Below are 144,179 nucleotides of genomic sequence, written 5' to 3'. Positions count from 1 at the left end.
CCGTTTTATTTTTTTGTCTAATAACACAATATCATACAATTTATGGCACACTTCAACAAAGTTCAATGATATTTTAACAATTTTGTAAAAAGAAGACAGTGGGCGAAAAGGTGTGAAATATTGTAAGTACATATATGTGTGTTTTAAGATTAGGGTTTTTATTACCGGGCAATTACCGGGAATTTTCCTTATATTTTTCGTTTTATAGAAATTTTCGGATTGAGCTTTTTTCTTCATAAAATATTTTGTATAAATTATGTATTTACGAAAAATTTGGTGGGATAGATATGGATTTTATGGAAAACTTCGGATAAACTTTATTTTATAGAAAATTTCGAAAAAATTGTTGAAAGAAATTTTCAAAAAAATGTTCTTTTTATTGAAAATTTCTGATAAATTCCCGGAAATTTTCAACATTATTGGGAGTTATAAAAAAGTTTGATTTATTGAAAAATTTGGATTATCTTTTTTAAAAAATGTCATGTAAACTTTCCGTTTATTAAAAATTTTGGATAATTTTTTTTTAAATATGGAATAAATTTCCTTTTTAAAAAAAATATCGTATACATTTGCTTTTTACGAAAAATTTTTTTCAAAATTTTTCTTTAATATATGATTTTGGATAAATTTTCTCTAAAAGAAAATTTCGAATAAAGTTCGGATAGACTTTCTTTTTAAAGAATTTTTTTAAAGAAAAGTAAAATTTTCTTTTTATAGAAAATTTTCAATAAATGTTCTTCTTCTTTAAAGAAAATTTCAGATAAAATTCTTTTTAAATTAAATTTTGAATAAATTTTTTTTTAAAGAAAATTTCAGATAAACTTTCTTTTTCATGAAATTTTTATAAAAAAAATGTCGGATAAATTTTATTTTTTAAAGAAAAGTATGGATAAATTTTCGTTTTATAGAAAATTTAAAATTTTAATTAACGAAAACATTAGATAAATTTTCATTCTAAAGGAAATCTAGAGTAAATTTTATTTTTATAGTAATTTCGGATAAATTTTCTTTTTTGGAAAATTTTCCCCTTTTTATTCAAAATTACAAAGAATTTAATTTTTAAATAAAATTTTGTATAAATTCTTTTTTTAACAAAATTACGAAAAATTTTCTTTTTAAAGAAAAATTTTTATATTTCTTATTGAAAATTTCGAATAAATTTTACTTTTTAATAAAATTTTGTATAAATTTTATTTTTAAATAAAATTTCATATTAATTTCTATATAATTGAAACTTGAAATAAATTATCTTTTTATAGAAAATTTCGGATAAATTCTTTTTATAGAAATTTTTTTATAATTTTTATTTACAAATAAATGTTCTTTTTAAAAAAATTTCGAATAAATTTTTGTTAAAAAAATTGTTAAAAAACTTTGAAGTTTTCTAAAATTTAAATAAATAAATTTAAAAAAAAAATTCTGTGGACAAAATTGGCGGAATGGCTATAGTGGGCGTGGCACCTTCCATATTAATAAAATATTAAATCAGTGTATCTTAGAAGATTAACAGTTAGAGTCCTCAAATTTTGTCGGCGTCACTTTAGTGTTTATATGATTATTTAGGATAAAAAGTGGGCGGAATAGCAGCCACCTCCCATATTCAAATAAATACAAAAATTCGTTTATCTGGAAAACTATTTGTTAGAATCTTTAAATTTGGCACGAAGAACTTTAACATCCCTGTATACATGTTGGGTAATAAATTGGCGTACTTACCAATGGGGAACGCGGTACCTCCCATATGAATTAAATACAAAAATTCGTTTATCTGGGAAACTAATAGGATTAGATTCTTCAAATTTTGCGCGATGAACTTTAATATTCTTATGAACATTTTTGGGAAAATGGGCGGACTTGGAACCTTCCATCTATAGTCTAGTTGAAAAATAAATTAAATTAAAAAAAAAATTCGGATAAATTTTATATTTAAAGAAAATTTCTGATAAATTTATTTTAATAAAAAATTCGAAAAAATTTATATTTATAGAATTTTGTATTATTTATTTTTTATATTATTTATTATTTATTTCGAATAAATTTTCATTTTTAGAAAATTTTGGATAAATTTCAATTTTAAAAAAAATTTGTATAATTTTTTTTTACAGAAAATTTTGGATAAATTTTCTTTGAAAAAAAATCGGATAAATATTATTTTTAAAAAAATTTCGGAGAATTTTATTTCTAAATAAAATTTTTGGTTTAATTTTTTATGGAATATTTTAGTTAAATTTCAATTCTAATGAAATTTTGTAAAAATTTTCTATTAAAAGAATGTTTCGTATAAAATTTCTGCAAAAAAATAAAAATAATTTACCTTTCAAATACAATTTGGATAAATTTAAATATTTCAGAATTTTTTATAAAATTCGATACAAATAAATAAATTTCGGATAAATTTTCTTTTTAAAGAAAATTTTGTATAATAAATTTTATTTTCTAATAAAAATTTCGGATAAATTTTTTTGTTTAAAAAATTTCGGATAAAATTGAATACAAATTAAGACATTTCAGATAAATTTTAATTTTAAAGAAAATTTCAAATAAATTTTCTTTTCTAAAAAAATTTCGCTTAAATTTTGTTAAATTTCAGATAAAATTGGATACAAATAAATAAATTTCGAATAAATAAATTTTCTCTTTAAATAAAATTTCGTATAAATTTTCAAGTTTAAAAAAAATTCGGATAAAATTTAATACAAATTAATAAATTTCGTATAGATTTTTTTAATAAAATTTCTAATGAATTTTCTTGCAAGAAATTTAGGAAAAGATTTTTTTTAGTTCTGTGTAATCTAAATAAACTTTTGCACCACATGTTATATGTTTGATGCTGGTTTAAGTTTATAAACATTGTACATGTAACTACAACAACTGCAACATTTACCCCTGAAGGTAGTAAAATATAATAAATACTTAAATAAAAATGTATTACTTTTTGTTTGCATTTTAAACATTTCAATGTTGTCCACTTTTACAGATGCCTTAGACGACTGGCTTTGTAAGTGCAACAAATATCTTCTTGCGGTTAAAGCTGAGGTTTTAGCACAACTAACAGCAGCAGCAGCTGAAGTGAGCAACATAAGAACTGACAAACGGACAACCAGCAAAAATATATTAATCGCTTTAAATATAGACTTTTTTCCCCCTGTAAATCCAACAAACCAAGCAAACAACTGATCATACAACCGAACGACCAACTTTACCTACTGATTATCAACATTGTTTGCTTATATACAGTTGCATTGATCACCGCCTGCCTGGTTCTTGTCTACAATCTATTGAGGCATAAATTAAAGTCAAACAAACGAGGGCGTACATTTTGCGACCGAACGACCGGCCGGCCGGTTAAAGCTTTAAGAAATCACAAGAAAACTAGTTTAAAGTTTTTGTTCCCAAGCTACCAAGATTTACTATATGTACAATACATTAGATTAGTGTTTATAATTACTAGAGAGAAAAAATATAAATAAATGGACACAGAATATGTTGTCACCCGTGTTGCGATAAAATTATCATCATCTTCAGAGCACTTTGTTGTAAAGAAAATCAACTGAAAGACATGCAGCAATGAAACTGAGACTCTGAAATGTTAATGAATCATGTCAAACATGTAGGAAAGGCAAAAAATATGAACAAAATATAAGTTTGTAAAATATGTGACATTAAGCAAGTGTAGTTAAGTACACGGAGAAAAAATTAACTATTTAAAGGAAATTTAGATGATATTTTAAAAGAAAGAGATCTGTAAGGCCTATCACCATCTGTAGAGAAAGATTTTTTGCATTGAAAATCTTCTATTTGAAATGGATGTAAGGTTTTTTTAACATGTCGAATGCCGTAGCAATGATCATCATCTGGTTCTTGTCTTAGCTAAGCATTTGCCCTTTTCATACTCTCTTTCTAGAAATATATATCTCGATCACCTCTAGATGTTTTATGATATTTGCGTTATTGATTTAAAAAAAAAACAATTTTTAGTTAATTTAGCATATGTATCGCAAGTGAAGTTAAGTACACGGCGAAAAAATTAACTATTTAAAGAAAATTTTGATGATATTTTAAAAGAGAATGATTGAAGAGATCTGTAAGGCCTATAACCATCGATAGAGAAACATTTTTTGCATTGAAAATTTTCTATTTGAAATGGATCTAAGGATTTTTAGCATGTCTAATGCCGTAACAATGATCATCATCTGGTTCTTGCCTTAGCTGAGCATTTGCCCTTTTTATGCTCTCTTTCTAGAAATATATATCTCGATCACCTCCAGATGTTTTGTGATTTTTGCGTTATTGATTAAAAAACTATTTTTAGTAGTAATTTAAAAGTAATTTAGATCAAGTTCATAAACTACAACTTGGACACGAAAAAAAGGATAATGAAACGTAAAAAAAACCTAAATGTAAACTTAATACTTTCCATAAAGAAGCAACTCGTCTAGTTGTTACAATATTTATTTAAAAGCCCCGTCGTCTAATCAATATTATAATGGATTGATAAAGACAAGAAAAAAAAACTGAACAATACTGAAAAATATGGTTTATAGATCTCCCTCTTGCAGCTAAATTATTCTGAAACCATCATATAGTACAAATATGCATGCAAACGACTATTGAATGTCAATCAATAAATATTGACAATATCATTAGTATTCGTATCATGTGCGAAAATTATCATATGAAGATTAAAAAATAAAAAAATAACAACAATTCCAACAAGTCATGTTCAAACAACAAATCATACATACATGATTGTTGGTCAATTGTTCGGGTTGCATGTTGGCAAAAGTTAGCAATATAAAAAGGTAGAGACACGACTGACACAGAGATGGTTAGAAAAGTGAGAAACTGATAAATAATAGAGAAGTGATTAATTAAGTTTTAATTTTGCCAAAGTTGGAGTAAGTTTAAAGTTAGGTATCAATGGATATCTGAAATATATGCTGATCATCATCTGGTTGTTGTCTTAGCTAATTTTTGATCTTTCAAACCAGAAAATTTGTTTCTCAAAAACCACTCTCTTTTGTGCACAGTTAAAGAAAAATTTGCCTTTTTATCTAAACAAATTATCAACTAATATCTGAAACATATAAACGGATATCTGAAATATATTCAAATTTTCTATTCCTATTGAAATAAATCGTCCAAAAGTGAAATTTTAAAACTAGTTTCTATAACAGGTTTAATTAAACAATTCAATCACAAACTCTGTTCTTTCAAAAATCCCTGCTGTTCTGATCTTTAACATTGTTTTTAATGATCACAGTCTGGTTGTGGTCTTAACTAATTGTCATCCATAAATTGTTAAAGGATATTTCGGCTTGTAATAGAGATATTGTAATCTACTCTAGTTTCTTTATCTACCGATCTTCAACATATTGATCACTGACAGATTTTTGTTTAAAGTAAGATCGAACAAACGGTTCAATAAGAGATCAATCATTTATAAAAATTTTTGGGAATCAGTTTGTTTTCATAGGCTCAAATAAAAAGTTTTATTTAATCAATTTTGAACTATTCTTCAAAAAATCTTTGTGATCACATCGTTAGTCATCAAATACTGTAAATATTTGCCATGATCACTACTTGGTTGTTGTCCTAACTAACTATTAAGGCAATTTCTTTATCTACCGATCTTCAACATTGCTTTTCTGCACACAATAACATTGATCACTGACAGATTTTTTTATATATTAAGGTCGAACAAACGGTTCACTAAGAGATCGACCATTTTATACAAATATTTGGAAAACTCTTTAAGTTTTTTTTATCAGGATCGAATAAAAAAGTTTTATATAATCAATTTGGATCAATTCTTCAATAAATCTTTTTGTTCACATCGTTTGTCATCAAATACTGTAACTATTTGCCATGATCAACACCTGGTTGTTGTCCTAACTAACCATTAAGGCAATTTCTTTATATACCGATCTTCAACATTTCTTTTCTGCATAAAGGAATGTTGATCACTGCCAGTATTTTGTCCAATTTCTTTATCTAACGATCTTCAACATTGCTTTTCTGCATAAAGGAATGTTAAGCAAATAAAAGCGAACATTTTCCACTAAGATATCGTTCAGTTTTGTTTTTTAGGTTCTGAAACTGTGAGCAAATCGGAGTTATAATTAATAAGTTTTAAAGAATTCTTTGTAAATCTCTTTGATCACATCGTTTGTCATCAAATACTGTAAATATTTGTCATGATCACCTTCTGGTTGTTGTCTTAGGTTCAGCAAATCAGCTTCTATAAAAACACTCTGAACTTCATGAAAAATTCAAGAAAAACTCGTCTTATAATTTAGATATTATGAATTGTTGCCATTTCTTTATCTACCGATCTTCAACATTGCTTTTCTGCACACAATAACATTGATCACTGACAGATTTTTGTCTAAATTAAAGTCAATGAAATGAAAGCAAAAATATTTCTTTAAAAATCGACCGTTTTTCATAACTGTAATGGAAATGATCTTCTGAATAAGTGATCAAATCGGATTACAAAGTTTCATTAAGTAAACTTTGATCAATTCTGATCTTCATTTCTGTAAAATTGCAAACTTTTCTAAAAAAAACTTTACAAAACTAAAATTATCCCAAAAATCTGTTTGAAAATTATGCAGACAAGAGTGAAGATCACTAAAAGATCCTTATGAAAAATTTTTAATAAACCAAGTGATCGTAAATAAAAGTACTCACTCAACTTCTTAGTAGCCTATTCCCATCACTGCAGTTTACAATAACTTTCCTTAATACCCACACTTTTATGAAACTAAATGTCAATATGCCAATAAGTTTTTTTCTCTCTCTCTCCCAATCACTTTGATTGATCTGCATTTGATGGCCTGCGTAAAGATGAAACACGACAGCATGTTGTGAGATAAAAAAATGCAAGTAAAAGAATTTATGATCGAACATCAATTTGTAATAATTATGGCACACCTTAAATGTTGTGGTTTTAAAGAGAAATGCGTCTAGAAACAAAAAATAAAGTGATAGCTTTAGTTATGACAGCAGTGACAGTGTCTGAGACACATGGTGATGGAGACCTGAGAATTCTACAAACATATAGCACTAAACTAAACAATTTATGACAAATTATTATCGATCAACATTAAGTAACTATTTATATGAAAAAAAAGTATTAAAACAATTTCTAACAACATTATCATCTTCATTATTATTACTATTGAACTTCATTGAACAATTTAACGACAACAGCATAATTGTGCAACAGACAAGTGATGTCGTGATGTGTTGCCTATCAACGTTTGAATGACAATAGTTTGTATGTAATTTATAAAATGGTAATAGATATTTTTCTATATAGTGAAAATAACAACGATTAATTTTTTGTTGGATGGGAAGGAGGGTTTGTGCCTTCATTCGTTTGTCAAAACATGTAAATTGAAAAATTGTTTAATAGTGCAGGCGTTGAGATGTATACAAGTACTTTATAGATAAATACTAAGTATGGAAATAGTATTCAAGTGAAAAAAGTATAAAACATTTTGTGCTGAGTCAGCATTAAGTGCAAATGATCGATGATCTTAGATCAACTGTCAGTTAAAAATGCATACAACTCTCAGTGAAGTATGCAGGCATAAAATTAAATGTACTAAAAACAATTCGTAGTAAATTTTAAAATGCCTATAGGGCCAGGTAGTGTAGTGTTTGGTGATAGTGTTGCTATAGTATTTGTTTCCCTACTAATTGATTTAGTGATCTTGTCCATGCTTGGGATTTCTGAATGAATTAACTCATTCATTTATTTAATTATTTGATTTACAAAGAAATCAATTTTCATTGAGGAATCTTTGACCTTATGGTACTCGAATTTCAGACGAAATTGTAACAATCGATCTCTATTTTTATAAAGTTTTCGATCGCTTTCGAATGCTGTAAATTTAAATGCTTTAGTGGCGATATTACGGTATTCGAAACTGATCGTAATATCATCGATTTTATATAAAGATTTCGATCGCTTTCCAATGCTTTACTTTTCTACTAGATCAAAAGATCGTGGATCGATCTTCATAGAATTGAATTTGGTTTGAAAATTTTAATCGTCATTGGTAGATATCGGCTAACATTTATATAATTTCAATGAAGATTTCGCTCGATTAAACCCCTGATTGTTAGAGCCTGCGAAAATTTCGATCTTGAATTTGATTGATCAGTGCCTTGATCAATCTTCATAGACTATACTTTTGTGAGAAAATTTTAATAATCATAGGAAGATATTGATCAAACTTAATATAACTTAAATGAACATTGTGATCGATATTGAATGTCCCATTTTATTCTCTGATCATAAGAGCCTAGGTCGATCTTCATAGAATAAACTTTAGTGGCAACAATTTTAATAATTATAGAATGATATGAACCAACCTTAATAGAACTTAATGGAAATTTTGATTGTTATTAAGTTCTGTAATTGGCTCTCTGATCGCAAGAGTGTAGATCGTTTTTTGTAGACTAGTTTTTGCTGGCTAAATGGTCAAAATCATGTAAAGATATTGGCCAACCTCAATAGTATATAAATGGAGATAGCGATCAATATCGAATTCCCCTAAATTGCTCCTTAATTGTAAGAGCTTCCATCGATCTTCATAGACTAGACTTTACCGGGAAAATTTTGACCAAAACAATATTATGATTTTCATTTAAATTAAAATTTTCCCAAATCATCATAAGAGACTGGATCGATCATTAGAATTTTTTGTAGAATTGAAATGGACAATTCGATCTAGAATTCGTAATTTGCTTCCTGATCGTAAGATATCAATTTTTATAGACTATTCTGAAGATATTGGCCAACCTGAATAGAATATAAATGAAGATTGAGATCGATATCAAATGGAGATTGTGATCGATATCAAATCCCGTAATTTCTTCCTGTTCATAAGAGCAATATAATTAAAATGAAGATTTCGATCTCGAATTTGTAATTTTCTCACTGATCGTAAGAGTCTAGACCGAATTTTAAAGATCAGTCTTTGGCAGGACAATAAACAATTAAGGACAACATCAATAGATCTTTATAGACTTTACGAGTCTAGATCGATTTTTATAGACTATTCTGAAGATATTGGCCAACCTGAATAGAATATAAATGGAAATTGAGATCAATATCAAATGGGGATTGAAATCGAAATCAAATCCCATAATTTACTCCTGTTCATAAAAGCCTGAGAAGGTATCTTTTAAAAGCAATATAATTAAAATGAAGATTTCGATCTCGATTTTGAAATTTGCTCACTCGTAAGAGTCTAGATCGAAGTTTATAGATTAGTCTTTGATGGGAGAATGATCATAAGGACAACATCAATAGATCTTTATAGACTCTACCTTAAGAAGAAACTTTAAGAAAAATATCGGCCAAAATCTATATAATTTAACTAGAAATTGCGATCGTTATTGAACTTCGTAATTTGCTCCCTAAGAGTAATAGCGTAAACTGATCTTAATAGGCTAATTGATGATACAATTCTAGTAATCAGGCAGTTTGAAGACATCTTGTATAATTAGAATTCTCTGCAAGGTAGGGTGTTTACAAAGTTGTTTATAATATCCAATTGTCTGCAACTTATAGATTTCAAGAGCAGCGCCAGTAAAATGCTTCAAAGACGGCGTAAATGTATGCTGATTTAAAAATAATCACAAATGAAATGAAAAATAATCCGCATTTCCTATTCTGGCTAAAATAAAATAAAATTATTTTGTGTTGTTAAATAGTGAAGTCTCCAGAAAGAATTATGGGCCTTAATGTAATAATGTCTATAGGCATGTAAAACACGAAAAAAAAAACACAGTGAGCATTTATTGCAGTTGCATTTAAAGTGCATGCGGAGTTGCAAGACTGAAATAAGTTGTAATAACAAAAAAACCATTGTAAATATCACGTCTCTATAATGTTGGGGTGTTCTTTTTAGATCCCATCCATAGGCACTTGCTAACAGAGCCATACAAAACAAATATCACACACAAACACACACACACAAAAAGAACAAGTAAATGAAATGATGATGATCACTTGATCACACTCAATGTTCAACACTAAACCAATGAATAGCTGACTAACGAAGTTTGAAATTTGTTTAATTTTTCATTACATTTTATTATTATTATTGCCACTACATGACGAGATGAGACCATTAAGATCGAAAATAAACTAACAATGGAATTTTTATTTTTATTTCTTTACTTGCAGGCCAAAAACTAATGTGAACACAACAGTAGCAGTCTCAGTAGTACTAGTGTTATTAGTTGCAACAATTGAAGCGTAACGTTAAGAATAGCAACGGGTCCCGACAGACAAACAGACAAATCTATTAAATAGTATAACAACAATGACTACAAAAGAATTAACTATGGAGAAATCAGTTCTAACAGATAAAAATAATACTGCTGTATATCAACAGACCACAAAACCAAAAAAGAAACGGAGAGATAAAAGTGATTTGGGTCCAGATTTTGTGGCACCCGATGGCGGTTGGGGTTGGGTGGTATGTTTAGCCGCCGGTTTCAGTAATGTAAGTATATAGTTATATGCTTATATAAGATCAATTAATATTAATAATTTCCTTATTATTTACAGTTCTCCTTATTTCCCGCCCTGCAACAATATGGTCTCATTTATCGAGATCGCATGAAAAATTTGGGTTTTGATGCCAAACAAACCACCACTATAGTTAATGTTGTGATGGCCATTTCCTCTTTAACGGGCTTGGTAAATGGTGCCATGTTTAGAAGGTTTACTTTTAGACAAGTGGCTTTAGTGGGCAGTCTTTTGGGTTTTGTGGGTATTTTCCTGTCAGCATTTTGTGTACAATTTTGGCAATATGTGGTGTGTTTTTCCAGTATTTATGGTGAGTCCAAATCCACTTAAAGAAATTTCTTTTTTTACTAATTTTTCCCCCTCCTTTTGCAGGCATAGGTTTGGGTCTGTGCATGGCAGCTAGTGCTTTGGCCGTAAATACCTATTTCAAAAATAGCCGTCGTAAGGCTACTGGTTTCTCTTGGACTATAACCGGTTTGGGTCCCATTATATTCCCTTACTTTTCCACCGTTTTAATGTACAACTATGGTGCCCAAGGCTCCATTTTGGTTTACTCTGCCATAGCTCTTAATGCTTTCCTGTGTGCCTTAACTTATCAGCCTGTTTTACGTCATGTAAAAAAACCTGAAAAAGAAAAGTTGGCCGAAACTAATGGCAATACCTTACCCAATACCGCTAATGCCAATGACAAAGAACAAGCCGAGTTTGAGTGCAAATATTGCCAGTATCAACGCAAGGGAAAACGTAGCATTTTCTCTTCACAATATCTCTTCAATGAAGATGATCCTGAAAGACCTGGCTATGAAATTACTGAACCGGCCACACCCATGTTGGCTAGAGCTAATGATGGTTGGTATGGCTCTAAAATGTCTTTGGCCTCGGAAAAAGTGCCTCGCTATAGACCCTCAAAAGTATTAAAACGCCAATTGTCCAGACGTGATGGTGGCGAGGCGGGACATGAGGAAACTCCAGAAGAGGCTTCTTTATATAAACCCAATTATTTCAATCGTGAAAGAGAAGATGAAGATCGTTATGCTAGTAAAACGAGCATCTATTCTAAACCCGGTTTTGATGAATTCCGCTGTACTTGTGCCGAGGAAAAGGCTTTACTGCAGAAACTAACCGAGGAAGAGAAAAAGCTGGAGGCAGCCAAACTACAAGCGGCCATAGAAGAAGATGAACGCATAAAAAGTAAAATGACTATAGGTCAAAAAATAGTGAAATTTTTCGATTTAGATTTATTAAAAGATTTCACCTTTGTCAATCTGGCCATGGGCATGACTATAATGATGTTTGGTGAAATGAATTTTTCGGTCTTGACACCCTTTATCTTAAACAGTTTTGGTTATTCAGATGGTCAGATATCTCTGGCCATGTCTCTGTTGGGAGGCATGGATATAACCGTACGTTTTTTGGCTCCTTTTGCTTTGGAAAAAGTAAAATTGGATAATCGTGTTTTATTTGCCTTTGGCATTATAGCCATTTCTATAGGTCGTGTTATAGTAACCATAACCGATTCCTATAATGTAGTTATGGCGGTATTTGTTTTGATCGGTTTCGGTAAAGGTTTTCGTACGATTTTCTCACCTTTAATTATACCCAGTTATGTGCCATTAAATCGTTTACCAGCCGCCTCCGGTTTACAGCTGATATTTAATTCAATATTTTCTTTTGCCTTTGGTCCCATTTTGGGCATAATCACCGATGTCTATAGTTATAGAGTAACTATACATTTTATTAATGGTCTTACTAGTATGGCTCTATTGTTTTGGCTGAGTGAGTCTATGATTCGTAAATGGTTAAAGAAAAGATCCCAGGGAGCTCAAGTTTAATTCAAGGCGCATAAAGAGTTTAGTGTTAAACCTCAAATAAAGCTTTAAAAGCTGTTACTTACAAAAATAGAAAACCTGTCTACTTAAATGTGCTACAAAATTATATTAAGAAGAAATATATATTTAGACCCTAGAGTCTTCCTTTATTTATTGTAATATATATACATATATATAAAATAAGATTTAGAGAATTCAGTTAAAAGGCAATTGTGGTTAAATGTTGTTTTACATATAAATTAAGTGCAATATTTAAAACAAATCTTTTAACCTTTCTATACCCGCTTGGGTTCTGTGGGCCCGAATTTTAACCAATTAATTTTTTGAATTAGTTTTTATAAGTTAATTTATATAGTTTTCATTAAACTTTGTATAGTATAGCTAGTGCAATAGTCTTACTCTTTTTGCCATGGGTATAGAAAGGTTAAGAAAAACTATTTGATTTGAACGGAACACTCCCACTTTTCGTAGTGGATACAAAAAACCTAAAGGCCTTTTACGTTACAATTTATCAAGGGTTTATAAGATATATTTATACCCTACATCACTTTAGTGGGGAGGGTATATTGGGTTTGTGCTGATATTTGTAATGCACAATAATATTGGTCCTATACCCACCTTTAAGTATACCAATCGGCTTATAATCATTTTCCGAGCCGATTTAGCTATGTCCGTCCGTCTTGTAATTAAACTACAGGTCGCATTTTTGAAGATAATTCAATGAAATTTGGTACATGCTATTCTATTGTCTCAGTGACGAAGCCCATTGAAAATGGTTATGATCGGTCCATTATTTCACCTAACCCCCATACAACTGAACCCCCGTAAAGGGCTTGTAAAGGTCTTGTAATCAAAGTACAGGTCGCAATTTTGAAGATAATTCAATGAAATTGATTGCACATGATCTTCTATTGTACTAGAGACGAATCCTATTGAAAATGGGTAACATCGGTCCAACATTTGACCTAGGCCCCATACAACTGAATCCCCCCGATTAGGGCTTTTAAGTTCATAATTATGTTCAATATACTCGTATCTCGACAAAAAGCTGCAAAACCAAGTTCTAGTACTACCCTTCATAACCCTAATGAATTTTTTGACCCTAGCCCCTATACAAAGCCCTCTTCAAAATATGACTGAGACAAGATACAATTCAACTTAAATGATTTATTATGAACACTATATCAAAAAATTTTTTAACTAATGTAGGGTATTATATGGCCGGCTTCGCCCGACTATAACTTCTTACTTGTTTTATTTAAATTTAATCTATTAATCTTTGATAAATTGTTATGAATAAGAATGGGTTAAGTCCCATTTGGCTTAATATTAGACTCCGTGCGGGTTCGTAGTGGAAAATACCGTGACAACTTTTATAACAAATATTTTTACTTATTAAAGCTCTCACTTAAGCAAAGTTCAATTATTAAGTTACTCAGAAATTTCAATAAACTGCAGTTAACACATTTTGCCTTTTAACTATATTTGTATTAAAAATTTTTAAATACGTGCAGTTTAACTAATATTACTAAATATGAGACTTACTTAAATAGCTAGTTAGTACTAAAAATAACAACAACAAATTGTATAATAAAATTTTAAATATATTTTTATAAATAAATGCTTTTTAGAGCAATATATTTTTATATTTATATAGCATATTATTTAATAATAATAAACAAAAAAACTACAAAAAAATTTCTATAGTTTATAAGTTTGTTAAATTTAAGATAAAATTATACACCGACATGAATATATTTTGTAAAAAAAAAAACAAATTATTTTAATGAATAAAACAAAAATAAAAAAATTTAATACAAAAAAACCCTATTGTTACATGGAATTTTTTTTTTAATTAAATTTCCCTTACAGACTAGAACCACTCAGTCCAGTCTCAACAAGTGGTTGTGTTATTTACAATGACATGCTAGAACATGCGCAGCTTTAATAACAGTTCTCAGGGAGTTGATATTTAGTAAAGATATCTCTAATGAAAAGAGTGTAAATTCTAAGGGATAAAAATTACACTCTTTTTATTTGAGACATTTTCTTTTTTTTCGTTTTTAATAAAATTTCTATAGTTGTCAACTATAGGTATTACAACAATAATACTAAACAATTATATTTTTATAGTATTATTAATGAAACAAAACACAGAGAAAAATTTTCGCAGTAGTCAGTTGAAAGATTTTGAGCACTAAACATGTCAATTTAGTAGAATAGTTAAAGGAAAAAATTTAATTAATTAGTTTTTGTTTCCTTTTTGGTTTAAAATAAAAAATATAATATATTATTAAAAAAAGTGTAGAATTCCCCCAAAAAAATCTCGTGCGCAAAAGTTTAACAGTTAACTGAGAAAAAATATAACCAAAGTTACAACAATTAACAAATATTTACATAAGATTAATCACAAAATTACAACAATTTATTTGAACAAAAAAAATCAATTGCATATTAAAAAAAATACTTCTACAGTAATAAATAAAAGTAAAACATGTGATGTGTTTTAAAAACAAATAAAAATTATAAAACTATTAAAATAATAAAAAAAGAAAAATTCATCTATAATATTATTAAAACTCAACCTTGAACTTGACCACACACTATATATCAACAAATGCAGGAAGAAATGAAGAAGTACGCCAACAATTAACTCAATTAAATTTTATAAATAAATCAAACGAGTAAATAAAAATAGAGGGTGTTTTATGCAAAAATAAAAAATAAAATTGAGAGAAAATTTAAATAAAATAAAAATCAGAAAAAACAATAAAATGACGTAGAAAATTATATGTAAACAAATTGTACTCTTGTACCGGTCTTACATGGCTCTATAAAAACTCTTGAAATTAACAATTCAGAAATTGTTTAAAAAAAGAGCATATTTTTAAGAATTTTTGGTACATTTTAGCAACACGTGACTTTTTTTCTCTCTACTTGTTAATAATAATATAAATAGTCTACAATAACAAAAAAAAAACATATGTTTTTCTTTAAGGCATAGTTTTGGCAACCAAATTATTTTGTGTTTCCCAAAAAATAAATTTAAAACAATAACAAAACATCACGATTCTAAAATACACTAGTATGGGTCGAATTTTGAAAGCCCCTTCCTTAAATGATGAAAATATTAAACATTTTTAAAGTTGTGCCCAATCGAAGTGGAAAGCTATTGAATAGTGGTTATCGATTATTTGCATATTTTTAGGGTGTCCCATGATAAAAAAGTAACTATATTTTAGACTTTAGTATTTGTCGTATTGCCGGGGTAATGAAGTGCTACCAGGGCCCAAATTACGGCATACGATATAGATCGAAATCTCAATAGAATCTAAATGGAGATTTCGATCGATATCGTATGCCATAATTTGGCCCAGTACCTCTAGTCTGCCGGGACTATAAACTAGTGATAACATTTCACTCCCTGGCTAGACCTTGTATGATTTAACATGGGGTCTAAGTAGAGAACCACATAATCTGGTACTGCGGCTGGCCAGTTGCCCGCATTACTTGTCCCGTCAGTTGGTTGAGGTTCCTTCGGGATCCACGTAGTGGCTATTGTTTAAACCCAAATTCGCGGGAAGTGTTTGTTGCGGTTAAAAGACTGATGCATGGTAAAATCTATATTTCGGGATAAGTTCGGTGCTGTTGTCGACTGACAGATACTCCACAGAGGAGTGACTGTGGGACTAAGCGTTGGAAATAAGTTGGTTTTATTTGTATATGAACAGGATGATTGTAGGGGTATACGGAACTCATCCGCCCTTATGCCTACAGTAAGTCTGTCGTATGTTTTTATTTTATGAATGTGTGGGATAAATAAAAAGTGTGCTGGGCGATGGTTGAAAGGTATCTTATACAAGTAATACCATTGAATTTTCCTTCCTTGTCCAGGTATGTTCAGAGTAAACTCTGATCACACCAGAATTACTATCGTGTAAAAAAAGTCTCGGATTATTTGATAAATTCGTACTTTGGTCTACCGGTTTCGTCTCTAGGTGCTGTTGCCGACTCAACAGATGCCATCCCATCTGCGTGGTTATAAACAGAAGTGATGTTTTTGCATCTCGGAAGTTAAGCAACGGGGCAGCAATGGTCAGAGATTAGATAGAACAAGTACTTGGCCAAAGTGCACGTATGGACAGGAACTTCTATATACGTAAATTGCCACCTGCGTGTATGAAGCACAATGGGGAGATGGTGAATCGCTCACTGGTTGAAAAAGATCACCGTGAAATAGGTCAACACGGCAGGTGTTCACGTAAAGCACTTCGACATTAATACCCTCCTCTCGAAGGCATAATAATTCAACACTCAAATAGGTCGAGTCGAAGGTTTTTCTAAATAAAAAAAAAAAATATATTTAAAAACTCAAATCGGCCTATATAACCTTATATAAACCTCGTGATTTTATTGGATAACATCACGAAGTTTAATATCAAGAAATAATGTTATGACATAAAAAAAACTTCAATTATTAATACCCATATGGTGTCCACCAAAGGGTTAAAGTAATGGGTTATATTTTTATAAACTCTTCCAACGAAAACCGGTTTTCGTTTCTATTCCTTCATATTTTGCAAACCATTTTTTTTTTCAGCTTGTCACCTTTGCAAACAATATCAAAAACTTACTATGATATAATTTTAAATTAAAATTTTTAATCATTATAATGATAATTTTCAATATAATTTCATAATAAGTATGGGCTCTTAAAAAAACACTTTAAATCATGAACGATTAGAAGGCCCAATTGCACTTATACTCTTCTAGTCTCTTAAAATATTGCAGAGTTGGGAATATTATTCTTAAGCATACAACAAAGTATGATATTAGGTGCAATTGATTTACAGAAACCCTCAAGAAAAGAGAATGAACTTGCCCTAGGTTGATAGGTTGATAAGGTTTATAGACTATAGAATAGACTATAGACTAGACTATAGACTAGACTATAGACTAGACTATAGACTAGACTATAGACTAGACTATAGACTAGACTATAGACTAGACTATAGACTAGACTATAGACTAGACTATAGACTAGACTATAGACTAGACTATAGACTAGACTATAGACTAGACTATAGACTAGACTATAGACTAAACTATAGACTTGACTATAGACTAGACTAGACTATAGACTTGACTATAGACTAGACTATAGACTAGACTATAGACTGACTATAGACTAGACTATAGACTTGACTATAGACTAGACTAGACTAGACAGACTATAGACTAGACTGTAGACTAGACTATAGACTAGACTATAGACTAGACTATCGACTAGACTATAGACTAGACTATCGACTAGACTATAGACTAGACTATAGACTAGACTATAGACTAGACTATAGACTAGACTATAGAACTAGACTATAGACTAGACTATAGACAGACTATAGACTAGACTATAGACTAGACTATAGACTAGACTATAGACTAGACTATAGACTAGACTATAGACTAGACTATAGACTAGACTATAGACTAGACTATAGACTAGACTATAGACTACATAGACTAGACTATAGACTAGACTATAGACTAGGACTATAGACTAGACTATAGACTAGACTATAGACTAGACTATAGACTAGACTATAGACTAGGACTATGACGACTATAGACTAGACGATAGACTAGACTATAGACTAGACTATAGACTAGACTAGACTAGCTATAGACTAGACTATAGACTAGACTATAGACTAGACTATAGACTAGACTATAGACTAGACTATAGACTAGACTATAGACTAGACTATAGACTAGACTATAGACTAGACTATAGACTAGACTATAGACTAGACTATAGACTAGACTATAGACTAGACTATAGACTAGACTATAGACTAGACTATAGACTAGACTATAGACTAGACTATAGACTAGACTATAGACTAGACTATAGACTAGACTATAGACTAGACTATAGACTAGACTATAGACTAGACTATAGACTAGACTATAGACTAGACTATAGACTAGACTATAGACTAGACTATAGACTAGACTATAGACTAGACTATAGACTAGACTATAGACTAGACTATAGACTAGACTATAGACTAGACTATAGACTAGACTATAGACTAGACTATAGGCTAGACTATAGACTAGACTATAGACTAGACTATAGGCTAGACTATAGACTAGAGTCTAGTCTAGTCTATAGACTAGAGTCTAGTCTATTCTATAGACAAGAGTCTAGTCTAGTCTTTAGTCTAGTCTAGTCTAGTCTATAGTCTAGTCTATAGTCTAGTCTATAGTCTAGTCTATAGTCTAGTCTATAGTCTAGTCTATAGTCTAGTCTATAGTCTAGTCTATAGTCTAGTCTATAGTCTAGTCTATAGTCTAGTCTATAGTCTAGTCTATAGTCTAGTCTATAGTCTAGTCTATAGTCTAGTCTATAGTCTAGTCTATAGTCTAGTCTATAGTCTAGTCTATAGTCTAGTCTATAGTCTAGTCTAGTCTATAGTCTGGTCTAGTCTATAGTCTAGTCTATAGTCTAGTCTATAGTCTAGTCTTTAGTCTAGTCTATAGTCTAGTCTATAGTCTAGTCTATAATCTAGTCTATAGTCTAGTCTATGGTCTAGTCTATTTGTTCACTAACAGAAACATAAACCTAAAATGCCTAACAAAAAAGTAGGGTGTAAGTTAAATTATAAAAAAACCAAACAGCTGATTGAATAAACGATAATGAAACAAATTTCTTTTAGTGCAAGTAAGTAAGTATTTCAAAAAATTGTAAAATAATAGCTGGCGCTAATCAAATTTAATTAAATTTTATAAGAGAAAACAAAATTACGTTTTCTTTTTATTTTACTTTTACGTTGAAAACTTATTTCAAGTACTACAAAATGTGTCAGGGCATTGCAGTATATGTTTTCAAAAAAATATATGTAATAAAAATCTATCGAAATCTGCAAAATTATTTGAATTATATTGATAATTAATTTGAGTTGTTATCATTGTTATCAAAAGTCAAACTGTTAGCAATCATTGTAGTATAAACTGAATGAGAAAGAAATTATAGAAACTGATAAAGATAACTTTATCGATCTATTATAGTTCAGCCTATAAACAAAGGTGTATGGTACTTGTTGATACAACCAATATCAATATAGACAATTGTTTTTTTTTTTATTTAGCACACGCTGTTAACACTCACTATTAACAGGTGTTAATTTAAAGTGCAGTCAATCATTTGTACTAAACATTACAACAAGACGTTTAACTAAATCGAAAATGTTTTTAGCGATTCTTGTGTATTTTCAAATAATTTAGAAAATGTGAATGAGACAAAAATAATTATAGTTAATAAATTTAGACAAATTATTTAAAAATACAATTATTGTTAAATTTTGTGTGTAAAATTTTTTTAAATACATTGACGTGTATAAATATTTTTTTCAATTTGCAAAAAAAAATAAAAAAACTGTGATTAAACCACTTTGTAGCAATTACAATCCAGTCACGTGAATTGCGAGTGTTTGTTGTATTGGTATGCGGATATTAGAGCCAGAGTTCACTAATATTTAAATTATGAAATCTAAAACTACAAAAAAATAAAATACAAAGTATAAAAATTTAAATTAACAAAGTTAACGAACTGATAATTCAAACTTTTAATTTCTCAAATGATTGCAAAAGTGTTTAATAAATATAATACTATAATCGTGACTAATAAGAAGAAAATATTTGTTTGAAATTTGATTGAAAAGTGTCATCGATTAGAACGAAATGAATATTTTATAAAATATTTATAAAAAAAAGCAGGCACCTGTTTTTCAAAATTTATATTCAAAGAATTGCCTTTCTATATAATATCACGCTAATAACTTCATTAAGCTCTCACTCATTAACGGTTTTTTAATTTTAAGGTTTACCGATTTTTATCTCAAATCCATTCAAAATTTACGAATTAAAATTTACTCCTGCCTCTAAATTATAACTTACATTAACAGTTATAAATCGTTGTTATGTCTGAAATTTTGCCAATATTTCATTATAATCGTTATCAAAAATAAATATTTGTCAATTTTTTGTTTTAATAAAATATTACTTTCAAATAATTAAAATCAAACAAAACTTAATATTTAAATTTATAATCAAGATAATAAGTTGTTCAATAAAACGTCATATCAGCTATTTAAAAAAAATGAATGATATCAGTAAAAATAACCACAGTTGTTTATAGTAACAGTTCCCAAATGGTGGTTGGTGGGCCACTAGGTAACATTTTAGGGTGTCCACAAAAAAGTTCTCATAAATGATAATAACTCCAATCGTTGTGAACAACAAAGGTAAATTGAGGCCTTACTGATGTAAGAGGACAATATAGACAAGATATCGAAGTGCTTTACGTGAACTTCTGCTGTGTTGGCCTTGGTACTTTTTCAACCATTGGATGAGTTGACTAAACGACTCACCACCGCCCCCATTGTGTACCTTACACACAGGTAGTTCTGCCGGTCCATGTACAAGCACTTTGCTCAAGTACTCGAGCTATCTAATCTCAGACTATTGCTGCCCCGTTGCTTAACTTCCGAGATGCAAACACATCGCCACAACCACACAGATGACATAGCCTCTGTTGAGTCGCCAACAGCATCTAGAGACATATTTGGTAGACCGAAACACGAAACCATCAAATACCCGAGGAATTTGTTCTTACTCACAGTGGTAAATCTGGTATGAGGAAGGAAAATTCAATGATTTCACTTATATAAGATACCTTTCATCCATCACCATTCACCCCACAGACTTCTCATTCATTCGACACACTCACTCTAGGTATACGGGAGGGTAAGTTCCGAATACCCCATTCATCCTATACTTAGTACCAACTCATTTCCAACGCTTAGTCCCACTACTCTGTTGACTTCGGCAACAGCAACGAACTATGCCGATTTATAAACTCTACCACGCATCAGTATTTTAACCGATATTCTCTTCTCTGCCCTGTGAACTACCGGTTCCCGTGGTTCCAAATGTTGTGGTTCTTTGGTTCGATCCCATGTCAAATCATTCCAAGGATATCCGATATCCACCAGTTTATAGTTCCGGTAGACTAGAGTTACTGGTAGCCCCTTCGGGAATTGCAATAAGACAAAAATGGGGTCCTTCATCGCGCTTGTAATTTGAATTGCATTTTAAACAAATTGGAACCTCAGGATAAACATTTTAAGACGTCAGATTAGGGAAAATAATATGGATGTTATAATTTAAAGTGGAACAATATCTTGAGATAAAATATGAAAAATTTTAAATATTTTTTAAGAGGTCATTTCTATCACCTCAAAAAATCAGTATAATCCATTACAACATATCCTTTAAACTTGTCCAAATACAACAAAAACCTAAATGTTTTATAAAGGACACTTCATTCAGTTTTGATATAATTTATGGAAGAACATCAGTCACAAAACAAAATTCCAAAAAAGGCAAATATTAGGACTTCATGTAAAGGGATAAAACTATATATGAAGGATTACTATCAAAAAAGAACCAACAACAGAACTAGGTTAGGTTATATTGGGTCTTGAATTTATACCTCTGGATCGCTACAATCATAGAAGATTTAGTGAAGATATAACAAAAACGAGTTATGTTCCGATGATTTGGAAACTCAGCAATTCCTTTAATTTTTTCATCCAATATTCCTAACGGATGTTACATACATATATCGCCCCCAAAGTGTTGGGATCTATGTTCAACGCAGCTATACACTCGTCAGATTTCGATCATTAAAATTGGTGTAGTTGTAGACGTAGTCCTATGGACTTGCTCGCACTGAGTCTGGTTACCCCATTAGAACTAGTTTAGTGTTAATTATCTCTAAACATTTCGACAGATTTCATATTAGTACTTATTCCAAACTCAGTAAATCAGTTACCAAAATCCCAATTCATCAATCTATTAACTCCTAGGATCAAAGATCACAAGATTTCTTAAGGAAAAAAGTACACAAGACCCATTTGGTGGAAATTTTCATTCACACACGTTCTTTCATGTTAATTTTAAGGGACTTTATGTTGAGAATGTTTAAAAAGCTGATCGTTCAAAATGCGTCCCTTAAAAATATTTTAAAAAAGGACTAAAAAAGTATTTAATTTAATACTTCCATTATAATACGCCTTTTAAAACCTGTGACGCCATGCTATTTAAGAAATGTTTAATTTTTACTTAAACTAATCACAATTTGTTTTGTTCCCACAAAAACTGAACAATTGAAACCCCCCTCTCTGAATTCCTTTCAACTTATACAGTAAAAATGATTTATTACATATTATTTAGTAGTTACAAAACCAAGTCGCTTAAATCCGTTTATTAATGGGATACTTAGACTTTGTCTACGCCCAAGTTCTACACTAATCTCAAGTCTTAAGTAAATGTAGAACTAAAGCAATTACTTACGTTAAATTATTTTTTTTTAATTTAAGCATACGATCACGTACATTAGAGAACGAGAGAAAGACGTTTTAATTTGTTTAACACTGGGCCGCGCGTGTGGTATTCATTGGTTTCAAGTATTTATGTATTGAATACAATACAATGACATGTTCTAAAGGCACTTAATAAATGTTCTTGTCACTGAAATTAACAGGCCGTTTTTTTCATTGCATTCAGAAAGTCATTTTCGAAAGGGATTGCTTGCTTTTTTCTTCAATATTCTACGAAACTGCTGGAGTTAAATAAGGAGGACAACGAGTGGAGTATTCAGCATAATGAGTTTATCTACCTACACACAAGGAAATCCTAAAAGGGTTTTGTTTTGCTTCTTTTCTCTCTGTACGTAAGACAACATGATCATAGAGTTGTTAAATTTATTGCTTAATCGAATATTGTTTTATTAAGTAAACATAGACTTATAGAGTTTTACGTGATCGTACATACCAGCGTTGGATAAATTTTTATGATTTAATGAATATAAATGGTTTTTTATTTCGATATCCTTATAACAAAACAAATGGAATCAATAATTTAGATCTTGGAACCAATAATTTGTAAGGCATTTAATAGACCTTTAAAACCCCAAGTACTTTTTATGTTGTTGCCTATAAATGTATAAACGCACTGCAATTTCCAACTCCGTTACATACCTACAACAACTATTAACAAATGAATGAATGAGAATTGCTTAAATTTTTACGATAATTTTATATGATTTCTGTGTTTTTTTTTTTGTGTTGTTCTCTTACAGACATTGAATTAAAGAATCATCATAAAGACATGCACAAAAAATCGTCTAAACATAAACTGCAATTACGTATTAACACAAAGTTCTAAATAAATATACAACTTTATAGCCAGTCGTCGTCATTATACCAATTCACAGACTCCTCGAACTACCAACACCACCATCGCAGCAAGGGGCAACAGATTTGAAATATTTTCTATATACTAGAGTCAGCCAACGTTAATGGAGTCTTCATCACGCAAAAAACACAAGAAAGAAAATCCTTATGCTTCCGTCTATAATGCCACTACCATCCCACTCAATGCCAACAACAATAAATGTAAGGAAAAAATTGTTGCTACAAAAACGAAGAAACCGCCGCGTCGTGATAAAAGCGATTTGGGAGAAAATTTTATAGCACCTGATGGTGGGTGGGCTTGGATTGTTTGTATTGCAGCCGGTGTCTCAAATGTAAGTTGTAAATGATGGGCTATGAATGAATGAACAGTTGTCGACGCCGACAAGTTGTTAAATAATCCTGTCTGCATTTAATTTGTTTGTTTTATAAATTATCATATTTTTTCTCTTAGTTTTATTAGTTTTTTTTTTTCATTCTTTTCTTGTTTATATAGTTAACAATTTATCCTTGTATTCAACAATTTGGCTTCATATTTCGTGATCGTCTGATTAAGCTGGGTCTAACAAATTCACAGATCACAACTATTATTAATACACATCCAGCAGTATCAGCGTGTACAGGTAAGTAGTGGGAGACGATATGTGAAAATTAGCAACATAATATAGATCAATGTCTATTTTTAAAGAGAAATCTGTAACTATATCTTAAACTATACAACTAGAAATATACTTCATCTCCCTTATTAGAGACTCACTAGATTCAATAATTTGCAATAACTGGAAAGATGACTTAATTAATAAATGTATTTTCTATCCAAACCAATAAAGCTGATTCTCTTAATATCAATTTCTAATACATCTATCAAATCAGGCCAGTAGTATCGAAACTACATTTCGCCAGAGCCGGACTATGACAGAGAAAGTAAACAAGAGTTTCCAGTCCGATTTGAAGTTCATAAGGAAAAGTCTATTGACTCGCTAATCTGGACAATTCTATGGACTAGTCCATGTAATTTATTGACTACTCTTTGGACTAATTTATTGACTGATCTATAGACTAGCCTACTGATTATTATATGGACTGATCTTTTGACCATCTCTTGACAGTTATATGATCTAGTGTATTGACTCACCTATGGACTAGTGTAATGCCTATTCAATGAACTAGTCTGTGAATCAGTCTATTGATTTGTCTATGGAATAGCCAATTGACTAGTATTTAAAGAATTTTATGGACTAGTATATGAAATAGTCTCTTAAAAATTAATGGTATAGACTTTTCTATTGACTTCCATATGGACTATTGACTATTCAATGGACTACGGTCTAATTACATATTAACTTTTTATCGACTGGACTGATCTTTAGACTTTCAATTGACTCTTACATGGTCTATTTTAATGAATCGCCAATGGACTAGTCTTTTGACTCACCTACGAACTAGTCAATAGATTGGTATGTAAGCAAATCTAGGGACTAGTCCATGAACTACTACTAAGTCTAGTTTGTAATCTAGTGAATAGTCTAGACTATATTCTAGTCTATGGTCTAGTGTATAGTCTAGTCTATAGTCTTATCTATAGTCTAGAGTCTAGACTATAGTCTATAATCCAGTCAATAGCCTAGTTTATAGTATAGTCTATATTTTAGTCTATAGTGTGGACTATACTTAGCTTGGTCCATAGGCCGATAGTAATGACTAGTCTATAGCCTGGACAATAGTCTAGTCTATTCCATACTCGGGACTGTAGTTTATGTAGTCTATAGTATATATATATAAAAGTCTAGTCTATAGTGTGGCCTATAGTTTGATCCATTCGATAGCAATGACTAATCTATAGCCTATACTATAGTCTAGTTTATTCTATACTCTGGACTGTAGCTTAGTTTTTAGTCCGGCCTTTAGTCGAGTCGAGACTGGACTAGTGTCTAGTCAAATGTTCTGGACAATAATCTATATTCTATAGTCTAGTATGTAGTATGCACTATAGTCAGGACTTTAGTGAAGTCTAAAGAGTGCAATGTATTATAGTCAATAATTCGGACCATGTGCAGAGTAGCAAGAAAATAGCCTGGACTATCAACTAATCTATAGTTTGGAATAAAATATAGTCTATTGACTTTATTGACTACTAAGTGAACTAATCTATTAACTGATCTATAAAGTTTTCCATTGACTACCCTATGGACTAGTCGACTGACTATTCCATGGACTGGCCTATGATCTAATTACATATTAAATATGCAGCTCTAACTATCATTCTTTATTTCCAGGTCTTCTCAATGGACCCATGTTTAGACGTTATACATTTCGTCAAGTGGCCCTGGTTGGCTCAATATTAATATTTTTTGGAATACTTCTAACAGCATTTTGTGAGACATTTTTAGAATATATCATCACATATGCTTTACTATTTGGTAAGTATTCAGAAAAACAGAAACTTGCCTACCTAAATCTAAATTCAAATAACTCCTTCCCCTCTCTCTTTCTCTTCTTAAAGGTTTTGGTGCTGGCATCACTGTATCCGCCTCAACATTGGCCGTTAATACTTATTTTAAGAATAAACGTAGAAAAGCTTCAGGATTTTCATGGACTATAACCGGTCTGGGTCCCATAGTACTGCCTCATATAGTCACCTCATTAGTTAATGTTTATGGAGTACAAGGAACTCTATTTATATTTGCGGCATTGTCGCTGCACACCTTTATGGCTGCTTTAATCTTTGAACCCGTATCATATCATGCCCCTAAACCGTCTGAGGAGGCGGTAGAAACACCCTCTGTGCTGGTAGAACAACCACAACATTTGTGTAAATACTGTGAAATGCAACAGAAAAAAGAGACCGGCTTATTCTCTTCCCAGTATCTCTATCAAGAAGATGATGAAAATAAACCGGGCTTTGAAATTATAGAACCCGGAACACCCATGTTGTCCAGAGCCAATGATGGTTTATATGGTTCTAGACTATCGCTGGCTTCGAAAAGAAGACTACGTTTTCGCACCATATCTAGTTCTAAAGATCTAGAGAATACCACTCGCATAACACGTTTAATAAGTGAAGATGAAGAATTAAAGCAAAAGACTAGTTTTAAGCCTAATAATTTCAATATCGAAAGAGATGAATCACAAAAAGGCAACCTAAATAAACGTTATGGTGGTAGTCCATTAAAATGTACCTGCGCCGAGGAGAGAGCCTTAATGGAACTAAATAGAATAGAAGCATATGAGGCTGAAAATTCTACCAAAGATAAACAGCTGGAAGATTCAAATGAGGATTTACAGTTAACATTTTTCGAAAAAGTAGTGGCCTTTTTTGATTTAGATCTTTTAAGAGACTTTTCATTTGTTAACCTAGTAGCTGGTTTGACCATGATCAATTTTGGTGAATTGAATTTTTCCATATTGACACCGTTCATTTTAAATGATTTTGGTTTAGAGACTTCACAAATTACTCTATCCATATCGGTGTTGGGTGGTTTGGATGTAGCCACCAGATTTCTGGTGCCATTTTTAACAGAAAAAATTGCCTGGGATAATAGAGTATTCTTTCTAATAGGCGTAGTGGGCATTTCCATAGGCCGCACCGTAGTGGCCTGCACCAGATCGTTTCCAGTTATAATATCAACATTTGCCGTTATAGGCGTATTTAAGGGAGTACGTACAATATTTTGGCCACTGGTTATTCCCAGTTGTGTGCCTTTGAAACGTTTGCCGGCAGCATCCGGCTTGCAATTGTTAATATCAGGTATATTTACTTTAGCAGGCGGACCCTTTGTAGGTAAATAATTAAAAGAAATACTCATTTTTTTAAGTTTTTTACATTAAAAAATCTTATCAATTCCTTGTAACCGCAGGTTTGGTGCGCGATCGTTACAATTATGCCATTGCCTTACATTGTCTCAATATGATGACATTTCTAGCGGCGGCTTGTTGGATCCTAGAGGCTTTAATACGTCGTTATTTACAGAAGCCAAGTACATTAAGTGATGAACCAAGATGATAATAAAAATCACAGTTTTATGTTACAATTTTGTTTCGCTTTTTATTTTCTACATTAAATGTATTACAGTTTCTTTTTTTATTGTTTTCTTCTTTGTTTTTTAGATTTTAGTGTTTACATAGAAGTTTCTATCTCACACTCTATCCTAATATATGTATGTATGTATATCTATATATATAAAATTCTAACGTTACTGACTGACTGACTGACTGATTCATCATCGCACAGCCTAAACGGTTGAAGCTAAAGAGCTGAAATTTGGACAGGAGGTTGGTCTCCCGCCAAATAGATCCACTAAGACGGGATTTTTTGAAATTCAAATGTTTAGGGGGTAAAAAAGGGTAAAAACGGGTAAATTCGGTAACCTTATATCTCCTAAACTAGAAAAGATACAAAAACAGTTTAAAGCTTATCGCCGTTCATTTAAAAAATAAACGGACAGGTGTCTGGTACTTTTTTAAAATTCGACCCCTTTAGGGAATAAACGGGTAAAAACTGTATTTTGGTACTTTTTTCGCACCCCATGTATCTTTTAAACCAGTGCACATTCAAAAAATATTTTTGACTCCTTCATAACTTAACGAAAAAATAAAAATATGAATTTAGTACTTTTTGGATATTCGGACGTTTAAGGGGTTAAAATTGTACCTATTTTTGGTACTTTTTTCATAAAACATTGTTTTTGGTTTATTAACTTATACATATGAATACATAATAACGGGCTCCCACTACGATGTTGCAACTTTTTGGAATAGAATTTTTATTTCGTTAATGGGGAGGAAAAAAGTACCAAAAGGGGTAAAAACGGGAAATTTGATTTTATTCAACCACAATGATCCAATTTAGATAAAATTTTTAAATTTAGAAACACTAAATATCCTAATGGGGTGTTATTTGGAACCCCGGTATCAAGTGATATTTTTTGGTACTTTTCATTCTCCAATTGGTCCTTTTTGAGTTTTCTATGATATTGAAATAGAAACATGAAATTAATAATAAAGGGACTTTTCGCTACTTTTTCGTTCCACACAGGTACTTTTTTGAGTTTTCTTTAAAATTAAACCTAGAAACATGAAATTAAGCATGTAGAGCTCGGAGTAAATGAGAATCTATAAAATGGGACTTTTTGGTACTTTTTCGTTCTTCAAAAGGTACTTTTTGAATTTTCTATAATATTGAACCTAGAAACATGAAATTAAATATGTAGAGACCGGAGTAAATGAGAATCAATAAAAGGGGACTTTTTGGTACTTTTTCGTCCTTCGACTGGTACTTTTTGAGTTTTCTATAAAATTTAACCTAGAAACATGAAATTAAGCATGTAGAGCCCTTAGTAAATGAGAATCTATAAAAGGGGACTTTTTGGTACTTTTTCGTCTTTCGACTGATACTTTTTGAGTTTTCTATAAAATTTAACCTAGAAACATGAAATTAAGCATGTAGAGCCCGGAGTAAATGAGAATCTATAAAAGGGGACTTTTTGGAACTTTTTGGAACTTTTTCGTCTTTCGACTGGTACTTTTTGAGTTTTCTATAAAATTTAACCTAGAAACATGAATTTAAGCATGTAGAGACCGGAGTAAATGAGAATCTATAATAGGGGACTTTTTGGTACTTTTTCGTCCTTCGACTGGTACTTTTTGAGTTTTCTATAAAATTTAACCTAGAAACATGAAATTAAGCATGTAGAGCCCTTGGTAAATGAGAATCTATAAAAGGGGACTTTTTGGTACTTTTTCGTCTTTCGACTGGTACTTTTTGAGTTTTCTATAAAATTTAACCCAGAAACATGAAATTAAGCATGCGGAGGCTTTAGTTAATGAGAATCTATAAAAGGGGACTTTTTGGTATTTTTTCGTCCTTCGACTGGTACTTTTTGAGTTTTCTATAAAATTTAACCTAAAAACATAAAATTAAGCATGTAGATCCCTTATTAAATGAGAATCTATAAAAGGGGACTATTTGGTACTTTTTCGTCTTTCGACTGGTACTTTTTGAGTTTTCTATAAAATTTAACCTAGAAACATGAAATTAAGCATGTACAGCCCTTAGTAAATGAGAATCTATAAAAGCGGACTTTTTGGTACTTTTTCGTCTTTCGACTGGTACTTTTTGAATTTTCTATAATATTGATCCTAGAAGCATGAAATTAAGCATGTAGAGCCTGAAGTAAATGAGAATCTATAAAAGGGGACTTTTTGGTACTTTTTCGTCCTTCGACTGGTACTTTTTGAGTTTTCTATTAAATTGAACCTAGAAACATGAAAATAAGCATTTAGAGCCCGTAGTAAATGAAAATCTATAAAAGGGGACTTTTTGGTACTTTTTCGTTCTTCAAAAGGTACTTTATGAATTTTCTATAATATTGAAAATAGAAACATGAAAGTATGCATGTAGAGCCTGGATTAAGTGAGAAACTATAAAAGGGGACTTTTTGGTACTTTTTTGTTCTTCAAAAGGTACTTTTTGAATTTTCTATAATATTGAACCTAGAAACATGAAATTAAACATGTAGAGCCCGAATTAAGTGAGGACCTATAAAAGTGGACTTTTTGGTACTTTTTCGTTCTTCAAAAGGTACTTTTTGAATTTTGTATAATATTGATCCTAGAAGCATGAAATTAAGCATGTAGAGCCTGGAGTAAATGAGAATCTATAAAAGGGGACTTTTTGGTACTTTTTCGTTCTTCAAAAGGTACTTTTTGAATTTTCTATAATATTGAACCTAGAAGCATGAAATTAAGCATATAGAGCCTGGAGTAAATGAGAATATATAAGAGGGGACTTTTTGGTACTTTTTCGTTCTTCAAAAGGTACTTTTTGAATTTTCTATAATATTGAACCTAGAAACATGAAATTAAGCAAGTACAGCCAAGATTAAGTGATAACCTATAAAAGGGGACTTTTCGGCACTTTTTCGTTCTTCAAAAGGTACTTTTTGAATTTTCTATAATATTGAACCTAGAAACATGAAATTAAGTACGTAGAGCCCGGAGTAAGTGAGAACATATAAAAGAGGACTTTTTGGTAATTTTTCGTTCTTCAAAAGGTACTTTTTGTGTTTTTTATAACATGAAATTAACCATGTGGAGCCCGGAGTTAATGAGAATCTATAAAAGGGGACCCTTTGGTAATTTTTCGTTCCTCAACTGGTACTTTTTTAATTTTCTATAATATTGAACTTAGGAACATGAAATTAAATAAAAGAGGTCTTTTGTTACTTTTTCGTACTTCATTGGTACTTTTTGAGTTTTCTAAAATATTGAATATATAAACATAAATTTAAATAGGGGACTTTTTGATATTGCAGATATATATACATTTACAATAATATTTATTTTATTTCATTACGATGAGGGTAGCGAAGCACACTGGGTATAGCTAGTAAGTAATAAATCTCTTTGTAAGCTTGTTTATTTGTATGTGCTGGACCGATTTTAAAGAAATTATGAACTTACTGATATAACCCGAAAATCGGGATTTCAATCTCTCAGAGAATATACTCAAACATGGACAATAAAAATGTAGAAATAAAACTAACTAATAACAAAAAAGTACTTTTTAGGTTTTAAAGTACATACCAAGCTGATTTCCATCTATATACTATAGACTAGACTATAGGTTAGATACATATACTATAATTAAACTATAGACTAGATTATAGACTAGACTATAGACTAGACTATAGACTAGACTATAGACTAGACAATAGACTAGACTATAGACTAGACTATAGACTAGACTATAGACTAGACTATAGACTAGACTATATACTAGACTATAGACTAGACTATAGACTAGACTATAGACTAGACTATAGACTAGACTATAGACTAGACTAGACTAGACTATAGACTAGACTATAGACTAGACTATAGACTAGACTATAGACTAGACTAGACTATAGACTAGACTATAGACTAGACTATAGACTAGACTATAGACTAGACTATAGACTAGACTATAGACTAGACTATAGACTAGACTATAGACGAGACTATAGACTAGACTATAGACTAGACTATAGACTAGACTATAGACTAGACTATAGACTAGACTATAGACTAGACTAGACTAGACTATAGACTAGACTATAGACTAGACTATAGACTAGACTATAGACTAGACTATAGACTAGACTATAGACTAGACTTAGACTAGACTATAGACTAGACTATAGACTAGACTATAGACTAGACTATAGACTAGACTATAGACTAGACTATAGACTAGACTATAGACTAGACTATAGACTAGACTATAGACTAGACTATAGACTAGACTATAGACTAGACTAATAGACTAGACTATAGACTAGACTATAGACTAGACTATAGACTAGACTATAGACTAGACTATAGACTAGACTATAGACTAGACTATAGACTAGACTATAGACTAGACTATAGACTAGACTATAGACTAGACTATAGACTAGACTATAGACTAGACTATAGACTAGACTATAGACTAGACTATAGACTAGACTATAGACTAGACTATAGACTAGACTATAGACTAGACTATAGACTAGACTATAGACTAGACTATAGACTAGACTATAGACTAGACTATAGACTAGACTATAGACTAGACTATAGACTAGACTATAGACTAGACTATAGACTAGACTATAGACTAGACTATAGACTAGACTATAGACTACACTATAGACTATACTAGACTATAGACTATACTAGACTATAGACTAGACTATAGACTATACTAGACTATAGACTAGACTATAGACTATACTAGACTATAGACTAGACTATAGACTAGACTATAGACTAGACTATAGACTAGACTATAGACTAGACTATAGACTAGACTATAGACTAGACTATAGACTAGACTATAGACTAGACTATAGACTAGACTATAGACTAGACTATAGACTAGACTATAGACTAGACTATAGACTAGACTATAGACTAGACTATAGACTAGACTATAGACTAGACTATAGACTAGACTATAGACTAGACTATAGACTAGACTATAGATTAGACTATAGACTAGACTATAGATTAGACTATAGACTAGATTATAGACTAGACTAGACTAGACTAGACTATAGACTAGACTATAGACTAGACTATAGACTAGACTATAGACTAGACTATAGACTAGACTATAGAGTAGACTATAGAGTAGACTATAGACTAGACTATAGACTAGAGTATAACTAGACTACACTATATAACAGTCTATGGAGCAAGTTGCTCTGGCTACAAAATTGTATGGTAAATGGTAGTAGAAATTTAGTAAAATATGTATACGTGTTTGTGTGTTGAACGCAGCAAATAAGCAATATGTTATATTGCGCCCTCTATACATTTCTATGCTATTGTCGTAATGTACCGGCTATTTAAGGAGAGAACAAAAGTGTAGCCTATTTTAGGGCTGGTGTGGTTTAAAGTTATTCAATTGATTTTATTTTTAAAAAGTGTTGCCTAACTGAGGTACATAAGGGTTACCTAGTAGTCTTGTTCAGTTGCTATAATTATGGGTTTTATGGGATGGTTAATTTTATATTTTCCTTGATTTTTTATTTATTTAAACACTTACCAGATTTCCAAATTGCTAGAAAAAAGAAAAAGAGTTTATTAAATACATATCCAAATTGTTATATTTTTGTTAATGTTTTCATATGAATGAAATACCCAACAAAAACTTACAATGAGCAAACCACGTAAGTATAAGTCATTATCAAGTTTTGCAGGTATCTGTGATGGTTCATGAAAAATCTCTTCCTCTCGAATCAAAGATTTTGCCGATCATCGTTTAGCTCAAAATTCTTAAGTAAGAACATAAAAATGGTGAAAAAAATTTTATAAGTGTTTTCTAAAGAAAACTTTGAGTTTGCTGAAGAAAGCTTTATTTGAAAAGTTGTATAAAGAAAACTTCGATCGAAGAGTTTGCTGGAGAAAGATTTATTTGAAAAAATTTTTAGTCGAACATCTTTCTAAAGAATACTTTAAAGGAAAAGTTTTCTAAAGGCTACTTTAAGAGACAAATTGTTTAAAGGAAACATAAATGGCAAAGTTGTCTAAAGAAAACTTTGAACGATAAGATTACAAAAGGCAACTTTGAAGGAAACGTTTTTTAAGAAAAGCTTTGGACGAACATTTTACTTTAGACGATAAGTTTTTTTAAAGAACACTTTAATCGAAAAGTTTCCGAAAGAATACTTCTTCTAAAGAGAAGTTTGAAGTAAAAATTTTCAACAAAAAGTTTTTTGAAGAAAAATATCAACGAAAAGTTTTGTAAAAAAATTTTCAACGAAAAGTTTTATATAAAAAAAACTTTAAACGAAAACTTTTATAAAAAAACTTTGAACGAAAAGTTTTCTAAAGAAAACTTTGTTAATAAAGTTTTCTAAAGAAAACTTTGATCAAAATGTTTCTAAAGAAAACTTTGATCAAAATGTTTTCTAAAGAAAACTTTGATCAAAATGTTTTCTAAAGAAAACTTTGTACAAAAATTTTCGAAAAAAAACTTTAAACGAAAAATTTTCTAAAGAAAACTTTGAACTAAAATTTTCTAAAGAAAACTTTGAACAAAAATTTTCTAAAGAAAACTTTGAACGAAAAGTTTTCTAAAGAAAACTTTGATTGAAAAGTTTTCTAAAGGAAACTTTGATTGAAAAGTTTTCTAAAGAAAACTTTGATCAAAAAGTTTTCTGAAGAAAACTTTGAACGAAAAGTTTTCTGAAGAAAACTTTGAACGAATAGTTTTCTAAAGAAAACTTTAAACGAAAAGTTTTCTAAAGAAAACTTTAAACGAAAAGTTTTCTAAAGAAAACTTTGAACAATAAATTTTCTAAAGAAAAATTTGTCTAAAGAAATTTTTAAGTTTAAAGTTTCGTTAGAAAGCTTTGGATAAACAATTTCCTAAAGAAAGATTTATACGAAAAGATTTCTAAAGAAAACTTTAATCGAACATTTTTCAAAAAAAAAAATTCTTTGACTGAAAAGTGTTCTAAAAAAAAGCTTAGATATGAAGAGAAATTTGAAGTAACAATTGTTTGAAGAAAATTTTAAACAAAAAATAATTAATATATTAAACGAAAATTGTTTTTAAAGAATACTTAGAGGAAAAGTTTTTTTAAAGAATCATTTAATCGAAAAGTTGTCTGAAGAAAATTTTTTAAAGAAACATTTAATCGAAAAGTTTTCGAAAGAATAAAGGGAACGGTTTCTAAATAAATCTTTAATCGAGAAAGCTTTGGATGAATATTTTTCTAAAGAAAGCTTTGAACGAAAAACGAAAGCTTTGATCGAAAAGTTTTGAAAGCAATATTTTGATTGAAAAGAAAACTTTGATATAAAGAAAAATTTGAAGTAAAAATTTGTTTGAAGAAAATTGTGAACCAAAAGTTTTGTTGTGAATATTTTAAGCGAAAAGTTTTCTAAAGAAAATTTTGAATAAAAAGTAAACTAAAGATAACTTTGATCGAAATGTTTTCAAGAAAAAAATTTGAATGAAATGTTTTTTTAAGGAAAACTATAATTGATAAGTCTACTGAAGTGGAATTTGTTGGAAAAGTTATTCATAGAAAAAAAAACTCTTTTAGAATGTTCTAGATTTTGTATGTACAATTTTGTTAATTACTGTATGCACTAACTACTTAGATTTTATACTCTTATCAAGTGATAATAACAAAGAAGCTGTCACTTTAAATTTTAGAATTTGACAAGTGCATGAAATTCAAAATGACTGAGTGCTAGAGATTAATCATCAATCAACAAATGTTGTAGAATTTAATAAAAATTGCATAAGTTTTTTTTTTGTTAAATACCGGCAAAATAAAATGTTTGAAAACTTTGTTAAATGTAAACATTGTGTAAAACAATATTTTGGATGTTTTTGGTTAAAAAAAAAAAATAATATGCAGTCAAAACCTAAATAAGTAGAAGGTGACAAAAATACCAAAGCCCAGCTTAAGCGGTACTATTAAGTAACAATATTCAGAGCAAAATATAAATGACATTTTTGTTGTTTCTGTTTTAACATTAAACTTACACTCTAGGAATAATAATGAGATCACAACATTTTTTAGATAATAAAATCCATTTTTTGTGTGTTTTTCTGCTTATTTTGGAAGTCTATTAAAGATGTTTTTTTTAAATAAAAATCAAAGTAAGATCTTTTTTTCGTTTAGGGGAATATTTCAATTACAGCTAAAAACAAGTATGAAAGTATAGTCGGGCGTGGCCGACCATATGATACCCTACACCATTCATGAATATTAAATGTGATTTATTTTTCATAATATCGCATTTATCTTCAATATTCCCTTGTTCCGATACATTTAAGCAATTTATGGATGAAAAACTAATTTTCTGAAAGAGGCTTTATATGGGGGCTAGGGGCAAATATGGACCAAGCCCGATAAAATTTTGTGAATATATTTATATTTACATAATATTTTATTGTGCTGAATTTCATCGCGATATTTGTGTTTATAAGTTGATTTGGGACATTCAAGTAATTTTCTGAAGGGGACTTTGTATGGGAGCTAGGGTCAAATGGGGCCCGATCTTTATGAAATTTGGCAGGGTTATCAAGACTTTTATAAAACTTAGTTGTTCCGTATTTTATCGATATATCTGTATATTTAACATAATTATGAGCTCAGAAGCCCTTTTCGGGCGGTTCTGTTCTATGGGGGCTAGGTGAAATAATGGACCGATTTTAACCATTTTCAATAGGCTTCGTCCTTGGGTCAAATAAAACGTGCGTGCCAAATTTCATCCAATTATCTTGAAAATTGCGACCTGTAGCTTGCGCACAAGGTTTACATGGACAGCCAGCCAGCCAGCCAGACGGACGGACGGACGGACATAGCTTAATCGACTCAGAAAACGATTCTAAGCCGATTGGTATACTTTAAGGTGGATCTAGGACGAATATTTTTGTATGTTACAAACATCAGCACAAATCCAATATACCCTCCCCACTAAAGTGGTGTAGGGTATAATAATACAAAGGGTCATAATTGTTTTATTTGAAAAACGTTGATCTTATTTCAGCCAGTGGCTGGCGGTAGTAGGCACACTTAGTTTATGAACGCGTAATAATTTTTTTTATTTTTATTAAATTTCAAAAAAAATTACCACGCACTTGACATTGTTATCACGTTTACTACCCAAAAAAACAACAGCTTAAAACTTAAATTAAAAAAAAAAATATTTAAAACCCTCTCAATTGATTACGTGTAAATAATGTGAGTTTGTTAGAGTTACGTATTTAGTTGAAAAAAAAATAGTTAAATTTTTGTGGAATCGCTTAAGCTCTTCTCTTGATGTTTCCATTTTAGCCAATTACATATTTGCAGACGTGTTTGGACTGCATTCAATTTTTTTTGTATTGCTTGGAACGCCTGGACGTTTTGTTTTGAAGGCTGCGTTAAAGTTTTGCATTTTAATAGAACTTCATAAATTTTAAATGCTGTTTGTATTTATTTATTTTTTTTATTATTTGCCATTATTTTTTAAACAATTGTTGCCATTTGTTGGTTCAATAAATTGTGTAAATAATTTATTTTAACAAATTTACGTTTTATGCAATTTTTGCTTTGAGTAGTAACTGATTACGCGTCACACTTTCACTGATTACGAACGCGTCTAAAACCTATATGTTGTTTGCATTTGCTGTTGCCATTTCTTTGCAAATCGGCTAATTTAGATGTCTAATAGATAATTGAAAAGTATTAACTATTACGTAAAAGATTAGATTTTCAATAAGATCAATTAATATGTTGAAGTTATCGTGCTATAGATGTTTAAAATTGTATCAATATCAAAATGGAATACCAATTATTGTTGACGTTCGAAAATTAGTTTCGCTGAACGCAAGGCCTAAAATAATCGAATGGGTTTTTTTTGCCAAATTTATTCTAACTGTTAGATTGGTTATAAAATCAATTGAACTTTGTATTATGCTATTTGCAAATACTTAAGATTGGAATATTTGTATTTGGTTTGAATTGAAGGCTGTGCATGCAAAAGCTTTTTTGCAAAGAATAATGTTATGAATAAAATACTGAGTTTTAAATCGATGCCAGTCGAGTGTATAAATAGTACACTGAAGGTCAAAGAATATGACCCTAACCAATTAGAAATTTATCGAAATCATTTGCTTTATTAAACTGGGGGAATTTTTTTTCTACAACAAACACAATAAAAACTATTCTTTAACTGAAACTCGGTCCATTTCCGTTCTAGTTCAGTTCTAGTTGAGTTTTAGTTCAGTTCTAGTTCAGTTCTAGTTCAGTTCTAGTTCAGTTCTAGTTCAGTTCTAGTTCAGTTCTAGTTCAGTTCTAGTTCAGTTCTAGTTCAGTTCTAGTTCAGTTCAGTTCTAGTTCAGTTCTAGTTCAGTTCTAGTTCAGTTCTAGTTCAGTTCTAGTTCTAGTTCAGTTCTAGTTCAGTTCAGTAGTTCAGTTCTAGTTCAGTTCTAGTTCAGTTCTAGTTCAGTTCTAGTTCAGTTCTAGTTCAGTTCTAGTTCAGTTCTAGTTCAGTTCTAGTTCAGTTCTAGTTCAGTTCTAGTTCAGTTCTAGTTCAGTTCTAGTTCAGTTCTAGTTCAGTTCTAGTTCAGTTCTAGTTCAGTTCTAGTTCAGTTCTAGTTCAGTTCTAGTTCAGTTCTAGTTCAGTTCTAGTTCAGTTCTAGTTCAGTTCTAGTTCAGTTCTAGTTCAGTTCTAGTTCAGTTCTAGTTCAGTTCTAGTCAGTTCTAGTTCAGTTCTAGTTCAGTTCTAGTTCAGTTCTAGTTCAGTTCTAGTTCAGTTCTAGTTCAGTTCTAGTTCAGTTCTAGTTCAGTTCTAGTTCAGTTCTAGTTCAGTTCTAGTTCAGTTCTAGTTCAGTTCTAGTTCAGTTCTAGTTCAGTTCTAGTTCAGTTCTAGTTCAGTTCTAGTTCAGTTCTAGTTCAGTTCTAGTTCAGTTCTGTTCAATTCTAGTTCAGTTCTAGTTCAGTTCTAGTTCAGTTCTAGTTCAGTTCTAGTTCAGTTCTAGTTCAGTTCTAGTTCAGTTTAGTTCAGTTCTAGTTCAGTTCTAGTTCAGTCTAGTTCAGTTCTGTTCAGTTCTAGTTCAGTTCTAGTTCAGTTCTCTAGTTCAGTTCTAGTTCAGTTTAGTTCAGTTCTAGTTCAGTTCTCTAGTTCAGTTCTAGTTTCAGTTCTAGTCAGTTCTAGTTCAGTTCTAGTTCAGTTCTAGTTCAGTTCTAGTTCAGTTCTAGTTCAGTTCTAGTAAAGTTTTAGTAAAGTTCTAGTTCAGTTCTAGTTCTGCGAACATTTGTGTAGTGTATCGACTTTGCAGATCTTGAGAACTAAAATGCATCCCTTGGTGTGGAGTATAAATTCAATGCTTTATAACTAAAGTGGAAGAAAACATTCAGCATTCGATCAAACTTTTGTTTTTTTTTTAATTTCGTCCGTATTTCATTCCCATGGCAAAACTATAACACTAATATTTACTACAATTTACTTTAATCAAATCTTAATTTGACTGAATTATCCTATAGCATAATCACTTTGAGTCACCTAATTTAAATGTGAAATTCGAAGCAAATAACAATAATTGAGTTTTATCGATTTGCAAAATAAACATTTATAAACTATTTTAAATTCCGTAAAATTATTGTTAATATTATGAAGACAATTTTCGCAATTATTAAATTTATCATTTGTATCAGCAAGCGCGCCTGACGAAATGTTCGATTTCAAAATTATAATAATTTATGACATAAATTCAAAACTCAGATCATAAATCTGTGGCATATTATTTCATATGAATGGGTGACCGAATGAAAAATGATAATGTAATTTTGTATAAGATTTATATTTAAGAAAAACTATTTAAATTATCACTACTCATACTCGTAAGATGACAAATCTTCATATTTTAAGTTACAAGAGAAGAAAAAAAACCTTCAAATTATTCAGTAAATCTTCCAAAACAAAAGTTGATTGGATTTGCATAGAAAAATTTGCTGACAACAACAAAAAAAAAGTAATACATTTCACAAATACCTGACTGTATGTACATATTACCAAGAAATTAACATTATAAATTAAAAGTACTCTCTTTCTCACTCTCTCTCCATTGTTAATATTTGTTTTTCTCCTAAAATCCGACACTCTCATTGTAACTAGATTTGTAATTGTTATTTGTATTTTAGTTAGTTGTGATAAACTTGCAGTTTGTTGTTTTAGTAGTTTGGTTTTGTTTTTATTGTTTGTTTAGTTGTTGTATTGTTTGGATGGTTTTGGCAGCAGCAACAGCAGCAAGTAGTTACCTGTAACAAATCAGGCGAATACTTCAGTGCAAATGCGCATGCGCGCATGAACGGTTCATATTTTATTAGTTGAGAGTTTCAAATACAAAATAATCGAAAATTTTGCGAGAAATTATTGCAAGAAAATATTAATAATTGTGAAAAGTATATAATTTTTTAAAAAATATAAAGAATTTTTGTTAAAAAATATCAAACAAAAAAACACCAAGAAATGTTTTAAAAACCAAAAATTTTTAACTAAAAATTAAAGTGTTTTTTTTTCTTTTATTCAAACAAGAAAATTACTAATATTTAAAAGTGTCCAACTAACAACTTAATTTGGTGTTGTGAAATTTATTATTTTCTTTGCTGACAATTATTTGAGTGGATTATATTTCTAACAAAATGGTAAGTAAGCTGTTAATTGCTTTTTTTTCAAAAATACAAGGATTTGTTTTCTTTATGCGTATAATACTTATTGTGTGTGTGACTTATATGTCTACAAATGATTAATGACCTGGGTTTATGGAAAATCCATTACTTTGTTTAGACAGATCGTGAAAAATCCCAGAAAACCTGCTGTGATAATTTTTATGGAGATACAAACTGAGTTGTTAATTTTTCTACACGCTAATGTGTTAAAATTAACTAAGGTCATGGAAAACAAGTCCTTTAGAATTAGAGGACGAAATTTACACTTAAAGAAATTTCTGGTTTCAATATTTTTTATTACAAAAACTAATATTTTATTAGACTTCTATACTTTTATCAATAACAGTTTAAACTGTTAAAAGGAGCCTTTTTATTTTAAGAAACTTTAGAGACATATTTAATAAAGTTATCAACACTTTAATTTTTACATTAAGAAAAACAAAATTATATTTAGTTTAAAAAAGTAGTGTTACTTTTAGGGTGAGAGTAAATAAGGGCCTAACCTCTAAAATTTAACAACGTTTGTGAACATTTAGACAACGGATGTGCATAAAGTTTAGATTGCAACAACGAATTGTTGTAATATTGACAAAGTTTCGTGGTCTACATTACATGTTGTTGTTGTATGTACTTGACAACGGATGTTACTGAAAAATTTGGTGTCAATTTGGTAACAGGCGTGTATATTTTTTTCCTATGTGCAGGATTCAGATTTGTATAAAAATCTACAAAAGTGAATTTGGTACGTTTTGTTCTTCAACTGGTACTTTTTGATTCTTTTGTCGTTCGACTGGTAGTTGGAAGTATTAAACTAAGAAACATAAAATTTGCAATGAATGAAATATTCATGTTGATACTAAAGTGCTCCAAAAAAATTTGAGGACTCTAGCTGTTATATTTTCTTAAATATACTAATTTAAGTTTTTCTTTGTATGGGAGGTGCCACGCCCACTGTAGTTAGACTGTCCCTATACGTTCATATGAATGTCAAAGTTTTTCATATAAAATTTGAAGACTCTGGCTGTTTCTGTTTCGCAGATAAACGAATTTTAGTATTTAATTCCTATGGGAGATGCCACAGACCCTATTGCTAGTCCGCCAATTTGTTGTCCAAAATATTCATGTTGATGCTAAAGTGGCTCCGAAAAAATTTAAGGACTAGCTGTTATATTTTCTCAAATTTAAGTTCTTCTTTATATGGGAGGTACCACGCCCACTGTAGCTGGACTGTCTATTTTGTCCCGTTCACATGGATATCAAAGTTTTTTTATACAGAAGCTGTTCCAGTTTCTGAGATATACGACTTTTAAGACTTACTTTGTATGTGGGTGTGGCCTACTTGAGATTACAAAACAAAAGATAGCCTATAGTTCCTTCCAGATATACCGGAAGACTAGTCCATTGACTAGACAATACACTATTCTATATGCTAGACAAAAGATTATTCTGTGGACTAGACCATAGATTATAGTTTTAAAGCTAGTCCAAAGACTAATTAATAGAATAGTCACTAGACCATAGAGAAATCATTAGATGAACCCATAGTCTAATAAAAGAAAAACTTTAAACGTCTAGTTAAAAACACATAGATTAGTTATTAAACAAGTCAATAGACTGGTCCTTAAACTAGACAATAGAGAATATAGTAGTCTATAAACTAGACAATGGTCTATAGATTAGACTAGCCAATAGCAAAGACCATAGAAAAGTCTTTAAAATTATATAAAATTTTAGCAATTGAATACAAAAATAAACCAAAAAAGTGCACTCTTTGCTTGTAATCTTTTCCAGAATTCGTTACAATAAAATTTTTCAAATAGAATATGCTTAGAAGGCTTTTTGGTAAATGCAAAACTAAAAATAAATTTTGAAGGTTTTTATCATGAATTCCTTAATTTCAACAAAAAAAGTTTTGAAAACATATTGGCCCATCTAAAATTCCTTAATTAGCGAATATATAATCGATATCCCTTCCTTTCCTTTCTATACCATTGTGCAGCTTTCATTACGAATTGTTACTATATGGAAAAGTTATAATCAAAAGTCAGTCCAAAAGATGGTTTCTTAAATAGCAGAAGATCAGTGGATAACAATGAGAGTTATACTTTGACTTTGCAACAGTTAATACGAGTTCTCTTAAGTACTTGTCAAGGAACTATATTGACGAAATGTATTAATCATCATAAAAAAATTAATGTCTTAATTATAATGTTTAGAATGATCGAAAATTATATATACCAAAGGTCCCAGCATAAACTTAGTAATGCATGTACCTATACAATTTACTTTGAAATGACCATTTCATACCTTCTGCATTACTTTTAAGTTCGCTAATAATGACTCATACGTACATATACATATAACCAATCAAAACAAACTTTTAACGCCATATCTGTAAGTAATTAATTAAGTACTTACATGTAAGCGAGTGTGCTTTATATTTTTTTATATTTGCATTTTAACTCCTTACTTTTCAATCTGTGCTATTGCTGGGGTAGTCCAGTTTTTCGTTTGTTTTCCAACTAAAATTTTATATAACCAGCGTATACCTACATCTGATTTTCTTGCAGTTTTTTTTTATAATTATAATGCCAAAAAAAAATCTCACAATAAAAATATTTACACCTTTAACAAGTTTGCAACTTGTAAAATATAATTAGAATTTCCATTTAATATGCAAATTAATAAACATCTCTACCAGCAATTTTTTTTTTGCACTAAATTTCCCACACAGACAGACGACCCCTAATAATTAAACAGCTATAATAGCAGACTGCTCCAAATATCCGTAATAATTACAAGTAAAAATCTATAAAACAAAAGAAAACAAAAACACGGACGGCTTAATGAGTGATTATGACGATATGATGATGAGGAAGTTGAACCTCCTCATTGCCGTCAACATTTATGTTACCGTTATATTTAAAATTAAGAGACGACTCTAAGACAAAAACTAAAGAAGAGGAAAAAAAAGCATCGAAAAAAATTAAAAACTTTTGAAGCGTATAGTTAAAAAATTTTCGCACTTCTTCGTTTTATTACACATTTTATTTAGTTTAAACCAAAAAACAAAAAACAATAGTAAAAACAAAGAAATAGACAACAACAGAAAAAAAAATCTTTAATTTTTATGTAACATTACGATTTTAATTGTTGTCCAAGAAGTAAAACAGAAAAAAAACAAGTAAGAAAGTATAGTCGGGCGAGGCCGACCATATGATACCCTACACCAGTTATGAATATTAAATGTGATTTATTTTTCATAATAAAGCATTTATCTTCAATATTCCCTTGTTCCGATACATTTAAGCAATTTATGGATGAAAAACTAATTTTCTAAAAGAGGCTTTATATGGGGGCTAGGGGCAAATATGGACCAAGCCCGATAAAATTTTGTGAATATATTTATATTTACATAATATTTTATTGTGCTGAATTTCATCGCGATATTTGTGTTTATAAGTTAATTTGGGACATTCAAGTAATTTTCTGAAGGGGACTTTGTATGGGAGCTAGGGTCAAATGGGGCCCGATCTTTATGAAATTTGGCAGGGTCATCAAGACTTCTATAAAACTTAGTTGTGCCATATATTATCGATATATCTGTATATTTAACATAATTAAGAGCTCAGAAGCCCTTTTCGGGGGTTCTGTTCTATGGGGGCTAGGTGAAATAATGGACCGATTTTAACCATTTTCAATAGGCTTCGTCCTTGGGTCAAATAAAATGTGCATGCCAAATTTCATCCAATTATCTTGAAAATTGCGACCTGTAGCTTGCGCACAAGGTTTACATGGACAGCCAGCCAGCCAGCCAGCCAGACGGACGGACGGACGGACATAGCTTAATCGACTCAGAAAACGATTCTAAGCCGATTGGTATACTTTAAGGTGGGTCTAGGACGAATATTTTTGTATGTTACAAACATCAGCACAAATCCAATATACCCTCCCCACTAAAGTGGTGTAGGGTATAAAAACAAAATTATTTAACATGCCTCACACTTTTTTTCGCTGTTGAAGATGATAATGTTGGTTATTGTGTGATTTTTTTATTACAATAATCATAATAACTGAAATACAAATATTTATGAGTTTTTCTTTAAGTCCAGGAATAACACATAAAAAGCAGATAAAAAAGAAATACATTAAAATCACTGAACCATGATCGTTAAAAAATGTTTTGTGTGTAATAATACTTATTTTACTTATTTTACAAATGCAATTTACATATTAAATATTCCTATTTATTCATTTACTCATTCATTCAGTCAGCCAGTAATTTAGACATTCATTTATTTAGTCATTTATTCATTCATACATGTAATTAAATTTACCACATCTGTAATCAAATCATAACGTTGAAATTTTACTTAATGTTGATGAGAGTTGATAGATGATTTAATTCTCATATTGTTGACCATCATTAAGTATTTTCAGTTAAATGTGTCAATTAATTATGACATCTTATCTTATTAAAGATCGAAATGATGATCTAGTCTGATTTTAAATATCTTTCAACATAATCAACAGACAAGATGTCGAAGTGCTTTACGTGAACAACTGCCATGTTGGCCATATTTCACGGTGGTACTTTTTCAACCACAGGTTGAGCTGATTAGACAACTCACCACCGCCCCATTATGCTTGTAACACGCAATTTTTGAGCATGGTTCTGCCGGTCCATGTACAAACACTTTACTGTAGTTCTCGAGCTACTAATCTCTGACCATTGCTGTCGCGTTGCTTAATTTCCGAGATGAAAAGACATCCGTTTATCACCATGCAAATCGAATAGACTCAGTTAGAGACATTAGAATCCATAAAATAAGCCAAGGATTTGTTCTTACTCACAGACAACACACTTTGGTAAATCTGATATGAACAGAGTAAACCCTGGACAATGAAGGAAAATTCAATGGTATCATTTGTATACGATACCTTCCATCTATCACCATTCAATCCAGGTCACTTCTCATTTATTCGACACACTCATAGAGAACAACATCCGACACACTCATTCTACACGCAGAGAAAAAACATGGTTCAAAATGGTTACTGCAACTATCCCATGTTTACTGTAACAATATATTGTTTTCAAAAACATATAATTGTTGTTTTAATTAGATTTTTACAATATTTTAGTTACTGTAAACATTTTCATGTTCAAGGCAATTATAAATTTGAGTATAATTCACTGAATCATAATTATTTTTACAACAACTAAATACTGATAACAAGGAAAATATATTATGTTATTAACAACCATTTAAACTTTCAAATAACCATAATATGTTATGTTATATAACCATTGTATGTTATGTTGTTATCAATAACCATTATATGTTATGTTGTTATATGTCTGCTGATACATCAACAAATTAATACAACAACAAAACAACTTTTGCTCAGACAGATTACTTTTTCGTGTGTGTTTTTTTACGCGACAATAAAATGAGTTGAAATAATTCTCATTTGGTTTATAACATTAAATGTATAAGTATTTCAGTTTCCATGGAATAATGTAGTTATGTTTTTGTGAAGCAAATTGAAATTGGCGAAGTGTGTTAAGTATTGTAAATATGTTATCTTTATTTATGATTTCGATACATATTTTTAAACGAATGTTTGAACACATTGGATCATAATATGATCATGTATAACAATATTATTATGATAAATAGAAAAATATTATGATGAAATATTTTAACGGTATTTAATCATAATATGATATTTTAAAATTGTTACAATAACGATAATATGTTAAGACTACAATCATAATTTTAACCATAATATGTTGCTCTTAGAGCATGGTTACCACAACCATGTTTTTTTCTCTGCGTGTAGGTGTACGGATGAGTAATATCCGCATACCCCTATATCCATCCTGTATCATATACACTTAACACCAACTCATTCTGGTACATGGGGGTTAAGGTCGAGTGCTTTACGTGAAGACCTGCCGAGTTGACCTATAGAGACGTAACCGTTATACCGAAGTACGAATCCATCAAAAAAACAGAGACTTTGTTCTTACTCAGAGTGACACACTGTGGTAATTCTGGTATGAACAGAGTTTACTCTGAACATATCTGGACAAGGAAGGAAAATTCACTTGTATAAGATACTTTACCATTAATTCGACACTCTCATAAGAGAACAACATACGACAGACTCACTTTAGGTATACAGGGCGGATGAGATCTGCATATCCCTACATTCATCCTGTATCATATGCAATTAACACCAACTCATTTCCAACGCTCACTCCCACAGTCACTCCTCTGTGGGGTATCTGTTGTCATTCGGCAACAGCACCGAACTGATCCGAAATATAGATTTCACTGTTCATCATTCTTTTAACCGCAACTTACACTTCCCGCGAATTTGGGTTTAAACCACAGCCACTACGTGGATACCGAAAGAACCTCAACCAACTAACCACATAATCTCGAATACGGCGGGCAACTGGCCACCTGTAGTACCAGATTATGTGGTTTCTGGTTAGACCCCATTTCAAATCAATCCAAGAACTAGCCGAGGAGTGAAATGACATTATAGTCCCGGCAGACTAGATGTACTAGTAGCACCTCTTTACCCCGGGATTGCAATACACCAAGATGAGGGCCTTTCATCAAGGTATCAGGAAGTATCTGTTGTTTCGGCAGCAGCACCATCTAGATTCTAGAATTATAAACTTTACCTTTCATCAGTTTTTTTTAACCAACATTATCTTCCCGCGAATTTATATTTAAAACCACAGCCACCACGTGCACCCCGAAGTTACCTCACCACTAACTGGGACAAGACAAAGTCGTTCCCACGACAGTCGGTTCTACGCACCGGAACGACTCGGAGTTCAACGAACAACGACCGAGGGTTGTCAACTCAGCCACACCGACTTTAGACGTGTCGCTGCAACAACAACATTAAAAAGTCTGACTTGCGGGCTACCGGTTCTCGTAGTACCAGATTATGTGGTCTCCCGGTTCGACCCCATGTCATTCCTAAGAAAGGCTGAGAATACATTTGATCATCACCAGTTTATAGTGCCGATAGTGGTACTGATTGCACCTTTTTTCCCCGGGTTTGTAATAACACCAAGATGGGGTCTTTCATCAAGATAACATGCCCCCGGAGCCTTGTAGTTCGTTCGTCCCATAAGTAAGATCATGCATTTCCTTGTCAACCGGAAAAAATCTCTTACAAATTTCGGTTTAATCAAAACTATACAAGACAACGAACAATTAAAATCGACTAAAAGGAAAATCACCGGACTGGACTACTGTACAAAAAATTCTTAAACTAACATATGATTCTTAATTAGTTATTAACATCCCAACAAAAACTTGATAATGACTTTCAATTGTAACACACTGAATACTTACTAAGAAGTCGTCTAATAACGACTTATTAATAATGTTATAAAATGTTCTGAAATCAAGTAGGAATCAAGCTCAAATCAAGAACAAGAATTCTTGAAAAAAGCACAGTTTTTTGCTGATGAAAATTTTTCCAAAATCTTCTCAATCCTGAAATCAAGTAGGAATCGTGCACAAATTAAAAACGAAATACTTAAAATAAGCACATTTTGGTATCATTTTAAACTTCATCATATTTTCTAATCAAAATTAATACATACATACAGAGCTACAATTTGATTCCAAAAGATATTAATAAAAGATAAAATTGAGATTGAGGTACTTGGTTAAAGGGAAACGGTATTTATCGAACTTCTTTCTATCTGCACGTCATTAGAGCCTTATAAAGCTATAGTCGAAAACATTTGAATATTGTTTATGGTGGAGGGTAGTTTATAAAATATTAAATATATGATAACAACTCTCAGTTTTAATTCACACATTTTTCACCACTAATTCATATCTACTTTTTCCAAATGCTTGAAGATTTTATGTAATTTCTGTTTGTTTTGCGTTTGTAATTACAGTAGATATTATCCAACTAACTAATGCCCATCGATTTAAAACTCATATCATTTATTTTCATCATTCATTCATTTAACCATTCCCGTAGCTCTTGCATTTAATTTAGTAATTACGATTTTATAATATTAAAACCGTAACGCGTCTTTCACATTTTTAGCGATTTTAATCACTTTTATTTCTTTAACAAATCAAACATACAAATATTTATTTATTTATTCAGTGTTTTTCTTTATAAAAACATTCTTCATTTCATTACTTCACTGTCTTTTTTGTTTGTGTCGGTATAAATTTTGATGATTATCGACATGTGTCAATATATTAAACATTTTGTTGCTATCGGTTTTTGTTTACTTAGTATTTATACAATTTTATAACAATTGTAATTGAGGTAGTAACGCTGTTTACACTTGTTGTGGATTAGTTTTTTTGTACAAAAATTGCAGTTTTTGAGTTGACATTTAATGTTTCCCCTAGTGTGTTTTTCTATTGATGGTTTTGGGGTATTAATGCTTTTTTATAGCCTAACAACAGAGTGTTAAAATTGTTAGCTGTTGTAAGTGGTTTAACAATTGCCAAGATTTATATAAAGTCATTGACTATTTAATGCTAAATAATTATTTCGTAATAAGTTGTAGTTTGTTATTATTTGTTTAAGGAAAGAAAGTGTATAATGTTTGATATGTTATGAAACATTGGGCTAAAGAATATTAAGTTTTAATCAGAGTAAACTTAGAATAAACATGATTGCATGATTTTTTACAATGATTTTTTGGAACTCTTACGAATTTATTGTTAAAATTGAACTTTACAAAAGGAACATTTACAAAAACTAGGGAAAAATAATTCACATGACAGTAACACAAAGTTTGCTTTATCAATATCGATTGGATCGAGATATACAGACCTGTCACAGAATTCCATTCCGATCGAAAGTCGAATTATAACTTGTAAATAAATCGATAAAAACTTAAAAAATAATAACTCTAAACTATTGTCAGTTCCACGTTGAAAATGTGAAGTGGTTTCATTCCCAAAAAGTTTTCATTTTCCTTTTTTGAAGAAGAAAATTAGGAAAGATAATTCCACTTTCGATCGGAATGCAATTCTGTGACAGGTCCCATATATGAAAATTACCGTTTTTTTTATCTGGCAGCCCTGACTATTATTGTATGGTATTAGTTAGTTAGTTACTTAGTTAGTTTTTATTTAGTTAGTTAGTTAGTTAGTTAGTTAGTTAGTTTTCGTTAGTTAGTTAGTTTAGTTAGTTAGTTAGTTTAGTTGTGTTAGTTAGTTCGTTAGTTAGTTAGTTCGTTAGTAGTTCGTTGTTAGTTAGTTAGTTGTTAGTTAGTTAGTAGTTAGTTAGTTAGTAGTTCAGTTAGTCGTTAGTTAGTTTTAGTTAGTTGTTAGTTAGTTAGTTGTTATTAGTTAGTTTAGTTATTAGTTTTTGTTTGTTCGTTCGTTAGTTAGTTCGTTAGTTTTCGTTAGTTTTTTGTTTGTTTGTTTGTTTGTTAGTTAGTTAGTTCGTTCGTTAGTTCGTTAGTTAGTTAGTTTAGTTAGTTCGTTAGTTAGTTCGTCGTTTTAGTTCGTTCGTTTCGTTCGTTCGTTCGTTGTTCGTTCGTTCGTTCGTTCGTTCGTTCGTTCGTTTCGTTCGTTCGTTCGTTCGTTCGTTGTTCGTTTTCGTTCGTTCGTTCGTTCGTTCGTTCGTTTCGTTCGTTCGTTCGTTTCGTTCGTTCGTTCGTTCGTTCGTTTCGTTCGTTTCGTTCGTTCGTTCGTTCGTTCGTTCGTTCGTTCGTTCTTCGTTCGTTCGTTCGTTCGTTCGTTCGTTTCGTTCGTTCGTTCGTTCGTTCGTTCGTTCGTTCGTCGTTCGTTCGTTCGTTCGTTCGTTCGTTCGTTCGTTCGTTCGTTCGTTCGTTCGTTCGTTCGTCGTTTTCGTTCGTTCGTTTTCGTTCGTTCGTTCGTTCGTTCGTTCGTTCGTTCGTTCGTTCGTTGTTGTTCGTTCGTTCGTTCGTTCGTTTCGTTCGTTCGTTCGTTCTTCGTTTTCGTTCGTTCGTTCGTTCGTTTTCGTTCGTTCGTTCGTTCGTTCGTTCGTTCGTTCGTTCTTCGTTCGTTCGTTCGTTCGTTCGTTCGTTCGTTCGTTCGTTCGTTCGTTCGTTCGTTCGTTCGTTCGTTCGTCGTTCGTTTCGTTCGTTCGTTTCGTTCGTTCGTTCGTTCGTTCGTTCGTTCGTTTGTTCGTTCGTTCGTTCGTTCGTTCGTTCGTTCGTTTTTTCGTTCGTTCGTTCGTTCGTTTCGTTCGTTCGTTCGTTCGTTCGTTCGTTCGTTCGTTCGTTCGTTCTTCGTTCGTTCGTTCGTTCGTTCGTTCGTTCGTTCGTTCGTTTCGTTTTTCGTTCGTTCGTTCGTTCTTCGTTCTTTCGTTCGTTCGTTCGTTCGTTCGTTCGTTCGTTCGTTCGTTCGTTCGTTCGTTCGTTGTTCGTTCGTTCGTTCGTTCGTTTCGTTCGTTCGTTCGTTCGTTCGTTCGTTCGTTCGTTCGTTCGTTCGTTCGTTCGTTCGTTCGTTCGTTCTTCGTTCGTTCGTTCGTTCGTTCGTTCGTTCGTTTCGTTCGTTCGTTCGTTCGTTCGTTCGTTGTTCGTTCGTTCGTTCGTTTCGTTCGTTCGTTCGTTCGTTCGTTCGTTCGTTCGTTTCGTTCGTTCGTTCGTTCGTTCGTTCGTTCGTTCGTTCGTTTCGTTCGTTCGTTCGTTCGTTCGTTCGTTCGTTCGTTCGTTCGTTTCGTTCGTTCGTTCGTTCGTTCGTTCGTTCGTTTTGTTCGTTCGTTCGTTCGTTCGTTCGTTCGTTCGTTCGTTCGTTTGTCGTTCGTTAGTTAGTTAGTTAGTTAGTTAGTTAGTTAGTTAGTTACGTACATTACAAGTTTTGTATGCTTTGGTTACTTCATAGACTGATTTTACATTACAGTTACTTTGTTGCAGTCCACTTTATCAATTTATAGGCAACTGCACTTAGGAATCGTTCCCCCCAAACCTCTTGAAAATTCACACATATCAATTATCAAATGCAAGTGCAGCACGCGTGTAATAAAATAAACAACTAAAATGAAAAAAATAACGCCTTAAACTAAAAGTAGTTACTGTTTCATAATAAAACGATTTAACAAAATAAACTTTAATACAAAAATCTAGTAAATACTTATTTACGAACAATATAATTAAATGAAAAGAAAAACGACAGCAGCGAAAAATAGGTATACAAAACACAGTGACTGACAGTTAATAGAAACCGGGAAATAAATACAAAAATTATATAATTGTCACACTAAAAAAATTATAACTAAAAAATATAAACCCCAAATTAGGTCGATTCTATAACAAAACTATTTAACAAAAAAAAAACAATTACATAATCAAATGCACGTACAAAAGTTTTTCAGAAAACAGAAAAATTTTTATAAAATTGTCTTCTCATTTTTCAAACATGTGACCGACCTCTGTATAAAAACAAATAAAAAAATAATAATAAACTTTTACTTTTATTTAAATTGTTCACACATCCCGAGTTCAAAGCATCTTCTTTATTAATTTATACATTTATTTAAGAAAAAAAAACAACAACGCAGAAATATTAAAAAAAACAAACGCCCAAGTTCAACAGTAATAATAAAAAAAATAATAATAACAACATTAACTACATTCAAACATGTACAACAAACAACTCGTATAAATAAATATCATAATTTTCAAAATGTTTCAAATAGAGTTGAAGCTGCCGACAATGACAAAAAATGGCCAAAAAGCAGCATGATATAAAAATATTTTATTTTTAAAAAAAGTTTTAAAGGTGGCAAGATAAACCAACAAACTTGCGCCAAAGATCTCTTTTTGAAAACTAACACCACAAACAATAAGCAGCCACAACAACAACCTCCAACCACATCACGTTTGTTGAATGTTGTTGTTGCTGTGTGTGGTGTTTGACATTTTCTCAATGCTGTTGTACAGGGAGAGTTAAGGAAGTGGAGCCTCCTTTTATGCCGGAAAATCTTAATTAAATGAAACATATGTTTGTGTGTTTTTAACTAAATATTGAAAGTATTTTTATGAAATTTCTTTAAACTTTTCAATTGTGGTTAGAAAGATATACAATTGGTCACTTTTATTTCCATCCATAGTTATTTCACTTACTAATACTTGTTAGTTACGTATGTACGTTAATTATGAAGTTATGTAAAACCCCCAATGTTTCCTTTCTATTAATATAAAATTTTCGAAAATTTTAATAAAAAATGGTCAAAGAATCGTTTTGTTTAAAATCAAATTATTGAAATGGAAGATAATGGCTTCAATAACACAGGCCGACAAAGCCCTAGTTATACTTTTCTAAATTTGTATCTAACCTCAGATTTTCTCCATCACATCTGGGATTTGATAGATTGAGTCCTGCAGTTTGAAAAAACAAAATTTTTTGCTCATTTTGAGATGTTAAAACAGCTTCGTTTAAAACACAAAAAAATATTGGATTCTTACCCACCTGAGGATGTTCCAATCGACTCAAAATTGAAAATAAAGTCAAAATGTACGTTGTTGTATCAAGCTTTAAGTGGAGATATTTTGAAGAAGAAAGAAGATATGTCAGACGTTAAGCTTATAGAATGGGCTTTTAGATGATATACAACAAAGGGCCAAAAATGGCGTCTTTTCAAATTTCAGCACACGATATCTCGAATCTCAGATGTGATGGAGAGGCCAGATTCGTTGTAAAACGAAATAGTACCAGAAAGTCCCCTTTTGTAGGTTTTCATTCAATCAGGGTGCTGCGTGTATCTAAAACCCAAAAAATAACAGTCATAGAACGAAAAAGTACCAAAACAACCTTTCCTACAGGTTTTCATTAGCTCTGAATTTTTAATTTTATGTTTATGACACGATATCTCGAATCTCAGAGGCCAGATTTGTTGTAAAACGAAAAAGTACCAGAAAGTCCCTTTTTGTAAAATTTCATTCAATCAGGGTGCTGTGTATGTATGTGCCTAAAAACCAAAAAGTACCAGTCATAGACGAAAAAGTACCAAAAAAACCTTTCCTACAGATTTTCATTAGCTCATATTTTATAATTTTATGTTTCTAGGTTCAATACTATAAAAAATACAAAAAGTACCCTTTGAAGAACGAAAAAGTCCCCTTTCATATGTTCTCATTTACTCCGGGCTCTACATGCTTAGTTTCATGTTTCTAGTTTCAATACTATAAAAAATTCAAAAAGTACCTTTTGAAGAACGAAAAAGTATCAAAAAGTTACCTTTTATTGGTTCTTACTTAAACCAGGCTCTACATGCTTAATTAAATATTATAGATAAAAAGTACCTTTTGAAGAAAAATGTATAAAAGAAGTCCCATTTTATATAATCTTAATTTTTGATGAAATTTTCAGAGGTTGTTTCGGATTTTTCCTTATATCTGATTTTGCTGATTTTAAATAACGTTCTTCCCAAACGCATGTCTGATAGAAGTGTTGAAGATTCCGATAATAGTTACAAATTGTGTTTATACCTTATGAGATCCAAAATTAACATTTTTTAACTATATAACACACTTACGTACATACCCAGCAAAAACTCAGTAATGACTTTTACTTACATAACTACATACCGTCTGCATTACTTTTAAGTATAAGAGTACTGAATAATGACTTACATATAATCAGCTAAGAAAGTACTTTATTTCAAGTTTTGCCGTTGTATTTGCACATTTTGTTGAATTGCGCGCTAGCAACTGTTTTTCACAAACACAGAAAGAAAATGGTGTTTTTGTGTGAAAACCATTATTGGACGTTTGTTATTTGTAAGTTCATTGTTTGTAAGTACTTATATAAGTAGTGATTTGTAAGCGAGCGTGGTAAGTACTTGCACCCAATGTTATCAGCGCATTAAAATAATGAGTGAAAATGCTAAGGAATAAGTAGTGAAAAGCGATTTTTTTAGCTTTTATATACATATACATATATATGCTGGATATATATACCCTTCTCGCGTATGTGAAGGGTATAAAAATGTGTAAATTTCGTAACTTAATAGACTAAAAGTTCGAAAAAAATATCGCAGTTACGTTAAAAAATTTACATAAAAACAACTAAAATTCTAAGATAATGGTTAGTAATAAACTTGAACATAATTGTTAGTTCAATGTAAGCACCAAATTTATCGTGCGCACTCCTTAGTTAAAAGTCAGAGACCTCTCTCAACATTAGATAATCTTAATAACAAATTCCCCTATACTAATGATATGTTTTGGCATCGATTTGTTTATAAAATTCATACAAAAAAAAAAATACGAAAGTATTAACTTATCCACGCCTCATTACCAAAAACTCCAAAATAAAAATTCATAAAATACATTAGACCTATTCAAAAGTGATGGACAAGTTATCGTGTATTCTGTCAGTCAAAAATAGTCGATTATATTTAAAACTAAATTATTGCAATAAATCTTTTCATATTCACAAAGAAAATAAAATTCAAATGAAAACTCAATGGTCGCGATAAGAAAACAATCTACAAATTCTAGGAATATAAACGGAAATGAAGATTGATCGATGTTTGACTACTACAAACAGTTGCTAGTATTCTTATCTATTGATAAAACTTTAAAAATTGGTTGAAACACACCCAATAAATTAAATTGTTAATTGTACACAAAGAAAAATTAAGAAAACGTGATCAGCTGAGATCAATATGATTTCGAAGAAAGCTGACCTAATCAAAACTACAAATTAAATTAGTATAAGAAATTGTGTCCAAATTTTGCTATAATGAAAGGAAATAGTAAAGGAATGTTTTAAATAGTGAGCGCTATACAATGGCTATCGAGCTGACTCCACTTACACAATTTTATAAAGTTCAAAGACCACCTACTCCCTTAAAAGTTATATACAAAAGCATACATACCAAATATCAACTATAATCGTAAAAAAACACTCTAATGCGTAGAGTGTAAGTAGTAGAAGAAAATCGCATTTGATTGGTTTGTTTTTTTCGCATTTACCGCAAAAGTTTAAATTTATTTACAACTACAACAACATCAGCAGAATTATATACAAACATATGTTTGTCTTATAACCCAGGCTTAAAACGTTAGCTGATGCTAGCTATTTCTTTTATTGTAACTTTGAAGTTCACATGGTCCGCTGTTGTAGTTGTGAAAATTTTATAATTATGCAGAAAAAAAAATTTTCACTTTTTTTACCTTTTTAGTTAGGTTTTTGCTTTATTTTCTATTTCTTTCAACATCAAGTTAGTCGTCTGACGTTGGTGGCATCTACATTTGGTTGTAGTTGGAGCGAGTAGTATGTTGACTTTTAAACTAAAAACAAACAATGACACGAAGAGATGCCTTCAAATCATGCGATGACACCCAACGGTGTCATTCACAACAATTACCATGTAATTGTAATCAGCAACGGCTGCCTTCGCTACCACCTAAGCAACCGAACTGAACCGTCTAAAAATCCATACATTCATACCTAACGAATATCGTATATATAACAATAAAAGAAAAACGGGGCAAAAATAACATTCATACCAGAGCAATCGCATCATCATCGTCATCATAGCTGTACAAATACGTCTTCTGATTAGGTTACCAAGGTGTTGGAAATTTTTCATTTTTGTCTGTCTGTCTGCCTTCTTTTCTTCTCTATTTTCTTTACACTTCAGATTTTCATGCTTTAAGTTTATTATTTTTTTATTGTTGTAGCTGTGCTGTTCCACACTTACACCCCCAAAAACTTATTTAATTTTAATTTCGAGTGTGGGAACTTTTGTTACACTTACGAATACATGTGTTTTTGGTATGGACAGACAGACAAGCAGGCAACAAATGTTGCAAGAAATATTGGTATAGAAAATAAAGTAACGTGTTGCAATTGCTGCTATCCCATTGTCAGTAATACGAATAACGAGTAGACAAACCATTGAGAGAGTTATAGTTGTAAGCTTTTCTTTTTTAATGTTTTGTTGTTTATGAAATAAAATTTTAATTAAAATTGCAATTAAAAAATATGCTTAATTGTGCAATATATTAAAATTTTTTATTAAAAAACTAATCTAATTCTGTTTGCCAATATTCTTTGATATAGGCTATAAAACATCTTTAATATTTTAACAGATCAGTGGTTAAAACACTTGCGAAAGTAAAATAAAATATTGTTTAATTTATTCTATACTGGGCATGGAAAATTCAGTACTTTCGTACTTTTTCATTTCGAAAAATTTCTCAAACTAGTAAACTTTTGATAAGTAGTCCATATAGTATTCAGCCTCTAGTCTAGTCTTTAGTCCTGTTTTTAGTCTAGTCAATAGTCTAGACTGTAGTCTAGTCTATAGTCTAGTCTATAGTCTAGTCTAGTCTAGTCTATAGTCTAGTCTATAGTCTAGTCTATAGTCTAGTCTATAGTCTAGTCTATGTTCTATAGTCTAGTCTATAGTCTAGTCTAGTCTATAGTCTAGTCTATAGTCTAGTCTATAGTCTAGTCTATAGTCTAGTCTATAGTCTAGTCTATAGTCTAGTCTATAGTCTAGTCTATAGTCTAGTCTATAGTCTAGTCTATAGTCTAGTCTATAGTCATCTAGTCTAGTCTATAGTCTAGTCTATAGTCTAGTCTATAGTCTAGTCTATAGTCTAGTCTATAGTCTAGTCTATAGTCTAGTCTATAGTCTAGTCTATAGTCTAGTCTATAGTCTAGTCTATAGTCTAGTCTATAGTCTAGTCTATAGTCTAGTCTATAGTCTAGTCTATAGTCTAGTCTGTAGTCTAGTCTATAGTCTAGTCTATAGTCTAGTCTATAGTCTAGTCTATAGTCTAGTCTATAGTCTAGTCTATAGTCTAGTCTATAGTCTAGTCTATAGTCTAGTCTATAGTCTAGTCTATAGTCTAGTCTATAGTCTAGTCTATAGTCTAGTCTATAGTCTAGTCTATAGTCTAGTCTATAGTCTAGTCTATAGTCTAGTCTATAGTCTAGTCTATAGTCTAGTCTATAGTCTAGTCTATAGTCTAGTCTATAGTCTAGTCTATAGTCTAGTCTATAGTCTAGTCTATAGTCTAGTCTATAGTCTAGTCTATAGTCTAGTCTATAGTCTAGTCTATAGTCTAGTCTATAGTCTAGTCTATAGTCTAGTCTATAGTCTAGTCTATAGTCTAGTCTATAGTCTAGTCTATAGTCTAGTCTATAGTCTAGTCTATAGTCTAGTCTATAGTCTAGTCTATAGGTCTAGTCTATAGTCTAGTCTATAGTCTAGTCTATAGTCTAGTCTATAGTCTAGTCTATAGTCTAGTCTATAGTCTAGTCTATAGTCTAGTCTATAGTCTAGTCTATAGTCTAGTCTATAGTCTAGTCTATAGTCTAGTCTATAGTCTAGTCTATAGTCTAGTCTATAGTCTAGTCTATAGTCTAGTCTATAGTCTAGTCTATAGTCTAGTCTATAGTCTAGTCTATAGTCTAGTCTATAGTCTAGTCTATAGTCTAGTCTATAGTCTAGTCTATAGTCTAGTCTATAGTCTAGTCTATAGTCTAGTCTATAGTCTAGTCTATAGTCTAGTCTATAGTCTAGTCTATAGTCTAGTCTATAGTCTAGTCTATAGTCTAGTCTATAGTCTAGTCTATAGTCTAGTCTATAGTCTAGTCTATAGTCTAGTCTATAGTCTAGTCTATAGTCTAGTCTATAGTCTAGTCTATAGTCTAGTCTATAGTCTAGTCTATAGTCTAGTCTATAGTCTAGTCTATAGTCTAGTCTATAGTCTAGTCTATAGTCTAGTCTATAGTCTAGTCTATAGTCTAGTCTATAGTCTAGTCTATAGTCTAGTCTATAGTCTAGTCTATAGTCTAGTCTATAGTCTAGTCTATAGTCTAGTCTATAGTGTAGTCTATAGTCTAGTCTATAGTGTAGTCTATAGTCTAGTCTATAGTGTAGTCTATAGTCTAGTCTATAAACTGTATTCTGTGTCTAGACTATAAACTGTGCTATAATCAATCTATAGTGTAGATTATAGGTTTCTAGTTAAATTTAATATGTATAAGAAAACAATAAATGTAATAAAGAAATAAAAACAAATTGTTGTAGTTTTTCAAATCACTTACCTTTTTCTTTTGTTGTTAAAATAACGATATTCTCCTGTTTGTTTTTTCTTGCATACAAAAACAATATGTATTTTCAATTTGCAACACATACATACATATTTACATACATACATTCCCTCCGACTCTTTTTCCTTAACTTCTTTTTCATTCTTTTTCACACTTCTTCTCCTCAGACTTTTTTCAAACAATTTCTTCTTCTTTCCAAACTCTCCCACTACCCCCTTTGATTAACGCTTTCTCATCACTTAACAAAGCGAATTGCCCGACAAAAGAAAACCAACGACGACGCTCGGCCTAACAAAATTGCATTAAATTTTTGGCAAATTTTAAAACACTTTTTGCATAAATAATTTAACACTTTTTTATAAAAAAATTTTCATAACGGTATTTATAAACTATTTTCAACAAAAATATTTAAATATTAACAACTAATTAACACTTTAGATTAATTTCAACAGGACTATGAACACTAAACAACCGCACACTTTAGAAATTTTTAGCAACTAAAGAAAAAGACAAATAACTAAAGCAACAGATGGTAATAGAACTTGTCGTTGTTGTTGTTATTGTGTATTAGTTCTCCATTTAAAGAGCAAATATCTCATAACAATAACAACAATTGCATTCATATTAACACGTGTGGATGCTTTTTGTTATTGTTTCATTTCATTAGTTTTCTTAATATTAATGTATGTATTTCTAAAGTGTTCGATTGTTTAGGATTAATGGTACTATTTAAATAAGCTAAAACGTTAATTCATTGTTAATAATAAAATATTTTTGTTGTATAATATTAAACAGATGTCAATTTATATTAGTATATAAAAATATTTAAGAAAAGTTTTGGAAATTAGTGAAAAAAGTGTTAGAAAATTTAATAAAAATGTGCAATTTACCAAATTTGTTAAGGCAATTGTTGGAAAGGTCGTTGTTTCTTGGATTCCAGGGTCATTCCAAGCCATAAACGAAAGATATTGTTGTTGGATGCGACAATAAGAATGGGTACATAGTTGTTAGCAAATCATTAATATGATGCAACTATAGCAATAACAAAAGTAAAGGTAAGAGAAGGGTATAATAAAATATTAATAGTCTTCCTGTATTTAACAGGGTTATTCAGTTTATTTTTAAATTTTCCGCATTAAAATTTCACAAGAAATATTAAAGTCATTGCGTTCGTCCCTGTTTTATACAAGGTGATCATAAATTTTCCCAAAATTTTTCTCGATGTGAAAAAATACAGAAATTGAAATTTTAAATAGTACCTACTACTTATAAAAAATAGTGCTTTAAGGTACTAAATTAATTTTACACTAGACTATAGGCAGACAAATAGACTAGACTAAGACTAGACTATAGACTAGACTAGACTATAACTAGACTATAGACTAGACTATACACTAGACTAGACTATAGAGCTAGACTATAACAGACTATAGACGAGACTATAGACTAGACTATAGACGAGACTATAGACTAGACTATAGACTAGACTAGACTATAGACTAGACTATAGACTAGACATAGACTAGACTATAGACTAGACTATAGACTAGACATAGACTAGACTATAGACTAGATATAGACTAGACTATAGACCAGACTATAGACTAGACTATAGACTAGACTATAGACTAGACTATAGACTAGACTATAGACTAGACTATAGACTAGCATAGACTAGACTATAGACTAGACTATAGAACTAGACTATAGACTAGACTATAGACTAGACTATAGACTAGACTATAGACTAGACTATAGACTAGACTATAGACTAGACTATAGACTAGACTATAGACTAGACTATAGACTAGACTATAGACTAGACTATAGACTATGACTAATAGACTAACTATAGACTAGACTAGAGACTAGACTATAGACTAGACCTATAGACTAGACTATAGACTAGACTATAGACTAGACTATAGACTAGACTATAGACTAGACTATAGACTAGACTATAGACTAGACTATAGACTAGACTATAGACTAGATTCTATAGACTAGACTATAGACTAGACTATAGACTAGACTATAGACTAGACTATAGACTAGACTATAGACTTGACTATAGACTAGACTATAGACTAGACTATAGACTAGACTATAGACTTGACTATAGACTAGACTATAGACTGGACTATAGACTAGACTATAGACTAGACTATAGACTACTATAGACTAGACTATAGACTAGACTATAGACTAGACTATAGACTAGACTATAGACTAGACTATAGACTAGACTATAGACTAGACTATAGACTAGACTATAGACTAGACTATAGACTAGACTATAGACTAGACTAGACTAGACTATAGACTAGACTATAGACTAGACTATAGACTAGACTATAGACTAGACTATAGACTAGACTATAGACTAGACTATAGACTAGACTATAGACTAGACTATAGACTAGACTATAGACTAGACTATAGACTAGACTATAGACTAGACTATAGACTAGACTATAGACTAGACTATAGACTAGACTATAGACTAGACTATAGACTAGACTATAGACTAGACTATAGACTAGACTATAGACTAGACTATAGACTAGACTATAGACTAGACTATAGACTAGACTATAGACTAGACTATAGACTAGACTATAGACTAGACTATAGACTAGACTATTGACTAGACTATAGACTAGACTATAGACTAGACTATAGACTAGACTATAGACTGGACTATAGACTAGACTATAGACTAGACTATAGACTAGACTATAGACTAGATTATAGACTAGACTATAGACTAGACTATAGACTAGACTATAGACTAGACTATAGACTAGACTATAGACTAGACTATAGACTAGACTATAGACTAGACTATAGACTAGACTATAGACTAGACTATAGACTAGACTAGACTAGACTATAGACTAGACTATAGACTAGACTATAGACTAGACTATAGACTAGACTATAGACTAGACTATAGACTAGACTATAGACTAGACTATAGACTAGACTATAGACTAGACTATAGACTAGACTATAGACTAGACTATAGACTAGACTATAGACTAGACTATAGACTAGACTATAGACTAGACTATAGACTAGACTATAGACTAGACTATAGACTAGACTATAGACTTGACTATAGACTAGACTATAGACTAGACTATAGACTAGACTATAGACTAGACTATAGACTAGACTATAGACTAGACTATAGACTAGACTATAGACTAGACTATAGACTAGACTATAGACTAGACTATAGACTAGACTATAGACTAGACTATAGACTAGACTATAGACTAGACTATAGACTAGACTATAGACTAGACTATAGACTAGACTATAGACTAGACTATAGACTAGACTATAGACTAGACTATAGACTAGACTATAGACTAGACTATAGACTAGACTATAGACTAGACTATAGACTAGACTATAGACTAGACTATAGACTAGACTATAGACTAGACTATAGACTAGACTATAGACTAGACTATAGACTAGACTATAGACTAGACTATAGACTAGACTATAGACTAGACTATAGACTAGACTATAGACTAGGACTAGACTCTAGACTATAGACTATAGACTAGACTATAGACTAGACTAAGACTAGACTATAGACATAGCTAGATATAGACTATACTAATAAGACTAGACATAGACAGACTATAGACTACTATAACTAGCATAGACTAGACTATAGACTAGACTTATAGACTAGACTATCAGACTAGATACTAGACTATAGCTAGCTAGACTGACTAGCTAGACTAGACTATAGACTAGACTATGACTAGACTATAACTACTATATTGACTTACGACATAAGGACTTAGCTGGATAGTAGCTAGACTATAGACTCAAGAAGACTATAGAATGACTTTAGACTAGCTATAAATTATATACAAGATTAACTATCGCAAGTCTAGGTTTGGGGTCGTTTCAAGAATGTTTAATGTTTATCGAATCTAAATTTTATTTGTTAGAAGTACCGTATGGTTCTCTCTAGAACCGTGGTAATAAAAATTCAAAACACTCAAGTGTCTCGGTAATTTGTGAGCTTCCTATATAACATCAAACGTTTTGCTTTTTCCTAAAAATACAAACATTTTTGGTTTTCTGTCGCTAATTTATTTATTGGATAAAAAAATTTTATTGACTACAATTCAAGTACGTAAATCTGATAATGACTGAGGTTTTTATTGGACTTTTTTTATTTTAGGAAAATTTTCTAAAACAAAAAAAGTAAATATTTTATTGTGAAATTATGGAGAAATTTATATGCACTAAAAATTAATGAAAAATGTCATTACATTACGAACTATTTTGTGAAGTTTGCAACAAAAAGTTATTAAGACTAAATAATGTCTCATAAAAAATCATATAAATAAATTATTTTAAAGATGCGAATATTAAAGTAGACAAACATCGTTGGAGAGAAAAATCCATAAAAGCTACCTACAACCTTAAGGCATATTTTTCATATGCAAGACTTGTGTAGTCTTCAGTTTGTTTATTAAAATGCGAGGAGTACGTATGTATGTATATGTATATTTTGGCGTATTAAATAGGATTGTTATGATTCACAAAAGAAGAAAGTGAAAATGCATTAGATGTTGGAGTGTGTGCGCGATTTCGTTTTCTTTTTAAATCACCAAGTTGCTAAAAGCAGTAGCAAATGTGGCATGCATATGCATTGGTTTGTTTGTTGCACAAAAAGATGTCTTCTTTGTTAAATACACACATTGAATTAACCTGTATTGATATGATTTTCTAACCCCGTACCTCAGTTTTTGTTTTTGCTAAATATCATCATCATCAGCAGCCATGTGGCAGCAACAAGCAACAGTGGCTTGATGCCACATTGTTTCACCCATGCAGCAAAATTGTTGCTGCTGGGAAAACTTAGTCAACTGTAATGAATGCATGCAAGAAAAACGAGTTTATGTCAATATCATTGCGCGAACACTTAAACCACTACAGCAGCAACACTCATCATAAGCCAAAGCCATTGAAGGAGTTTCCTTGGCCATAGAAGCTGCAAAAAACAAAAACGTGCAATACATTGCTCATCATCTTCAATAACTTTGCTTTTGAGGTTCATGTTCAATAGAAACTGTTGAATTAATAAAACCAAAAAAACATTTTAACGCCAACACAAGAAATGTTCGTAGAAAAAAAAAATAAAATAAAACTGGTAAAGAAAATATGCACCCAAATAAATTTCCCTCATGTTTAAGTCAATGCAGCGAGCGTGTTTCGAGCAACATCGTTAACAAGTCTCGTTTAGTGCAAGTCGCTTTGAGAATTATAAACATAAAACAAAGCTCTTTAGTCCGACCACAAAGGCTACAGAAGAGTATAAATTATTTACCGGCTTAGTTCATCATCAAAATCATTATCATCATTAGCAATATTTTTATTGCAACTCATTCCACACGCATTTTACATACACTGGCGTAACTTTGTTTGGTGGCATTATAGGAGTTCTGAAGTATGGGCGGCTCGAAAGATCCACAAAGACAAGGATTCACTAGCCTTCTTATTCCCAAGTAACCCACATTTGCAATTGTCCAGGTCCTTAAAGGTCTACTTTCTTTGAATGAATAAACAAACTAATTTTAGATATTATGTGTCGGGGATAGAAAATTCAGTACTTAAGTACTTTTGTCAGTACTTTTTGATATCGCAAATTACTGCGGTAGCCCCACGACATTTTCAGAACTTTTTTAAAATAAAAGCTATTGATAAGTAGCCCACACAGCAGTCAATAGACCAGTCTAGTCTAGTCCATAGTATAGTTTAAAGTCTAGTCTATAGTCTAGTTTAAAGTCTAGTCTATAATCTAATCTATAGTCTAGTCAAATCTAGTCTAGACTATAGACTAGACTATACACTAGACTATACACTAGACTATAGACTAGACTATAGACTAGAATATAGACTAGACTATAGACTAGACTATAGACTAGACTATAGACTAGACTATAGACTAGACTATAGACTAGACTATAGACTAGACTATAGACTAGACTATAGACTAGACTATAGACTAGACTATAGACTAGACTATAGACTAGACTATAGACTAGACTATAGACTAGACTATTGACTAGACTATAGACTAGACTATAGACTAGACTATAGTCTAGACTATAGACTAGACTATAGACTAGACTATAGACTAGACTATAGACTAGACTATAGACTAGACTATTGACTAGACTATAGATTGGACTATAGACTAGACCATAGACTAGACTATAGACTAGACTATAGACTAGACTATAGACCAGACTATTGACTAGACTATAGTCTTGACTATAGACTAGACTGTAGACTAGACTATAGACTAGACTATAGACTAGACTAGACTATAGACTAGACTATAGACTAGACTATAGACTAGACTATAGACTAGACTATAGACTAGACTATAGACTAGACTATAGACTAGACTATAGACTAGACTATAGACTAGACTAGACTATAGACTAGACTATAGACTAGACTATAGACTAGACTATTGACTAGACTATAGACTAGACTATTGACTAGACTATAGACTAGACTATAGACTAGACTATAGTCTAGACTATAGACTAGACTATAGACTAGACTATAGACTAGACTATAGACTAGACTATTGACTAGACTATAGACTAGACTATAGACTAGACCATAGACTAGACTATAGACTAGACTATGGACTAGACTATAGACCAGACTATTGACTAGACTATAGACTTGACTATAGACTAGACTATAGACTAGACTATAGACTAGACTATAGACTAGACTATAGACTAGACTATAGACTAGACTATAGACTAGACTATAGACTAGACTATAGACTAGACTATAGACTAGACTATAGACTAGACTATAGACTAGACTATAGACTAGACTATAGACTAGACTATAGACTAGACTATAGACTAGACTATAGACTAGACTATAGACTAGACTATAGACTAGACTATAGACTAGACTATAGACTAGACTATAGACTAGACTATAGACTAGACTATAGACTAGACTATAGACTAGACTATAGACTAGACTATAGACTAGACTATAGACTAGACTATAGACTAGACTATAGACTAGACTATAGACTAGACTATAGACTAGGCTATAGACTAGACTATAGACTAAACTATAGACTTGACTATAGACTAGACTAGATAGACTAGACTAGACTAGACTATAGACTAGACTATAGACTAGACTATAGACTAGACTATAGACTAGACTATAGACTAGACTATAGACTAGACTATAGACTAGACTATAGACTAGACTATAGACTAGACTATAGACTAGACTATAGACTAGACTATAGACTAGACTATAGACTAGACTATAGACTAGACTATAGACTAGACTATAGACTAGACTATAGACTAGACTATAGACTAGACTATAGACTAGACTATAGACTAGACTATAGACTAGACTATAGACTAGACTATAGACTAGACTATAGACTAGACTATAGACTAGACTATAGACTAGACTATAGACTAGACTATAGACTAGACTATAGACTAGACTATAGACTAGACTATAGACTAGACTATAGACTAGACTATAGACTAGACTATAGACTAGACTATAGACTAGACTATAGACTAGACTATAGACTAGACTATAGACTAGACTATAGACTAGACTATAGACTAGACTATAGACTAGACTATAGACTAGACTATAGACTAGACTATAGACTAGACTATAGACTAGACTATAGACTAGACTATAGACTAGACTATAGACTAGACTATAGACTAGACTATAGACTAGACTATAGACTAGACTATAGACTAGACTATAGACTAGACTATAGACTAGACTATAGACTAGGACTATAGACTAGACTATAGACTAGACTATAGACTAGACTATAGACTAGACTATAGACTAGACTATAGACTAGACTATAGACTAGACTATAGACTAGACTATAGACTAGACTATAGACTAGACTGAGACTAGACTATAGACTAGACTAGACTATAGACTAGACTATAGACTAGACTATAGACTATAGACTAGACTATAGACTAGACTATAGACTATAGACTAGACTATAGACTAGACTATAGACTAGACTATAGACTAGACTATAGACTAGACTATAGACTAGACTATAGACTAGACTATAGACTAGACTATAGACTAGACTATAGACTAGACTATAGACTAGTCTATAGTCTAAAAAGCTCTTTATACACATTGCTTTCTTTAACAAATCCCAATAACAAGACTAGTCAAGACTAGACTATAGTCTAGTCTATAGTCTAGTCTAGTCTATAGTCTAGTCTATAGTCTAGTCTATAGTCTAGTCTATAGTCTAGTCTATAGTCTAGTCTATAGTCTAGTCTATAGTCTAGTCTATAGTCTAGTCTATAGTCTAGTCTATAGTCTAGTATATAGTCTACTCTATAGTCTAAAAAGCTCTTTATATACATTGCTTTCTTTAACAAATCCCAATAACTACCTGTAATCCATTGCCCCTGACTATATTTCTAGAGCACAGCGAAGCAAATAAAATTTAAGCAGCAAAAAAAAACTAATGACAAAAGCGCTACAGCGACAAGTGATGGCCGGGGTTTATGAATAAACAACTTATAAATTGTGCATAAATATTGTGTTAGTAAATACAATGCCAATGGAATCCGTTGCAATTGTAATTCAGTTGATGATTAAATAGCTTGGGAATAAATATAATATGACTTTAATGAAAATAAGCTACAAAAACATAAAATACAAATCTATTGTTCGACATGATTCAAGTTAAAGTACTGAATGAATGATGTACGAGGAGTTTGTGCATTAAATTATTTGTTTTCTTGTTTCAACAAATGAAAAATGTGTGTGTGTCTCATTTATTTTAAAATAAATAAAGGCAGATACAAGTAATTAAATTTAAAAACTAGAGTTGTGGGTAATTTCATTAATTTTAATTTGAATTTTACACTTTAGACACAAAAAAAACTAAGTTAATAAACTTAGAAATAATTTAAAATATTTTAAAGGATTGAAACATGCATTAGGTGAATGGGTCTGCTGAAAAAAACCCATTAAACAAGTAATCAGTCAAAATGGATTTATGGTTGTTTTTTTATTTTAATGTTTTTTTCTGTAATAAACAATTGATAAAGTTAAAAAAATACATAATTTAGCAAGCAGCATAAAAATTATTTTTAAACACAATTCCTAGAATAGTTTTTATTATTAAAGGTAATATAGCCCAAGCTTTTCGAATATTTGTACATTATTGGAAAGGCAATTCATCAATCATACTTAAATCGTTATTGTTTACACGTTTGACTAAATCTTGTGTTGGTTCTAAATATTTCCTCATTCTTTTCGAGTTGGTAACATATTTTTGGGTTTAAACTTACAAAACGAAAAAAATCTTATCGTTTTTGGTCATTTTTATCGGAACCATATTTGGTTATCTTTTGCATATTTCCCATAAAAAAACGTGTATGTTGTGTGATTATCATTTATCAAAGAATGTGGTAATTTAATAGTTATAGTGACCTTTAATTTTGAATGCTCTCGAAATTTTTGTATTATATATATGTTTAAGATATAGAATTTTTGTAAGATTTAAATTTTTTTAAATATATTTTATTAGAAAAACTAATTTTATCTCCAAATGGTTGAGATAAGATCAAAGAATAACACGTGTATTTGTTTTATAATGTTTACAACTAGGAGTGTCAGATCTGTCATTTTTGCACCATATAAATCTGGTTTCCCTGGTTCTAGCCTTAACTATGGCAAGAACAAATCTATAAGGATTAAGCATAAACGCATTAGGATTATACTAAACAAAAAGTTTGGGTAATAAATTTGGAAGAGGGATAAACTACGGTTCTTTCCTTGAATGGGTCAAACAATAATGTTTATATCGAAAATTTCCAATTTTATATTAAATAATTTGAAATTTTGTTAAGAGTAAATATCGGAAACTTTAAAGTGTTTGCCGCGGAAATTTTTTAATGCTCGGAAAAACGTGATGTACTTTTTCAATATACTCTTTTATAGTCTACTAGTGAAGCCCGATCCGCGTTGCAGGCTCTCAATTGGACATGTGGACTCTACACGTAAAGATCTATATACACCTCTAATTTTAAAATAATCGGTGTAGCGGTTTTGGTGAAAATTAAAACAGGAACACTTCTGACGGTCCTTCAAACATATATTTGAAATTTTAACCTATCAGGTGCCATATAAAATGGAATGGATAAGACCGATTGGAAATTTTCAAAAATTTTATAAAAGTTATAACCCAAATGTATATATACATACATTCATAAAATCGGAAAAAATACACCTAGTCCTCTATCATGCCACTTGTGATCTTAATCCCGAATCGATCCCACGCTCTCTAGTCTATCAGACTTAAACAATAACCACTAATCTATCGGAGGGCACTAAATCGTAAAGAATTAGTAAATTATTGGAGAATGTCATGTTCAAATTTGCACTTTATTGTTCAAATTATTTAAAATCACCTCATATATTTTATAGGATAGGAAAATTGTATTGTATACCCTACGTAAACTGAAAGAGTTCCAACTATTAATAACTCAGCAAAGTAGACCCATCTTAATTTCTGAAATATTGACATTGAGGTAATTAGTCGACAGCAAATTATAATATTGGTGATGAAGCCTTATCATTCCTCGTCGTTACTTTTCATCCAATGGATAGTACTTGTCTTTTAAATCCATAATAATTTATTGGAATCGGCGATAACAACCCATCAAGAACTCGGTAATGACTTTCAGTTGCAACTACTTACCTATTAACATACTTTTCAATGACTACTACATATCGTCCTGTTTACATATAAGTAGCCTAATAAGGTCTTATTAATAATGTGTTATATAAGTACTTTCTAATTCATTAGTCCTCTTCTCCGCGAAGCTAAAGAAGCTACTTTTTCTAATTACTTGTAAGCGGTTGTGGTAAGGTGGAGTGTCATAATGTCCATAGACCTTATGACACACTATAAAGCGACATAATGCCCATGGACATTGTGACACTTTTAAAACAGAAATGTAATAGAAAATTTGTTTAAAATTTAAGAAAGGGACACTCCTATCCCGAAAAGAATTGCTCCTAAATTTGGTGTATGTTACATTTTGGACTCCTATTAAAAAGTGTCCTGGATAGACGGCCTTCGGCCGGGCGCAGGGGTTTCAAACTCTGGGGTATTTCGAACACCAACTTCGATAAATTAAGCCTTTTTTTGATAAATGGACTCTTTAAAATCCATGGACTTTATGTCCCATTGATTATGGACATTGTGACACTTTTGAAATTTTCATAACGTCCATGGACATTATGACTCAATTTAGTATGTCATAACGTCTATGGACATTATGACACTGGACATTATGACACGCCACCTTGTGGTAATCAATGACATAAATAATGACTTAAAAAGCTATTGTGTAAGTAAATTTTAAAATTTTAACTCCTTACAAGGTAATGATACTTTGGTGGCATGTCATAATGTCCAATGTCATAATGTCCATGGACATTATGACACACCAAAAAATGACATAACGTCCATGGACATTATGTCACTTTTTTAAAATGTCATAATGTCCATGGACATTGTGACACTTTGAAATCAGAAATGTATTGGAAAATTTGTTTAAAATTTAAGATAGGGACGCTCTTATCCCGAAAAGAATTGCTCCTAAATTTGGTAATTGTTACATTTTGGACTCCTATTAAAAAGTGTCCTGGATAGCCGGCCTTCGGCCGGGCGCAGGGGTTTCAAACTCTGCGGTATTTCGAACACCGGCTTCGCTAAATTAAGCCTTTTTTGATAAATGGACTCTTTGAAATCCATGGACTTTATGTCCCATTGCTCATGGACATTGTAACACTTTTGAAATTGTCATAACGTCCATGGACATTATGACATTGGATATTATGACACGCCACCGATACTTTTTCCTAGGAATATGTCAATGCTATGTAGTAAGTACTTACATAATATATTATTTGTAAGTCATTACTAGACTCATTCGGTATGTAGTAGTTATTGAAAAGTAAGTTGTTGAGTAAGTATAAGTCATTACCATGTTTTTGTGGGAGGTTTATATCTATCTAAAGTTGGAATCTATTATATCTAGAGGTCTTCACGTGTAATAAACAAAAGAAGTCTTCTCTATTATGTTTCGATCTAAGTGACTAACTAAACTTCAGGGAATGAATTAACGCATACAAGAAATTGATCATGATTCTCTATGAATAATTCTATTCGTCTTTAATTTCATTATAATAACAAAGACATTTGCAACTTATTAAAATTATTACCTCATCATGATATTCTATGAAATAAATTCTATTACATTTTCCAACTATAAGAAAAAACTAACTCTCCCAGGAAAACATTAACCTTTTAAAGATGTTTGCCACACAAATACCACTGGAAAAGAAACAAGGCAACAATATAAAAAAAAAACATAAAAAGAAAATGGTTTAATGAACAACAAATACTAAAGGCAACTGAATGTTTTCCGTGGGATACCAAAAGTCAATGGCTTATGTTGTGGTTATTTTGCATACATACAACTTATTATTTTAGTTTTTTTCTTTTTTTGTTTTTGAATAACAACAAAAATATATAAAGTTATTAGATGATATCATACACAATCAAATCAAATTCATAATAATTTATAAAAATATTTTAATATACGAGCAACAACAATACTTTCTTTGGTAAATAACCGCAAACATATAAATAATTTATGTTTGAATGTATCAGTACTTTGGACTTAAATATTTTAAATGGGAGACATACAATTTTAGATATTGAATGTTAAACCAAAAGTTATATATTGGAAAGAAAATCAAAAATCTCACTACAAAGTGAATCAAAACTTTCTGCAAGAAACATCCATAAGGGTCACATTGCCCCCTAAACTGATAAAAGCCTTTTCACTTGTCGTTAGGTATAACATTTTGGGATTTCAGACAATTATAAAAAACATGTACATTTGCACATGTATTAAAAGTTAAAACCTTCTATTAACTTAAAATCTAGTTAACAGAACGTGCACAAGTATTTGTTAGATATTATTGCAGTTGTTGTGTTTTCTATAATCTTATCTTTAGCAATTTTTTTTTGTTCTTTTTTTATTAGAAGTTAATTGCAAAATTTCCAAGTCTTTTTAGCAAATAATTTGTTAATGAATTCTTTAATGTATAGAAAAAAAAAAAACAAAAACATTAAAAAGAAAGTGATATTTTTTTCTAAAAATTTTATAACCTACAGCCAGCTGTGTGTTTTTTTATTATTAATCATTAATAGAATTAAGTGGAAAAGTAGAAAAACAAAATAAAGAAATATTGTCTAGGTCTGTTCCGAGTTCTAGTCAGCCAGCAATAAGGCGAGTAATAATGATTAACAAATAAATTTATGATAGTTATAAAACATTTTTTTTCGACAATTAATTTTATATGTCTTTTAATGAGTCATGTTGTGAGACTTTTGTTAGAAAACATGAAAATAATCACTGCTCTATAATAATTAACCCATTGAGAGGTGGCTTGAGATAAGTTGAAATAATTGTCATTTATTGGTTTTTCATTCTAAAATACTTCTATAGGACATGATCTACAGTACCGCGGTACCCCCACAACATTTTCGGTAATTTTTCTAACTTATAAACTTTTGATAAATAGTCAATAGACCAGTCTAGTTTATTCTACAATCTAGTCTATTATCTAGTCTATAGTATATTCTATAACATAGTCTATAGACCAGTCTACAGTGTAGTCTATTGTCTAGCCTATATTCTAGTATACATTCTAGTCTATAGTGTAGTCTATAATCTAGTCTACTGTCTAGTCTATACTCTAGTTTATCCTTTAGTCTAGTCTATAGTCTATTTTATAACGTAGTCTATAGCCCCTTCTATAGTGTAGTCTATTGTATAGTCTACACTCTAGTTTATAGTCTAGTCTATATTCTACTCTATATTCTAGTTTATTATCTAGTCAATATTCTAGTCTATAGTCTATTCTATAGTCTAGTCTAAACTCTAGTCTATAGTCTATTTTATAACCTAGTCTATAGCCTAGTATATAGTGTAGTCTATGGTATAGTCTATATTCTAGTCTATAGTGTAGTCTGTTGTCTAGACTATAGTCTAGTCTATTGTGTAGTCTTTATTCTAGTCTATAGTTTAGACTATAGTTTTGCCTATAGTCTAGTCTATAGTCTATTCTATAACCTAGTCTATTCTATTACCCAGTCTATAGTGCAGTCTATTGTCTAGTCTATATTCTAGTCTATAGTCCAGTCTGTAGTTAGTTAGTCAGTTAGTTAGTTAGTTAGTTAGTTAGTTAGTTAGTTAGTTAGTTAGTTAGTTAGTTAGTTAGTTAGTTAGTTAGTTAGTTAGTTAGTTAGTTAGTTAGTTAGTTAGTTAGTTAGTTAGTAGTTAGTTAGTTAGTTAGTTAGTTAGTTAGTTAGTTAGTTAGTTAGTTAGTTAGTAGTTAGTTAGTTAGTTAGTAGTTAGTTAGTTAGTTAGTTAGTTAGTTAGTTAGTTAGTTAGTTAGTTAGTTAGTAGTTAGTTAGTTAGTTAGTTAGTTAGTTAGTAGTTAGTTAGTTAGTTAGTTAGTTAGTAGTTAGTTAGTAGTTAGTTAGTTAGTTAGTTAGTTAGTTAGTAGTTAGTTAGTTAGTTAGTTAGTTAGTTAGTTAGTTAGTTAGTTAGTTAGTTAGTTAGTTAGTTAGTTAGTAGTTAGTTAGTTAGTTAGTTAGTTAGTAGTTAGTTAGTTAGTTAGTTAGTTAGTTAGTTAGTTAGTTAGTTAGTTAGTTAGTTAGTTAGTTAGTTAGTTAGTTAGTAGTTAGTTAGTTAGTTAGTTAGTTAGTTAGTTAGTAGTTAGTTAGTTAGTTAGTTAGTTAGTTAGTTAGTAGTTAGTTAGTTAGTTAGTTAGTTAGTTAGTTAGTTAGTTAGTTAGTAGTTAGTTAGTTAGTTAGTTAGTTAGTTAGTTAGTTAGTTAGTTAGTTAGTTAGTTAGTTAGTTAGTTAGTTAGTTAGTTAGTTAGTTAGTTAGTTAGTTAGTTAGTTAGTTAGTTAGTTAGTTAGTTAGTTAGTTAGTTAGTTAGTTAGTTAGTTAGTTAGTTAGTTAGTTAGTTAGTTAGTTAGTTAGTTAGTTAGTTAGTTAGTTAGTTAGTTAGTAGTTAGTTAGTTAGTTAGTTAGTTAGTTAGTTAGTAGTTAGTTAGTTAGTTAGTTAGTTAGTAGTTAGTTAGTTAGTTAGTTAGTTAGTTAGTTAGTTAGTTAGTTAGTTAGTTAGTTAGTTAGTTAGTTAGTTAGTTAGTTAGTTAGTTAGTTAGTAAACAAATTTCCTACAAGTACATGCTTACATAATAGACTATTTGTAACTCATTAATAGATTGCTTCTGAATAAAGCAGACGGTATGTATTAGTCTTTGAAAAGTATGTTGTAGAGTAAGTACATGTCATTACCAATTTTTTGCTGGGTTAACCTACTCAATTACATCTATAAATTGAGAAATGAATATTACAGAATTGCAAATTAATAACCAAGGAATATATTACAAATAAAGAAGTGTAGGGTATTGCAATGCCCACATTTAAGGGTTAATAGTTTTACAGTGGATATGAAATAATTACAGTGGTCAATAAATTTTATCTGCACCCCCAGAGTTTGTTTTTTATAATTCAGAATTTATTTACCAATAACAAGTAATGGAAATTTATTAATTTATAACAATGATAACAATATATTTTTTTTATATTTTCCAGACACTTTCTTAGCAACTAAAGATAAAAAGTTTTAAAAACAAAATTATAAACAATTAATTTTACAAAATACAAGCTAAAGAAATTTTCCTAAAGGAAAGAAAAAAATAATCAGCAAAAAACAAAAGTTGTTTTCAATATTTTGTAAACAATTTTGTTTTTCTTCATTTACTTCTACTCTACGAAAACAACAAAATATTATTAAATAAAAAATTAGATCAATCGTTGTTCGATTTCAACTAAAACATGGAAAAAATTGCAAAACTGGGTAAACATGTGTCAACACATAAACAAGTTTCACTTTTCTCCACATTTTTTCCATATTACGAAAATTAAGAAAATGTTTTAGTTTTAGTTAAGTCTTGCAGAAAACTTTACAACAATTGATATAAAATATTTTTCAGGCATTTCATTTTTGTCTATGATAAATTAAGTGATTTATAACATTTCTTTGCTGCACAATAGCACCAGTCGCCTTGCAGTGGAGCAGTCACCAAAGCATTGGCACAAAAACATGATTTTCATTATCACCTTGTGCATAGTGTGGACTTGAACACAGGCCTGCTAAAAATCCAGTTGCAAATGGCTACCAAGAGACCAACATACATATGAACATATTTAGTTAATTGTGTTATAAATGTTATATTTGGTGATATAAAAGAAAACAACAATTTCCTTAAAACTGGATATTTTTTGAAGAAAAATTATTAATCTAAAGCCAGTTGGAAATAGCAACTAATATGTAATAATCACACATTGTTTACATTCCTCTTAAATCAATATAAAATAATACTACAGATACAATTATCAATTACAATTACTTTTTGAAATGTTATTGAATAATACACAAAAACGCTTTTCTAAAAATATCTTACAAAATTTCGAAAACATTGCAAGGTTAGCTATTGTCAAGGCCTAGCTGAAGTCTGCCTTTTACGAACGCTTATCATGTTCTGAATACCCATAATACTAAAACTAATTATCAAAACATTTCAATAAAAGAGGCAAATATCAAAATATATAATGACAAATTTCGATTATTTTCTACTTGTACACAGATTATGGGTTTAAAGTCAAAGTGTTCTAGTATAAGTATTAGGGGAAAAACGCAATCTAATCACTATTTTGATTTATTATAATTTCTTTTCAATTGCCAAATTATCTTTTTGTTTAGCCATAAAATAATGTCAATATATTTTTAAATAATAATTAAAAAGTGTATAGAACTAGTAAATATGGTGGTTTTATCTGTAATTTATTGAAAATATTAAAATAAAACAATTATACAAGATTGATATCTTGAAAAACATGCGTCGAAAACTTTTAATTATATATTTTTTTTTTACATTTTAAATCGTATTTCCCAGACGAAGTAAATAAATCAGAAAATAAATAATGATAATTTATTTTGACCACACAAATACATGTAAACAGAAATAACTGTATTAAACTTAACGTTTATTACTTCAGATTTAGGGAAAAATAATATTGATATACAAATGTGTACTAAGAAAACAATATATTGTTCCAGAACTTTAGTTAGAGTATGAAATTGTCCACTTTAAGGCTAATTCCGTGGCAGCATTATAAACTTGACTTTCATCTAGAATCAGTTATCTAATTTCGGAAATTACAGTTTTGAACAACGTGATGTTCAAAACTGTAATTTCCGAAACTATAGTTCTAAGCACATCTTTAGAGAGCAAATTGAAGCAGTTCTTATTTTTTTAGTTTGCCAATGCATATCTAGAGACAAATAACTGGCTCCTTAAAAACTTTTCAGAAGTACCAGAAATAATGGCAAAAACAAAATTTTTCCTAAATGATATTATTCACAGAATAGATCAACAGTTCCATCAATACTAAAATTTGAACCCATGATAACTAAAAATGCTAATTACGAAATATTCTACATAGCGTAGTCGAAGACCCCAGATATCTTCGGGATCCCAATCTTAAATAGAGCTGTCAGACATGTTTTCAAGAAGATCGCAAAAATAGCTAAATCGGTCCATAAATAAAAAAAAATTTCATCAAATAATATATTCTGAACTGAACTAGAACGGAACTAGAACTGAACTAGAACTGAACTAGAACTGAACTAGAACTGAACTAGAACTGAACTAGAACTGAACTAGAACTGAACTAGAACTGAACTAGAACTGAACTAGAACTGAACTAGAACTGAACTAGAACTGAACTAGAACTGAACTAGAACTGAACTAGAACTGAACTAGAACTGAACTAGAACTGAACTAGAACTGAACTAGAACTGAACTAGAACTGAACTAGAACTGAACTAGAACTGAACTAGAACTGAACTAGAACTGAACTAGAACTGAACTAGAACTGAACTAGAACTGAACTAGAACTGAACTAGAACTGAACTAGAACTGAACTAGAACTGAACTAGAACTGAACTAGAACTGAACTAGAACTGAACTAGAACTGAACTAGAACTGAACTAGAACTGAACTAGAACTGAACTAGAACTGAACTAGAACTGAACTAGAACTGAACTAGAACTGAACTAGAACTGAACTAGAAGAAGAACAACAAGTTACGTATAAGCTGTGTGTTTTTATTGTTTTGTTAATGCCAAAATCAGAGATGAAAAATTGTGTGTGGAGAATTAGCAAATTAAAAACAAGCAAGAAATTATAGTCGGGCGAGGCCGACCATATAATACCCTACACCTGTTACAAATATAAAATGTGATTTAGTTTTCATAATAAAGCATTTAAGTTGAATTGCACCTTGCCTTGAATTATACTTAAGCCATTTATTGTTGAATTAAATTGTGGACATTTAAGTCAAATTTTGAAGGGGGATTTGTATAGGGGCTATGGTCAAATGAGACCCTATAATTATAAAATTCATGAGAGTCATCAAGGCTATTATAGAAATTGGTTTTGCAGCTTTTTGTCGAGATACGATTATATTAAACATAATTATAAACTTAAAATCCCTATTCGTCGGGTTCAGTTGTATGGGGTCTAGGTGAAATAATGGACCGATGTTAACCATTTTCAATAAGCTTCGTCTCCTGTACCATAGAAGATCTTCTGCCAAATTTCATTGAATTATCTTCAAAATTGCGACCTGTAGTTTGAATTAAAGGTTTACAAGCCCTATTCGGGGGTTCAGTTGTATGGGGGCTAGATGAGAAAATGGACCGATGTTAACCATTTTCAATAGACTTCGTCTCTGGGATAATAGAAGATCATGTGCCAAATTTCATTGAATTATCTTCAAAATTGCGACCTTTAGTTTGATTAAAAGGTTTACAAGCCCTATTCGGGGGTTCAGTTGTATGGGGGCTAGATGAGAAAATGGACCGATGTTAACCATTTTCAATAGGCTTCGTCTCTGGGATAATAGAAGAACATGTGCCAAATTTCATTCAATTATCTTCAAATTGCGACCTGTAGTTTGATTACAAGGTTTACAAGCCCTATTCGTGGTCTCAGTTGTATGGGGGCTAGGTGAAATAATGGACCGATATTAACCATTTTCAATACCATAGAAGATCTTCTGCCAAATTTCATTGAATTATCTTCAAAATTGCGACCTGTAGTTTGAATTAAAGGTTTACAAGCCCTATTCGGGGGTTCAGTTGTATGGGGGCTAGATGAGAAAATGGACCGATGTTAACCATTTTCAATAGACTTCGTCTCTGGGATAATAGAAGATCATGTGCCAAATTTCATTGAATTATCTTCAAAATTGCGACCTGTAGTTTGATTAAAAGGTTTACAAGCCCTATTCGGGGGTTCAGTTGTATGGGGGCTAGATGAGAAAATGGACCGATGTTAACCATTTTCAATAGGCTTCGTCCCTGGGACAATAGAAGATCACGTGCCAAATTTCATTCAATTATCTTCAAAATTGCGACCTGTAGTTTGATTACAAGGTTTACATGGACGGACGGACGGACAGACGGACGGACATAGCTAGATCGACTCAGAAAATGATTCTAAGCCGATTGGTATACTTTAAGGTGGGTATAGGACCAATATTATTGTGCGTTACAAACATCAGCACAAATCCAATATACCCTCCCCACTAGAGTGGTGTAGGGTATAATTAACTATTTTTGGTACTTTTTCGTTCTTTAACAGTTTTTTGAGTTTTCTATAATATAGCACCTAGAAACACGAAGTTAAGCGTGTAGAGTCAGGAGTAAATAAAAACCTAATAAAAAGGACTTTTTGTTACTATTTCGTTTTTTAACTGAACTTTTTGAAACGATTATGATCTTTCACTTGAATTTCAGATTTATAACTAAAATCATATTTTTCACTAAAAATTATTTTAAGTCCGATTTTTATCTTAAATACTGGTTTTAAGAGAAAAATCACAAATCCAATCTTCCACTAAGAATCTGATCATCAAATTTTTCGCTAAAAACCACAAACCACACGAAAAACTTTAAATTTTTGGGAAAAATTATTTTCACAAAAATTTCCCAAAAAAATCGAGTTTTTCTTTAAAAAAGTATTTTTTTCACCAAAAATGCAGATTTTTTAAAATTTGCAAACTTTTCTCTAGCACAACCTTTATGTTTAATAATATGCAGTGAAAGCCAAAAAAAATAAAATGTTTAAATTATAAAAAAGTTTTCATTTACAACATACGAGTGCATACTAAAAACGCATACAACAACAACACTATTATTATTACTATTTTATTATGATAATGATGATCATAAAGAAATTAATGTTTTGGCAAAAAACAAAACAAGAAAATAAACAAATGAAAAATGTGCGATCATACTTATTGTGGGAAATAAGTTGGCAAAATGCAATTTTAGCATATACACATCATCAACATCATACAAACCAAACAAACACACACACAAATAAGGAAAAACATAACAAACATAGACAGAAAAATTTCAGACCACATACGGACTCGTACACACACCAGCACACACACACATACATATTGTACGTGACATTTGAACGGTCTTTGCGTATGACTGACTGAATGAGTGTGAGTGACTGTTGACTTTGTGCATATTTTATATCATTATTATCATTATTATGAATTCAGATTTACATACATTCATACATAATAGATGGTCTTAGACCAGCCAGCAAACGAAATTGCCAAGAAGTCATGTTACGCATACTTATTATGATGACGCTAAATAATGACGTTTACTATTGTGATTATTACATTGACGACGATCATTATCATGTTGCTGTTGTTGATGACGATGGCTTAAAGCAGTAAGCTGCTCAACAGCAGCTACAACAACAATACAAATAATTTATGCTTTTATGCCATCGTATCATGATAAACGATTACTTAACAATTTGCACAAATATACATGATAATTATAACAATTACTATAAATATTTTAATTTGATTTGTTTGTTTATAAACAAACAAAAAAATATTAAAACTTAAAAAAATAATAAATAAGAGGGACAAAAACGAGTGTAGAAAAAAAAAATATGTAATAAATTTTTATGCTTTCATGTCATCATAAATGCTGACCATTTTTGTAATATGTAATATATTTTTTGCTATTAAAGCATAAATATTTTCATCTAATACTTTTCCTTGTAGGCATTTAAAGCGTAAACCAGTGACAGTGTTCCTCGTTAACAAAAACATTTAATGGTCCTGGTCTGAATTGCAAGTATTAAGTCACTATTGTGTAGTGGGTTTTCAAATTCACTAAAATTTTATCCTAATACCATGATTTCTTAATCGATCTGTTGACAATAAACTGATTTTTTGTAAGAGTCTAGTCTATAGTCTAGTCTATAGTGTAGTCTATAGTGTAGTCTATAGTGTAGTCTATAGTGTAGTCTATAGTGTAGTCTATAGTGTAGTTAGTAGTCTATAGTGTAGTCTATAGTGTAGTCTATAGTGTAGTCTATAGTGTAGTCTATAGTGTAGTCTATAGTGTAGTCTATAGTCTAGTCTATAGTCTAGTCTATAGTCTAGTCTATAGTCTAGTCTATAGTCTAGTCTATAGTCTAGTCTATAGTCTAGTCTATAGTCTAGTCTATAGTCTAGTCTATAGTCTAGTCTAGTCTATAGTCTAGTCTATAGTCTAGTCTATAGTCTAGTCTATAGTCTAGTCTATAGTCTAGTCTATAGTCTAGTCTATAGTCTAGTCTATAGTCTAGTCTATAGTCTAGTCTATAGTCTAGTCTATAGTCTAGTCTATAGTCTAGTCTATAGTCTAGTCTATAGTCTAGTCTATAGTCTAGTCTATAGTCTAGTCTATAGTCTAGTCTATAGTCTAGTCTATAGTCTAGTCTATAGTCTAGTCTATAGTCTAGTCTATAGTCTAGTCTATAGTCTAGTCTATAGTCTAGTCTAGTCTATAGTCTAGTCTATAGTCTAGTCTATAGTCTAGTCTATAGTCTAGTCTATAGTCTAGTCTATAGTCTAGTCTAGTCTAGTCTATAGTCTAGTCTATAGTCTAGTCTATAGTCTAGTCTATAGTCTAGTCTATAGTCTAGTCTATAGTCTAGTCTATAGTCTAGTCTATAGTCTAGTCTATAGTCTAGTCTATAGTCTAGTCTATAGTCTAGTCTATAGTCTAGTCTAGTCTATAGTCCTAGTCTATAGTCTAGTCTATAGTTCTATATCTAGTCCTAGTCTAGTCTATAGTCTAGTCTATAGTCTAAGTCTATAGTTAGTCTATAGTATAGTCTATAGTCTAGTCTATAGTCTAGTCTATATAGTCAGTCGTATAGTCTAGTCATCTCTAGTTACAAATAAGCCAGTTATAGTCTAGGTCTATAGTCTAGTCTATATTCTAGTCTAGAGTCTAGTCTGATAGTCAGTCTAGTCTATAGTCTACTATTGGAGTCTAGTCTATAGTCTAGTATATAGTCTAGTCGTAGTCTAGTCTATAGTCAGTCTATAGTCTAGTCTATAGTCTAGTCTATAGTCTAGTCTAAATCTAGTTTATAATCTAGTCTATAGTCTAGTCTATATAGTTTAACTATAGACAATAAAAAAGGACTTATAACCAAAAACATAAAGAAAATCATAAACCAATTTTTTATGTATTTACAACCATCATCTTTTCATGAAATAATTATCTAAATAAAATCAAAATTTTCTCCATTTCATTTCAGATTTCTCGACATCGAAAATGTAGGTTTATTACTCTGACACTACTCGTTTCGCTACTCTGCTTACCTCACACTGCGCTTAGTTTGGCACCCGCACCAGTAGATTATTTAGTGCCACCACCACTGCCACAAGGCAATGCAGCTTCACATGTAAAACAATCACGAACACAAAATATACTGCCCGCAGAAAGTAGAACAATACCAAAGTTTATTAATGCACAGTTGCCAGCGAAACCCAAGGATAAACATCCTGGTTTAATGACAAGAGTTGCCAGATGGTTTGGTTTTGCCAATCAAAATTCAGCAGCAACGGATCAACAGTTGGCTGCCGGAACAAATAAACAACAATTTTATTATTATCAAAAACCTCAGCAGCAACAACAATATGGTTCGGGTGATAAGGAGCCGTGTAATTTATGTAATAAATATCCCTGGGTACCCATGATGGCAAATAGTATACATTATCCGGCCACGGGCAACCAATGGGATGCTGCTAAACAAACTCAACAGCTGCAATATCAGGGGAATAATAATCCCACACACAATCTTTATAATGCTAATGGTGGTCAACAGCCTCAGAATTTGCAGAATTCATATGGTGCAATAGCCGGCCAAAATGCACCTCATATACAACATGCTGCCTCGAGTGTCAAACAAAGAGCTGTCAAATTTAATTTCCCTCTTCCCTATGTACCTCAAAACAACAATAAAGCCCCAGATGCTCCCAATAACATACAATATTCTTCTGGACCTTTCCTTCCCATACCTATACCTCCCTTTTTAAGTAATTCCGCCTTACCACCTTTGTATAATGCCCAAAACTTCCTACCGGTCGTTACTCCCGCTCCCAACACTATACAACAATTACCCTCCACGGAACCGGCCCATTTTGCCGAAAATATAGCAGAACATTCAGAAATACATATCGACACTGCAATACCTACTCAAATACCTCCCACAATTCCAGATAAAGATGCCAGTTTTGAGATAGTTAAAAGCCATCAATTGGTGGATTATATATCTTCAGTGGAGTACCCTGCTTCCTATGTTCCTTCTCATGCTTATGATGTCAGTACCCAGGCAGCACCTCAATCTTTAAATAACCAGCAAACGGATAACAAAATAAATACAGGACTTTATCAACATTCTACTTTTAGTCCAAATTTAGATCAACATGTGCCAGCCTCCCAAATTTTAACGGATCCTAGTAGCTTTATACAAGGTCAACAACAACAGTCTAACCAACAATCTGAACAAACCACATTCATTAATCAGCAGCCTCAATATTTAGAACAAGTACAACAACAACAGTCTAACCAACAATCTGAACAAAGTACATTCATTAATCAGCAGCCTCAATATTTGGAACAAGTACAGCATTATGAATATGACAATTTTGTGGCCGCCTCACATCAAAATTCCTCGGTAATTCACCAGCAACAACAGCAGCATGAGCAACAACAACAACATCAGCATGAGCAACAGCAACATAATACACATTTAGACGCTTGGACCTTGGAATCGAATGATTATATATTTTCAACCTCATCCCCAGAAGCATTCTCTACCACTGAAGAAACTTCCACCTTTACTACCGAATGGGAAAGCACCACAGAACAACAAACACAAGACAATGAAGTAGAGTTCATAGCTTCTATACAAACCAATGCCCAGCAGTCAACAAAACTGTGGCCCCAAAAACCCAAACAAAGAGAAACTCCCAAACGTTTATTGGACTCTCCCATACAACATATTAATGGAAATTTGGGGGTACCAAGGCCATTTACCAGAGATCCTTCTGATTTGACATTTAGACTGGGACCCACAAATCATAAATTGCACGAGACCAGCAAAACTACCACCTCACAACAATACTGGAAACCCCAAACTCCAGTAACAGAAACTCCAATTTCCACCTCCACCTTCAGTTCCATAGATGCCAGTGGTCAATATGCCGGCATGGCACCACCCTCACTACCCTCCACCTATAACAGTGATCAAATGTTATTGCCCTATTTAACCACCAAAAACAGACCAAGACCATTCGAAACTACCAAGGTTAATATGGTAACAAAAACACCTTCCACGGCTGCTTACTCTACCTGGAGTCAAGCTCAAAATATAGAGCTACACACACCTCAGGAATCAATGCTAGTGAACTCTCATGTAAAACCAGCCCCTACCACCACTACAACTACTGCTAAGCCACGTACCACAAAATATCTAACCAAAATTTTGGCTTCCAATCTTAGGGAACTTTTGCAGCGTGAACATGAACCCACTAATGCCATGTTGAAAGTGGGACCAAATGCTTTAGATATCGATATTAATAAACTACAAAAGAATATAGATGATTGGACAGAACAAGAATATACCTCTTTGTCACATAAACCTAGTACACCCACCATACGTGGACGATCCAAACATATACCCTCCGAATATTTACCCCCCACCACGTCGGCAGTAAAGGCGGGTCGCCAATCTAAGACCACAAAAGGTTTCACAGACAATTCAGAACTACCTAGTTCCATTAATAATTTAGAACCTTTATACGAAAGAGAAAGTACAAAACGTTTTCAATACACCCAAATAACCGATAATCATTTAAGAGATTTCTATAACAATTTTGAGGCTCTGAAATCGAGAACAACACCAGTTGCAACCACTACCACAACTATGGCTCCTACTACAACTACTACTAAAGCAACAACAACAACTACCACCACAACAGAGAAACCTTTATATTTAAGACCTATACAAATGTTAGAACCTGAAGAACTTTGGAAAAAGGCCAAAGTTTCGATATCACCTAAAACACAGGAAAAAGTCTATGTGGTAACACCTCAGCCTAGATTTTTCCCTCAACGTTTTTATTCGCCAACAGTGGCGCCAACCACTACTACAACAACAACAACCACTGAAAGATCATTTATAAGTTTAGGCAGTGGTTTTAAATCGCCAAGATTTTTAGTGAGACCAACACCAGGAAATGGTAAGTATTAAGGAATAACCTTAAAACTACTAAAATGTCTATCAACTTGTATAATGTAAATTAATGGAAAAAGAGGATCATTTGAGAACGAAGAACTGAAATTACCAGATACTTCAATACTTTTGATTATAAATTACTTACGTTTCGTTTTACTACCGACTTTGCAATAATCGGTTTATAATTGGTTATCGTTTACCTATAAGGTCCACTTTAGACAACAACTTGAATAACTTACTTAAGAAATCGGTTCATGATTGACTTTAATTGCAAATATTTCAGTTAAAGAATATTCGGTTTGAAGGATCAGAAGAAGCTTTATTTACTGAAGGGGCTTCAGTTGCATAAACATCTTCAAAACATAGCTCGGTGTACTACCGAACGTTTTATAATAATAAATTTCTTAAGAAATCGGTTCATATTAACTCATAACTCCAATATAAGGTCAATCTTCCGGAAATTGGAAGATTTTAACTGACTCCATACGCCTCATCATGATCCTCTTTATAAAAACATTATTCCTGCACTATCCTTTTTCCCTTTTAATCACAACCCCCCATTTCTTTTATTTCTCCCTCTTACCTTTACAGCTCATAAACTTTCAAAAATTTCAGATACCCAATCGAAAGAAAATTCCAAGGAAAATCTAAGTAATTCATATTTTACGCCTGAGTGGTTTGGTTTAAAGGGGCTATCAGCGTATGTACCATCACAACCGGTGGAAATTATAGATGGAAATTCTAAAGTAAATCACATTAAAGCAAAATTATCATAATATCCCTAAAGGAACTTATTAATCGAAATTTTTAAATTTCTCTCAACACCTAAACATAAACACATTTTTCATACACACATGCACCTCATTCACCCACCTACCATAAATTAAACATACACGCACACACACACACATATATTTCTAGGTCTTAAACATTGTAACACCGCCTAGTAATTTGGAAACTACTACGCGCCATAGTATAATGGATCTAACCAAAGATCGTCATGCCTCCGCCAACAAGAGAAAATCAACAATGGCTCCATCGCCTAGATAAAAAATAAAGTCCTTGATAATTACTTTTTACCCTTTTTTCATATCCATTGTATTATAAATCATCTTGTAAGAAATTTACATATTTTCACTTTTAAAAAACTATTTTCAATATTTAATTTTCAAACGGATTTAAGTATCATTAGCCAATATAAATAAATACTTATTGTATGTATGTATTTATTATGCAAAAAAGAGAAAATGTTAAATCTTTTATTTAAGATTTAAACATTTTATTTTCTGTTCTAAGCTTTAATAAATTTTTTATTAAAAATTCTGTTTTATAAAATGAATTATTAAAGAAAATTAAAGATACGATTTTAGTATCTGCTAATAAAAAGAATTAAATGTATAATTTAATAGTCATCATATTTAGTATTTATAATATAATTAATTGTAATTATAAGTAAAAATGTAAATAAAAATTTAAACAAAATATAATATATAAATATAAAAACGAAAACAATAATTAACGTATAATTCAAGTGGCTCTTTAAATAGGGAGGGAACATTTTCTCTCATTTGTATATATATACAGGTTCTACTTTGAACCTAATCTATTAAGAAAATAGTTACCGAAAACCGAGAACATAGTTTCTGCTTTGATTTAGAACATCATTAGCATTAATCTTTGAAAGTGGTTAAGTTGCAGGAGTATTACGCAGAGGAACTTTAGTATTATTAAGTGTACGGAGTTTTGATGGTATGAGCTTTCGTTGCTGAAAGTTCAGGTAATTTTAAATTCGGTTACTGCAAATCAATTTTCGAGAGTTTTGTTGGTAAAAGCTTTAATATGATGTTTTAAGCTGCAGTTACTGTGACTTCTTTTACAGCAGCTTAAACTAGAAACTAAAGAGCTTTGATTGCTTAAGTTGGAAAGTCTATTTAGTTTGAACTTTGGTTGCTGAAGCTCCTTTGCCAGAAACGTATACTACTAAACTTCTTTAGCTTGAAGCTCAAGTTTACGGAGTTTTGGTGCTAAAAACTTTGGTTTCTAAACCTTTAATTTGCTGGAGCTCGGTGTTTATGTAAGTTACCGAGGATTATGTTACAGGAGCTGAAACTAGAAAGCTTTGGTTGCTAAAACCGGAAAGTTCAGGTGGTTTAAACTTCGGCTGCTGTAGCTCAAGTTTTTCTGAAGTTTTGGTGGTAAGAACTTTTTGTTTCCTAAAACTTTAATTGCGCTTTGTGTTCAAAGCTGCAGTTGCTGAGGCTTCTGTTTTAGGAGCTGAAATTAGATTAAGTGTACGGAGTTTTGATGGTATGAGCTTTCGTTGCTGAATATTCAGGTAATTTTAAATTCGGTTACTGCAAATCAAGTTTCGAGAGTTTTGTTGGTAAAAGCTTTAATATGATGTTTTAAGCTGCAGTTACTGTGACTTCTTTTACCGCAGCTTCAACTAGACACTAAAGAGCTTCGATTGCTTAAGTTGGAAAGTCCATTTAGTTTGAACTTTGGTTGCTGAAGCTCCTTTGCCAGAAACGTATACTACTAAACTTCTTTAGCTTGAAGCTCAAGTTTACGGAGTTTTGGTGCTAAAAACTTTGGTTTCTAAAACTTTAATTTGCTGGAGCTCGGTGTTTATGTAAGTTACCGAGGATTCTGTTACAGGAGCTGAAACTAGAAAGCTTTGGTTGCTAAAACCGGAAAGTTCAGGTGGTTTAAGCTTCAGCTGCTGTAGCTCAAGTTTTTCTGAAGTTTTGGTGGTAAGAACTTTTTGTTTCCTAAAACTTTAATTGCGCTTTGTGTTCAAAGCTGCAGTTGCTGAGGCTTCTGTTTTAGGAGCTGAAATTAGATTAAGTGTACGGAGTTTTGATGGTATGAGCTTTCGTTGCTGAATATTCAGGTAATTTTAAATTCGGTTACTGCAAATCAAGTTTCGAGAGTTTTGTTGGTAAAAGCTTTAATATGATGTTTTAAGCTGCAGTTACTGTGACTTCTTTTACCGCAGCTTCAACTAGACACTAAAGAGCTTCGATTGCTTAAGTTGGAAAGTCCATTTAGTTTGAACTTTGGTTGCTGAAGCTCCTTTGCCAGAAACGTATACTACTAAACTTCTTTAGCTTGAAGCTCAAGTTTACGGAGTTTTGGTGCTAAAAACTTTGGTTTCTAAAACTTTAATTTGCTGGAGCTCGGTGTTTATGTAAGTTACCGAGGATTCTGTTACAGGAGCTGAAACTAGAAAGCTTTGGTTGCTAAAACCGGAAAGTTCAGGTGGTTTAAGCTTCAGCTGCTGTAGCTCAAGTTTTTCTGAAGTTTTGGTGGTAAGAACTTTTTGTTTCCTAAAACTTTAATTGCGCTTTGTGTTCAAAGCTGCAGTTGCTGAAGCTTCTGTTTCAGAAGCTGAAATTAGAAACTAGAGAGCTTTGGTTGCAAAAGCTGGAAAGTTCAGGTAGTTTGAACATCGGTTGCTGATGTTCAAGTTTATTGGTAGTAAGAGATTTTGTTTTCTAAATCTTTGATTTTGATTGCTAGAGCTCGGTGTTCAAAGTTGCAGTTACTAAGAATTCTGTTACAGGAGCTGAAACTAGAAAGCTTTGGTTGCTAAAGCAAGAAAGTTCAGGTGGTTAAAACATCGGCTGCTGCAGCTCAAGTTATTCTGGAGTTTTGGTGGTAAGATCTTTTGTTTCCTAAAACATTGATTTTTATTGCTAGAGCTCGGTGATCAAAGCTGAAGTTAGCTGAAACTAAAGTGCTTTGGTTGCAAAAGCTTGAAAATTCTAGTAGTCTCTCTACAGCCTCTGCTACAGGTGCTTAAACTTGAAACTTAAACCATCGATTTCGAAGTAATGCACGCTTTTATATCGAATATTACCCAGCTTGCTCTTTAAAGGCGCTTTATTAAGTTTATGGAGTTTTGGTGCTAAAAGCTTCAGTTGCTAAAGATTGAAAGTTTAGATAGGTTTCTAAAACTTTGTTTTTGATTGCTGAAGCACGGGAATTAATTCTGCAGCTACTAAGATTTCTGTTACAGGAGCTTAAACTAGAAACTGCAGGCTTTGATTGCAAAAACTGGAATGTTCTGATAGTTCATGGGCTGAAGCTTAAGTTCATGGAGTTTTGGTGATATGAGCCTTAGTTTGGTTTTGATTGCTGGAGCAAGACTCTGTTATAGGACCTAAAACTGGAAACTAGTTTCTAGCGTACTCTTTGAAAGCGCTTAAGTTGCATGATTATTTGGTACAGAGCTTCAACATAAATTTCACTTGAAAAGTGTTGCTAGCTGGTATTTCGGAAACTTAAGTTTATGGAGTTTTGGTGGTAAAAGCTTAGTTGTTAAAGATGGAAAGTTTAATTAGGTTTCGAAAAAGTTGATTGATGGAGCTCGGAGTTTAGAGCAGTAGTTACTGAGGCCTCTGTTACAGGAGCTGAAACTATAAACAAGAGAGCTTTGGTTACTTAAGCTGGTAAGTTCAGGTAGTTTGAACTTCCTAAAGCTAAAGTTTGTGGAGTTTTTGTAGTAAGTGCTTTGATTTTGATTGCTGGAGCTCAACGTTTAGAGCTACTGTCACTGAAGCCTCTGTTACACAAGCTAAAACTAGAAACTAGTTGTATGTAATACACGCCAAGTGTACTTTTTAAGTAGCAGAAGTATTAGGCACAGGAGCTTCAGCTGGAATTCCACTTGGAAACTGTTAGTTGTTAAAGATGGAAAGTTTAATTAGGTTTCGAAAAAGTTGATTGATGGAGCTCGCAGTTTAGAGCAGCAGTTACTGAGGCTTCTGTTACAGGAGCTGAAACTATAAACATGAGAGCTTTGGTTACTTAAGCTGGTAAGTTCAGGTAGTTTGAACTTCCTGAAGCTAAAGTTTGTGGAGTTTTTGTAGTAAGTGCTTTGATTTTGATTGCTGGAACTCAACGTTTAGAGCTACTGTCACTGAAGCCTCTGTTACACAAGCTAAAACTAGAAACTAGTTGTATGTAATACACGCCAAGTGTACTTTTTAAGTAGCAGAAGTATTAGGCACAGGAGCTTCAGCTGGAATTCCACTTGGAAACTGTCGGTAGCTGGAACTTTGGAAGCCCAAGTTTACGCATTTTTGGTGGTAACAGTTTTTTTACTGAAGCTGGGTGTTTAGAGCATCAGTTATTGGAGCTTTTGTTACAGAAGCTTCCGTTGTGAATGCTTTAGTTGCCGGATGCCTAAATGGAAACTTTTAAAGCAAATAGAAGCGACAGTGGAACTCTACTAAGTTATACAAAAATTCTCACTTTCCTTAAAATTTCACTGAACTTTAAAATGCATCATCTTGAACTTGTTGAAAACGAGAAAAAAAAAACAATTAATTTTTTAATAAAAATCGGTGTATATGTTGGAAATAAAAAAAGAAATATTTTAACAATTTTAATTAATTTTAAACGAACAACATCAGATGGTATTTAAGCACTCTACTCCAAACGTATGTAGCTAACAAGGTCGCTTATCTTGTCATAAAATAATTAAAACAAATCTTTTTTTCACATATACTTATTGTATCAATGAATGGAAAGGAAATTAAAAAATCAACGTAACCAATAATGGAATCATTTCAAGATTACCTCATTCTTATCGCATACAATAAAGTTAAAAATGAAAACGTTTTAACCTAAAATCTTAAGTTGAAAAAAGTAAATGTACGTCATATTTGCTTAAATTTTTATAAAATTTCTAGAACAACAATAATAAAAACACATAAATAATGATTGATTTTTCGCTTGTTATGATAAATACTATAGTATAAGTAATATATTTTATTAAGTCAGTATAAATACTTTTTACAATAAATTATTATTTTTTTTATTTTTACAAAATAATAAAGATTATCATGTGCTTGGCATTAACCGAATTTTATTCAAAATCCTTTAACGTTAATACAAATTCGTTCGTTTAATATTAATAAAGTTTTCATTTTGTTTAAATTTACAATCTACTAAATCTAGAGTTATTTGGGCGTCCCAAACAAGTTATGATGCCTTCACGACCACATCTATCTGTGAAGGTATTGTAAACTTGTTTTTCGGCACACTGTTTGATTTCTACAACAAAGTTTTCAGTTATTTTATTCCATTTACACTTGTAATATTTGGAGCAATCGTTGGCATGAGCGTATGTTCCCTCAGATAAGCATACGAATTCATCGGTTTTGGCGACTTGTGGGGCAACTTTTTCTGGTGCTTGTGGTGGTTCGGTTACTGGAGGTTTAGTAGTTTCGCCTTCAGGAGCTTTTGTGGGTTCTGTAGCGGGAGCTTCTGTTTCAGGGGCTTTGGTTGGTTCGGTTTCAGGAGCTTTGGTTGTTTCAGTTTCGGGAGCTTCTGTTTCAGGGGCTTTAGTTGGTTCAGTAGCGGGAGCTTCTGTTTCAGGGGCTTTGGTTGGTTCTGTAGGTGTGGCTTCAGTTTCAGTTGGCTCAGTTTCAGGAGCTTTGGTTGGTTCAGTAGCAGGTGCTTCAGTTTCAGGAGCTTTAGTTGGTTCAGTAGCGGGAGCTTCTGTTTCAGGGGCTTTGGTTGGTTCTGTAGGTGTGGCTTCAGTTTCAGTTGGCTCAGTTTCAGGAGCTTTGGTTGGTTCAGTAGCAGGTGCTTCAGTTTCAGGAGCTTTAGTTGGTTCAGTAGCGGGAGCTTCTGTTTCAGGGGCTTTGGTTGGTTCTGTAGGTGTGGCTTCAGTTTCAGTTGGCTCAGTTTCAGGGGCTTTGGTTGGTTCAGTAGCAGGTGCTTCGGTAGTAACGGGAGCTTCAGTAGTTACAGGAGCTTCTGTTGTTACTGGAGCCTCGGTTGTTACTGGAGCTTCAGTTGTTACAGGAGCTTCAGTTGTGACTGGTGCTTCGGTTGTTACTGGAGCTTCAGTTGTTACAGGTGCTTCAGTTGTTACAGGTGCTTCAGTTGTTACTGGAGCTTCAGTTGTTACAGGAGCTTCGGTTGTTACAGGAGCATCGGTTGTTACAGGAGCTTCGGTTGTTACTGGAGCATTGGTTGTTACAGGAGCATCGGTTGTTACAGGAGCTTCAGTTGTTACAGGTGCTTCAGTTGTTACTGGTGCTTCAGTTGTTACTGGTGCTTCAGTTGTTACTGGAACTTCGGTTGTTACAGGTGCTTCAGTTGTTACAGGAGCATCAGTTGTTACAGGAGCATCAGTTGTTACAGGAGCATCAGTTGTTACTGGAGCATCAGTTGTTACTGGAGCATCGGTTGTTACTGGAGCATCAGTTGTTACTGGAGCATCAGTTGTTACAGGAGCATCAGTTGTTACTGGAGCCATAGTTGGTTCATCATTGCAGTCATAGTTGGCGGTACAATATCCACCTATGGGATAGAAGTTTTGACCTTCAGGACAGTGACGTCTAAAAGCTTTCAATTCACCATCGATTTCACAACAATAGTTAAATTCGTTGCAGCTACCATCTTGAGGGAAAAAGCCGGTAGTGGGACAAATAAAATCGTGAACAGGTATATCTGTTGTTTCGGTTTCACCACTTTCAGTAGTTTCAGTTGAGGGAGCTTCAGTTGCAGGTACTTCGGTAGCAGGTGTTTCGGTGGCGGGTGTTTCGGTAGCAGGAGTTTCAGTTGAAGGAGCTTCGGTAGCTGGAGCTTCAGTTGCAGGAGCTTCGGTTGCAGGTGTTTCAGTTGAAGGAGTTTCGGTAGCAGGTGTTTCAGTTGAAGGAATTTCAGTTGAAGGAGCTTCAGTTGAAGGAGCTTCAGTAGCAGGGGCTTCAGTAGCAGGGGCTTCAGTAGATGGGGCTTCAGTAGAGGGAGCTTCAGTAGCAGGAGCTTCAGTAGCAGGAGCTTCAGTAGAGGGAGCTTCAGTAGATGGGGCTTCGGTAGCGGGAGCTTCGGTAGCTGGAGCTTCAGTAGATGGGGCTTCAGTAGCAGGAGCTTCAGTAGCGGGAGCTTCGGTAGCAGGAGCTTCAGTAGCGGGAGCTTCGGTAGCAGGAGCTTCAGTAGCGGGAGCTTCAGTAGCAGGAGCTTCAGTAGCGGGAGCTTCGGTAGCAGGAGCTTCAGTAGCAGGAGCTTCGGTAGCAGGAGCCTCAGTAGCAGGAGCTTCGGTAGCAGGAGCTTCAGTAGCGGGAGCTTCGGTAGCAGGAGCTTCAGTAGCTGGAGCTTCGGTAGCTGGAGCCTCTGTAGCAGGAGCTTCAGTAGCGGGAGCCTCTGTAGCAGGAGCTTCAGTAGCGGGAGCCTCAGTAGCTGGAGCCTCAGTAGCGGGAGCCTCAGTAGAAGGAGCTTCAGTAGCTGGAGCCTCAGTAGCAGGAGCCTCAGTAGCGGGAGCTTCAGTAGCAGGAGCTTCAGTAGCTGGAGCTTCAGTAGCAGGAGCTTCAGTTGCTGGTTTCTCAGTTGGTTCAGTAGGAATAGTTGGATTTTCCACTTCACCTGGTGCTAGTGTAGTTTCTGTAGGAATTGTGGGGTTCTCAACTTCTCCTGGTGCTTGTGTAGCTTCGGTTGGAATTGTGGGGTTTTCAACTTCACCTGGTGCTGGTGTTGCTTCGGTAGGAATTGTAGGTTCTTCTACATCTCCAACTGTGGGCTCGGTGGGTATTGTAGGATCTTCTACATCTGGAGCGTTAGTTACTTCACTTTCATCATTTATTTCACTCAAAGTTGCTTTAGGAACACAATATCCTTTAAGGGAACTAAACACCTCACCCTTTTGACAAGTCAAATATTTTAAAGTTAAACCACCATATTTATTAGCGTAACAACCATAAAAAACGGGGCTATTATCTTTAATGGCAAAAAAACCGGGAAGTTTGCATGGATTATCTTCGATAATATCGGCACCGATACCAACCGCGAACAATAACACGCACAAAAATATTAAATTTTTCATGATGTTTTTTGTTTTTCTTTTTTGTCTATAACCGTTAAACGGTGAATTAATAACACAGTAGTTAAAATTTAATTGGCGAATTTTTTCTTTATTTATATAACCCGGTATGCCCAATAACCGTTATGAGTCAAAAATCTAAACAAACTAAGTTGTAGAAAATTTCTATCAATACTTTTATACCAACGCTAAAAAAAATATATCGCCAAGTTAATATTTGACAATCGGGTAAACAACACATTTCCACCAAACTCTTCGCCTTCGTCTGTAATCACAAGCACAAAAATTGTGGTAATTAACTGATAAACAAGACGTTCAAGAACAAAAACTAGAAATAATATCAGTCTTATCATTATCCGTATGGAAGCATTGTTGTAATGCATGCTAATCATTAAAGACATTTATTAAACGGCTGGTCGTATATATGTACATACATATGTGTTTTTCGACATATTTCTTTCTAATTGTTTTTCGGACAAGAAGTTCTCGGAAGTACCTAAACAAAATAAATTATAATAAAGTATTTTAATTGTTAACTTCCTGTTATTTTGCGAAATCGCACGAGTTTCTTTTTGAAAAATATATATTCTATACTTTGACACTTCAAGAGAAAAAAGAAAGTGGTTTATAATCTAGATTTAAGAACTTTTTTTTTATTAATAATAAATATTTATTAAAAACAAATTGAACACACCATAAGTTGAATATTTTAAACAAATTTTAAATTTAATCATCGTCATCATCATCATTATCGCTAACACTAGCGTTAAGGTTGGCTAAACTGTTGATACAGGTACCAGTTTCTGCATTAAATGTTGCTCCAAAACCACATTGCATGGGTATAGCCTTCAATTTACCCTTCTTGGTAATACAGGCATAATAAATATTCTCAGCAATTTCGGAGGCATAATTACCTTCCTGGACACACACAATACTAGCGGCTTGTAACTTGGCCTTTTCTTTGTTGATTTTCTCTTCCTCTTTCGCTTTCTTTTTTGCTTCTTTTTCCAATTCTTTTTGTAATTTTTCTTCAGCTTTCAGGCGTTCTTTTTCTTGTTTCAGTTGCAGTTTATCCTGTTCCTTTAATAGCTTCAATTCGGCCTTAACAATGTCAATATCTCTGATTTGATTCCAACCAAAGAGCGGCACATCTTGGGTGGGTAAATTATTAAAGTCTACAAAACATTTGCCCAATTCTGGATAGAAAATTTCATGGGAAGCGCAATCAATATGAAAAATACGAAAACCAGCACCTATGAGACGAGGTTCACATAGATAATATGAAGAATTGCTGGTGGGATCAGCTACTCCACCTTTAACTAGACACTGAATGGGCAGAGAACAAGAGGAAATATCACGACTACAACGATTAAGTTCAATATTGAAGGCTTGTTTTTCGGGACATGATTTTGTAAGCAAATGAAAGCTGCCATCAAGAGATCCTTCTAAAGAACAATCGTTATATTGTTGGCAATTTAGCTCATTAGCCTGTATACCGGGAGTGGAACAAACTGGAGGAGCTGCTGGAGTAGTAGTTTCTGGTTCGTCAGTAGTTTGTTCTGCATTAGATTCACTAGTGGTTTCTGTAGTTTCTTCTTCAATGTCTGACTTGGTAGTTTCACTGTTCGGCAATGTGGAGTCATTGTTAGAGGAAGTGTTTTCCTCTGTTTGTTGTGTAGTTTCGGTTATTATCACTTCTGGCGTTTGGGTAGAACAACCAACTGTAACTTGATTACCATTAGCCGCAGTACAATCACAAACACATTCTATTCGATTTGTTGTTGTAGTTGTTTCAATAATTGATTCTGTACTAGACGAGTCATTGTTGGGAGACTGTGTATTCTGAACATCTTCAGCATTATTTGCAGATTCTGTAACAGATTCAGTAGGATTTTCCAAATCATTTGCGGTCTCAGTTACTAGTAAAACTTCATCTTCGGCATTTCCACTTCCCTCAATTGAATTTAGATTTTCCACAATTACTGCATCTCCATTAAGCTCCTGATTCTGGCCAGATACGCTTGTTAAAGGGTCCAAAGTAGTTTCACCTAGGGAGACATTTACTAGGACCTAACAACATTATTAATTAAAACCATTTTGTTTTACAACTGCTAACTGCTAAACTCACCATCAATAATAGAAATACACTTAATTTGTTAATTTTCTTCGACCACATTTTCAATGATTCTAGTTCGAATTTCGTTATAATACTTAGGATCTCCTTGCTAGCTCTGTAACTTTTTATAGGCTGCAAAATTTGCCCACTAATAATAAAATAAACTTATTTTTATTCACACTTCGTCATCTTAATGATCGTCATTTATCTTGGATAAATAAATCCACTGAAATGTGTGTCAACACTTTTTTTCTTTGCTTTCCATAAACAACAACTGTAAGATCGCTTGCTACTTATTAATTACTACTTGAGAAAAAAAAAACTTTTATCTCGAATAGATTTACTATATCAAAACAAAAACATTATTTGAATGTGTTAATGTGGGTGGGTAGTTGGGAAGGGGACCATGTTTATGATGTTATTTACAGCAATATCCGGTAAAAGTATTCGTAAACATTGTAGGTACACATTTATAGGGATTCGAAAAGGTTAGATGTTAGATTCCTTTGCATTCTATGTAAACATTTCATAGAATATGCGGTACGAAAGATATTCTATACAAACATATATGTGTTACTAGCAACTGTATCCAACTTTTGTTAGTGATCCGTTATATTGAACTCTATTCGAACAGACGATCACTTGTAGTACTCGTACATCAAAGAAACTCCATTCTCAACTCAGTCATGTCAAATAACCATGAACATTTGTCCGTCTGAGTAGCAAATAATCGTTCGATTGGAACATCGTTGCAACATTCGAGAAACTAGTTTCTAGTGATGAAATAACCAAACGTTAGCGAACTTAAATTCTACAGAAATTAGACACGATATTATAGCTCGAATAAGGTCCAGTTAAGCTTCATAAAATGAGTTTAATTGAAGTCAACTGTGGCCAAATACGAGACGTCCTGTGTTGCAAATTATCATGTAATACATGTATGTTAACGGAGCTACAGATTGACCGGGAACGTAGCTGAAACATCTGCGACAGTGCTTTCTTCAAAATTAAAATAAACGAACTGTAACGAACTTAATTTGAGGTAAATTTGCAACGAGATTAAAACTCGATTGAACTGAAGAAAGTTATTGAGCCGAAACTTCCCAGAAATTATTCCATTTCATGTGCAAGTAGTCTCAACCTATTGAACTTGAATTTTGATATAATTTACGTTAAAAATTTGGTTAACACCAGATGTAGATCTAATTAAAATTTTGCAATCTAAATGAATTTTCATTAGTTGCCCATAAACGTTAACCCTCTAATATACTGTGTCCATACTTTCGAGACGAAGATTCATCAAACAGATTGTCCGGTAACATCAGTGAAACATTCGTGAAATATTTCTTATCATGTACAAGTAAATTCTACAACATTGTGTGGTCAAATTCAAGACAACTTCTGATTGTTGGAAATATCGGAAAAGCATTCGAACTCATCATTTCCTAGATGATAGCTAGCAACCGAAGAAAGTCCAACTTTTTTCTGCCGACTAGATTTAGGATAATTTAACGCGAGATAATTAAATCGAAGACCTGAGTTCTTATTTGATATTAAGGAAATCCGGTTATTGGTGAGAATCTATATAATCTTTCAAGTGGGGCCTGAACCACTCTATCAGATTTACACACAAAGCATTGATAGAGGGATTAGAAATTGTTGGTGGGGTTTTCCTATCTCGCAAATTAATCCGACAAGGATCAGCAAACGATAGAGACACCCTATGGTATGGTGCTAAAGTTCGGAGGACAGACACATTAAGGTTTAAAATGATTTGTTAAGGAAATTTTGCTGCTGATTAAAGCCGTTTGAATATTTGAAAAAAATATAACCATATAATTAATAAACAAATCATTTGCTTAAAGCAAACTATCACATACACTATCCCTCGATAATCAATGAAGCGTAACGGTCTGCTCTCAATAAGCTTTAACTCACTTTCCTAAAAAAAAGAACTCTCTTATAGTACTCACAATAGTTTAACGCTAAATATACTCACCCCCAAATAATAATTTGAGTTAAAATTAGTTAATAAAAACACTCGTTAAAAAATACTACTCAAAATTCTTAACGTACGAATGCATTCGATTTAGTAATCTCGAGATATTATCATCAGATAACTGTTATCAGCGCCACAATAAATTATACTGTTGTTTCCCTACATTCACACGAAAGACAGACAGACATTCAGTCAGTCAGTCAATGTATTCGTACGTACATAATATGAAAATCTGATATTTTGCGATTCTATGACTCTCAGTAGTACTTGTTTTTAACTCTATCTAAGCATAACGAGCGGATATATAACATTTTTTAAAAATACTTAAAAATAAAAAAAAAACAGTGAAAATAGTTTAATTGTATTTAACAATTTTAAACTAGAAAAAAAACGGTTGCGTAGTACACGCCGTTTTAATTTACGACTACGGCGAAAGGGAGTGGCGGCACTCAATAAACAAAAAAAAAAAAAAACATTTAAAACTACATGATATTTAACTATGGATTCACCCACATCATATACACACAACAATCTAAATAGAAATCCTCTAGAAGCCGCCACTTTACTGTCCCCAACACCGGGTCCAAGTGTAGTACGGCGTCCAGTAGCTGCTGCTGTAGCCACGGCTGGAGTTCAAAGGAGACGTGTGATAAAGAAGCATATTCAACAGAAGTATATGTTATGTGGTTTCGCAATACATGTACATATTGGTGGTTACATACATATAGAATTCCACTTGTGTTTTATAATATAGTTCATTTTTTTTTATATAGATTAAAAAGATAAACCTCCTCTGGGAGTAAATAGTTAAACAGGGTTGTTGCTTATAGGCCACGGGGCGAGAGAGTTGTGGAAACAACAAGAGGAATTTGTATTTATCTTGTTGATGTCTTGATGTTGTTGATATTGTTTCGAATTTTGAAATTGTGATAAAGAAGTGTTGGTTGGTGTTTTAGTTGATAAAAAGAAAATTTCATGTAGATCTTCATCATTTCTAATAATAGGCCTAATTTATATGTAAAGTTATTATACAAGATAATAAGAAAGATTTTGGTTACCAATAGTTAGCAAAATATTATGTTTAGAAAATAATATTTGAATTTTAAAATGCTTATTATAGCCACGCTATGGACAGCAATACGAATAAGTTTGAAACGGATTTTTATCAAGTTAAACCCAAATTGAGCTATATACTTCAAAGAACCTCAATGCAAGGATAATTTTAAGAATTAAGCAATTCCGGATATACTAGTCTATAGTCTCGACTATTTTATAGTATCCACTATAGACTGTTACATAGTCCTGACTGTAGACTTTTCTATAGTCTTAACTATTCTGTAGTCTCGACAATTATATAGTATCCACTATAGGCTGTTATATAATCCTGAGTATAGACTATTCTATATCCACTATAGGCCGTTATATAATCCTGACTATAGACTGTTCTATAGTCTGGACTATAGACTGTTCTATAGTCTGGACTAGAGACTGTTCTATAGTCTGGACTATAGACTGTTCTATAGTCTGGACTATAGACTGTTCTATAGTCTGGACTATAGACTGTTCTATAGTCTGGACTATAGACTGTTCTATAGTCTGGACTATAGATTGTTCTATAGTCTGGACTATAGACTATTCTATAGTCTGGACTATAGACTGTTCTATAGTCTGGACTATAGACTGTTCTATAGTCTGGACTATAGACTGTTCTATAGTCTGGACTATAGACTGTTCTATAGTCTGGACTATAGACTGTTCTATAGTCTGGACTATAGACTGTTCTATAGTCTGGACTATAGACTGTTCTATAGTCTGGGCTATAGACTATTCTATAGTCTGGACTATAGACTGTTCTATAGTCTGGACTATAGACTGTTCTATAGTCTGGACTATAGACTGTTCTATAGTCTGGACTATAGACTGTTCTATAGTCTGGGCTATAGACTGTTCTATAGTCTCGACTATAGACTGTTCTATAGTCTCAACTATACATTGTTCCATAGTCTCGACTATACGCTGTTCTATAGACTATTCTACAGACTATTCCCGACTATAGACTGATCTATAATCTCGACTATAGACTGATTTGTAGTCTCGACTATAGACCGTTCTATAGTTTCAACTATTGACTGTTCTATAGTCTCGACTATAACTATTCTATAGTCTAGTCTATAGACTGTTATATATTCTTGACTATAGACTGTTCTATAGACTATTCTACAGACTATAACTATTCTATAGTCTCGTTTACAGACTGTTCTATAGTCTCGACTATGACTGTTTTATAGTCTCGACTATATACTGTTCTATAGTCGCGACTGTAGACTGTTATATAGTCTTGACTATAGACTACTCTGTAGTCTCGACTATAGACTGTTCTGTAGTCTCGACTATAGACTGAACTATAGCCTCGACTGTAGACTGTTCTATAGTCGAGACTAAAGACTCTTATATAGTGTCCACCATAGACTTTTATATTGTCTCGACTATTAATTAAAAATTTATCTATATTCTATGCTTAGTAAGAATCAAATATAGGTAATTCCAAACTTATACTTAGTCCTACAAATAAAAATAAATTTCTGAACCTTGTTTGCTATTCTAGAACAATGTATCAAAAGTTTCCCCAGTTTTTCTTTAATAAATTTCCCATTTTCAGGCATTTCTCGCCACTCCCGCCTATTTATATGGTAATGTGGTCGAATCAGATAAAGACTTAGTATTGCGCATCTGGCCGGCTATAGTATATCAAGCTACAGGTCAATTATGCCGAAGTATACTCGAACATTTGGATACCGAATATCATGGTAGAACAAGAGAAACAGTTAAATATCGTCGAGTCTTTTTGCTGGCCACCTTAATTATCTGCTGTTCCCTAATGGTAAGCGGTATATTCTTTTCCTCAGCCTGGGTAAAAGTTTCCACGACCACTCAAGCTATAGCCATAGTATTTTATGGAGTCTTTGCAGGTTAGTAAGGAATTAATACAAATAAAATTATATAGTATTCAAACTATTTCAATAGGTATTGGTGCAAGTTTATTTGTTTGGAAAACACATGTCATCCTAGAAGCAGTACGTCCGCGAGAAGATAAATTCGTACGCAAAACCATATTTTTATGTGGCGAAGCCTTCTGTCAATTATTTCTATCGTTTGCCTTTACCAATTTACGCACTCTTTATGGCACAGCCCAGTCTATAGTCTTAATGTCTGCTTTATTAGTGAATCTCATACCGATAAGTTTAATTATAACACGCCACCGTGAGGGTGCCATAACTCAGCGTATATCTGTGATAAAGGCAGAGACCGCATTTACCCCACTGCATCATCAATTGGGTCGATATTCGAATGTTTTCAACGATCAAATAGATGGCATTGAATTGCGTACTTGGAAAAATCCCATTATGGAACATCATCCCAATGTGGCGGCTTTAGCTTTGGCAGATAGTGGCCACTATATGTTGCCTACGGATCAGATGGATGTGACATTCATAAATCCAAATGGTGTAGAAATTATGGAAATTATTCCCGAAGAGGATGAAAATGTTTCTGTCCTACGTTCCAGTTCGGCTACTATAGAGAATTATGGACGTAACAGTGTAAGTGCTTCGCAAACTATGCAAAAATCCATTTCGAATGGATTACAAATGAGTCGTGAAGGTGTAGTGGATTCGGGTTATAGTAATTTGGTAGGTCACTACAGATTTAACAACAAAAAAAAAACAAAAATTTATAAAAACATCTTTTTTAGGATAAATTTCAACAATTTTCTCGCAATGTCACCACCAATTTATGGGGTAATCTTTTGGATAAAATTGCTCATCCTTTGCAAGCTGCTTTGGTGGTGCCTCAACTATATTCTACCACTTTTTTCCTATCGGCTGATATTTTTTCATATGTCATGTGTTTGACTGTTTTACCGGGTTTGGCCGTCAGTCATCATGCTATTAAAAATGCTGAAATCCCATTTTTATTCTCTTTATTGGCCTTTCCTTGGATGTGTTTTTCACTGATGACTCCGCGCTTTGGCAATAGTTTGTATAAGCATAAATTTAAGTGGCACACTCTGGGCTGTATCTCGAAAGGATTTGCTTTGATATGTAAGTAAGACTTTACTGGAAATTATTATATTAATATTAAATATTTTTCCTTTTTTAGTCATTAGCTTTTCAACCTCCAAACTTTTACTAAGTGTCTCAGCTGCCCTCTTAGGCTTTGGCCAATCGGTAACCCTTTTCCTTCACGACTGGGTCTTTCAGATGAGTATGACGCGATCTCAGTGGTCGGCCATTCGTTATCCCGTACACTTTACCAATGGCTTGCTGATACTTGTTTGGGGAACACTGGCTCATTGGGTAGTGGTGAATTTTTCTTTTCAAGCCAGTGTGGGTCTAGCGGCGGCCCTATATGCTAGCAGTATTATTTTATGGAATTTAATATATTTATGTTTTAATTGTAAAAAATAAAGAATTTATTTTAAGTCGATAAAAAAAAAATAAAATTTAAAACGAACAGGTTGAACAAATTAAAATGATATAAAAATACAAAATTTTGTTATTTATAAAAATATAAATTTTATTGTAAAACTGTTACTAAAGAGATGAATTTAAAAGTCATTGCTAGAGAAAGTTAAATTACTAAAAATAAAAAACCGTTTTTCCTAAAATTTATTATAAATTTTTATTAATATCTACTTTATTACATTTAACCCACAGTGCAGTTCACTAGAATAATCTAAAAAACTAAATTATTTCTATTATGAGTCACTCTGTGTATAATAGAAATACTACCTGACGACAGGTGGCGTGTCAGACTCATTATTATTTTTCATGCAGAGCTGCAAAAAAGTGTACTAAAATCAAGTGCCCAAAAAAAAAATAATAGCAATAAACAAAAACTGGGTTTTCAAATAATAATGAATTTTAAAATAAGTTATTAATTTCGAAAAATATTACAAGATTGATTTCTTAATTTAGATACTTTATAAAAAATTTGTCTAAAGGCTTACGACTATTACATGATATTTCCTATCATTCGATTTATACATTGACCCAGCTCATCAAATGTTGACCCCATTGCAAACAATTTGAGAGATGATATCTGGGAATGAGCTAAGCTTTAATTTTCGATGGGAACATCACTAGGTTATTTTTTCGACATACAAACAGTGCCACCCTAGTATACATATAATAAAGTCTTATAAAAGTTACCTCTTCCAAGTAGGTACATATATACTATTTTTTGAACGTCACCTTCTTTTTTTGAAAAGAAACTGTACATCTTCGAAATTATATAATTAAATAAATCAAAAAATTCCAAAATGTCATTACCCTTTCTTAACTACTACTTTTTCCAACCAAGTATGCACTGAATACCTACAAGCTGATGTAAAAGCCGATGCAAAGTGACATGCGGCGGCGGCTTGTTATAAAATATACAGCCGGCGGCTAAATCTATGCTGAGGATTTGTTTATAATTCAGAAAAATATGTTTATATTGCTTTGTTAAATGAAAAAAGTATTTCTATATAAGTGTTTTCTCGAGAAGATTGTCATTATTACAGTTATTAACATAAACATTTTTCTCTAACAAATTTTTTACGCGGCGGCGCTGCTTTCCATAATTTGGCCGGCAACCAAGTGCCGCCGTTAGTAGCCGAGTCGGTTTGTATCTCTGCCATCAAGAAAAAAAACGAAATTGCAAGCGTGCGGCTTTTTTCTTTACGTGAAATCTTTCATTGCAAAACTCTGGCCAACCTAATTTTCACGAAAAAAATTAAAAAAAAAGAAAATTTTCTATTCTGCACACCGAAAAAACATCAACAAAAGTGTAAAAATTTCATAAATATTGTTATAAAAACTTCAACAACGCAGAAACCGTGAAGAGAAAAAAAATACAGAAGAGCTGTCAGACATTTTGCCAACAACAAGAAAAAGTGAGTGAAGCAGAAAAAACAATTACAAAGGGACGCTACCCGGATTATTATAGCCGGACAAGCAGAGGTAGTAAGTGGTAAAAGTACAGCGCAGACAATTTAATAAAAAACAAAAACGAAACAAGTGCAAGTAAAAAGTTCCTTAAATCTAATATTTAGAAGAAAAAGTGCTAAAAACGCTTTTTTAAAAACCCCCTCTAGAAGTCGATGGCTAAACAGGCTTCGGAAGCCATTACCCTAAAATTATATTGATGATGTACATTGAACACACGAATCTAGAAGATAATCTACATCAAATATTAACGAATCGTGTGCCCACATCGAGTAGTCCCAGTGCCAGTGAGGCCACGGCAGCATTACTGGCGCGTGTAAGGGAGGCGCACAATAGCGCATCATCTACACTACAGCAAACGTCGTCGTCGACGTCATCATCAGCAACACTTAACGCTCTGCAACACCACAATAACAGCAGTACTCCCAACAATTATAAAACTGCTAGCAAGGATTGGATAAGACGTCCCGAACCCAAACTTTTGCCTTTGGAACATTTCAATTCTGAGGATATTACACAAGAATTGCGAAAAGTTCCAGCTGTTAACAATAATAATTCAACTTCTGCAGCTTATAATAAACAACAAGTGCCAACCGAACAGCAAAAGCAACTAGGCAAAGACTTGCAAGACGGCGTAGGAGAAGCAGAAGAAGAGGAAGAAGAGCAATACGAATTACTACAAGTAATTGACTCAGATCAACAAACAGCTCAAGCGGAAACTTCAACTATACCTTTAAAAGTTGAGGAGAACGTGCAACAGCAGCAACAAGAAGTAATAGACGAAAATTTTGCTTCCACCAGTCATTTTGTAATTGATTTAAAAGACGGCCATAAAATTGCCTCCAAAGTCGCTACACCTTATCAACCACAACAGATACAGGTGGACGAAGACGAAGAGTTTGAATACGTTGTTACACGTGTTCCCAAAAGGAAATTTCAACAAACTGCTAAAAGACAGGTAAAGAATTAGATAGTAAATATTGCAAATACAAATTTCAAAACATGAGTTTTTAGAAAAAGTTTTAATTAAGAAAAAATATGCTTATTATTCAGGAAACTACCATAACTAAGTAGTATCACTATTGTTTTATTTCTGCCTTAATAAGTCAAATACACAATGAAAAACTATTAAAAAGTTCATTAAATGTTTCTTAAACTCCCGATTTTCGGGGTATATTGACAAAGTTCTATTGAATAATTCAATTTTTCATCAAAAATTCCTATCTTCAATAAAATTCTGATTTTCCACAAAAATTAAATTGAAAAGTTTTTTTTTTGCAAAACCTGGAAATCAGCTAGATATTTAAACATATTTCTGAAAAATTTGACAATTTTTTTTTTAAACTTTGATAACATATCTAATTATTAATTTATAAACAAAATTTTCCCATAAAACTTAAAATTTGTGTTTTTTAGTAAAATGTCTAATAATTGCAACAAACTCAAGTTTTGCATAATCAATTTACTACATTTATAAACGTCTACCATTTCAGACAATTCTAAATAATCCGATATTGAGTCGGAAATTACGCAGACCAGTACCAGAAGCAATTCCCATTGATATCCAATTAATTGTCAGCAATTACAACGGTCATTCAGCCACACTACCACCGCCACCACCACCTTTACTAGCACCACACCCTCAACTACGAAGATCAATTCCCAATCTAAGAAAATATAGCAGCGACTCGCAAGAATATTTCAATTCATATAGAGAATTAAACGGTTACTCTAGTGCCGCCGCAGCTGCAGCAGTCTATATCGAAGACGAAGACAACCATTGTGATTATTATTCGGATTCGGAAACTGTTGAAGCAGCATCAACTGGTCGTCCATCGTACGCCTATAATAACGATTTCTACAGCAGACAAGAAGCCCAAATGGGTCTCGACATAATAAATAAATTGAAACATTTATTTAATTGGAATCCGTCGACAAATCACTACAGTACTGTCCATCAGGAGGGTAAGCGAAAGAGGAGATCGGACGATTGGTGTGCTGGTGAGTCAAGCGGACCCCAGCAGATAAAGTATCGTAAGGTGGAGAATCGTTTTCCCAAATATATTGCTGCACGCTCCGAAGAGGATGATGTAAATGAGTTTTTGCCACCTCTAACGCATCATAATCAGCAGCAACAGCAAAAAGCCCACAAATACGATAAACAATATTTATTGAGTAATTCAGCACAAAACTCCAGAACTTTATTGGAGATGTCCAATCGCCGTTCGTCTTCTGCTATAGGTTCGCAAGATATTTGAGAGATATTTCTTTGTAGTATATTAATTTATTTCATTACAGACAAACCAACCCTAAGGAAATCTATGTTTTCAGCTCCCCATATTACCCAACAATTAATCAAGAACACAACCTATGCCGATGTTGAATTTTCCGATGACGACGAACCAATTTTAGTAAAAGGTTTCGATATTAAACCCTCTACATTGGCTTCAGTCAAGCGAGTGCCCGAAGTCTTTAACATTCCGATTATACGCACCGATGAGCGTCGCAAGTCTACGCAACAGAAACCACCACCACCTCTGATTGAACCCAGCACTGGCAGCATTTTACAATCATCTCTTAATCCCGAAGTGGAACCACGACGTAAGCCGACTTATGCCGAAACTTTACGTCAAAGTGCGGGAACTGGTCACGTATTGGGTGGCCGCAGTAGTATTTCCTCATCAGTTGCCTCGACTTCTGAATCGTCACGCATATTGAATGGTTTAATCAGTCTACGCACAAATAATTATTCAACACAAAATCGGTCTTCAATACTCAACCAGGAAAAGCAAAGAGAGGATTGTGAAAAATATCAACAGTTACTAGAACAAGTGGTACCGGGTCTGTACAGTTCTAGCGGAGGTGAGAATAAACTTTCCTCCTCATCCTCCTTGAAGTCGGCGGCACAACGTCGAAGATCGGGTCTACTCTTAGGCACTGCAGTAACATCCTCTGCTCGTAGCTCCCCTGCTGCCAATAGACGTTCTATGGGTTTGAGTCAATCGATTTTTAAACGTCCTCCCTTATCGTCTACCATCAATTTGGATGATGATGAGGATGATGAAGTCACCATAACAGGCATTTCACATCTAAAAACTTCACGCCCCTCGAAAGGAAAACAGTCAATGCCCACTACCGTCATTGTGGATGATGATGAAATATCTGATATTCTAGATTTGGGCAATGAAGAACGTCATGTATTGTCGGCCTGCGCTAAGATACAGAAAGAGCAGAATTCGATTATTAATTTATGCGAAGAAAAAGTTGAGAAACCCAAGAAAGATGCTTTGTAAGTTTATTTAAGGTAAAAACTGAAAATGTGTTTAATGTTTGAATCAATTTTTTGAATAGACCCTATGTGGAGCCTGTTAATTCATTGCAAGAACGTTTCAATGCTTCTCCCTTTATCAAGGGCAACTGGATGGAAAATTGGCAGTCGAAATGGTCTCAACTTAAAAAGACTAGAAATGATGAAGTCAAGGAAGCGGTTAAAATGTTAGTAGTTGTTTTTAAATGTTATTTATAGATTTAGATTTACTTTGATTTTTTATCTTTAGTAATGAAAAACTAACAGCTGAACGTCGTGCGGCTGAGGCTGAAATACAAGAACGTTTGCGCAAATTCCAAATTGTCGATCCTGAACTATTGGTGGTCGATGATTTTGATGATGCCATTGAAGAACCCGAATTTGTAGAATTCACACAAGAGCACAGGACTCGCATTAATGCAGCTATATGTGGTCCCTTAGATCAGGTAATTTTAATTTAAAATCTTAATTTAAAGAACAAAATGAATAATTTTTGCAAATATTTCTTTAGGTTCTAGTTTCCAAGTTCAACTTGAACATCACTAGACGCGACATACACACCTTGTGCGGTCACAATTGGCTTAACGATGAAGTCATCAATTTCTACATGAATCTACTAACCGAGCGTGGCGAAAAGAAACACGACTCTCATGGTCTGCCCACAGTCTATGCCATGAACACCTTTTTCGTGCCTCGTTTATTGCAGGCCGGTCATGCTGGCGTTAAGCGCTGGACGCGTAAAGTCGATATCTTTGCCAAGGACATTATGCCAGTGCCCGTACATGTTGGCGGCGTCCATTGGTGTATGGCTATAATACACTTGAAGAATCGTACCATCAAATACTACGATTCCATGGGTACTCCGAATCCCAGTGTACTCAAGGCACTGGAACAATACCTCAAAGATGAATCGATGGATAAACGCAAACAACCCTTCGATACCAGTAACTTTGTAATCGAATCGGTTCAGGGTGTGCCGCGCCAAATGAATGGCAGTGATTGTGGTGTGTTCAGTTGCATGTTTGCCGAGTATATAACACGTAATCGAGAGATAACATTCTCTCAACAGAACATGGAATATTTCCGACAAAAAATGATTCTGGAAATCGTTATGGGTGAATTGTTGCAGTAGTCAGTCAATATGAAAAGGCAAGAAGTTGTCCGCAAGATTTATCATGGCTTTTAATTTAATAAATTTATTTTCTAAGCATTTTATGCAAAATTTCTTATAATTTAAAAATACTTTTTTTTTATACATACAAAATATTTAAATGTTTAGTTTGACTTTCTACTTTTGCAAGAAAGTTAAACAAAATTGTGGATTTATCATTTTCATTATAAATTTTCTTTTTTTTTTTCTTATTCTTTGTTATTTATTTACTTTGCCAAAAGTTTAGTTTTTTTATAAAAACAAAAAATGTAATAACAAAAGAAAATAAATAATTCATTTATCTCTTTATCATCTAACTGTAAAAGGCAATCATTATAATTATTAATAACTATTACTATTATTACTTTTCTATCTATTTTTTATTTTCTTTTTCCTTTCCTTAATTGCAAATATTTTAAGTTTCTGCTACATTTTGTTTGTTTTATAAGCCAGTTAAAGCAGAGGAACTTTAAATGTAAACTATTTAAAATACAACAAACACACACTCGTAATTTATTTCTTAACATAAATAAAACAACAAATATTTCTATATCTAAATAAATAATATAAAATTAATAATAATAAAAAACAAGAAAAATATATCTAAAAAAAAAAAACAAACAAAGAAAGAGTTCATGAATTGTATTTAAAACAGCTAAGAAATATTTCTTTTAACTTTTTTTATTTCCTAGATTTTTAGTTCATCTCTCTCTCTCTCATACCCCATATAAATGGCTAAAAAATGAAAATATTTTAATTATGCAAAAGAAAACTTCTACTTTCGTTTAGTTTAACATTTACTATTTAATAATTTTGCAAAAGTTAAAGAAATATGTATTTGGTATGAAGAAAAATTCTTGTAAAATTTATAAATCATTTATAAATTAAATTGAAAAGAAAAGAAAAACAATATAAATATATGCATTAATTAATTAATCTACATTTAGAGAAACACTATAAATGCTACAATTAAACAAACATAAATAATGATCAAATAAAGTTTAATTTAAATGTGTATGCAGTTTTTTGCTAAAAATACAAATAAAAAAAAACTATTAAAAAAAACACACAGTTTGAAGGGATTGATTGATGGTTTATATTTTTAATAGAATCTGTAGAAATATATGAAAATGTTAGTGTTATAAGCGGCTATGGCGACTTTTAGCTACTTTTAAGATTATGGCTTATGCTGACGATGTTGCGGTGTTTATATCAAGTAATATCCTTGAGGCCATATCAAGTTGCATGAAATCTGCTCTTAGCTGGCCCCGCTGAAAACTGAGCTTTTCCTTTTTATAAGGATGTATAAGGTGAAAAGCTTATGCCTTCATAGTTAAATGGAATAAAACTCAATCTCACTGATCATGCGAAATACCTTGGAGTCAATGGCCCACTACCCTCATTGTGGGTGATGATGAAATATCTGATATTCTGATATGGGCAATGAAGAACGTCATGTATTGTCGGCCTGCGCTAAGATACAGATAAAGCAGAATTTGATTATTAACTTATGCGTAAGTTTGGTTAAGTTAAAAACTGGAAGAAATAATTTTTAATGTTGAAATATTTTTATAAAATAGACCCTATGTGGAGCCCGTTTATTCATTGCAAGAACATTTCAAGGCTTCTTCCTTTATTAAGGGCAACTGGATGGAAAATTGGCAATCTAAATGGTCTCAACTTAAAAAAGACTAGAAATGATGAAGTCAAGAAAGCGGTTAAAATGTTAGTAGTTGTTTTTAAATGTTATTTATAGGTTTAGTTTTACTTTGATTTTTTTTATCTTTAGTAATGAAAAACTAACAGCCGAAAGTCGCGCGGCTGAGGCTGAACGAACAAGAACGTTATAATATAGCTGTTTAAACCTGGACGAAAGCGGTTGGTTCTAATTCGGGCGTTAACCCTAAAGGTATCTAGTGAATCTTCAAAGCAGTTGTTAAGCCTATACTGTTCTATGGAGTTATCGTGTGGTGACAGACAATGGAAATCGCTTCTCATTGTGTAGCCATCGAACACACCCTACAAAACATTTCAAATCCTAATCACGGGAGCAATGAGTACGACGCCAACGAAAGCCCTGCTTCAACTGGCGATTCAACTGGCCCTTAATTCTGCAATCAGATTAAACGCATGTGGTTCGTGGTCTGGCAGTAAAAGCAAAGGGCATAATCGAATAATTAAACACATCGAATCCTTTCATCGTAATGTAGACTATTGTGTTGTGAAACCTCATTTCGACAGACGCTTTCATATACGAATTCCTGCTAGGAATTCAGTAAGCGAGTCCCACTCAACCAATGGTGTAACGAATGTTTACACTGATGGCTTCAAGAGGAGTGGAAAGGTGGGTGGTGGCTTTTACATTTGGAATAAAATCGTCTTTTAGCTTACCTTCGGCTTTGTTGCTATATCTCTTGTTTGGGGGAGATATCAATAATATCCTGAAAGTAATGAGTAGTATTTTAATGAACTCCTATGACCACTAGGGCTCAAATTAGATAGTTTACCGAAACCACCTTTCTCACTTCAAGGTCAAATTGGCCTCTATACGATGTTCCCAAGTCAAGCATATTGTTATGCTTTCTCTGGGAGCAGATAAGATACTGTGCAATAGGCAATCACGCCAGAAGAATGGTTCACGAATACAATGACTATTGCAGCAGTTGTCACAATGAGGAGGAAGAGGAAACAATGAAAGCAAAGAACAATGTTTCGGCTTTGTTGCTATCTCTCTTGTTTGGAGGAGATATCAATAATATCCTAACCTTTTTGAAAATTACTGCTTTAAATCTGGAAGTAGTGAGTAGTATTTTGATGAGCTCCTATGACAATTAGGGCTTTACAACGGAACCGCTATTGGGTGGACTCACTTATGATTAATAGAGTGGCTACTAGGGTGATCGATTATTCGACATTTTCCAAAAACCGGTTTTCGAATAGTTCGAATAGTTGACATTTAAAAAAAACCGGTTGATATTTTTCAAATTCAGAAAAAACCGGTTAACCGGGTTTTCATTACAATTAAAAAAATATATTTTAATTTGAAAAACTTAATGTTTATGTTTAAATTTGATTAATAAAACATGGCCCGAAATGATTTTTAACAGTTTAAAAGATTATAACTTTAGATCTAGTCGTCTGATTTACATTATTTCTTTAATATAAAAAATTAGGAAAAAAGTGGGACACTTCTGTTAAACATAAGGTACTATGTAATCCTAGCTTATTTTAAAAGCCCTGTTTAGAAAATTTGCATAGGCATTCTAACACTTCCATAAAATTTCAGCCGTAAATTAATTATTGTAATTGGAATATAATCTTAAGGTTGCTAAATTTTATCAAACAGTTATCCATTTTACAAATAATTTTTTTTAATTAATTAGGAAAATCAAAAAAGTTTAACCAAAAGAGCTGTAGAAAAATATAGTCTAGTTCCTCGACTCGAATATTTTTAAAATTTAGACGGGCTGTATTATTATTTACTTAAAAATTTCATTTAAATAATCTTTGAATACAAAGCAAATAAAAGTATTCGAAACCGGGTTTTAAAAAGTGAAAAAACCGGGTTATTCGATATTCGAAAAATCAACATTAAGAAAAAACCGACACTGGTAAAGCAGAAAAAAACCGGTTTTAAAACCGGTTGAAAAATCGAGTCGATCACCCTAGTGGCTACCCTTCTTACCTAAGCTACTGTAAAGTAAAATTTTATATGGGAGCTATAATTTATTATGGCCCGATTCAAAAGAGTGATTATTATATATACACAAAAAATATTCAAATCGAATTTAATCATGATATCTTCAGAAGTGGGTTACATGGAGCGACGTGAAAAAAAATTTCACAGACTGATTTACACATATACACAAAATATCTATATCTTAATTTAGTTGTGAAATATGTGCGTTTTGTTTTTCAAGAGAGGACCCTATATGGGAGCCATAACAAACTTTGGACCGATCCAGAAAATATGGTGCAGAGTGATTTATACATACACAAAATATATTTGGGTAAAACGCTATCCTGATATGATTATTTTAGTGATTTTCCGAAATGGACCTTAAATGGGACATATGACCAATTATGAACTGATCCGGGAAAAAATTGATTTACATATATATACATAAAACATATCTTTGGTAGTTTCTGAGAAAACTGGGTCTCAGGTGTATATTTCTTGTTGTTACTCACGGAATGACAAACTTATATCTACCCCCTATCACCACTTATGATGCTGAAGGGTATTAAAATCAATTTCTTAGGCTAATTTGACGTTCGACCAAGAAAATCAGTTTTCGCTAACGTAATTGAAATCAATATAAAATCTCTAATTTATACACTCCATTATGAAATATCTTATTATCTTATTAAAATAATGCCCCCTGTTAAAATGTGTGCGTTTTTACCAAAAAAAAAAAAAAATAATTATTGACCAAAAACCAAAACAACAAATTATGTGTGTCAAAAGATTTCGTTTTTCACCTATAAAATTATTTTAATTACTAGAGCAAGACTACAACTCCATAGATCTTTTTTCTTCTTACAGTTTGACCTATTTTCCAACGATCTTATAAAAACAACTCTTAAATCAAATTAAAAATTAAGTTAAATTTACTTTATAAAATGTCTTATGTGTTATATACGATTTATAATTTTATTTATTTTAGAGAATGCAGGGCATGATGTTTGTGTTTTAACTTTTAAAAACATCGGGCAGCAACAACAACAATGATATTAACTTTAAGAGAAAGAACCGAAAGAAAAACAAAATTTACAATTGCAAACGGGGTTGTGTTTTTCCCCGTAAAATTTTCCAAAAAGAAAAAAATATGTTGTAAAGTATAAAAAAAAAACATTTTCTAGCAACATGTTCGATTAACATGTATTGAGGTATGAGTTGCTAGCATTTTGAAGTTGGAAAATAAAACCATCAAACCAATTGGCAGAAATGTACTTTGAAAACACACGATTGTTTTATCATTCGCTTGTCGACCGGCAACAATTGCGGATAGTAAGAGAGCGAAAGAAACGAATCAAACGCGTTCGTGTTATTTCTAACGGAAATGAAATAAGACGTAAAATAACGGTTTTATTTGAAGCGAAAAACTATAGTTGTGTAAAAATTTTAAATAATTTTGAATATTTTGCATAAAACAAATTGCAAATTTTAATTATTAGCAGAAAAAATGAAGCAATTTTGTTAAAAAAAAGTTTTCCCAAGTTTTGGATTATACAGTTTTTTAAAAATGTAATAAAATTTAAAATATTGAAAGTTAGTGAATTACTCAATTTAATATTAAAAATACAACATTTTTAATAATTTTTTTAATTAAATAAAAATTTTATAAAAATTACAAAAGAATTTCTTGGTTAAAATGTAAATACATTTTAAAAAGGATTTCAATAAAACCCAGACAAAAATACAATTTAACAAATCTTGAAAATCTGAAACAAAAAGTGTCAAAATATAATTTTGGAACGTGTTTTACTTCATGGAAAGGTAAAAAAATGTGAAAAAAGTACCAAGCTCCAGAAAAAAGTACTAAACTTAAAAAACTAAAAATATCAACAAAATTTGAAAATAACTTAAAAATACTTGATATTAATTTAATAAAAGTATCAAAATTTTACAAAGTTCTGAATCTAAAAGAGGTACATAAATTGAAATGTGAAAAATATTAAAAAAAAAACTTTATTTCTCTGTAAATTTTTCCGCCAAATGTTCAAAAAAGTAACAAACTTAAATCTTAACGAACTTAAAAACGGATCAAGTAAAAAAAAATCAAACAAAAAGGAGAGAGATTTTTTTAGATTTGTTGAAAATTTCATTATTTAGTAAAAAAAAGATTTTTACAGACCAAAATCTGGGAACGAATTTGTAAACATGTAGACTAATAGACTAGTATTACGAACTAGAGTATCGTATCACGATAAACTAAAGTTTAGTTGAACTCAGTTAGACTAGATTATAGACTAGACTATAGACTAGACTATAGACTAGACTATAGACTAGACTATAGACTAAACTATAGACTAGACTATAGACTAAAATATAGACTAGACTATAGTCTTGACTATAAACTAAACTATACACTAGACTGTGGCTAGACTAGACTATAGACTAGAATAGACTATAGACTAGACTACAGACTAGACTATAGACTAGACTATAGACAAGACACTAGACTATAGACTACACTATAGACTACACTATAGACTAAACTATAGACTAGACTATAGATTAGACTATAGACTAGACCAGGGGTCGGCAAACTTTTGAGTCGGAAGAGCCAAAATTTACAGTTTACAAAACATGGGTTTTAAAAGAGCCACAAAATGTTTGTTTATTAAAACATTACAAATACTTTATGAATTCACTTCAAAAACATATTTTTTGTTTAATTATCTACAAGACGATTCTATAAGGAATCTTTCTTATAGATTTTTGACTACAAATACTTTTTGAATTTTTATGGACCATTCGAATGCGTTTTTTTTTAGCACTTGTTATATAAAGATATATAAATTTATTAGAGTGGGGCGACAGTTATATAATTTAAAATGCATTTGCTATAATACAGTATAAATTCCTCTTTAGGAAATAACTTTAACGCTCAAAACAGGCTTAATAGTACCAGCATAGTGGTGAACTTAGTTATAAATAAGTTTATAAGAACAAAAATATCTGTACCAAATTTAATAATGATGGATTCAAAATTGACCCTACTCCCCATATAGAGTCCACTTTCGAAAACGAAGGTACGACATACAACAGGCTAAAATACAAGTATAGTGATGAAAATCAACACAAACAAGTTTTATAGGATCCAAAATCACATTACCAAATTTTGTAACGATGGGTCCATAATACGCTTTCTGGTCCCTTATTTATAGTCAAAAATTTCATGTCATAAAAATATCAATCTTTCATAGACCACTGTCATTAAAACGTGCAATATTTAAAAATTTTAAATTTTTTGGCACCCTTTTATAGAAAGCGTGCAAAAAATATAAAATTGTTTAAAAAAAGTTTAAAGTTTAAAGTTTTTAAATATACCAAATTTTTAGTATTTAGCTGTATCCAAACTCTCCACATTATTAATAAATTACACAGAAAAAACTGAAAATATGTTTCAATTATCAAAATAATTGTATCAAAATTAAATTTAAATTAAATATTTAATAAATATAACATCTAATTTTATTAATTTATTAATCAAATTATTTAGTTTGTTTGGAAGAAAATTCAGTTGATGATTAAAACAATCAAATTATTAATTGATTACTCGCAATGTTAAAGGTTACTCACAATGGAAAAGGAATTGTTGTTTAAAGTTTAAAAAATTACTCTAAATTTTCATTTGTTAGTTGGCTTCTTACGTAACTCTTCCAACTTTCTTTTAAACTTTGACAATTTTCCACAACAAAAGGCTTAACTTTTTAAATTGATCAACTGCATTTCTAGAGATCCAATCCAATTCCAAATGGCTCAATGAGAATTTATTCTCAAATGTACTATTGTAAGGGCAAATAAAAGCAAGGAAATGAGCGAAAAGCTAATTGTGTTGTTTTCTTTTTTCCTCACTCAAAATGTATTTGCTTTTGTTTTGCTCATGTACAGAACGATTAAGCAAAGTTAAAAAGTTAATATATTGCTCGCTAATCGAATCGGAAAGATTTTAAAATATATAAAAATAAATAAAATATGTCTATGAAACTAAAGAGCCACAGCTCCACATACAAAGAGCCACATTTGGCTCGCGAGCCGTAGTTTGCCGACCCCTGGACTAGACTATAGACTAGACTATAGACTAGACTATAGACTAGACTATAGACTACACTATAGACTAGACTATAGCCTAGACTATAGCCTAGACTATATACTAGACTATATACTAGACTGTAGACTAGACTATAGACTAGACTATAGACTAGACTATAGACTAGACTATAGACTAGACTATAGACTAGACTATAGACTAGACTATAGACTAGACTATAGACTAGACTATAGACTAGACTATAGACTAGACTATAGACTAGACTGTAGACTAGACTATAGACTAGACTATAGACTAGACTATAGACTAATTTATAGACTAGACTATAGACTAAACTATAGACAAGACTATAGACTAGAATATAGACAAAACTATAAACTAGACTATAGACTAGAATATAGACAAAACTATAAACTAGACTATAAACTAGACTATAGACAAGACTATTGACCAGACTTTTATAATTGGATTTGAAAAATAAAAATATTTATTTTTTTTAATTATTTATTTATTAAAAATTTAAAGCCAATTACAAATTATTATTAATATCAATCACTTGCTGCTTCGGCTATCGTCTTTAATAAAAATATATTTTTATATAACTACAACTAAATAAAATTAATCATTCTAATTAACTTCTCTAACTACGTTCCGAATCACAAAATTTTTCTAATGAATGCATTCTGAAACATCATCATTAGTTTTAACACTAATGACATAAGAAATTAAGATTTTATCTGAGTAATTCTAGATACTACAGTATTTAAATAACGTTCAATTTCTTGATGGAAATTAAAAAAAATTTGCTGAAATTTGTTCTAAAAGTTTTTGATATTGAAAAACAAAATAATATTGAAAATTAATTATTAGGTAAAAATATTTTTTAATAAATACTCATGATTTTATAACAAATACACTATTTGTAATATAACAAAATTCTCTTAACTTCAATTATGAACACTGGGGAACATTTTAATATATTTTCTATAATTTTAAATAAATTACAAATTTCCCCATCTCTAGCAATCAACAATTTTCAACCAAAAATTCAAATAAATTACCTCACTATCTTAATTTTAAACCATAAATATTTCTAAAATATACAATAAATATTTTTTGCAAAATTCCAAAATCATTTACAAAAAACGCCAATAAAGATTTCAATTAAGAAATCATATTCATACAAATTTCAATTAAGAGAAAAATATTGCTAAAAATAAAATAAAAATCCAAATCCACACAAGTGGTAACTTTTGCCTAAGTATAAGAGCAGTTTCTAATAATATCAGTTAATTAATTCAGTTAATAAATTTTATTTTATTTACATTAATATGTGTTTGGTTCAATTAAACTTACTTTTGCTTCTTTAGTATCTCTCAATTTTGTAAAGCTATAAACCTAAATTCTATCAGAGAATTCCTACACATGTTTTTGTTTTTTGTTTGGTATGATTTTGAAATGATTTCATGTTTTCCAAAATTGTGTTGTTAAAATCTGCAAGATCTGATCACGTTCTATAAAAGTTCATAACAACAATTGTGATGTTAAAAGTAGCAGAGAGCGATATTTTGCTCGCCTTAAAAAACACTAACATCATTTCAAAACAACAAATGTTTGTTTAGAAGAGACACATATTAGATTTTCTAACATTAGAGACAGATATCTATGTATTGCGAATCCACGGGTCAGAATAACAACAGTGAGACCGCCAAACGTAGAGTAGAAATAACGAAAAACAAACACCAACATTGAATATTAAATACACATGAGCAATAGCCACAAAATACGCTCGCACAGTGGGTTGGATTTGGAAAATAAATATGTAAAATAAAGAGGTTTAACGTATTCAAGTTTTCAAAAAGTTGAAATCCAAATGTCACAGTACACTTTTGTAAAGTACCACCGGAATCTGTTCCAAGAATTTCTCCATCACTCACTCGAGACTATAGACTAGACTATAGACTAGACTATAGACTAGAATATAAACGAGACTATAGACTAGACTATAGACTAGACTGTAGACTAGACTATAGACTAGACTATAGACTAGACTATAGACTAGACTATAGACTAGACTATAGACTAGACTATAGACTAGACTATAGACTAGACTATAGACTAGACTAGACTATAGACTAGACTATAGACTAGACTATAGACTAGATTATAGACTAGACTATAGACTAGACTATAGACTAGACTATAGACTAGACTATAGACTGGACTATAGACTGGACTATAGACTAGACTAAAGGCTAGACTATAGACTAGACTATAGACTAGACTATAGACTAGACTAGACTAGACTATAGACTAGACTAGACTAGACTAGACTAGACTAGACTAGACTATAGACTAGACTAGACTATAGACTAGACTAGACTATAGACTAGACTAGACTATAGACTAGACTAGACTATAGACTAGACTAGACTATAGACTAGACTAGACTATAGACTAGACTATAGACTAGACTATAGACTAGACTATAGACTAGACTATAGACTAGACTATAGACTAGACTATAGACTAGACTATAGACTAGACTATAGACTAGACTATAGACTAGACTATAGACTAGACTATAGACTAGACTATAGACTAGACTATAGACTAGACTATAGACTAGACAATAGACTAGACTATAGACTAGACTATAGACTAGACTATAGACTAAACTATAGACTAGACTATAGACTAGACTATAGACTAGACTATATACTAGACTATAGACTAGAATATAGACTAGAATATACACTAGACTATAGACTAGACTACAGACCAGATTTGTGAAAAAAACTTCTGATTTTAATTTATAAAATTTTCCAACAGCCAATCCACTGTGCCTAACATGAGTTAAGATACTACAACTACATATCTATTGGTGTTAATAAATACAAATGTAGTGTGTGCTACTATTTTGCCCATATTGCTTCGGCTCTGTAGCTGCTGCTGTTGTGGTTTTTGTCTCTGTTAAATTATTCGCTCGCTCGCACACATACTTTGTCTTCTCTGTTACGTTTTGTTTTTGTACGAAAAGCGAAAAACAAATGTTTTGAAATTGAAATTTGAAAAGAGTTTCAAGTGAATTTTTTCAAAATTCAAGTCAGTTGGTGTTGAAAACTCGCGGCGGTTAGATCAAAATTCTACTCTACTCTTTCAAAAAAACGAGTATGAATAAATAAGAATTTTTTTGCTTTTAAGTTTTAAGAAAAAAGTATTGAAACGACTCGTTTTTTTTAAATGATCTAAAACATAAATATCTAAAATAAAAACCTACATATAGAAAGATAAAATAGCTATAAATATAGATATAATAAAAAAGTGAGCAATATTTTTTATTTAAAATACACAGACTTATTTAAATGTAGCTAGAGGTCTGTTGTTGTCTGTAAAAATATATAAATTTAACCTTCAATTAAGAAAAAAATATATAAAATTTTGAAAACTAAAAAGAACGTTAAGTTGTGGGTGCTTTAGTGTTAAAGTTTTAAAAACTTTGGTGAATTTAAAAATTAATTAACTAAAAATAGTTTTAAAATGTTTCGGTGATTTCTATGCTGACTAATACTATTAATTTGCCTACGTTGTCTTAAATATTTATTATAAAAAAGGTGATGATGATGCCTGTGAATGATGAATGATGATGTTCATAATGATCTTAAAGATGATGATGTGAAAAATAAAAAAAAATAAAAACAAAATAAAAATATTCTAAAAATATCTGATTAGTGTTACTTTCCTTGGTGTATTGAAAGTGTATATATACATATATTTTTTGTTGTAGCATTGAAACTTATAAAAAAATAAACAAATTTATTAAAGAAATGAAATTGAAATGAAAAAATTATATAACTTTTGGAACAAATTAAAGGTATTCTTTAAAAACAAGTGTATGTTTAGAACATAATATGGATTTGTAAGACATACATGAGTGAAATTTGGCAAAAGTTTGGGAATTTTAAAAAATATATAATTTAAATAATAGCAATTTTTTTTATAACTATAGAGAATTTCAAAAGTAATTATACATTTGGAATATATGTGACAAAATCTGCACTACTATTAATATTAAAAGCCTGATGACTTAAGATCTTAGAATAAAAATAAATAAATAAATGTCGAAATCTTTTTAAAATATCGAAGAAAGAAAAAGACACGATATCTCGAAAACCAAATGTAAAGGAGTAATTTTGATGTCGGATTTTAATGTAGCCTAGCTCTGGGCTTCGACTTATTTCGAATTTTGTTGGATTGTGTAATTTAGCATAGAGCTTACGCTCATTTATTTGATCTATTTTTAAGAAATTGTATATAAATTGAAAAGAAATAATATCTAGTTTTCAAAATTATATAAATTGTTTTAAAAATTAATAATTTTGAAATCAAACTCTTGAACGTAACTCACATCTAAGAAATATTTGATCAAAATTCCGTAACCAGGTTTTTTATGCCCTACACCACTATAGTAAAGACTAGACTAAAAACTAAGCTATTGACTAGACTATAGACTACTCTGTAGACTAGACTAGACTATATACTAGGCTATATGCTAGACTATAGACTAGGCTATATGCTAAACTATAGACTAAACTATAGACTAGACTATAGACTAGACTATAGACTAGACTATAGACTAGACTATAGACTAGACTATAGACTAGACTATAGACTAGACTATAGACTGGACTATAGACTAGACTATAGACTAGACTATAGACTGGACTATAGACTGGACTATAGACTAGACTATAGACTAGACTATAGACTAGACTATAGACTAGACTATAGACTAGACTATAGACTAGACTATAGACTAGACTATAGACTAGACTAGACTAGACTATAGACTAGACTATAGACTAGACTATAGACTAGACTATGACCTAGACTATAGACTAGACTATAGACTAGACTATAGACTAGACTATAGACTAGACTATAGACTAGACTATAGACTAGACTATAGACTAGACTATAGACTAGACTATAGACTAGACTATAGACTAGACTATAGACTAGACTATAGACTAGACTATAGACTAGACTATGACTAGACTAGACTAGACTATAGACTATAGACTAGACTATAGACTAGACTATAGACTAGACTATAGACGAGACTATAGACTAGACTATAACTAGACTATAGACTAGACTATAGACTAGACTATACTAGACTACTAGACTTAGACTAGACTAGACTAGACTATAGACTAGACTATAGACTAGACTATAGACTAGACTATAGACTAGACTATAGACTAGACTATAGACTAGACTATAGACTAGACTATAGACTAGACTATAGACTAGACTATAGACTAGACTATAGACTAGACTATAGACTAGACTATAGACTAGACTATAGACTAGACTATAGACTAGACTATAGACTAGACTATAGACTAGACTATAGACTAGACTATAGACTAGACTATAGACTAGACTATAGACTAGACTAATAGACTAGACTATAGACTAGACTATAGACTAGACTATAGACTAGACTATAGACTAGACTATAGACTAGACTATAGACTAGACTATAGACTAGACTATAGACTAGACTATAGACTAGACTATAGACTAGACTATAGACTAGACTATAGACTAGACTATAGACTAGACTATAGACTAGACTATAGACTAGACTATAGACTAGACTATAGACTAGACTATAGACTAGACTATAGACTAGACTATAGACTAGACTATAGACTAGACTATAGACTAGACTATAGACTAGACTATAGACTAGACTATAGACTAGACTATAGACTAGACTATAGACTAGACTATAGACTAGACTATAGACTAGACTATAGATAAGACTGTATACTATAGACTGGACTATAGATAATACTATAGACAAGACTATAGATTAGACTGTAGACCAGACTATAGACTAGACTTTTAACTATGTTATTGAATAGACTATTATAGACTGCACTATATACAAGACTATAGGGGTCACGTCAGTTTTGTTAAATATTTGATGGGTGTGAACTTACCTTTAGCAAAAATGTATAATCAATCTGGAACAAGTAAAAATTTTGTTACCAATTCATTGTTAAATAGCCAAAGGTTTGATGATGATTTGAAGTTAGTTTGAGAATTCTTGCAATTTGAATTGGTTTTTACCGAATTTCGATTTTAAAACCGATTTTTAACATTTTTTGATTTTAAATTACAAATTTTCTCTTAGTTATTTAAATATTTATTTTACTAGTAGTTTACCATTTTCACTTATTATATTTTATAAACAAATTTAAAATTAATTTTTTTCATTTCCAAAAAAGCCCATATTTGGTTTATCAACTGATCGCCGCCATACGATATAAGGTTATAATTTGTATTCAATTTAATTTGTTTTATTGCATTTTAATTTCTTTTTTTTTTTCTATAAAAAAAAATGTAGGTGTAAATTGAATGTAATTGACAGAAATACATACAATATTTTCTATGCTTTTAAATTCTATGGAAATCAAATGTAGATCGTTATAAATGTTGCAAGTACAAAACCACGATCAGCAGCAGTTTTAAGCGTCCATGTTGCTAACACAATTTTTTTCTTTTTGTTGAAAATAAAACTGCAAACATGTTTAGCATTTTAATTAATAAAATGAAATATAATTGTACATAAATAAATAGTTTATTGGAAATTTAACTAGAAAACAAAATAAAATAATAAAATAAAAAAAGACCGCTTTGTAAGCAAGTGCGTGAGTGTTTAAAATTTGCCGTGTGTGGGGAAAGATAGACATTAGACTTTCCACTTTAAACGCACTTTTTTTGTAAATTTTTTTTTTTAATTTAACTTTTATGCTCAAATAAAAACCTAAATCATATTTGGTTTAAGCAAGAATTTCTTATGGTTTTTCTTGGCTAAAAGTCTAATAAATTTTAAAAATATATCTTATATAATGAAATATTGGCGCCCACGTTTAAACATTCTATTTTCCTTTTTCTTTTTTAATTCTTTAAAAAAAAAAACAACAAAACACCGCCATTAAACCTACAATTACCCTTACACGTAAGGTATTAAATAAGACCTTTAAATGGTGTGCATTTTATAGTAATTTTGAATATGAAAAGTAGGAAATATTAACAATTTTAATAATAAAAAAAATTATTAATTTTATCACAAATGCATATAAATTATGTTATGAATATAATTATAAAAATTTATAAATATTTGAATAATAGAAATATAGACAAACAAGTGTTTTTTTATAATATTTTTATTAATGATTAATTAATTTAATTGTTAATTACAAAATTATAACAAAATAGGGTTTTTTTTTTGTTAAATGAACTTGAAACACTTTAACACGTTCTGTTAAAGAAAAGGCCTTATTGTTTAAAACAATGGTTTAAATTTTAAAATATTTTGAAAAATTTTAAAACGTTTTTCTCATTTAACTATTTTTTTTTTTTTAATTTATGCTTTTTTTATGTAGTTTAAATTTTCACACATTTTTTCAAAATTTAACGAAGCATGAATGATTGTTTTTTATTACTTGTTTGTTTAAAACCACAACATTAGTGTTATGATTATTTTTTAAAAGAATTTTATGAGAAAACTTAAAAAATCAACAAATTATTTATTAAGTTTTTTGTGAGCAACCCAGCAAACCAGGGTGGGAACTAGATCATAACTTTATTTCACTTTGGTAGTTAAATCCTATGGAATTCAATGTTGCTCATGCAAAATTTGAGGATTGCAGCTCTAACGGTTTCCAAAATATACCTATTTTTGCTTAAAATTAATATGTTAGGTGCCACGCCCCTATTGCTTACCCATTAATATATTACCCAAATGTTCGAATATATGTCAAAGTTGTTCATACAAAATTTGAGAATTCTAGTTTTAATAGTTTCTTAGATATACAATTTTTTTGTATTTAATTCATATAGGAGGTGCCACGCCTCCTATTTCTAGTCTGCCCTTTTTCAAATTGTTAGTAAAGCGGCTGTGACTAAATTTGCGGACTCTAGTTTTATTTTCTCAGATATACTAATTTAATATTATCTTTTTATGGGGGGGGGGGTCCCGCCCTCTACAGTCAGTCCGCCCATTGTGTACCCAAAATGCTCATATGGACGTCTTTGTATGTGGGCATGGCAACACTCCTACTTGAAATTACAAAACAAAAGGTAGCCTATAGTTTCTACCAGACATACTAGATGACATTGTGAACATTTCAAAAAAATCGTCAGAATCTCTTTCTGAGTCGATTAAGCCATGCCCATCTTTCCGCTCGGCTGTTTGGCTGTCCATGTAAACCATAAGTGCAATTTTCATATTTTGATTAAATTTCGAAAATTATATTCATTTGTGCTGATGTTTGTAACACCCAAAAAATGTTGGTCCTATACCCACCTCAAAGCTCAGAACAACTTTCTGAGTCGATTAAGTTATGTCCGTCCGCCCACCTGTCCATCTGTGTGTCCATGTAAACTTTGTGTGCACGCTACAGGTCGTAATTTTCAAAATAATTTGATGAAATTTTGCACATACTCTTCTCTTAACCCAATCAAGGATGAACCCTATTGCAAATGGTTGAAATAGGTCGATTATTTCACCTAGTCCCCATACAACTGAGTCAATTATGATATGTCCGTCCGTCCGTCTATCCATCTGTGTGTCCATGTAAACTTTGTGTGCACGCTACAGGTCGCAATTTTCAACATTATGTAATAAAATTTGGCACATGCTATTCTCTTAACCTAACCAATGATGAACACTATTGAAAATGGTTGAAAATCGGTCGATCTAGTCCCTATACAACCGGACCCCTAAAAAGGATTTTTGAGCTCATGGTTATGTTAAACTCGGCAAAACTTCGTTTTATATAAGTCTAAATAATATCGCCAATTTTCGTTATTATCGGGCCTCATTTGATCCCCTAACAGTCCCCATACAAAGTCCCCTTCAGAAAATGACTTCAAGGCCAATAATTCACTTATAAACACTGGTATCACGAAGAATTCTGCATACATAACTTTACGAAAATCCCTCTATCACAATTTATTAGAATAGGCCCATATTGACCCTTGTCCCCATACAACCCCTTCCTTCAGAAATGAACTTTTTTTGTCAAGAAACTGTTAAAGTATTTGGTAATTGGGGTAAAAAACTTCTTTAATGCTTTATTATTAAAAATAATCCAAATTTTTAACATACTAACTGGTATAGAGTGTCATATGGTTGACCTCACCTAACTATACATTTCTAATTGTTTACGATTACATTGAAAAGTAATGAATTTAAAAGCTTTTTAAACTTGTCTTCACTATTTATTCATTGGTACTTATCAAGTTTGTTTACTAATAAGTACTTAAATAAGTCATTACAAATAAGAAGTTTAAGCGAGTTTATAATGCCAATATATAAGTAGTTAATTAGTGAAAATTAAAAATTAATTTTTACCAAAAGTTTTTGCCAAATTACCACTCATTTTTTGTATTGACTTTAACAATTTAAAGTGTTGATATTCATAAAATTTAAAGGGAAATTTTCGTTTAAAAAAAGGTATTTAAACCGGAAAGTGTAAAAGAAAAAAACACAAAATAAAGCTTATTAAAGGAAATTATGACTAAAAATAAATGACACATAAAAATTAAAATTAACCTACAACAAAATATACAAAAAAATCGATGTAAAACATTACAAAAAAAAAAAAAAAAAAAAAAAAACAATTTTAAACAAACTAAGGTCAATAAAGTGATGGTGGAAAATAAATTAAATATGAACAAAAAATTACACCTACGATTGAACCAATTTTATCTATATAATTTCCAATAACAAAAATTCATATAAAAAATAAATAAATAATAAACAAATACAGTAAAAATTATAAAAAAACAGCACCTACTCAATATTTTGAACGGATACTACTCATATAATAAAAATTCATTCATACCTATTAAAAGACACTCTACTCTCAACAGACTCATTGAGGTTTGAAATTGGGAATTGTTAAACAAAATTTACATTTTAAGCAAGAAATTACAAAAAAAAAAAAATTATGCAAATTTTAGAAAAATTAACAAAAAAAAAATCTAACTTAACAATTATCAGAGACATAAATAGCTTTAAGCTAAAAACAAGTGCAACTTGTTTAATAAGACAACAACAACAAAAACCTCAAAACAGTGATGTCACGTTTTCTGAAATATAAACAAAATTTTTTATAAATTTAGAATAAAAAAACAAACGAAATATTCTTGTTTTTGTTTTCATCCTCTTTTCAAGATCTGGTTATAGTTATTTTTTTAATAAGATAAAAAATACTCTTAAAAAAATCTAAAATTTTGAGATAAATTATTTGAAATGAACTTTAACTAAAAAAAAATTCAAATTTAGAGAATACTCTTGTATATGAATTTGAGTTTTATATCTCAAGAATACACACACTGTATACATATTAAGATATTCATACAAATATCTACTCTTGATATTTGTTTTTATTTGTATAAGTTAAATAATAAAAAAGATAGTTGTTGTAGTTAAACAGCAGACATATCTTTTAGCTGTATCTTATTTTTTTTAGGCGGCAAATGTTTATTAGATATTTTAGCACACACTCAGTTCAGACTGATGGAGCAGCCCAGTTCTAAAAAATATATATATTATACATACATACACATGTATGTATTTAAAAGATACAATTCTTTTTGTTAATGTGTGCAAAATTAAAAGCAAATTTTGCTTATTTTTTTGAGAGTATGGTTCTTTTTATTTCAGTTTGTTTTCTGTTGTGCTCTAGTAAAAAAATACAAAAAAATAAATTTAAACCAAAAGAAAAAACTCTATAGAAACGACATTTAACCTCCATATGCAGTAAAACGTATTGTGTTTGAACCAACCAAACCAAAAACAAAAATATCTAGTCAGAAAAATTAAACACACACAAAAAAAAGCTTCAGATCATGATCAAATAGTATAGATCTTGAATTCGATCTTTTAGCAAATACAAAAAAACACAATAGCAACAACTATAAGTATATATATAGAAAATGAACGTATAACAACAATCTGAAAAGAGTCAATGTTTACATGAACAGTGGGGTAAACTAGGGGAAATGTTTTGCATGTTTATTTTTAGTGTTTTTTGTTATTTAATAAACAAATTCAGAAAACAAATTTTATTTAATTTATCAATCAATAGTCATAACTTGTTAACAATTACAAGGACAGTGGGTTAAGATAGGCAAAAAGTAGATTTAATTTCATAGAAGTAAAGGAAACTGACTTCATTAGGAACAACTTTTCTGCAGGAGAATAGTCTTTCTTAGGAATACTTTTTCTATAGAAAGATACTCTTTCATAGGATGACTTTTTCTATAGGAAAGTAGTCACCCTTAGGAAGACTTTTTCTATAGCAAATCTGTCTTCATTAGGAAGACTTTTTCTATACACAAACAGTCTTCCTTAGGATGACCTTTTCTATAGGTAATTAGCCTTCCTTAGGTAGACTTTTTTCTATAGAAAAACCGTATTTCTTAAGAAGACCTTTTATATAGGAAAACAGTCTTCCTAGGAAGACTGTAGGCAAACAGTCCTTCTTGGGAAGACTTTCTCCATACGAAAACAGTCTCCCTTAGGAACACTATTTCTATAGGAAGACTGTCTTTCATAGGAACACTATTTCTATAGGAAAACAGACTTCCTTAGGAACACTTTTTCTGTAGAAAAACGGTCTTCCTTTTGAAGATTTTTTCTATAGGAGATTGTCTTCCTTAGGAAGACTTTTTCTATACGAAAACAACCTTCCTTAGAAAGACTTTTCCTATACGAAAACAGTCTTCCTTAGGAACACTTTTCCTATACGAAAACAGTCTTCATTAGAAAGACTTTTCCTATACGAAAACAGTCTTCCTTAGGAAGACTTTTCCTATACGAAAACAGTCTTCCTTAGGAAGACTTTTCCTATACGAAAACAGTCTTCCTTAGGTAGACTTTTCCTATACGAAAACAGTCTTCCTTAGGAAGACTTTTCCTATACGAAAACAGTCTTCCTTAGGAAGACTTTTCCTATACGAAAACAGTCTTCCTTAGAAAGACTTTTTCTATGCGAAAACAGTCTTCCTTGGGAAGACTTTTTCTTTACGAAAACCGTACTTTTTCTATAAGAAAAAAGTCCTTATTAATAGGACATTTTATAAAGGAGACTTTTTCTATAGGATACTTATCTTCATTATGAAGAAATAGGAAAATAGTCTTGAAAAGAAACTCATTTTCTATAAGATAAGAATCCCACATTGAAACACTTTTTCTACAACAAAAACTAACTTCCTTAAGAGGACAATTTCTATAAGAAAACAGTCCTTCTTTAAAAAACAGACTTTTTCTTAAGAAGAGAATAAGTGGAAAGTTTACCAAAAGCTTCATTAAGCCTTCTACTCGAAAAGCTCTAAGAAGTCAAAGTTTTCATTTTTCATTATATCTTTAAGGAAGTTTGAAAAAAACAATTTTGACGACAAAAGTTCAAAGCTTTAATATGTGTATATGTTTCGTGCCCTATCAAATGTATGTTTGTTAAGAGGACTATTTCTATAAGAAAGCAGTCCTATAGCAAAATACGTCTTCTTCTTTTAAAACAGACTTTATAGGAAAATAGTCTTCCTTAGGAAGAGAATTAGTGGAAAGTTTAAAAAAACTCTGCGAAGTCAAAGTTTTATAAAATGTAAGTTTAGAACACTCATCAAAAGACCGAGGCATACTGAGAATAAGCTTAAAGCTAGAATTACTATTCCTTAGTTGATATCGAATATATTTTCAAAGCTCTGTTCAAATCCTTGAGAATATTTTAGAAAATAAGCCGAAAGTTATCAAAAAGCTCTGAAAGCAATTAATTAGAAGATCTCAACAAGTGCAATGTGTTTTATTTGATTTAAAATCTATTTACAAATAAAATGTTTAACAAAATTTTAGAATAAAAACGTTACTACAATTTACATATAAATATTTGAACAATAATAATCTCTTTTCGAGATCAAAGCTTTATGTATGTTTGCTTGTTTATAAACATTTATCAAAGACACTTTAGAGATGTGAAACTTCAATAAGAGCTAGATCATCAGTTAAACAAACTATCATAAACTTAAGTTAATGACCTGCTGATCTAAAGTTACTTAAGAATTCTCAAAATTAGAACATTAAAATTTATAATATTTTCCTAATCGCCCCACTGTATAGCGCTATATATCTTTTAACATTTTGACGTTTTTGCAGAATTACGTCAGCTAAAAGTTTTTTTTTTTATATATTTTCTTTAAAATTATTTTTAAAAACTGAATTTTTTGCTATTTTGCTTTTGCACTCAACAGATGTTGTTTATACGAAGGGGACTAAAGACGATTTTTTACCTTAAAATTCATTTGTTTAAACAGAATTTAAAAACCAAAATGTTAAACTGATAAAAAGACAATTTGTTTTTGTTGTTTAATTTACTTTTATTACTCTACTTGCTAAATGTTTATTCTGTTTTCTTAATTGTTTTGTTAACTTTTATTTTTTTTGGAGTATTTAAACTTATTTTTTATTAACCTTGGCTTGTTTTATTTTTTGAGTTACAAAAAAACTATAGGGACGGACAGACAGTAATTTAAAAAAATTATACATGTGTGTTTATATATCATTTTTATTTATATCAAGATGAAACTGTAATTGATTACAAAGTCTATGAGTATATTGAGCCATAAAACGTGTGTATGTATTTTTAAAATATTTTTTTTTTTTTTAATTTTTTTCACTCTATTGTTTTGTCAATGAAAATGAATTTAAAAAATATATATATAAATCAGCTTGTTAAGTAATATGATCGTGTTTTAATTGTTTAGATGAAAAAAAAAAATATTCTGACTGTTCTTTTTGATTTGACTTTGGGTGTTGCGTGTGGTACAACTAAGATAAAAAAGTACTTTTTTGGTACCTTTCGGTTTTCTTAACATAAAAGAAATTTAACAAATTTTAAGTTTATAAATATTTAGAAACTTCATTTAATAATATTAATTAAGAAAGGAATCTATTAGGAATTTCTTTTATACAAAATTAATGCAATATCCCTTAATATTAAAAAAAGTACTTTTTAAGGTACCTTTTTTGTTTACGCTCATTTCTCTGTTTTTGTGTGCATAATCTTAGAATAATTTTGATAACGTTTTTCAACTTTTAACATCTTTTGTTAAAATATGACACACAAAAACAACAAAATGTTTAAACAAGACAATTTATCTTAAAAATTTGTTTAAAATATTGCGTGTGTCTGTTTTTTTTTTTTTTTTGTTACAACCAAAGACCTTGAAAAGAGTAAAGATATATAGAATTACAAAAAATCATTAACAAAAAATTTTTTTCTAACAAAATTTCAAAACTCATTCTTATTTTTTTTTCTATTTTCAACTTTTTGATCTTTTAGCAATAACGACGACAACAGCAACGATTTCAACAACAAATTTTATCTAACCAGCAAAAACAACAACAACATTACTAATAACAATTAAAAAAGAGAACAAAACAAGAAACACCCTAAAAAAACAAGGTTTCTTTCTTTTTAAATAAATTAAACAACTAAAAAAAATAATGACGAATTTTAATTAATTAATTAAATTAATCATATGAGAAAATTGTGTAGAATAATAAGAAAAAATTAATAAAACGAAATTTAAAAAAAAAAAAAAAAAAATATTTTATAAAATAAGTGAAAAAAATTTGTTATAAAACATTACCATGAAATCGAAAAAAGTTACAGCACCACCGAGACCACAACGCTTTTTAGCCCCAAGCCAACATTACATCACAAAAACTACCTCTGGCTGGATGTTCATGTTACTCGTATGCTGCCTTAGTGTGCTGAGTCCTTTGGTCTCGGCCTACAATATTGATATACCCAGCTATACAAAACATCAGCGTCCCGAGTCGAATACCATGTTTGGTTTCAGCATTGCCTTGCACAAGGGTCGTAGTGGCCCTCAGACAAATTCGTAAGTAGAATATTGAATATATTTTTTAGATTAAGCCAATAGGGGAGGATCGAAAGTTAAAATTTGATATTTTGAAAGGTTTAACGACAATATTATCTCAACTAGTCACTAGGCTATAGTCTAGTCTATAGTCTAGTCTATAGTCTAGTCTATAGTCTAGTCTATAGTCTAGTCTATAGTCTAGTCTCTAGTCTAGTCCATAGTCTAGTCTATAGTCTAGTCTATAGTGTAGTCTATAGTGTAGTCTATAGTGTAGTCTATAGTGTAGTCTATAGCGTAGTCTATAGTGTAGTCTATAGTGTAGTCTATAGTGTAGTCTATAGTGTAATCTATAGTGTAGTCTATAGTGTAGTCTATAGTGTAGTCTATAATGTAGTTTATAGTGTAGTCTATAGTGAAGTCTATAGTGAAGTCTATAGTGAAGTCTATAGTGCAGTCTATAGTGTAGTCTATAGTGTAGTTTATAGTCAAGTCTATAGTGTAGTCTATAGTGTAGTCTATAGTGTAGTCTATAGTGTAGTTTATAGTCTAGTCTATAGTCTAGTCTATAGGCTAGTATATAGTCTAGTCTATAAACTAGCCTATAATCTAGTCTATAGTCAAGTCTATAGTCTAGTCTATAGTCTAGTCTATAGTCTAGTCTATAGTCTAGTCTATAGTCTAGTCTATAGTCTAGTCTATAGTCTAGTCTATAGTCCAGTCTATAGTCTAGTCTATAGTCTAGTCTATAGTCAAGTCTATAGTCAAGTCCATAGTCTAGTCTATAGTCTAGTCTATAGTCTAGTCTATAGTCTAGTCTTTAGTCTAGTCAATAGTTTAGTCTATAGTCTAGTCTATAGTCTAGTCTATAATCTAGTCTATAGTCTAGTCTATAGTATAGTCTATAGTATAGTCTAGTCTGAATTCTAAACTTTGGCAACAGTGATTCCAATTGCATTAAATCATAATATGATATTTTAAAATAGTTATGATAACCATAATATGTTTAGACTACAATCGTAAAATATGGTTACTACAACCATGTTTTTTTTTTTTTTTTGAATATTATTTTTAAATTATTCTTCACATATGAGGATTTGTCTAAATGATTTACTTGTTATTTTGCTAATCTTTTACAAAAAATCTTTAAAATTCGACATTTGACTTTTCTAAACATGAGTTAGGAAAAATATTATGAAAACAAAATGGCAAAAAATATGAAAATATTTATAAATTTTATGAAAAATGGTTTATTGATGATCATCAAAGAAAGCTTACAGCAAAAAAAAAAATAACAACTAATAGGCTGGTCTTATTTAAGACAATCATCAAACATACAATTTCAAAAAAATAAAAAATACTTTTTTTGAAAAAAAAGAAAAGGCAAAAATAATAAGATCAAAAGGCTATCAATGTAAACAGATCATAAAGAATCACTAAGTAACAGACAAAGCCAGGCCTTTTTTTCTCTTTTAACTAAAACCATATAGACACTTAATAAAATAGAAATTATATGGAAGATGGATGGATGGACAGTTTAAATACCAAAGAGTCAGCTTATAAATTTATATTAATGTTTAAATAATATCATTATTTTATTAAGTATTATTTGGTATGTTATTTTGTTTAAAAACAGGCAAATTTATTACTTATTAAAAGGCATCAGGGGATTTGAGATGTTTGTTTTAACTATAAATAATTTTTGTGTTTATGCCTCTAAAAGTAGTGATTGTTGCATTCATATATTTGATTATTTATGAGGTGTAAAGTTTTAACATTTTAAATACTTCTCAAAGATAGATTTCTTTTGGGGGAAGAAAAATTGAAATAATAATACAAATCTTGTTGTTTTTATAGTTTTGGTAATGCATGACTAAATTTAAACTGTTAAGAGATAGTAGAAGACCCTTTTTTTATCAAAATAGAATGGAAAAATCCTAAAAAATATATTTTTCTCTTATTAAGGTGACTGTGACTATTTAAAAATGTATTTAAAAGATTTAATGCTAAACAGCTAGTAATATATCTTAAAACAAAAATTTGTTTTTTTTATATTTTCCTCTAAGCATTAAATTTTATGAATGTATCATATTTACTATATAGTTCCCATTACGTTTTTTATATATTTTCTTTCTTTAAAAGAATTTTTTCTCATAAGAATTCTCTGTTCAATTAAATAAATGTGATAAAAATAAACAATAAAATTGAGGGTGTGTATTAGTTGTTTTGTTTTTAGAAATTCTTTTCCTGGTTCATTAATTGAGGCTGTATTAAGTTTATAGTTGTTGATTAAAAACTTAAAAACTTTGTTGCCAAGTTCCTAAAGAGCTAAAAAGTTATATTTATTATCTTCCTTTTTTATTAATGTTTTCTGTATTTTTATATAATTTTTGATTATTTAGCTTTATTATTTATCTGATTACAGCACGCACATTTATTTTCTGTGTAATTAAATTTCTTTTAAGAGATAAAATAACTAAATGGTTGTTTTTCATCAAATATCTTAACTTTTCCTTTATCTACTAAGAAGACTAACCATAACTTTTCAAATAGACTATACCACTAGACTATAGACAAGACTATACAGACTAAACTATAGACTAGACTATAGACTAGTCTATAGACTAGACTATAGACTAGACTATAGACTAGACTATAGACTAGACTATAGACTAGACTATAGACTGACTATAGACTAGACTATAGACTAGACTATAGACTAGACTATAGACTAGACTATAGACTAGACTATAGACTAGACTATAGACTAGACTATAGACTAGACTATAGACTAGACTATAGACTAGACTATAGACTAGACTATAGACTAGACTAGACTATAGACTAGACTATAGACTAGACTATAGACTAGACTATAGACTAGACTATAGACTAGACTATAGACTAGACTACAGACTAGACTATAGACTAGACTATAGACTAGACTATAGACTAGACTATAGACTAGACTATAGACTAGACTATAGACTAGACTATAGACTAGACTATAGACTAGACTAGACTATAGACTAGACTATAGACTAGACTATAGACTAGACTATAGACTAGACTATAGACTAGACTATAGACTAGACTAGGCACTATAGACTAGACTATAGACTAGACTATAGACTAGACTATAGACTAGACTATAGACTAGACTATAGACTAACTATAGACTAGACTATAGACTAGACTATAGACTAGACTATAGATAGACTATAGACTAGACTATAGACTAGGACTATAGACTAGACTATAGACTAGACTATAGACTAGCCTATAGACTAGACTATAGACTAGACTATAGACTAGACTATAGACTAGACTATAGACTAGACTATAGACTAGACTATAGACTAGACTATAGACTAGACTAAGACTAGACTATAGACTAGACTATAGACTAGACTATAGACTAGACTATAGACTAGACTATAGACTAGACTATAGGACTAGACTATAGGACTAGACTATAGACTAGACTATAGACTAGACTATGACTAGACTATAGACTAGACTATAGACTAGACTATAGACTAGACTATAGACTAGACTATAGACTAGACTATAGACTAGACTATAGACTAGACTATAGACTAGACTATAGACTAGACTATAGACTAGACATACTAGACTATAGACTAGACTATAGACTAGACTATAGACTAGACTATAGACTAGACTATAGACTAGACTATAGACTAGACTATAGACTAGACTATAGACTAGACTATAGACTAGACTATAGACTAGACTATAGACTAGACTATAGACTAGACTATAGACTAGACTATAGACTAGACTATAGACTAGACTATAGACTAGACTATAGACTAGACTATAGACTAGACTATAGACTAGACTAGACTAGACTATAGACTAGACTATAGACTACTAGACTAGACTATAGACTAGACTATAGACTAGACTATAGACTAGACTACATAGACTAGACTATAGACTAGACTATAGACTAGACTATAGACTAGACTATAGACTAGACTATAGACTAGACTATAGACTAGACTATAGACTAGACTATAGACTAGACTATAGACTAGACTAGACTAGACTATAGACTAGACAATAGACTAGACTATAGACTAGACTATAGACTAGACTATAGACTAGACTATAGACTAGACTATAGACTAGACTATAGACTAGACTATAGACTAGACTATAGACTAGACAATAGACTAGACTACAGACTAGACTATAGACTGGACTATAAACTATACTAAAAGCTTTTTGGCCTTTAAATAGTAAATGTTAAAATTTTTTTTTGTTCTACAAAACTCAATTCCTAATAAACTTAATCTATCAAAACGAATATTTGCCATCAATTAGTAGACTATATTTTTCGGCTTCCGTTCTATATTTATTTAAAACTTTTGTTTTTATTTTCTTTAAGCTAATTAATTTTAACGGACATAATTAATTTTCTTACACAAAGTGTTTTTTTAAACATAAATCTTAAGTGCATTTAACACAAATAGATTTTCCCTTAAAACTTAAATAAACAAATATTTGACCAAATAAATGTGTATATATCTTACCACACAACAACAAACTTTTATATTTATAAATGTTGTATTAAAAATATGCATAAATTTATATTTGGGAATAAAAATGTTTACCTTAAAAGCTTTTTGGAAAACAAAAATTAACTAAAATATTTAATTTTTATTTACTTTTCTGATGAATTTATACTTTTTTTCTCCAGCCGAACGAAAAAATCTGTAACATTAACAAAAATTATAAACGAAAGAGAAAAGACACGGGCCGTCCGGTCCGTGTTAAAAGCCGTACGTGTATGTGAATAAACAAAGTTTTGTTGGTGTCCCAAATAGTTTTAATGGTCTGCTAAAATATGTTTACATTGTCTTTACGTTCTCTTTAACTTTTTCCCAAATAAAACTTTGAAAAAGTAACAATTTACTAAAGCAACAAAAACACAACAACTAAATAAACTACAAACAAAAATTAACAATTTTCTTAAAAAAAATTTTAAAACATTTAAAATGCCAAAATCCAAATCCCCAGAAAGTTCACACATGTAGCGGACAAACAGATTGCATGTTTGTATCTTTATATGTATAAATATATATGTATGTATATAGAGAATAGAGAGTGTGTTGTTGGTGTAACCAAACTTTTAAAATAAAGTAAAAGCACTTAAATCTGTTAAAATACACACACTATAAGATTACCTGACTTATCACTTTATAAATAACCGCCAGCACTTATTAGTTCAACAGACTGACTATAGTGATTGCAGCTCTCACATTTCTATTCTAAAATTACTTTCTTGCAAACTGCAGTAATTTATAGATAAAATTCTTAAGCTATTTTTAGGGCCTTGAAGGGAATTGGGGGGGTCGGTTATAAAGAGACTTTTACGTCTGTTTTGTATCTCAGACTTCTGTAAAGGAAGTTTTTCATACTATTGTACAATAAATAATAAAAAAAAACTTATTTCTTTTGATATACTAATTTATTTGTTAAAATTGTTGACATCAAGTGATTGTACGTTAAATAGGCTGTTGTTGTATATAGTATGTTCTTTCAGATATTTACTCGTACTCTTCTGATGCTCAAGTACTTGACATTCTTCTTGAAGATACAATATAATAAATATACTTTATATGCACTTAAAAACTCTTTAAGATTATCGAAAATTGTCTTTTGTAAAGAATTTTATTTTTCTTGTTTTCAATTGTTTTGAATCATATGAAGGAATATTATTCTAAAAGAAATTTAAAAAGATTTGACAGATATTTGGCTTAATTAGAGACTAAATATAAAACTTAAATTAAAAAGTTTTAAAAGAAAAATTTCAAAATTCACTTAAAAAAGAATTGAGTAATCAAATCATTACTCAAATTAATCTGGAGCGGTTTCAGAAATATGACAAGTACGCTTTTTCTTGAACCAAATACAAAATACTTATTGACTACTTTGGGCATTACTCTATTGATCCTTAGATTGACTACCCTAGACGACTAGAATATTGACTACTCTATGGATTAGTTTAAAGATTAGTCTATGGAGAAATCTATAAACTACTAGCCCATAGTGCATTCTATCTTATATTGAGTTATTGACGGTTTCTTACTTTTCAAACAACCAATTCTCTCCTCACCAATTTGTTACTTCCGTAATGGGGCCGAAAACAACAAACTACACACACACACAGCGAACACACGTTTATATAATAGAGAAATACTCAGAATGTTTAGGTAACAATTAGAAAAAAAGGAGCCACCTTTAAAACTACCAACAAACTACCGATCAACTAAATAAAATCGAAACAAACATGTAAACATTATAACAACAACAATTAAACCTTAAAAGTAACATTGATCATACAAACAGTAATTTAGCAGCTAAACCACTATATAGTCTTTTCAAATTAATTGTAGTGGTTGGTTAGATTGGTACGTGTATGTGTTTTATTTTTTTCATTATTTACTAAATTTCCTGAAGGCGTTAGATATTTGTAATTGATGCTTATCAGTCCCTTAGAAAATAACAAAAATAAAAAAATATATATCTAGGGGATAATTGTGGTTTTCAAATTCAAAACATGTATGAGCTCAAAATCGATATTTATTTGTATTGTATGTGTTTTTAAACAATTATCTTGAAGTTGAGAAAAAAAAAACGATAATTGTTGATAAACATTTGTAGATAAAATATTTGTATTTATTGTTGTTTGTCCTTTTTTTTCGTTGTATTTGGTAAAACAATTATATGTGTTTGTCATTTAAAAGTGAAAATGACAAAAAATAAAACGTTCTAAATGTATTGAACATTCAGAGGAAGGAACGAGCATCTAATATTTATTCAACAAATGTTGCTTTGAGAACTTTAACATCTTTTGTTTATTTAGGTTTTCGTTAATGGTACCAAGATCAGTTTTAGTTTGGAGTTTAGCTGTTTCCTTACGAAGATGGAAAAGTTTGAATGCATGAAAAAAAAAGATTTCAAATGAGAAAGGAGTTTGGAAAAGTTGATAAGATAAAAAAGTTTCGTAAGCAATGATTAGTAGTAGTTAGATAGATAGGTAGATAGATAGATAGATAGATAGATAGATAGATAGATAGATAGATAGATAGATAGATAGATAGATAGATAGATAGATAGATAGATAGATAGATAGATAGATAGATAGATAGATAGATAGATAGATAGATAGATAGATAGATATATAGATAGATAGATAGATAGATAGATAGATAGATAGATAGATAGATAGATAGATAGATAGATAGATAGATAGATAGATAGATAGATAGATAGATAGATAGATAGATAGATAGATAGATAGATAGATAGATAGATAGATAGATAGATAGATAGATAGATAGATAGATAGATAGATAGATAGATAGATAGATAGATAGATAGATAGATAGATAGATAGATAGATAGATAGATAGATAGATAGATAGATAGATAGATAGATAGATAGATAGATAGATAGATAGATAGATAGATAGATAGATAGATAGATAGATAGATAGATAGATAGATAGATAGATAGATAGATAGATAGATAGATAGATAGATAGATAGATAGATAGATAGATAGATAGATAGATAGATAGATAGATAGATAGATAGATAGTAGTTAGTTAGTTAGTTAGTTAGTTAGTTAGTTAGTTAGTTAGTTAGTTAGTTAGTAGTTAGTTAGTTAGTAGTAGTTAGTTAGTTAGTTAGTTAGTTAAGGTAGGTAGGTAGGTAGTTAGTTACTAGGTAGTTAGTTAGTTAGTTAGTTAGTTAGTTAGTTAGTTAGTTAGTTAGTTAGTTAGTTAGTTAGTTAGTTAGTTAGTTAGTTAGTTAGTTAGTTAGTTAGTTAGTTAGTTCGTTAGTTAGTTAGTTAGTTAGTTAGTTAGTTAGTTAGTTAGTAGTTAGTTAGTTAGGTAGGTAGGTAGGTAGGCAGGCTAGTTAGGCGGTTAGTTAGGTGGGTAGTTAGTTACTCGTTAGATATTTAGTTAGTTTGTTTGTTTGAAAGGCGGGTATGTTACATCAAATCTGAAGAAAACACCTAGGCCCCGTTGTGTCTCTGGTGGGAATCGAACCCATGACCTCCTGTTTAATAGATTAGAACTCCAACCACTAACCCACCGATGATACACATATATAACTCAAGCAGGTTTTTTTAAAAATGTTTCTATTCCTAGAGATATTCCCATCCCTGCATTACTCACTTTTGTATGCTTAGTATTATTGCCTGCTATTTTATTGTTTATTTACATTTACAACAATTTCAGACACTCCATTCTTATTCAAGGGGCGAAATGTAATAAAACAAACCAAATATTTGTTTGCAATTATTGGCAAATTAAATGCATTTCGAGCGCAGAACCACAAATGAATCTGTTTTTCATCTTCTCTATTTCTACAGATTTCCTTGTTTGCCTTTTGGCAATTTATATTTAGACCATTAGTTTATTCTTTTGCTAAAACTATACAAAAATTTAATTGGTTTGTTGAGAAGAATACTAGAATCGAAGAGGAAATGTCATGGATGGTTGGTGAGAAACAGTGGGAATAAAATTAAAAACAGAAATTGCTACAAACTGAGAATTTTGAGGAATTTTTTTTTTAAAATTTGAGACATATTTCTAAAATCAAGTACGAATCGAACTCAAATCAAGCACATTTTGGGATTAATTCAATTTTCTACGTTTTTAAATCAATTATACAAGTGAGATTGAATCAAATTGAAAATTCTAAAAATAAGTACATTGTAATATTACTTTGATCCGAAAAAGGCTAAAATTACTTAACGGACTTTTGATTTGAATACGGATTACTATTTTTTGAGTGTTTGGAATTTGTATTTGATATCTCTAAGAATGAAGAAGATATAAGAGGTTAATTAAATCTTTATTTTAAAGTCGACAGATTGGACTTTTTCAGAAAATGCAGATCTTTTTGTTAAGTATACTTTTCCAAATACATAAAGCTTTCTTAAGCTTTAATGAGAAAACAGAGATTAACTGCTCCAGATGATAGAAGTTGAAATGCTGTCAAAAAGCTCAGTTTAAGCAAGAAAATCTCCACTTGTTGAAAGCTCCATAATATGATCCTAAAATCATGAAGCCGAATTTCATTTTCTTTTCTTTGTATTATCATTTTCCTAAAGTTTATTAAAATTTTCAACTTCTCTGCGTCCATACAACTTTCAGCTAGAACTTTCCATAACAACTTCTACTTATTTTAAAGTAGGTGAAGAGTAGTAGTTACCTTATAAAGTGGTAAATATAAACATTTTAATAAAAACACTATAAAACTAGAAAATGTCATAAAAAATTTTTCTTTTTTTTTACCATAAATAACACTTTTCTACCAAATATTAAGGTCATCATCCAACCATCCATAGCCTTAAAAAGGCAACAATATAAAAATACTTTTATTTATATGTCTAAACATTAGAACAATTCCAATGTATAGCTATTCCAAGCTAATTAGCCAGCAGATGTTAGAGCTTGAAGAAGTTACAAATAAATCACCTAATTTTTGTAAATTTCTTACTGTTTGATTATAGGAAAAAAAACAAATTATATGGCTTGATGGTTACATTAACATGACCCATACTAGTTTTATTTGTTTGTTCGTTTGTTTTTCCACTAGTTGTGATGATTTGTTCTAGCAACCCAACTTGGTTAAGTAGTGCAACAAGTGTAAGATGGCGAGAAAGAAGTGGTTATAGTGGGTATATAAAACTACTTTAACAATGACTAAATTTGGTTGTAACAACTAATTTTAACCAATAGTCTTATGTTCTTAACAAACGACTAGGCAATAATCATAGAAAAAAGTTTTCTAAAGAAATTGTTGTATCCTTATCAAGTTAGAATTCTGGATTTAAAGTTTCTGTATAAAAAAAGCTTAGAAGAAGTGACATAGTTTCGCTTTATAAAGCATCACAAAACTTTAAAGTTAAACGTTTTGCTTTTCATTGTGATCAAATGTCAATGATTTATAATTTTCGTTATATGGCGTAAGCTTTAACTAGCTTTCTGACCTTGCTTTCAATAGATTGTATAAAGGAAAAGCTATTTTTTTAAGTTTCTTTATGATTCGGTTTTATTTGAGTGAAATTTATCTAACAGATTTAACAAATGTGCGTGACTTTTCGTTAATTTTAACATGACAGGTTAAGTATATAATTTGTGGCGGTTTTCCTATACATATAGACGATTAATTATAATAATTACAGTGGGCGATCATGGAAAAATACAAAAATAAAACTTTTAAAAGTCGATATTATAAGTGTTGAGACACTAGAGTTCAATCTGTTAAACATTTTGTTATGTAGGGAATTACCCGGGAATTTTTTCAAATTTTTTATATGACAAGCAAAAAAGTGTTTGAAGCTTAAAGTTAAGATATCTCGTAGAAGGGTAAAGATATAACAGAAATTAAACCTTTATTTTAAAGTCAACAGATAGATCTTTCAGATCGTATAACAAGGTTTAGAAACGAAGGTGTCTTCTGGCTGTTATAAGGTTACAAATATGGCCAAAAACTGAGTTTTTTCAGTTTTTAGGACACTATATCTCAAATAGGATAAAAAGCTATTCTAAGGGCAGAAGCGGATATATTTACTTTCGTCTCTGGATTTCAACTTTTCTCGAATTCTGTTCATCTGTGTTATTGAAGAAATATGAACTATAAACTCTTCGTAAATTAACGTTTTTTTAATAAAATTTCTCTTGTTGGAAAATTTTCCACATTCATTCATAACAAAATCAAACATTTCTCATTTCTTCTAAGAGAGGTAGTAAATCCAATTCAAAAACACTCATAAATATGTATCAAAACAATAACCCAACTTTATTTGTGGAAAAAAGAAACGAAAAACAAAGAGATTATCCTTCAGCATTCACGTGCTGCTGCTATTAGTTTGCTAAACCATAAAAGGTTAATTTTTCAATTGTAAAAATAAAACAACAAGAACAAACAGTGGCGGAAAAACAAGGGAAAAAATCCCATTTAAACATCAAGCCCTTGCTCACGCATGTTTACACGCACACACATAAGTCACTTATGCACTCAGTCACTCACTCCCAAAAACAAAAACAAAAAGAAGATGGGCAAAGTTAGGCCAACTCCTAATATGTTTGTCTGCTAGAAAAACTAAAATTAAACACAACGGATGTCGAGCACATGTATGGGATCAATGTCAAAAAAATTTTACCGGAAAAAAACAACTACAACAAAGATTTAATATATGTACTCAACTTTAATTTAAATATGTAAAATTATCACAAGTAGAAAGAAGTCGGAGGCTTTGGAAAAATTGCTTTTTGAAAATTTTGTTTACGGTTCTTTTGATTGCTCTCTCTCACTCTCTCTTTCTAATTGTCTCTTTTATGGCTTGTGTTAAACTCAGGATATTGAAGCACACGTTTATTTTGTCTTTACTTTGTTATTAATGATAGATCTTGCAGTGTTTTTTATTAACCCTTTAAAAGCGCCCTCATTTCATGTTTTTAATGGAGTTAAAGATCAAAAATGCTGAAATAGACAGATAGATAGATAGATAGATAGATAGATAGATAGATAGATAGATAGATAGATAGATAGATAGATAGATAGATAGATAGATAGATAGATAGATAGATAGATAGATAGATAGATAGATAGATAGATAGATAGATAGATAGATAGATAGATAGATAGATAGATAGATAGATAGATAGATAGATAGATAGATAGATAGATAGATAGATAGATAGATAGATATATAGATAGATAAATAGATAGATAGATAGATAGATAGATAGATAGATAGATAGATAGATAGATAGATAGATAGATAGATAGATAGATAGATAGATAGATAGATAGATAGATAGATAGATAGATAGATAGATAGATAGATAGATAGATAGATAGATAGATAGATAGATAGATAGATAGATAGATAATAGATAGATAGATAGATAGATAGATAGATAGATAGATAGATAAGATAGATAGATAGATAGATAGATAGATAGATAGATAGATAGATAGATAGATAGATAGATAGATAGATAGATAGATAGATAGATAGATAGATAGATAGATAGATAGATAGATAGATAGATAGATAGATAGATAGATAGATAGATAGATAGATAGATAGATAGATAGATAGATAGATAGATAGATAGATAGATAGATAGATAGATAGATAGATAGATAGATAGATAGATAGATAGATAGATAGATAGATAGATAGATAGATAGATAGATAGATAGATAGATAGATAGATAGATAGATAGATAGATAGATAGATAGATAGATAGATAGATAGATAGATAGATAGATAGATAGATAGATAGATAGATAGATAGATAGATAGATAGATAGATAGATAGATAGATAGATAGATAGATAGATAGATAGATAGATAGATAGATAGATAGATAGATAGATAGATAGATTTTTAGATAGATTTAAGACCAACGGCCCGTGTCCAACTATTATTAGTTGTAAAAACGTTAAATATCAAAATACGTATTTTATCAATTTTTTCCGAAATTCTTAAAGGGTTAACGTTTAGAAAGATAATAATGTGTTTCAATAAAAAAGGAAACCGAAAGAAATACACATCGGGAGCATAAGAGGTTACCTACAGAGTTTATTTATGCAATGTACTCCAAGTATTTTCCTTTTTTTTTTTTTAATAAAAATTTCATTATAACAACTCAATTCTTAAAATAAAAACAATAATAGCAACAACAAGTAAGAATTTATGGTCTAGCATAGGCGACCATATGATATCCTACTCACCAGTGAGTAGGTTAAAAATGTGTTCTTACTATTTAATAACAAAAAAGTGATGTTCTGAAAGAGGGTGGTGCAAGGATAAATATGGGCCTATACCTATAAGTTTTGGTAGAGGTATCTACGTTTATATTAAAGTTATTTAAGTACAGTTTCATCATGATACTAGTGTTTATAATTGAATTATTGAAGGAGGCTCGGGTCAAATGAGGCCCGAATATTACTAAAATCGGCAGTAACATTTAGACTTATACAAATCTAAGTTGTGCCGTAAAGATACTAGATCATTTCCGAAATGTGAGATTATAGACCGATCTGGGTTTCGTCCTGGGATCAAGGGAAGGCTTTGTAACAAATTGCATCATAATATTTTGAACACACAGACAGACGGATAGACGAAGATAGCTTAATAAGCCCAGAAAGTGATACTAAGCCGATGGGTCTACTTTAAGGTGGCTGTAGAACCAATATATTTGTATGTTAAAAACATCAGCACAAACGCATGAGGGTACTATGCCCCCTACTAAAGTGGTATAGGGTATAAAAACTACAGCAAATTTAACATATGTATTACAATATAAATGAAAATTAATAGTAGAGGATGTAGTTATTGTTGTTGTTGTTTTTCATGTCTCTTATAGGCAGTCTTCATATTTTGTTGTTTTCAATTTAGAGAATCCTAAAACCATAAACAAAACATTGGCTGACTCTGACTGAATGAATGACTTTTGTACGATGACTAAATAACCGTGTATAAAAATTCTCTGTCCGTCTGTCTCTTTTGGGTGCATTGTTATTTTTGTTGTTGTTGTTTATTATAGCATGTGCTGTTTAATACTTATTGCTGTTGTTGTTGTTGTT

General features: G+C 31.3%; 8 protein-coding genes across 16 annotated transcripts in view; 6 read left to right on the top strand and 2 right to left on the bottom strand.

Annotated features, from left to right (window-relative positions):
• The first annotated feature begins 10,207 nt into the window (after positions 1-10,207).
• On the top strand, positions 10,208-14,194 carry LOC119604082. The gene is made up of 3 exons (XM_037956516.1): positions 10,208-10,529; positions 10,595-10,865; positions 10,928-14,194. Exons 1-3 carry the CDS (start codon positions 10,347-10,349, stop codon positions 12,385-12,387), a joined length of 1,914 nt encoding a protein of 637 aa, XP_037812444.1. The 5' UTR covers positions 10,208-10,346; the 3' UTR covers positions 12,388-14,194.
• A 353-nt stretch (positions 14,195-14,547) lies between these two features.
• Positions 14,548-27,781, top strand: LOC119604081. 2 transcript variants are annotated; one of them, XM_037956514.1, is made up of 6 exons: positions 14,548-15,021; positions 23,594-24,040; positions 24,202-24,328; positions 25,982-26,125; positions 26,209-27,486; positions 27,563-27,781. In XM_037956514.1, the coding sequence occupies exons 2-6, from the start codon at positions 23,813-23,815 to the stop codon at positions 27,706-27,708; spliced, it is 1,923 nt and encodes a 640-aa protein (XP_037812442.1). In that variant the 5' UTR covers positions 14,548-15,021; positions 23,594-23,812; the 3' UTR covers positions 27,709-27,781. The 2 variants fall into 2 exon arrangements, with proteins under 2 accessions (XP_037812442.1, XP_037812443.1); XM_037956515.1 differs by having other exon boundaries at positions 14,548-15,068.
• A 12,191-nt stretch (positions 27,782-39,972) lies between these two features.
• On the top strand, positions 39,973-85,661 carry LOC119604080. 2 transcript variants are annotated; one of them, XM_037956512.1, is made up of 4 exons: positions 39,973-40,387; positions 81,389-84,377; positions 84,965-85,119; positions 85,295-85,661. In XM_037956512.1, exons 1-4 carry the CDS (start codon positions 40,385-40,387, stop codon positions 85,421-85,423), a joined length of 3,276 nt encoding a protein of 1,091 aa, XP_037812440.1. In that variant the 5' UTR covers positions 39,973-40,384; the 3' UTR covers positions 85,424-85,661. The 2 variants fall into 2 exon arrangements, with proteins under 2 accessions (XP_037812440.1, XP_037812441.1); XM_037956513.1 differs by having other exon boundaries at positions 84,989-85,119; positions 85,295-85,566.
• Positions 85,662-90,118: 4,457 nt separating this feature from the next.
• On the bottom strand, positions 90,119-93,375 carry LOC119604089 (cell surface glycoprotein 1-like). 2 transcript variants are annotated; one of them, XM_037956536.1, is made up of 2 exons: positions 92,707-93,375; positions 90,119-92,496 (listed from the first exon to the last, which is right to left on the bottom strand). In XM_037956536.1, exons 1-2 carry the CDS (start codon positions 93,210-93,212, stop codon positions 90,321-90,323), a joined length of 2,682 nt encoding a protein of 893 aa, XP_037812464.1. In that variant the 5' UTR covers positions 93,213-93,375; the 3' UTR covers positions 90,119-90,320. The 2 variants fall into 2 exon arrangements, with proteins under 2 accessions (XP_037812464.1, XP_037812462.1); XM_037956534.1 differs by having other exon boundaries at positions 90,119-92,501; positions 92,712-93,375.
• A 467-nt stretch (positions 93,376-93,842) lies between these two features.
• LOC119604091 lies at positions 93,843-95,447 on the bottom strand. 2 transcript variants are annotated; one of them, XM_037956539.1, is made up of 3 exons: positions 95,338-95,447; positions 95,050-95,279; positions 93,843-95,019 (listed from the first exon to the last, which is right to left on the bottom strand). In XM_037956539.1, the coding sequence occupies exons 1-3, from the start codon at positions 95,383-95,385 to the stop codon at positions 93,936-93,938; spliced, it is 1,362 nt and encodes a 453-aa protein (XP_037812467.1). In that variant the 5' UTR covers positions 95,386-95,447; the 3' UTR covers positions 93,843-93,935. The 2 variants fall into 2 exon arrangements, with proteins under 2 accessions (XP_037812467.1, XP_037812466.1); XM_037956538.1 differs by having other exon boundaries at positions 93,843-95,279.
• Positions 95,448-97,544: 2,097 nt separating this feature from the next.
• LOC119604090 lies at positions 97,545-101,850 on the top strand. Its single transcript, XM_037956537.1, has 5 exons — positions 97,545-98,024; positions 99,984-100,293; positions 100,349-101,013; positions 101,076-101,424; positions 101,483-101,850. Exons 1-5 carry the CDS (start codon positions 97,824-97,826, stop codon positions 101,788-101,790), a joined length of 1,833 nt encoding a protein of 610 aa, XP_037812465.1. The 5' UTR covers positions 97,545-97,823; the 3' UTR covers positions 101,791-101,850.
• Positions 101,851-102,988: 1,138 nt separating this feature from the next.
• Positions 102,989-108,366, top strand: LOC119604093. 2 transcript variants are annotated; one of them, XM_037956545.1, is made up of 7 exons: positions 102,989-103,389; positions 103,461-104,269; positions 104,805-105,552; positions 105,610-106,600; positions 106,663-106,806; positions 106,869-107,064; positions 107,130-108,366. In XM_037956545.1, exons 2-7 carry the CDS (start codon positions 103,511-103,513, stop codon positions 107,748-107,750), a joined length of 3,459 nt encoding a protein of 1,152 aa, XP_037812473.1. In that variant the 5' UTR covers positions 102,989-103,389; positions 103,461-103,510; the 3' UTR covers positions 107,751-108,366. The 2 variants fall into 2 exon arrangements, with proteins under 2 accessions (XP_037812473.1, XP_037812472.1); XM_037956544.1 differs by having other exon boundaries at positions 102,989-104,269.
• Positions 108,367-113,145: 4,779 nt separating this feature from the next.
• Positions 113,146-144,179, top strand: part of LOC119604092 (integrin alpha-PS2) — a 90,935-nt gene continuing 59,901 nt past the window's right edge. Inside the window, exons 1-2 of one of the 4 annotated variants that reach the window (XM_037956542.1) lie at positions 113,146-113,268; positions 129,979-130,543. In XM_037956542.1, the coding sequence (XP_037812470.1) occupies positions 130,290-130,543 (254 nt within the window). In that variant the 5' untranslated portion in view covers positions 113,146-113,268; positions 129,979-130,289. Of the gene's footprint in view, positions 113,269-118,605; positions 118,874-129,978; positions 130,544-144,179 lie in introns of those variants that run through there. The other 3 variants (XM_037956541.1, XM_037956543.1, XM_037956540.1) reach the window with 3 other exon arrangements.

This window comes from Lucilia sericata, unplaced genomic scaffold, assembly GCF_015586225.1.
Source record: "Lucilia sericata isolate MDLA Ls3-8-SP2 unplaced genomic scaffold, ASM1558622v1 Contig000360F_arrow, whole genome shotgun sequence".
Lineage (NCBI taxonomy): Eukaryota > Metazoa > Arthropoda > Insecta > Diptera > Calliphoridae > Lucilia > Lucilia sericata.
This window is presented reverse-complemented; position numbering and strand designations above follow the sequence as displayed.

Coding starts and splice junctions, on each gene's coding strand:
- LOC119604082 (XM_037956516.1), top strand. CDS start 10,347: ATGACTACAAAAGAATTAACTATGGAGAAATCAGTTCTAACAGATAAA. Junction 10,530..10,594: donor TAGCCGCCGGTTTCAGTAAT/GTAAGTATATAG, acceptor TATTATTTACAG/TTCTCCTTATTTCCCGCCCT. Junction 10,866..10,927: donor GTGTTTTTCCAGTATTTATG/GTGAGTCCAAAT, acceptor CTCCTTTTGCAG/GCATAGGTTTGGGTCTGTGC.
- LOC119604081 (XM_037956514.1), top strand. CDS start 23,813: ATGGAGTCTTCATCACGCAAAAAACACAAGAAAGAAAATCCTTATGCT. Junction 24,041..24,201: donor TTGCAGCCGGTGTCTCAAAT/GTAAGTTGTAAA, acceptor TTGTTTATATAG/TTAACAATTTATCCTTGTAT. Junction 26,126..26,208: donor CACATATGCTTTACTATTTG/GTAAGTATTCAG, acceptor CTCTTCTTAAAG/GTTTTGGTGCTGGCATCACT.
- LOC119604080 (XM_037956512.1), top strand. Junction 84,378..84,964: donor GAGACCAACACCAGGAAATG/GTAAGTATTAAG, acceptor TTACCTTTACAG/CTCATAAACTTTCAAAAATT. Junction 85,120..85,294: donor TTATAGATGGAAATTCTAAA/GTAAATCACATT, acceptor ATATATTTCTAG/GTCTTAAACATTGTAACACC.
- LOC119604089 (XM_037956536.1), bottom strand. CDS start 93,212: ATGAAAAATTTAATATTTTTGTGCGTGTTATTGTTCGCGGTTGGTATC. Junction 92,497..92,706: donor GAACCAACTGAGAAACCAGC/AACTGAAGCTCC, acceptor AGAGGCTCCAGC/TACCGAAGCTCCAGCTACTG.
- LOC119604091 (XM_037956538.1), bottom strand. CDS start 95,385: ATGTGGTCGAAGAAAATTAACAAATTAAGTGTATTTCTATTATTGATG. Junction 95,280..95,337: donor GTGTATTTCTATTATTGATG/GTGAGTTTAGCA, acceptor TAATGTTGTTAG/GTCCTAGTAAATGTCTCCCT.
- LOC119604090 (XM_037956537.1), top strand. CDS start 97,824: ATGGATTCACCCACATCATATACACACAACAATCTAAATAGAAATCCT. Junction 98,025..99,983: donor TATGTGGTTTCGCAATACAT/GTACATATTGGT, acceptor TCCCATTTTCAG/GCATTTCTCGCCACTCCCGC. Junction 101,014..101,075: donor ATTCGGGTTATAGTAATTTG/GTAGGTCACTAC, acceptor CATCTTTTTTAG/GATAAATTTCAACAATTTTC.
- LOC119604093 (XM_037956545.1), top strand. CDS start 103,511: ATGATGTACATTGAACACACGAATCTAGAAGATAATCTACATCAAATA. Junction 104,270..104,804: donor AACAAACTGCTAAAAGACAG/GTAAAGAATTAG, acceptor CTACCATTTCAG/ACAATTCTAAATAATCCGAT. Junction 107,065..107,129: donor TATGTGGTCCCTTAGATCAG/GTAATTTTAATT, acceptor ATATTTCTTTAG/GTTCTAGTTTCCAAGTTCAA.